This window comes from Sorex araneus, chromosome 6 (genome assembly GCF_027595985.1).
Source record: "Sorex araneus isolate mSorAra2 chromosome 6, mSorAra2.pri, whole genome shotgun sequence".
NCBI classification, from domain to species: Eukaryota; Metazoa; Chordata; class Mammalia; order Eulipotyphla; family Soricidae; genus Sorex; species Sorex araneus.
The window spans coordinates 33,173,056-33,316,343 of NC_073307.1; the positions used below are offsets into that span (position 1 = coordinate 33,173,056).

General features: G+C 46.7%; 3 protein-coding genes across 3 annotated transcripts; 1 reads left to right on the forward strand and 2 right to left on the reverse strand.

The window, feature by feature from the left end:
- Positions 1–38,618: 38,618 nt before the first annotated feature.
- Positions 38,619–42,179, reverse strand: TEX43 (testis expressed 43). Its single transcript, XM_004609955.1, has 3 exons — positions 42,106–42,179; positions 40,614–40,722; positions 38,619–38,828 (listed from the first exon to the last, which is right to left on the reverse strand). Exons 1-3 carry the CDS (start codon positions 42,177–42,179, stop codon positions 38,619–38,621), a joined length of 393 nt encoding a protein of 130 aa, XP_004610012.1.
- A 694-nt stretch (positions 42,180–42,873) lies between these two features.
- PHAX (phosphorylated adaptor for RNA export) lies at positions 42,874–53,253 on the reverse strand. Its single transcript, XM_055141867.1, has 5 exons — positions 53,067–53,253; positions 50,645–51,255; positions 47,899–48,019; positions 46,045–46,128; positions 42,874–44,090 (listed from the first exon to the last, which is right to left on the reverse strand). The coding sequence occupies exons 1-5, from the start codon at positions 53,160–53,162 to the stop codon at positions 43,821–43,823; spliced, it is 1,182 nt and encodes a 393-aa protein (XP_054997842.1). The 5' UTR covers positions 53,163–53,253; the 3' UTR covers positions 42,874–43,820.
- Positions 53,254–66,645: 13,392 nt separating this feature from the next.
- ALDH7A1 (aldehyde dehydrogenase 7 family member A1) lies at positions 66,646–111,209 on the forward strand. Its single transcript, XM_004609820.3, has 18 exons — positions 66,646–66,854; positions 68,166–68,219; positions 69,335–69,400; positions 75,088–75,168; positions 77,114–77,237; positions 80,545–80,677; positions 84,048–84,092; positions 87,637–87,714; positions 90,018–90,115; positions 94,856–94,897; positions 97,517–97,611; positions 100,367–100,451; positions 102,001–102,107; positions 106,410–106,526; positions 107,688–107,785; positions 108,159–108,232; positions 109,095–109,170; positions 111,016–111,209. Exons 1-18 carry the CDS (start codon positions 66,669–66,671, stop codon positions 111,068–111,070), a joined length of 1,614 nt encoding a protein of 537 aa, XP_004609877.3. The 5' UTR covers positions 66,646–66,668; the 3' UTR covers positions 111,071–111,209.
- The last annotated feature ends 32,079 nt before the right edge of the window (positions 111,210–143,288 follow it).

Consider the following 143,288-nt stretch of genomic DNA (forward strand, 5'->3'; position numbering starts at 1 on the left):
GCAATAGTATAGCAGGTAGGGCGTTTGGTTTGCATGCGGCTGACCCGGGTTCAATTCCCAGCACCCCGTATGGTTCCCCGAGCACCGCCAGGAGTTGCAAAGCCAGGAGTAACCCCTGTACATCGCTGGGTGTGACTCCCCCCTCAAAGAAAAAAAAAGCTAGGTGAGGAAGTTTTGAGAAGTATTGTGACTGGAATATGAACCTAGTCAGATTCATACCCAAACCCCCCAATCTCCATGACTGACACCTGGACTTGGGCTGCATCTCAGCAGTAGAGCACCTGCCTTCACGTGTAAAGCCCTGCTCTTAATCCCAAGCAGTGCAATAAACTTATTAGTTAAGAGATATCCTGGGGCAGAAGCAATAGTATAGTGGGGATAGTATAGTGGGTATGGCAGTTGCCTTGTATGCGACTAACCCAAATTTGGTCTTCAACACCCCATATGGTCTCCTGAGAACCATCAGGAGTGACCACTGAGTGCAACTGGGTGTGGCCCCAAGCCCAAGTCCCCTGCAAAAAAAATTATAATTATAATAATTAAGAGTTATTCTTGGGAACTTTACTCACAGAGCTGGAGCACATGCTTCGCATGTGGGGGTCTCTGCTTTGATCCCCTGCAGTGCACGGTTCTCTAAGCACTGCCAGGAGTGACCTCTGAGTTCTGGGCCAGAAGTCGGCCCTGAGCATCAGCAGATGTGGGCAGAAAACAAAAAAATAAGTAAACAAAAGGCTGTCCAGTTGTGATTTCAAGCCCAGTGATTGAACCGAGTGGGTATTGTTATTCCTTCTTTGAAATGATGTCGGTGGGCCCCACGGGTGGCTTCCGTGAAGCAGGGAGGAGAAAGATGGTCACTTTCTCCCCAACCGCCTCCACCACCTGGGACCCAGGGTTACTGGGTTCTTGTCTTGATCTCGGAAAAGAATTTCAGGAGTAGACAAGCAGTGAAGTAAACAGATTTTATGTAGAGGTTTCTGAGGGAAGGAGGAAGGGATAAGCAGAAAAGGGAAAACAGGAGTAATGCACTCAAGAGAGAACTCGGTCTTCTCCAAGGGTGGAAGAAGCTCTACACACATCCTAGCACTGGACACAAAAGTATGAGAGTACACACCTCAAGAGGGGAGATGCAGCCGAGCACATGCGCTCAGGCAGCATATGCGCGCCACGCACTTCCTTTGTTCAAGGTGGCCTTTATAGGGTTTCTTCAACCTGAAGAAACTTCATGGGAAGGGGTCCAACCTCCTCAGGGTCTGCTGAAGGTCTTATCAGGTCTGTTTTCTGTATCCACAAGGTGGGTCAGTCTCAGGATTCTCCTTCCCGGAGACTTTATTAATCTAAGTTTCATTGTCAAGGGCCTTTCCCTATCTACCTGCCTACATCAGAGACACTTTTCAAAACTGCCAAGAGGGGCCGGAGTGATAGCACAGCGGGTAGGGTGTTTGCCTTGCATGCGGCCAACCCGGGTTTGATCCCCGGCATCCTATATGGTCCCCAAGCACCGCCAGGAGTAATTCCTGAGTGCAAAGCCAGGAGTAACCCCTGAGCATGCTGGATGTGACACAAAAAGAAACAAACAAACAAACAAATAAACAAACAAAAAAACTGCCAAGAGTGTGAAAAAGTCTGTGTTAGTGAGACAGCTTCAGCCATGCCAACAATGGTATATAGGTATATAGGTATATAAGTAGAGAACCTGTGTTTTTTAATTTTCTTTTTCTGAGGGGAAGGTAGAGATGGTTGGGGCTACACCCAGAACTCAGTGGTGCTTAGGGATTATCCCTGGCTCGGAACTCAGGGCTCACCCCTGATGGTGCTCTGGGGACCATTTGTGGTGCCAGGGATCAAACCAGTCTGTCATATGCAAGGTTAATGCCTTAAATCCTGTACTATCTCTCCAGCCTCACTTTAAATATTGTTTCAGGGCTGGAGAGATAGTACAGTGGGCAGGACATTTGCCTTGCACCTGACTGACCTGGGTTTGGTCCCTAGTACCACTGACCCCATCAGGGGTGATCTCTGAGCACCACCAGATGTGCCCCCCAAAGAAAAACACACCCCAATATATTGTTTTATTAAGGTATGGGGTACAGTTCCGTGATAGAACATTTACTTTGCACCTATGAGACCCTGGTTTTGATTCTTAACACTGAAAAAAAGAGAGAAAGTAAAAACTTATCTCATCAGGGACTGGAACAATAGCTCTAGTGGTCAAGCACGTGTCCAAAGATGCGAGGCCGAGGCCAGTCTCAGCACTGCAGTGGCCTCCTGGCAGCAGTGGGAATGGCCTTGATCCTTCTAAGTACTGCTGGGTATGGCCTCTATTTTATTAAATTTTTATTTTCTTTTAAGATTAATGACACACCCAGTATTGAAATCTTCTTGTCAAGAGTTTCCCAGTCTTTTTTTTTTCTTTTTGGGCCATACCTGGCGATGCACAGGGGTTACTCCTGGCTCTACACTCAGGAATTAGCCCTGGTGGTGCTCAGGGGACCATATAGAATGCTGAGAATCGAACCCGGGTGGGCTGCATGCAAGGCAGATGCCCTACCCGCTGTGTCCAGCCCCTGCCCAGTCTATTTTAATAGATGTCAAGCCCTTCATTCTATGTTTGAAATACATTCATGATTAGGAGGACTGATCAGCGGAACTAACCACAAGTGTATGGGGACTGAGGGTAGATAAGATAGAGAAGAGACAATAATAGCTGAATGATCCTGTTGGACAAGATCTGAGGGTTAAAAGTAGATATAAAGGGATATTCTTGATAATCTTTCAGTATCAATATTGCAAACCACAATTCCCAAAAGCAAGAAACCTGGGGATACTGGTGCTGGGAAATGTACAGTGGTGGAGAGATGGGTGTTGGAATACTGTCTGCCTAAAATCCAGTCATGAACAGCTTTGTAAGGGTCTGTCTCACAGTGATTCAATAAAAAAAAAAAGTTATTTTTTAAAAAAAGAAAGATAGTCACAAAATGTATTTGAAAACTAAGCCTAAATTGGTCTGCCTGTTATGTTCATTCTTCAGTCTAGGTACTACACCCCAAGGCAAGAGAGGCCGAGTCTAATCTATCTACCACAGAATATCCTTTAACAGTATAAAGGCAGGCAGTATAGTGAAGACATTGCTTCAAAAACGAACATGCTCAGATCAGTCTGTTTAAGTCCGTTTGAGTGACGCCTTTTGAGACCCTTCTGGTTCCTCATTTCTCTGAGTACTCTGCACTTGTCTCTTTCCGTTATAAGACATGACAGCCAGGGACAGGAATGATAGTGCAGTGGGCGGGGCACTTACCTTGCACATGGCCAACCCAGGTTTGATCCCTGGCATCTCATACAGTCTCTGAGAACTGCCTGAAGTGACCCCCGAGCTCAGAGCCAGGAGTAAGCCCTGAGCGCTACAGGGTGTGGCCCAACACCCTCCGCCCAAATGAAAAAGATGTGATGTTCAGATTCTGTCACATTTGTGGATGAGAAGAAGAGTGGATGTGATCGATGCTTTCCTATGAATGTAGTACATGATTTACTTTTATTTTTTCTTGGTGGAAGCACTAAGAAAGGGTGTGTACTGGTAGAGCTGTCCACATTCCCCTAAGTCATTTCATGTGAGATATTGCTAAATCCTACTTTCGATTTACTCCAGGAAGTTGCTATGCTCTTATGAGACTAACATGCCCTTAGGAGTATGTTCTAACAGCAGGAACAGTCCAACCAGTATTATTACATCTGCGTTTCCAGATTCAAGATACCTAATATCTTCAGGCATGTGTGCTATCTATTCATAAAAGAATGACTGAGAATTTTAAAATGCCAGAGAGGGTGCCACACTCCCTAATGTTTAACCTATTATGCTTTGCTATGCAGATATCCAAACAGTAGAAGGGTTATAGTCATTTTTCTGGCTTTCACCTAAAAAGTTCAGTGTAGGTATAATATTTGATATTTCAGTTCTGAAAGCAGTGGTTTCTTAAGAAAGTACAATAAATTATTTGTACTAAAATTATTTGTACTATTTATACTGAAGGGCTGGAGCAATAGCACAGTGGTTGAGAGTTCGCCTTTCACGCAGCTGACCCATGTTCGATTCCTCCGCCCCTCTTGGAGAGCCCAGCAAGCTACCAAGAATATCGAGCCCACTTGGCAGAGCCTGGCAAGCTACCCGTGCGTATTGGATTTGCCAAAAACAGTAACAATAAGTCTCTCAATGAGAGACGTTACAGGTGCCCGCTCGAACAAATTGATGAGCAATGGGATGACAGTGAAAGTGATTTTATACTGAAAGAATAGTATTGGAGGGGCCGGAGCGATAGCACAGCGGGTAGGGCGTTTGCCTTGCACTCGGACGACCCGGGTTCGATCCCCGGCATCCCATATGGTCCCCCAAGCACTGCCAGGAGTAATTCCTGAGTGCAAAGCCAGGAGTAACCCCTGAGCATCGCTGGGTGTGACCCAAAAAGCAAAAAAAAAAAAAAAAAAAAAGAATAGTATTGGAGAGGGGCTGGAGAAATAGCACAGTGGGTAGGGCATTTGCCTTGCATGTAGCTTTCCCAGGTTTGATTCCCAGCATCCCATATGGCCCCCTGAGCACCGCCAGGAGTAATTCCTGAGTGCAGAGCCAGGAGTAACCCCTGTATGTGATCCAAAAAAAAAAGAAGAAGAGTATTGGAGGGGCTGAAGAGATAGTTCAGTCGGAAGGACACTTGCCTTATACATGGCTAACCTGGGTTCTATCCTCGGCATCCCATATGGTACACACCACCAGGAGTAACTCCTGAGTGCAGAGTCAGGAATAATCCCTGAGCATCTCTGGGTATGGCTCAAAAACAAAATTAAAAAAACAAATGAAAGGAATACTTTTGGAAAGTAAGGAAATAGGTTCTTTAATCATCACAAAAGTTAACTTGAGCCACACCTGGCAGTGCTCAGGGCATTCACTTGACATTGTTTGCTCTGTGGACCAGATGTGGGGCCAGAGATTGAACCAGGGTTGGCCACATGCAAAGCAAGCATCTCATCCACTGTCCTATCACTCTCTGACCACAAGGAAGATTAACTCCTAAAATGGAAAATTATTCACTTTTTCATTTCTAAGTGTTTGAAGATAAGATTGAGATGTAAATGTTAACAATCTTTAAGAACCTTATAGAATTTTTCATAGCACTAAACTGTTGCCCTTTTGTCTAAGTTTAGCTTAGATAAGTACTTTAAACCTCAGAAATCAATGTTATATAAACATAGTGTCAGTGCTAAGATTATAGAGCTTGGAAACCACCAGTGCTTGCTCTCTGTCTAGCATAGAAAGTGTAATTTGTCAAGCTCTTACAAGTATGCTGTCTCCAGGGTTATTTATTTTTTTAAAGGTATTTGGGTCATTTAAAAAAAATCTTAAAAATAATTCAGCTGAAACTAGTTTATTAGTTCAAAATAAATGACTTCATAGTTCATCATTCTTTGGAATTATATGTATTCTAAATCACTTTTGGCCTCAAGATAATCTTATCCAAGATGTAATGAATCCTATGAGAGGAAAAATACACAGCATTTTTGGCAACTCTGGTGTCAATACACTTGAAAAACTTCATTTTTCTAGAATTTCAGAAAGGCAATTAAGTTTCACTTATTGAAAAATAAGTTTTACTCGTTGAAAAGTTGGAATAAACTATTGATATTGAATTAGTTCGCTTGCAAAAAAAATAAGTTTTTTTTTATTTATCAGTGTGCAGATGAACAAATTCACACCCAGTGTGGGTTCTTACTGTGCCCCAGGTCATGGGTGGAATTTCTGGAGGTAAAATTGCAAAACTAATTGGTAGATGGGAGCTTCTCCTTTCCCGCCCTTAAGTTCTGCCTCCTGCTGGATGGTGCCCCCAGAAGGTCAATGCAGGGTGTTTCTCTGCCCCTTTCAGAAAGAGATTGCCTGCCAGTTTTGTCTGGTCCCATGTTCTGTCTTTCTCTAATGAGAGTTTTCAAGCCATTGAGCACTTTTGTTTTCAAGCCTGCTGAGCACTTACGGAGTGGGGAGGTGACAGCCCCTACTAAGAAAGGTGCTTGTCATTCCTGATAGACAATGTGTGGTGTCCTGACTGCCCTGGGTGACAGAGAGGAAAGGAGCAGGACCAGATGAGGATAACTAACAGGACATCCAAACACCCAACAGAGTGGGGAACCATCTTTCATTGACTGCTAGCCTTGTTGTTGGTGGTGGTTCTTTGTTTGTTTGTTTTTGGCTTTTTGGGTCACATCCGATGGTGTTCTGGGATTACTCCTGACTCTGCTCAGGAATTGTTCCTGCTGTTGCTCGGGGGACCATATAGGATGCTGGGGATTGAACCTGGATCAGCTTCGTGCAAGGCAAACACCCTACCTGAGGTACTATTGCTGGCCTTTGTGACCTGCCCTGTCTCCAGCTCCAGGCTTCTTCGTTCACATTGAATTTTGAGGGGCTGGAGCAATAGCACAGCAGGTAGGGCATTTGCCTTGCATCCGGCCGACCCGGGTTCGATTCCCAGGATCCCATATGGTCCCCTGAGCACCGCCAGGAGTAATTCCTGAGTGCAGAGCCAGGAATAACCCCTGTGCATCACCAGGTGTGACCCAAAAAGCAGGAAAAAAAAACCAGATTGAATTCTGTTTTTTTTTTCTCCACCTTCCTCTTCCTGTGTATGGTATTATCTTTCCCTTCCTCCAGTGAAATATCCATTCAGTGGGGTAGGTTAGAAGGGGCAGGTAAGGGGAGTGGAACTGTGACTGGCTCTTAGAATTTATCAGCCATCACTGGACTGGGGATTTTGCAGCTTCAAGGTGCTTACACAAACCTATCCCCAAAGGCAAAAACTGACTCACAGCCTGCAACCTGGGAGAGTTCTCCAATTTCAAGTGAAGAATTTCAGTGTGTGGGTGCACAGTGGGCAGGGAGGAATGCAGACTACACATTACTTATCCTTTGAAGTGTTCTACAAGCAAATGATGTTAGAGAAAATGTCAGTGGATGACCTGTAAGTCGTCATGTAACAAAATATTTATCTGGGCTCTATACCCAAGTTTCATATAGGTTCTATACATGCGATGAAAGGTAATGATAAAAACAAAGATAATTAAAATATGTGTAATTTGGGCCAGAGAGATAGTACAGCAGGTAAGGCACTTGCCTTGCATGCAGTCAACCTGGGTTCGATCTCAGACACCTCCTATGATTCCCTGAGCTCTGACAGGAGTGATCCCCAGAGCGCAGAGCCAGGAGTAAGCCAAGAGCACTGCCAGGTATAGTCCAAAAATCAAATAAACCAATCTAAATTAGATGTAAATTTTGGGGAAATCAGTGCTGTCTGATTGTTATTAATGTTGTCATGGCTCATTTTTTGTTTGTAAAAGTAGGGATCACTTGGGAGGACTATATGGGACAGCAGGGACCAGGGATTGAACCTGGGTCAACCACATACAAGGGTAATACTTTGCCCAATATACTGTTGCTTGTGCCCCTCATTGCTACTGGGTGTATATGTGTATGTGTATGTGTGTGTGTGTGTGTGTGTGTGTGTGTGTGTGTGTGTGTGGTGGGCATGAACCCAGGACCTTACTCAAGTGAGGCAAGAGGCAAGTGCTCAATCACTGAGTCACAATCCTGACCCCTCATTGTTTATTGTGGGGGGTGTGTGAGGTGCAGGGTTTGAACCACACCTGGCTGAGTTCAGGGCTTATTCCTTCTTGGCTCTATGCTCAGGGATCACTCTGGTGGTGCTTAGGGGACCATCTGTAGTGCAGGAATCCGATCAGGGTTGGCCATATACAAAGCAAGTACCTTACCCACAGTACCCTGTCTTCGGCTCTGCCCTCACTGGTGTTAGGTCCTGCTAGTGGAAAGAAATTGTTGTTTTCAAGGATCATCATCAGCCTGCCCGAGTTGCCAAATACACTCATTGCTTCCATTTTTCCTAACAATATTCTACACAATTGAACATATTCTTACAATGTTTTTCACTAGACGTTATATACACAGTATCAAGTAACTCTGTAAAGTTTGTCATTAAAAAAAGAGAAATTTCAGCTTCCTAGCTGCCCAAACTGTGCCCCATCTCTCCTTTCTGTTTTCTATTCTAAAAGAATTCTAGAGGGGCTGGAGCGATAGTACCGCAAGTACGGGCATTTGCCTTGCATGTGGCCAACCCGGGTTCAATTCCCAGCATCCCATATGGTACCTTGAGCACTGCCAGGAGTAATTCCTTAGTGCAAAGCAAGGAGTAACCCCTGTGCATCACCAGCTGTGACCCAAAAAGAAAGAAAAAAGAATTCTAGAGAATTTTTAAAATTATTTTTACTTATTCTTCTGATACCTATCTCCATCTCTCCAAATAGCATGTATATATTAGTATTTCTTAAATTTCCCATTTTAGGAACCATCTATAAATTTTATACCATAGATGAGGAATTAACATAGGTTCTCTCTGTGTATATGTGTATATAATGTGCACTAGGAATTCATTCCATCTCTTTCTTTTTCACATACATAGATAAACACACACACATACACACACACCACAAACACAAACAACTCAGCATGCTGACATACTTCTCATCCCTTTCTCTCCAAGTATAGTTACAGTACAATAGTGTTTAGATAAATATTCAGTAGCTCATTATTATGACTATATAAGCAGGATGACACCCATGGTTGAGCCAAGTATATATATATATTATTTGTTTATTTATTTATTAATAAGTGAGTCACCATGAGGGTATACAGTTACAAATTTACCCATCTTTGTGCTTGTGTTTCCCTTATACAATGTTTGAGAACCCTTCCTCCACCGGTGTCCATTCTCCACCACCAATGAACCCAGTATCCCTCCCACCCTCCAATCCCGTCCCCCACCACCCCACCCCACCTCTGTGGCAGGGTATTCCATTTTGTTCTCTCTCCTTTTGGGTGCTGTGGTTTGCGATAGGGGTATTGAGTGGCCATTGTCTTTAGTCTACTTTCAGTACGCTTCTCTCTTCTCGCGCGGGGTCCCCAACCACATTTTACTTGGTGTTCCCTTCTCTATTGGGCTGCCTTTCCCCCAGCATGTGAGGCCAGTTTCCAAGCCATGGAGCCAACCTCCTGGTGTTATATACTACTGTTCTTGGGTGTTAATCTCCTACTCTGTTCTTTTATATTCCACAGATGAGTGTAATCTTTCTATGTCTGTCCCTCTCTTTCTGACTCATTTCACTTAGCATGATACTTTCCATGTTGATCCACTTATATGCAAGTCACTTTCTTGTGTAGCATTCCTCCATGATACTTATCTTAAATTTAATCTTTTGCACCCATTTGCTTCTTTCTCTTTTTTTCTTATTTTTTTGCTTTTTGGGTCACACAAAACAAGAAGAGAGGAAGAAAAAGGAAAAAGAAATTTAGGGAGAGAGGGACAGAGGGGGTGTGGCAGGAGGGAGGGAAACTAGGGACATAGATGGTGAGAAACGTACGCTGGTGAAGGGACTAAGTGTTGGAACATTATATGACTGAAACCCAGTTATGAACAACTTTTTAATTTATTTTTTATTAGTTTATTTTTAATTAGAGAGTCATCGTGAGGGTACAGTTACAGATTTATACATTTTTGTGCTCATGTTTCCCCCATACAAAGTTCGATAACCATCCCTTCACCAGTGCCCATTCTCCACCACCAGTAAACCCAACATCCCTCCCACCCTCCCCAGTCCCGTCTCCCCCCACCCCACACTGCCACTATGGCAGGGTATTCCCTTTTGTTCTCTCTCTCTGATTAGGTGTTGTGGTTTGCAATAAAGGTGTTGAGTGGCCATTGTGTTCAGTCTCTAGTCTGTATTTGGCCCGCATCACCCTTCCCCCACATGACCTCCGACCACATTTTACTTGGTGGTCCCTTCCCTGAGTTACCCAGAATGAGAGACCAGCCTCCAAGCTATGGACATTGGTACTTATTTCTACTATTCTTGGGCGTTAGTCTTATAGTCTATTATTCTATATTCCACAGATGAGTGCAATCTTTCTATGTCTGTCTCTCTCTTTCTGACTCATTTCACTTAGCATGATACTTTCCATGCTGATCCACTTATATGCAAACGTCATGACCTCATTTTTTCTAACAGCTGCATAGTATTCCATTGTATAGATGTACCAGAGTTTCTTCAACCAGTCATCTGTTCTAGGGCATTCGGGTTTTTTCCAGATTCTGGCTATTGTAAACAGTGCTGCGGTGAACATATAAGTGCATATGTCACTTCGACTATACTTTTTGGCTTTTCTGGGATATATTCCCAGCAGTGGTATTGCTGGGTCAAATGGGAGCTCAACCTCTAGTTTTTTGAGAATCGTCCATATTGTTTTCCAAAAGGGTTGAACTAGCTGGCATTCCCACCAGCAGTGTAGAAGGGTCCCTTTCTCCCCACATCCTCTCCAACAGTGGTTGCTTTTGTTCTTTTGGATGTGTGCTAGTCTCTGTGGTGTGAGGTGGTATCTCGTGGTTGTTTTGATCTGCATCTCTCTGACGATTAGTAATGTAGAGCACTTTTTCATGTGCCTTTTGGCCATTCGTATCTCTTCCTTGGTAAAGTTTCTGATGAACAACTTTTTAACAGTATATTTCACTGTGATTCAATTTTTTTGTTTGTTTGTTTGTTTTGCTTTTTGGGTCACACCCAGTGATGCTCAGGGGTTACTCCTGGCTCTGCACTCAGGAATTACTCCTGGCGGTGCTCAGGGGACCATATGGGATGCTAGGAATCGAACCCAGGCCGGCCGCGTAAAAGGTAAATGCTCTACCACTGTGCTATTGCTCCAGCCCCCGAACTGCAATTCAATTTTTTAAAAGTTAAAAATAAAGAAAAAAGAAATTTACTTTCATAGTTCAGAGTTCTGGCACAATTGGGTGGAGGCCTTCTGTTTTGAGGTCATAGACTTATCATTGTAGCCTCATAGAGAGGCTAAGGAAACTTACTGGGTTCTCTTCTTTTCTTATTTTTTGGGAGTGCATGTTTGGGCCACACTCAGTAGTGCTCAGGAACTACTCCTTGTTCAGTGCTTGGGGACCATGCAATACTGGGGATCAAACTCAGGCCTTATTTAAAGCGTTAGGTTGCCCTTTTGATCTATCTTTCTGACTCTGAGGTCTCTCTTTTATTTCTTAATTTGAGGGGTCTCATTTACAGAGGTACTCACCAATTTTTTTTTTTTTTTGCTTTTTGGGTCACACCTGGCGATGCACAGGGGTCATTCCTGGTTCTGCACTCAGGAATTACCCCTGGCGGTGCTCAGGGGACCATATGGGATGCTGGGAATCGAACCCGGGTCGGCCGCAGTGCAAGGCAAATGCCCTACCCGCTGTGCTATTGCTCCAGCCCCGGTACTCACCAATTCTTGAGAGCTCTACCCACAATGACTGTCACTGTCACTGTCATCCTGTTACTTATCAGTTTGCTCAAGCGGGCACCGCTAACAACATTGTGAGACTTGTTGTTACTGTTTTTGGCATATCGAATACACCACGGGTAGCTTGCTAGGCTCTGCCGTGCGGATGAGATACTCTTGGTAGCTTGCCGGGCTCTCTGAGAGGGGCAGAGGAATCGAACCTGGTCGGCCACATGCAAGGCGAATGCCCTACCTGCTGTGCTATCACTCCAGCCCCTACCCACAATATGTAATATATTTCAAAGGTTCCACAAACCCAAGACATCATCTTTGGGAATCAGGATTTCAACACTCATTCTGGAAGGATACAAACATACAAACACTAAATTTCCTCCCAGTTTTAAATTTTCTTCTCAAGAAGTTTAGGTGCATTAAAGTGTTCAATCACAGCCCAGCCTCCACGTGGTCCCGGCCGCCAGAAGTCACGCCCTTGACCCACCCTCGGCGCCATCTTGCCACATTCAGCAGAGAAGCGGCCAGGCATTCTGGTGAGCAACATGGCCCAGAGAATACTCCGGACCCGAATTGGGGCCAGCAACACCGGGGAGCCGGACGGAGGAGGTGCAGCCAGCACACCTTCTCCAGATGGAGCCCTGGTGACACTGAGCAGCAACTAACACGGCTCCGGGACTCGGGACTGGGACACATCCGAGCCGCGCGGGCGCTAATGCGCCCGCGCGACCTTTTCTAAATGCGGCCACGCGACCTTTTCTAAAACCTGAAAACATACCATCTTTTAATGGAAAACTAATTATCAAATGCTTCCTTAGTAGGGCTATCTTGTTTGGGGGTATAACTCCCACAACAATAGTGAATTTTGTGATGAAATATGGAACGTAATCAAGGTAAAGAGAAAATGGAGTGAAATTCATCAGTTATACAGTTGGGGTGGGGGGCGGGGGGTATACTGGGGATTTTGGTGGTGGAATATGGGCACTGGTGAAGGGATGGTGTTTGAATATTGTATAACTGACATAAACCTGAGAACTTTGTAACTTTCCACATGGTGATAAAATAAAATAAATAAATAAATAAATAAATAAAGTGTTCAGTCAGAGGCCTTCCATCGAGCTCCAGTGAAACTAGCTTTATTTTTAGGCCTTTCTCTGTAACAAGTAACATTAATGCCAATGCCATTAAATGACAATCTGGGTTTTTTTTTGTGTGTGTGTATTTTTTTGGGGGGGGTCACACCCGGCGATGCACAGGGGTTACTCCTGGCTCATGCACTCAGGAATTACTCCTGGCGGTACTTAGGGGACCATATGCGATGCTGGGATTCAAACTTGGGTTGGCCGCATGCAAGGCAAACGCCCTACCCGCTGTTTTTTTCCCTCATCCTGACACCCTCATATTGGGAATTTCATCCAGGGCTTCACACACACAAGGTGTGTGTTCTACCTCTCAGCTACATGCCCCTGGCCCCAATATGGTAATATTTTCACCACATTTAAAGTTGGCAGTTAAACCAAGATGTCTGAAGCCAACAATGTAAATATGATTCAGTTGAAGTGTAAATGATATAAACAGCTGTCACAAGTTTGTGTCAAGTGTAAATGCCAGCAATAACAACTGCAACATGATTGCCATCTGGCCAAAAGCAATCATAAGATGTCAAAATGGAAAAATATTTCTCCATCAGGGATTTTGTTTAGGTTTTTGGTTTTATTTGGGGAGGGCCACATCTGACTGTGCTCAGGGCTTACTCCTGACTCTGTGCTCAGGGATCACTCCTGGTGGGAATCAGGGTATCATATAGGGTGCCAGGGAATGAACCCTGGTTGACTGCATGCAAGTCAAGAACCTAATTTGCAGTGTTATCTCTGGTTCCTCGTTTTTTGTTTGGGGGCAATACCCAGGGGTGCTCAGTGGCTACCCCTGGCAGTGGTCAAGGAACTGGTGCTGAGGGTGAAACTTACAAAGCAGGCACTCAGCCCTCTGGGGATCCGTGCTCAGTGGCTACCCCTGGCAGTGGTCAAGGAACTGGTGCTGAGGGTGAAACTTACAAAGCAGGCACTCAGCCCTCTGGGGATCCGTGCCAGGATATTTTCACTCAGGACACCCCAGAGGGGGGTGGGTGAGAACCCTCTCCACTCAGGGGACCCAGCCCTAGCAGCCGCTCTCCAGTACCCAACTACTGCCACGTTCCAGTTTGCTTTCCAGACACATTATAAGATACTCCTACCGATTTTCTATAATTACCACACCATATTTGATGGAGTTCAGACAGTAGGCAACCAATCATAGAGAGTAATATATACATATACATATATATACATATCTCTCGGAGAGCCTGACAAGGTACAGAGAGTATCCCGCCCGCACGAGCAGAGCCTGGCAAGCTACCCCTGGCATATTCACATGCCAAAAACAGTAAGGATAGGTCTCATTCCCCTGACCTTGAAAGAGCCTCTAATCATTGGGAAAGATGAGTAAGGAGAAGCTACTAAAATATCAGGGCTGGGAGCAATAGGGACATTACTGGTGCCCACTCCAGTAAATCAACGAACAATGGGATGACAATGCTGACAATACTGTGGTTTAGAAGATTTTTGTTTGGTTTGGTTTTGGTTTTTTGGTTTTTTGGTTGTTTGTTTGTTTTTGTTTTTGCTTTTGCTTTTTGGATCATACCTGGCGATGCTCAGGGGTTACTCCTAACTTGGGTCAACCACATGCAAGGCAAACGCCCTACCCGCTTTTGTTTTATTGGTGGCAGGGATTGAGCCCAGGGTCTCACACATGCAGAGCACTCTGCCACTGAGCCACACATCCAGCCCCTTCAATAAAGGGTCTAATTATTTTATTAAAGGAGATTGAACCACACCCCAGGGTGCTCCCGGTACACCTGTCTCTGTGCTTGAGAGCGACCTCTGGTGGTGATCTGTTCTGAGCACCATATGTGGTGCAGGGGATCTAATCAGATCACAGCTGTGTACAAGGCAAGTAAGTGCCTTACCTCCAGAACGATCGCTCTGACCCAACCAAAGATTTATTAAGAGTCCCATTAAAATAGAAAATAAAGGGGGGTTATATAGGCTATGATAAAAACCTAAAGAAATTTCAAGAAACTGGGGAAGTCACTCAGTGAGAGAGCACTTGCCTAACATGACTCAGGCGCTGGATTTGATTCTTGGAACAACATTTTTTAAAAAAAGAAAAGTGAAAGATAAACTTATTCAGTGGTTTCACTCATAAGATATAGGGATTGCTAAAGCAAACAAACTGACAAGAAGCAATAAAATTAACCAGACCCAGTGACAACTATGGCTATTACCAGAGGGCAAGGGGAGGGCGCTGGGAGGAGTATGAAGGGATGTCTTTCAGTGGGGCCTGGCAGTGGGAGTGGTGACAATTACATACAGAGGTGTGAGCACTGTGCCCTGAAATTCTATAAAACTATAAAGCAATAGTAAGTGTGGGGCTGGAGAGACTGTACAGCTGGTGGGCTTGCCTTGCATACACGGAGGCAATATGCAGGCTCAGGACTGAACCTGGTTTTAGGCCCATGCATTTCATATGGCCCCCTCAGCCCACCAGGAGTGATCCTGAGTGCAGAGCCAGGAGTAAACCCTGAACACAGTCAGATAATAGCTCCCAATCCCAATCTCCTGCCCCCAAACTCTAGCACTGTAGCACTGTTGTCCTGTTGTTCATCGATTTGCACAGGCGGGCAATGGTAACATCTCCATTGTGAGACTTGTTGTTACTGTTTTTGGCATATCATCTATGCCACGGGTAGCTTGCCAGGCTTTGCTGTGCAGGCGGGATACTCTCGGTAGCTTACCAGGCTCCCTGAGAGGGATGGAGGAATCAAACCCGGGTCAGCTGCGTGCAAGGCAAACACCCTACTCGCTGTGGTATCACTCCAGTCCATCTGTGACTATATCATCAAGTCATGAAATTTGCTTATAAATGGATAGACATGGAGGTATCATGCTAGGTAAAATGAATCAGAAAGAGAGGGACAGACATAGAAGGACTGCACTCACTTGTGGAGTATAGAATAACATCACATGAGGCTGACACCCAAGGACAGTAGATACAAGGGCCAGGAGGATTTCCCCATAGCTGGAAGCCTGCTTCATGAGCAGACGGGAGAAGGCAGATTGAATAGAGAAGGGATCACTAAAAATGATGTCTGGAGGAACCAGTCGGGATGGGAGATGCATGCCGAAAGTAGATAATGGACCAAACATGATGACCTCTCAGTGTCTGTGTTGCAAGCCAATGATGCCCAAAAGTAGAGAGAGTATGGGGAATATTGTCTGCCATGGAGGCAGGGGGAGGGTGGGAAAGAGGGGGGTATACCCGAGATATTGGTGGTGGGGAATGTGCACTGGTGGAGGGATGGGTGTTTGATCATTGTGTGATTGTAACCTAAACATGAAAGCATGTAACTATCTCACAGTGATTCAATAAAATTTTAAAAAATTAATTATTGGGGTTGCAATGATTTATAGTGGTTAGGGCACTTGCCTTGCACATGGCTCACCCAAATTTGATTCCTGCCACCCTATTTGTTCCCCTAAACTACCAAGAGTGATTCCTGAGCACAGAGCCAAGAGTAAGCCCTCAGCACCACCAAGCATGGCCTAAAAACAAAACAGAACAAAATGATTATTTTCTGTGATGGAGCAGTAGCTGCTTCTGAACTTTAGTGGTGAACATCATGTAGTAAACACAAGTTTGTTATTTTTTACCCCGGAGGGCACACCCAGTGATGCTCAGGGATTATTTCTGGCTCTGTGCTCATGATTGATTCCTGGTGATGCTCGAGGGACCAAATGGAATACTGGAGACTGAACTCAGGGTGGCTTCGTGCAAGGCAAACGCCCTACCCATGGTACTCCTATGCCAGCCCCTACATGTTTATTTTAAGGGTCCCCCAAACAGTGCTCAGGAGGTTTGCAGAGTGGGGAAACCCTGAAAACATCAGCCAACCAGGCCAGTGGTTCACTGCAAGGGCTTGAGAATGTGGTTGTGGGATTATCTAGTCAGTCTGCTGTGCTGGGGCCTCTGAAACAGCCATGGTACTTGGAGGCCTCCAGGATTGCACCTGGCAATGCTTGAATTATCACATGGTGCCTCGGGTAAAACTGGGGTTAGCTGCATGCAGGTATGCTCCATAAGCCCTGACTATCTCCCCAACCCTTCACGTGGTGGTTTTTAATGATGTCTACCTGAAATTCACGCAATGTTATCATGCAATGATATTTCACTTTTTTTGGGGGGGTGGGGGGTTCTGGGTCACACCTAGCGATGCACGGGGATTACTCCTGGCTCATACACTCAGGAATTACTCCTGGTGGTGCTCGGGGGACCATATGGGATGCTGGGAATCGAACCCGGGTCAGCCACGTGCAAGGCAAACGCCCTACCCGCTGTGCTATCACTCCAGCCCCAATATTTCACCTTTAAAAGAGCAGAATCAAGAAAGCCACTAGTGAATTTTAAAAAGAATTCCAAGTTTCAAAAATGTAGCTTAAAATTTGGAGATTATCCCTTTTGACTATCCCTGCAAGCATCATCAATTAGACTAGGTTAAACTAACTTTGAAATCTGAACGCAATTTCCAAATGGCTGACTTTAAAACAGACATTCAATACCCAAAAGAACCCCACAGACTTAGACTCCAAAAGCACTAAGCAAAGGAGCCAGAGAGATAGAACAGTGAGGAGAGTGCTTGCCTTGCACGCGGCCAACCCGGGTTCAATCCCGTTTGGTCCCCCAAGCACCGCCAAGAATAATTCCTGAGTGTAGAGCCAGGAATAACCCCCGAGTATCGTTGGGTGTGGCTCCCCAACAAAATGAAAACAAAATAAAAGTATCAAGCAGAAAGATCAGTTCCTTGAAAAAACTAACATACTTAGAATTTATTACCTAAAATCTCAGGAGGCTGGATGGCCAGTGAGCCCTAAAAGTTCTTCCTTTACTAACTGGAAATACAGGACCAGCAACTTCTGTTCCTCCTGTAACTTGTTTTACCCAACCATGGGCCTCTTTCACTCTGTGTTCTAAGTACAGTATACCTAAAGAAACTTTCCCCAACCTCAAAGGCGGTCTCCCATTACCACTTTCCCACACTGGGGAAATTTCCGGGGTCAGCACATCCGGAAAGCAATGGATAAGTCTCTGCCCTGGGAAAACCACCTTTGTGGTCATGGTATCTCCCCTGCCAGGTAAGTATCCTGAAAGGCTCTTAAAAAAAAAAAAAAAGTGGGGCTGGAGCAATAGCACAGCAGGTAGGACATTTGCTTTGCACACGGCCTACTCGGGTTCAATTCCCAGCATCCCATACGGTCCCCTGAACACCGCCAGGAGTAATTCCTGAGTGCAGAGCCAGGAGTAACCCCTGTGCATCGCTGGTGTGACCCAAAAAGAAAAAAGTCTAACCCATCAGGATCTTGTAGCATTTCCTATGGGAAAAGGGACCATATTTTGTATCATAATTTTCATGCTTAATTACCCTTTCCTAAGTGAGGTAACTTAGGGGACCATCTGTTCAGAGAATAACTGGATGAGCATTTCCGAGAGGATAGATGAGACGGGTAATTAAAGTGGTAAGCTAAACAGTGAGACACATGAGAACATGTTTGGATAAATTAGAAGGTCTCTTCAGGCCTTCCTTTTACCAAAGAGTCTGTATCAAATTATGTCATGTGTGTATCAATCTCTGAAGCTTGCTGTTTTTTTTTAAAAAAAAAATCATTATTGGGGCCGGAGCGATAGCACAGCGGGTAGGGCGTTTGCCTTGCACGCGGCCGACCCAGGTTCAATCCCCGGCATCCCATATGGTCCCCCCAGCACCGCCAGGAGTAATTCCTGAGTGAAAAGCCAGGAGTAACCCCTAAGCATCGCTGGGTGTGACCCAAAAAGCAAAAAAAAAAAAAAAAATCATTATTAGGGAGCTGAGTGAAGGATGTGTCCCCTAAGTTCTCTCTGGCCTAATTTATACATGTGTGTATGTATTTATATGTATGTTACATATGACATATGTACATATACATATTACATATCATAGTGCTACAATGCTGAATATGCATATATGTGTGTATGCATAAGAACACACACATATATACATGTATATGAGTATGTCGAGGGCTGGAGCGATAGCACAGAAGGTACAGTGTTTGCCTTGTACTCGGTCGACCCGGGTTCGATTCCTTCGCCCCTCTCGGGGAGCCCGGCAAGCTATCAAGAATATCTTGCCCACATGGCAGAGCCTGGAAGGCTACCCATGGTGTATTCAATATGCCAAAAACAGTAACAATAAGTCTCACAATGGAGATGTTAGTGGGGCCTGCTCAAGTAAATCGATGAGCAACGGGATGACAGTGACAGTGACAAATTAGGGGGCTGGAGTGATAGTACAGCAGGTAGGGCGTTTGCCTTGCACACAGCTGACCCGGGTTCAATTCCCAGCATCCCATATGGTCCCCTGAGCACTGCCAGGAGTAATTTCTGAGTGCAGAGCCAGGAGTAACCCCTGTGCATCACCAGGTATGACCCAAAAGAAAAAAAATCATTATTAGAGGCCTGAGCAATAATACAGCGGCTAAGGCACTTGCCTGGCATGCAGCTGGCCCAAGTTTGGTCCCCAGCACCACATATGGTCCCCCTGGCCATGCCAGGCATGATCCCTTGAGCACTGCAGGGTGTGGCCCCCAAACAAAATAAAAAAAATCTTTATTGAGGTATCGTAATTTACAGTACTGTTAATGATAGTTTTATGCGTGCATCATTTTAGCACCACACCCACCACCAGGACCAAAGAGGCCCCTCTCTTGCCCTCCCCTCTTCCATCCCTCCCTCTCCCGCCCCAGCCTGAGTCCTGTGAACTATTCTCCAGTCCTGCTACCATTTGTGCTTCCTTACTGTGTCATTAAGTCCCACGACTGAGAGAGATCATTCTGCATTGATCCCTTTCCTTCTGTTCTTACTAGTCCCTGTAATTTGCAAGATAATCTTGCCATCAAATTGGTTAACCCTGGCTCATTTGTTAATACCTGTGTATTTGAACTTAATATAAAATTTTAGATGGAGGGACCAGAATAATAGTACAAGGGTACTATCCTTGCTTTGCACAAGGCTGACTGGGATTTGAGCCCAGCACCCCAGATGGTGCCCCGAGCCCATCAGGGGTGACCCCTGAGCACTGCCGGGTGTGCCACCTCTGAAAATTTAGATGGGCTACTATAAATGAGTTATAAATGAGTTCTTCATAGTCTTAATAAATTATGAACAAAAACAGAATCCTGGCAGTCACTTCTTAAATCATAATGTTTTTGTTTGTTTGGGGTCCCATTTAGTGATGCCCAAGGGCTACTTTTAGTTCAGAGGTCACTCCTGGAGGTGCTTATGGGACAGTGTGTGGATTTCAAACCCAGCCCCCTACCTGCAGTGATGCACTCTAGCCTGTTGGGTTGCCTTCACAGCTCCTAATGTTCTTCCACCATCCCCCCTTCTCTCCATACACCTCCTTTGACCTGTCATGATGCTCTTTTAAAGCTTCGTGGTTTGGCAATGCCAGTCACCATCCAGCTTCAGTTTACTGCAGACATCAAAGCAAGTAGGTCACATGTAATTGTCGGCTACGTCCTCCTTTAAGACATCGGTCTGGTCCTTGTGGTGTGGAGAAAACTGGAATACTTGGACCTAAATTATCGGCACCAGTTGGTTGCCTCTGAAGGTTGCAATTCTTTGTAACCTTTTTTTTTTTTCTGTTTTTCATTTCTCTGTTTCTTTCTTTCCCTAGTTTTTCAGGGTTTGATCCCTGACATCATATGCCCCTGGAAACACTGCCAGGAGTCACCCCTAAGCACAAAGCCAGGAATAAACTCTGAGCATCTCCAGATGTTAAGATAGGTGGGCCTCCACGGGTGGCTTACGTGAGGCAGAGAGGAGAAAGATGGTCACTTTCTCTTGATCCACCTCTGCCACCCTGAGACCATCTGGAAAGTCTAGGACTGATAAAGTCTGCAAAGTACATCCCCCCATCTTCCCTCCCCCCTCTCTACCCCCCCTCCAGCCCCACCAGGTGGCTGCCAATTTGCCACACCTGACATTCACTTGGTCTTCTCAGCACAGGAGTTGATCCCCGCCACCCGATTAATCAGGGAGCCAGAGACTCAGGTTAGAGTGAGGAACTGCTCATGGCAGGAAAGGAAAGTCAGTCCTAGGCCTTACCCTGGGTTACCAGTTCTTGTCTTGCCTCGCAGAAGACAATTTCAGGAGTAGACAAGCCATGAAGTAAAACAGATTTTATTTGGTAGGTTTTAGGGAGGGGAAGGAGGGAGAGAAAATGAGAGAGAGTAACGCACTCGAGAGAGAACACGGGCTTCTCCAGAGTCGGAGAGAACCCCTATACACATCCCAGCATCAGATATGAAAGCAAGAAAGTACACAGCTCAAGGGGGGGAGAGGGAGATGACACATGTGCTCGGCCACGTGGGCATATAGCACATGGGCTCAGGCAGCATATGCACGCCCTTCCTCTGCTCACGCTGGCCTTCATAGGGTTTTTTACCCATCTGCCCCCACCTGGGGCTTTCTAGCAAGGTGAGACTGTTGCTAGACTTATTGCCAGGGGGATAGAGTTGGGAGTGGTCTTCTTTGAAACTCCTTTTTTTTTTTTTTTTTTGCTTTGTGGGTCACACCCGACGCACTCAAATTACTCCTGACGTGCTCAGGGAACCATATGGGATGCTGGGAATCGAATCCGGGTCGGCCATGTGCAAGGCAAATGCCCTACCCACTGTGCTATTGCTCCCACCCCAGAACTTGACCTTTGTTCCTGCTGGGGGGAAGGTCTTCTCTCAGGAGAGTGTCCAGCCTTCCCTGGTCTGGTCTAGCCTCTGAAAGATAGTCATCATCATCATCATCATCATCATCATCATCCCATTGAGCATTGATTTTCTCGAGCAGTCTCAGTAATGTCTCCATTCGTCCTAGCCCTGAGATTTTAGAAGCCTCTCTTTACTCGTCCTTCCCAATGGTGCCACATTGGAGGCTCTTTCAGGGTCAGGGGAATGAGACTCTGAGGGATAGTCAGAGTAAAGGAAGGAATTGAGGATTCTCGAGGATTTTCCTTCAGGCCCTTTCTGCAGGGTGGGGACCAGTCTCCTCAGGACCCCTGGAGAAGGTCTTATTGGGTCTTGCTTTCTGTATCCACAAGTTGGGTCAGCCTTCAGACTAGTGGCTTTACTTCCCAGAAACTTTATGTCATGATATATGATGTGGTGGTGGGGTGGGGGTGGGGCCTTCCCTAACCTACCTGCCGACATCAGGGACCATACGGGGTCCTGGGAATCGAACCTGTATGAGCTCTGTGCCTGCTAAGTACCAGCACTGTGCTATGTGCCAAGGTGGTGCGGGAGATGGAACCAAAGCTTCCCATGCACAGAGCATGCTTCAGCCTTAGGAGCCAATTTCTTGACCCTGCTAATGCCAGTTTTTTGTCACCGCTTACTATGCTATATACATAACTACTGCATATGTATTTTCTGAAATATGTGATTGCTATCTAGGATAAATAGCCAGAAGTCAAATTGTTTCATCCAAGCCTGTGCACTTAAAATAGAGTGATGTTGCCAGATTGCCTTCCAAAGGTTAGAAGTGAAAACTGCTTACTTCCCTATACCCTAGTGAACACCCTGAGGTACTAACTTCTCTGATCTTTATCAGTCTGATAGAAAGGAAATTGCCTAATTAGAGCTTTAACTTGCTATTATAAGTGACATTGAGTATCTTATGCTAAAAAAAAGCATTAATAGTGTTTATTTTGTCTTTTCTTCTATGGGGAGGGGGATTGGAGACAGGTCACAAGGCTGATGCTGGGAGTTACTCAGGCGTCTTCACTAGTGCTTAGGGGACCATATGGTGCCAAGGGTCAAATGGGTGCTTCCTGAACACAAAGTACGCTTTTAGGCCCTTTGAGTCATCTCCCTAAACCCTCGGGGGAAAAAAAAGTTTGTTTTGTTCTGCTTTTTGTTTTTTTTGTTTGTTTGTTTTTGTTTGTTTTTTTTTTTTTTGCTTTTGGGTCACACCCAGCAATGCTCAGGGGTTACTCCTGGCTCTATGCTCAGGAATTACTCCTGGCAGTGCTCGGGGGACCATATGGGATGCTGGGAATCAAACCCGGGTCAGCCGCGTGCAAGGCAAACACCCTACCCACTGTGCTATCGCTCCAGCCCCTTTTCTGCTTTTTCTTAGTGGGGGGGCGGCAAAGAGGGGGGCGGACACTCCAGCAGTGCCTAGAGACTACTCCTGCTCGATTTTGCTATGTTGTTCCCCGTGGTACTCAGGGAACTGTGTGGTGCCTGGGCTCGAACCCAGGCCTCCTGCTTGTAAAACCTGGATGCAGTCCGTTGAGCTATCTCTCTAATTCTAAGGAAAAAACATCTCAGTTTAATTATTTTTGGGGGGTGGAGGCCACACACTAGTGGTGCTCAGGAGCCACATTCTTTCAGTGCTTAAGGGTCGTTCCTGGTGATGCGCAGGAGACTGGTGAGAAGAATCAGCCCTTTCGTCCCAGTACTGCTCTTCCCCCAGAAGTCCCACATCACTCCCTTCACTCCCTTACCCCTCTCAGGGCCTTACTCAGATGTCACTTTCTCAGTCGGACCCCCTGGGATCACTTAGGACTGAGTGTTCTGTGCCACTATGATATCATTGTGCCTCTGTTTCCCCGTGCAGAGGGGGTGCTAATAAACTGCTCTATGTGATGCCGAGAAAATTAAATGAAATAATGTGCTGCAGATTGGTGAGCTATGATTATTTTTCCTTTCGCACCCAGACCAAATTGTATGGCTGTTTTAGGCGGGGAGGTCACACCAAGACTTCTCAACTCTCACTCCTGGCTCTGCGCTCAGGGGACCATCTGAGGTGCCGTGGATCGAACCAGGGTCATCTAATACAAGGCCAGCGTCCCACCCTCTGTACTATCACTCCTCCTACCCTTCTATTACTTTTTTTGGGGGAGGGATTGGACCATACCCAGTGGTGCTCAGGGGTTACTCCTTGCTCTGCACTCAGGAATCACTCCTAGTGCTGCTCAAGCTGCTCAGGGGAGCATAAGGGATGCCGGGTTCAGCCACATGCAAGGCAAGCGCCCTCCCCACTGTACTCTCTCTCCAGACCCTGTATTCCTTTTGTTTGTTTGTTTGCTTTTTTTTTTTTTGGTCACACCCAGAGTTGCACAGGGGTTATTCCTGGCTCTGCACTCAGGAATTACTTATGGGGTGCTTGGGGGACCACGTGGGGTGCTGGGAATTGAATCCGGGTCGGCTGTGTGCAAGGCAAACGCCCTACTCGCTGTACTATTGCTCCAGCCCCTGTATTCCTTTATATAGTAACTTTTAATAATTGCTCTGTTTTGGGGCTGGAGAGATAGCACAGCGGGTAGGGCGTTTGCCTTGCACGCGGCCGACCCAGGTTCAAATCCCAGCATCCCATATGGTCCCCTGAGCACAGCCAGGGGTAATTCCTGAGTGAAAAGCCAGGAGTAACCCCTGTGCATCGCCAGGTGTGACCCAAAAAGCAAAAAAAAAAAAAAAATAAAAAAATAAAAAAAAATAATTGCTCTGTTTTATTTGGTTTGAGTTCACATTCAGCACTTTGATCAGCGGTTGCTCCCAGCAGTGCTTAGGTGGCAGGGATTGAACCAGATTCTCTGGAATGCAAAACATGTACACTAACCCTTTCAGCTCTTTCCCTGGTCACTCCATAACAATGCAATAAATGAATTCTTCATTGGGGGAAAAGTTCCCAGATACTTCTTGTATTTGCAGCCCAGTCATCTCAACCTTGTGTTCCCTGCTCCTGTCACCTTTACAGCTCACACTCATAGAATGTTCTACATATGTTGTGTATGTATTTAGTAACACACATATACACACAGACACTGCTTATTGAATTGTACCTGAGAGACTGCCTGCCTGCCCACTTCCTCCCTCCCTCCCTCCCTCCCTTCCTCTCTTCCTCCCTCCCTTCCTTCCTCCCTCCCTCCCTCCCTTCCTCCTTCCCTTCCTCCCTTCCTTCCTTCCTTCCTTCCTTCCTTCCTTCCTTCCTTCCTTCCTTCCTTCCTTCCTCCCTTCCTCCCTCCCTCCTTCCCTCCATCCCTTCCTCTCTTCTCTCTCCCTTCTTCCCTTCCTCCCTTCCTCCCTTCCTCCCTCCCTCCCTCCCTCCCTCCCTCCCTCCCTCCCTCCCTCCCTTCCTTCCTTCCTTCCTTCCTTCCTTCCTTCCTTCCTTCCTTCCTTCCTTCCTTCCTTCCTTCCTTCCTTCCTCCCTCCTTCCCTCCCTCCCTTCCTTCTCTCCTCTTTCTCCTTTCTTTCCCTTCCCTCCTCCCTCTCCTTGCTTCCCCTTTCTTTTCTTTTTCCCTCCCCTTCTCTCTCCCTCCCTGTTCTCATTTTTTCATTGCTAGAGTCGCAGGTGACCCCTTCAACTCAACAGACACATGCATGGTTGTCTGGAGAGGTAGCTCAGCAGGCTGAGCATATGCTTTGTATCAGGTTCAGCCCCTGAATTCAGTCCCTTAAGCATCACCAGCAGTGATGCCCCAACCCCCCCAACCCCCTTGCCCCCTCACCCCACTCTCTCTCACCTCAGCCCCGCCACTGCAATAGCACAGAGCCCCCAGCAGCTCACACACTGCTAAGTATGTATGATTCTGGGGCTGGAGCGATAGCACAGCGGGTAGGGCATTTGCCTTGCATGCGACCAACCCGGGTTTGATTCCCAGCATCCCAAATGGTCCCGTGAGCACTGCCAGGCATGATTCCTGAGTGCAGAGTCAGGAGTAACCCCAGAGCATTGACGGGTGTGACCCAAAAAGCAAAAAAAAAAAAAGAAAGAAAGATAGAAAAAGTATGTATGATTCTTCCTGCACCCGCCTCTCAAGAAAAAAAAAGAAAAAGACATATCTATTCAGGAACAGTCTAAATCGAAGCCAGCAGTTCCTCTAACCTCAGAGGATCACTCTTCCTCTTAATCTTGGGGGAAAATCAGAGTATTATATAATGAGTAAGTCAAAAGCAGCCCAGAAAAGGTCAGCAAAGTCCCCAGTTGCTTTCCAGATACTTCCTTATCTGGACTTGGCCTGGGTTTGTACATGAGCTTTAAGAGATTAACTAAATGCCCCACCCAGTACAAAAAAAATCTCTGGTTTAGAGACAAAGACGTCAGAAGATGGGGATTTATGGGGGGATTTCTCTCTTGAGTCATTTTGTGCCTTGCAACTGACTTTTTAAATCCTTGTTCTTTTTTTTTTTTTTTTTTTTTTTTTTTTTTTTTTCTTTTTTTAGGTCACACCCGGCAATGCACAGGGGTTACTCCTGGCTCTGCACTCAGGAATTACCCCTGGCGCTGCTCAGGGGACCATATGGGATGCTGGGAATTGAACCCGGGTTGGCTGCGTGCAAGGCAAATGCCCTACCCGCTGTGCTATCACTCCAGCCCCTAAATCCTTGTTCTTTTAAAATAAATAAATCATAGGACTGGAAAGATAAATAAAAATAAATAAAAAATAGTACAACAGTCAAGGCTCTTGCCATACATGCAGCCGATCCTGCTTTGATGCTTAGCACTACATGTGGTCCCCTGAGCCCTGCCAGGAATGACTCCTGAGCTGAGAGACAGAAATAGCTCCTGGGCACCAGTGGAGGTGGCCCCCAAACCAATAAGTAAATAATAGCAATAAATTGCTAAAAGCAATAAATAAAATGATGTTGGATCCTAGCTATGGCTTTTTTTTTTTAATTGCTTTTTGGGTCACACCCAGCAATGCTCAGGGATTACTCCTGGCTCTGAGCTCAAGAATTACTCCTGGCAGTGCTTGGGGAATCATATGGAATGCCAGGGATTGAATCTGGGTCATCTGCATGTAAGGCAAACGACCTCCCCACTGTGCTATCACTCCAGCCCCCAGAGCTGTTCATTTTGCAGCTTAATGCTTTGTTCCTCCTCAGCGTGGGTTATGTGTGCTGACGCAGTCAGGGCTGGTTCACCGGACTGTTTCTTGGCCTTGCCACAACAGAGCCATTTCCCAATAGGTTTGCCTGGCTCCGTTTGCCACTCCTATGAAGTAAATCATCTCCAGTGATTGCCTTAATTTAATGGAGCGCTTGAGTTGGGGTGGGGGTGATGTACTATTCAGGCCAAAAAAAAGCAAAGAACCTAGCATTTTTGACTCATCTCCAAAATTCGAAAATCTACTAATAAAATGAAACATTGTGATTAAAGGGTTTATATTAGATTAAGTTCAATGTTACATTTTAATGCACTATGTTCTGTGTCCCTACTCCTCTCCCAGTTTATAAAGAACTGGTGTGTGTGTGTGTGTGTGTGTGTGTGTGTGTCTGTGTGTGTGTGTCTGTGTGTGTACTACTTGCATTATTTGAAGGGATTTTATTTTTTTATTTTTATTTTTCTATTTTTTGCTTTTTGGGTCATACCCGACGATGCACAAGGGTTACTCCTGGCTCTGCACTCAGGAATTACTCCTGGCAGTGTTCAGGGGATCATATGGGATGCTGGGAATCAAACCCGGGTCAGCCGCATGCAAAACAAACTCCGTACCCGCTGTGCTATCACGCTAGCCCCAAAGGGATTTTGTTTTAATAAAATACAGAAAAATCACTAAATACATGAGCTAGAAAGGTCCTTAGAGGTCATCCTTTCCTCACTCACATTTCATCTTACATGTGGCAAAAATGAGGCTGAGAAGCAAAGTTAATTTTTACCAGACCCTGTAACAGGCCAGCAGAAGAGTGAGAACTGGAACCCAGTTCTTCTGATCCACTGGCCTTTGACTGGCCTTTGACCATGTTGACTATAGCATAACTGAGTGACACCACTTCACAACATAGCCTTCAAGGACTGTGTTTGCACTCCCCTCAAAAGATTTTAAAAAAAAGCACAAACAACACAATCATATGAATATTGTATCAGGAGGGAATGTCAGAAGCATCCAGTTCGGCTTCTGAGTCGGTTGGGAATCCCACCAGAATGCAGAGTATTATATTGGCCAGACCAATGCCCTACTATGACCTATCCCCAAATATGAAATACAAAATACAAAAGGATTTGTCTCACCCACCTAAGTGTTCCTGGGACTGGGAATGAGGCTCAAGTGCTAGAATATGGGCTTGGCATGCCTTTGCTCCCTGGAATCCCATGGCTCTTATAGAAAACAAGCAAGAATGGAGAGTTTGGGCAGGAGTTTCATGTGCAAGAGGCCTAGACTCAGTTCCTGCCATCACCTGGTCTCTCCTGAACAAATAGTTGGGAGTAGCCCATGAGCACCAAAACTTAAAATGCTCTTCAAGGCTGCTGACCGAGGCAACCCTCTGCGGGTGACTTAGGAACTCAGGCTCTTCAGCGATTTCCCTTCCCAGGACATCTGTGAGCACTGCGTGCAGTAGAGAGAAGGCGTCCCTATCTTGGTCTTGAGAGGATGCACCTGACCTCTCTGGCTTCCCACTGGCGAGAAGTATTCACTGGGCCCCTGGAGTTCTAAGAGAAGCTGGGAAATGCTGCCTGTGGCCGGGCAGCTGCTTCGGTAGCTGTGGAGCACACAGGGTTAGCAAGCCTAGCCAGAAGCAAGGGGACTAGATCTCCACTGTGCTGTGTCAGTCCCTGACCTCCGGCTCTTCCTGGCCTGGCAAGTGCATCAATCCAGATATTGTCTCTTTTAGGCAGTGCCCCTCAGCTAAATGCAGGCCTCTGGGGAGGGCAGTTATGAGCCACTGGCAATCAAAGTCGCACAGCAGCGTCTAGAGGGGATTTATGGGTACACGATTAGCATCTGTTACATTCTGACCTTTGGATCACTCAGATCCCTGTTGCGTCTCGTGTTAATCTTACTCCATCTGGTTGCAGGTCCTCTAGAATCTGGCTGGTGCAGTTTCTCGGCACTTCTAAGAGGGGGGTGACTAGAACAAGTACATCTCTAACTGTGGCTACTGGTCCTCCAATTACAATAAAATGCATTCACACCTAGGATGAATTGTTGCCCTTTCAGGATGAAGAGGAGCTGATACCACCGTTTTAATTTTTGGGGGTTTTGTTTTGTTTTGTTTTGTTTTGCTTTTTGGGTCACACCTGGCGATGCACAAGGGTTATTCCTGGCTCATGCACTCAGGAATCACTCCTGGCGGTGCTCACGGGACCATGTGGGATGCTGGGAATCGAACCCGGGTAGACCGAGTGCAAGGCAAACGCCCTACCCGCTGTGCTATTGCTCCAGCCCCCACCGTCGTTTTTGTTTCTTTGTTGTTGTTGTTGTTGTTGTTATTTTGGGACTACATCCAGCAATGCTCAGGGGTTACTCCTAGTTCTGCACTCAGGAATTTTACTCCTGGCAATGCTTGGGGGACCATTTGGAATGCCGGGACTCGAACCCGAGTCAGTTGCATGCAAGGCAAATGCCCTATCCAAGCCGATGTACTCTCACTCGAAATGCCTCACGTTTTGTCCCTAAGGAGCTGGCTGCTTTGCTCAGAGTCTGAAGGACTCAGCTTTGCTCTTTGTGTATTAGTGCTGGTCAGCTTCACTGCAACAGTACTAGTCGCTAAATCTGTGAGCAGAAGCGGAGGCCAGGTTGATGAACTTACGCGTAAAACCCATTGCTTCCACGAAGGCTTCTTTGCTCCCTCATCAGTCTACAGTGGAAGAGCAGGTGAGGCTTAGAAGCAAAGGGGCACAGCTGTGTGGTTCTTCTCATCCCTTGGTTGGTTGAAAGTCCCTCCTCACCTCACCGGCAGCAGGGACTCATCAGCAGTGGGCATTCACTAGTGCATCTAGCTGACCTCGTCTGTGCACGTGCTTCCCCTCCAGACTTTCCTCGTCATGATTTTCCCGTCTTGCTCTTTCCTGGCCGTGCCCACGATGCACAGATGTGTATCACCCATCTAGATGGCAGGCGGGGAGATTTTCTCTCCGAACTGAGTAGATCAACAGGAGCACCGTGTGGAATTCTATTCACTGGTGAATTTTCAGTCAAGCCGATGGTAGCGCAAGAACAGTTTACTTCCAATCAAGTAGGAACATGCGATGGAGGGGGGCGGGGGGCTGGAGCGATAGCACAGCGGGTAGGGCGTTTGCCTGGCATGCGGCCGACCCAGGTTCGATTCCCAGCATCCCATATGGTCCCCTGAGCATCGCCAGGAGTAATTCCTGAGTGCAGAGCCAGGAGTAACCCCTGTGCATCACCGGGTGTGACCCCCAAAAAAGAAAAATAAAAATACAGAGGAACATGCGATGGGGAGCTTCCCCTGTTTCTCTCATACATGTTAAGTACCATCGTTTGTTCTAGCCCTTCTCAGTTTGCTCCAGGTGGAAAAATCTTCTTCGCCGCTGAGCAGGATAGCAAGTCAGAGCTGCCACCATCACCAGGACACAGTCCCTGTTGCCATCTAGTGGGTGAGTGAGTGATTCAATGCCAAACCCACATCTAATCGGCTTCCAGCACCACAGCTGATCCCACCTTCCATCCTGTTCCTTGTGAGCAATCTGAGGCGGGAGTTCTTGCTTGTGATTTTCAGGAAAAAAGCTATTCAGAAGTGGGGGGGGGCAGGGAGGATATAGAAGCGAGTAGGGGAAGAAGTCAGGCCAAGGTATGACTTCTTTTTCTTTTGGCTTCTGGGGCCACACCTGGCGGTGCTTACTGCTACTCCCAGCTCCTGGTCTCTGCCAGCAGTTCTTGAGGACCATGTGGGGTCAGGAATGAAACCCAGACCTCCAGCATACAAAGGCTGCTCTCAGCCCTTTGAGCTGCCTTTCTGCCCAAAAGGTCAGACTCTGAGAGAAGGATGACCTTAGCCTAGTGCCAGGGGAATCGCCCTGAGTGGCCCGTTGCCACTGAAGTTGTCCCCCTGAGAGACTAGGAGGCTGCTGGGCATCTTTCACATGCAGCCTTTGGGGCTGGAGCGATAGCACAGCGGGTAGGGCGTTTGCCTTGCACTCGGCTGACCCAGGTTCGATTCCCAGCATCCCATAAGGTCCCCTGAGCACCGCCAGGAGTAATTCTTGAGTGCAGAGCCAGGAGTAACTCCTGTGCATCGCCAGGTGTGACCCAAAAATAAAAAAAAAGCAGCATTTACCTGTGCCTCTCTGGTTGGAGACATAATGTTCAGACACTGTCTCAGGGCTAGGTGGGGAGGCCCCCGTGAGCCCAGTGCAACCCCACACCAGAGCAGCCTCTGTTCTACCTCCCTAAGGAAATGTGATTCAATTAAACAATTAAAGGGCGGGAAGTGGCACTTCTCTTTTTTTTTTTTTAATTTTTGGATCACACCCAGTGATGCTCAGGAGTTATCCTGGCTCTACGCTCAGGAATTACTCCTGGTGGTGCTTGGGGAACCATATGGGATGCCAAGAATTGAACCTAGGTTGGCCGTGTGCAAGGCAAATGCCCTACGCACTGTACTATCTCTCCATCCCAGAAGTGGCACTTCTAAGAGCATCCGAGGAGTTCTCCTTTTAGGGGGAGCATGGAGTGGCACACCCAGAAATGCTGAAAACTTGCTCCTGGCAAAGCTTTAGAGACCATATGGGATGCCGGGGATTGAACCTGGGTCAGCCGTGTCCAAGGCAAGTGCCCTGCCTGCTGTCCTATTGCTCGGCCCCCCTGAGGAGCTCTGAGATGGGGACTCCCTTGGTGGGTTTTAAATGCAGCAGGAAGACTGGTGTGAGCAGCGTGGGGGGCATGAGAGGGTATGGGGAAGACCCTGTGCTTGTGCTACTGACACCGCAGTGGACGCTTGATGTCACCCAAGCATGGAGGGGAAGTTACTTGTTTCTTTTTTTTTTTTTTTTTTTTGCTTTTTGGGTCACACCTGGCAATGCACAGGGGTTACTCCTGGCTCTGCACTCAGGAATTACTCCTGGAAGTGCTCAGGGGACCATATGGGATGCTGGGAATCGAACCCGGATCGGCCGCGTGCAAGGCAAACGCCCTACTTGCTGTGCTATCACTTCAGCCCCTACTTGTTTCTTAAATAAGCAAAAACCTTACACTGGGAAGAACGGTTTTGGGAAAGAGGGCCATGCCTGGCTGTGCTCAGGACTTATTCCTGGCTCTGTGCTCAGGAGTACTCCTAGCTAGGCTTGGGGACCATATGAGGTTCATGGGATCAAACCCAAGTCAGTTGCATGCAAGGCAAGCACTTTACTCGCTGTATTATCTCTTGGGTCCCATGGAAAGAACTTCTTTCCAATCTCTGGAGAAATAAGAACTATGAAGTTAATTTGATTGGCTCTAAGAACTTTGATTAGTGCTGTAGAGAGATAGTACAAGGATTAAGGGCCCTTGTCTTGCTCCCCACCGTCCCTTGATTGAATCCCCTTGATCGAATCCCCAACACCATATATGGTCCCCCAAGCACCGTCCGGGACCACTCCTCTGCATAGAGACAGGAACAATCCCTGAACGCTGCAGGCATGCCCCCCCAACCCCACCCCACCAAAAAAGAAAACGAAATTAATGGTATGGCTAGAAATATTATTCCTACTTTCATTAAAAGATTGCATACAGGTGTGGTATGGTTTTGTAGTAAGAACATTGACTGCATGAAACTCTTAATAAAAGTTCTGTAAATAAACTATCTTTAAACTACACACCCACACACATCATCTTATAGCTCCTTCTGTGTGTCATATCTTAGATATGAATGAATTTATCAGATTGTACACGTTGCCGCTTTCATGAATTTGTATAAGGTAACAGGTTTAGTCTTGACCTTAGGTGTCTTATCTGGTCCTAACTAGTCAATACTTAAGTGAACCATCTTAGAGAGTAAAAACAGATTAGTCATACTAAATAGCCTTCTTACAGTAATTCACCACAAAAGAAAGTATTCTTCTTGCTCTTTCTGAAACCACACATTGATCTACTTGCCTCTGAATCATTGTCCATCATCTAGTAGTAAGCTAGACTAAAACATCTCTTGGAGAGGTCAGAGTGATGGTATAGCGGGCAGGGCACTTGCCTTGCTTGCACACAGTGACCTGGATTCAATCCCTGGCACCCCATCTGGTCCACTGAGCACGTCAGGAGTGATTTCTCATTACAGAGGCAGGAGTAATCCCTGAGCATCACGAGGTGTGGCACAAAAAGCCCCTCCCCTCCCCCTAAAAAAAGATGTGCTGCATCTAGGTATATGGCACTCAACGAATTTAGCAAATTGCAGAATGGTTCCCAATAGCCAAGGGAAATTGTGATGTATATATTTATACCTCTAACCGCCCCAAACACACAGTGCAGAAAAGCATTTTTTTTTTTTTTTTGCAGGCCTGAACGTGGAGAGGCTTGCCTGCAAAGTTGGCCCGAGGCTGGCGCCTTAGTTTTAAATTTCTGGAGGTTCCCACATGGTTGTTAAGTGTGACTCAGTGTGCCTGGATTCTATGTGTGGGCATCGTGGTTTGTGCTGAACACCTGCTTTCCTTCTGCGATGTTGGAGTTCGAGAATGTGCCAGGCAGAGGGGCCTCTGTGCCCAACAGAATCCCAGGTGCCCAGGCTCCCGGCAAGTTTCCCTGGCGGGTCACATTTCACACTTGTTATTGGGGGAACAATTCAGCATGTGCTGTGTGACTCCACCGAGACTCCTGAAAACGCAGTGCTACCTACCGTCCCTGACTTTTCACGTCCATTCCCTCTGCTCAGCAGCCCCTTATGGCAGTCAACTTCACCCCGAGGATGGCCAGGTGCTGAGTTTGATTTCAGCGCGTGGGGGCATCGTGGACAGTGAGCCCTCAGCTCTGCTCCTGAAGAGCGAGTGAGCTTGCACCATGATGGCCCTTGAGCAGCAGGTGTGTGATCATTCATGGTTTTTGTGTGTTTTGAGGGATTTTGTGCATCTCTCTTTTAATGTACCATTTTCATGTTTATTACTATTTAAAAAGCGTATAGTTTGGTTCCATTGAACACATTCACATCATCCCCATCCAACTCAGACATTTCCATAGTGTATGTGTGTCCCGCTGGGACTCTGAACCAGGGATGCCCCAGCAGGGGGGCGGGTGAGAGTCCTCCCCACCCCAAGGGACCCAGCCCAGCAGCCGACCTCCACTACCCCACTGCCACCATGCTGCAAGCCGCTTTCCACACACTCGAGCTGAGTCTCAAGCATGAGTGAAGTCCCACGGAACCCAGGAAATGCAGAACTTTGTGAGCTTGGACTCTGGGCTCAACAGTACCCAGGAGCAGAGATCCTCTGCCTGCTTCCCCCAATCTCGGCAACCCAGGGGTCACACCCATAAGCCGCCTCCTCATCTCCTCATCAGCCACTGTCCAGAACTCACGGCTGCTTTTCCCAGAAGGGAAAATACAATGAGGCCCCCATAACCATGCCACCGGACTCCGCACCAGGGGTGCCCCAGAAGGGGGCAGGTGAGAGCCCTCCCTGCCCCAACGGACCCAGCCCGGCAGCCGACCCCCACTATTCTACCGCCAACACACTCCAGGCCACTTTCCACATGCTTGGGCCAAGCCTCATGCATGAGTGAACATATTCCTGGACCGCGAGGACATCATAAAGAGAAATATATATATATATATATATATATATATATATATATATGCCTCTCGGAGAGATCGGCAAGCTACCGAGAGTATCCTGTCCACATGGAAGAGACTGGCAAGCTCCCCGTGGCATATTCGATATGCCAAATACAGTAACAATAACAGGTCTCATTCCCCTGACACTGAAAAGAGCCTCCAATCATTGGGAAAAACGAGTAAGGAGAGGCTGTTAAAATCTCAGGGCTGGGACGAATGGAGACGTTACTGGCACCTGCTATAGTAAATCGATGAACACTGGGATGACAGTGATACAGTGATTACAGTACTGTGTGTGTGTGTTTGTGTGTGTGTGTATGTGTGTGTGTGTTGTGGGATCCACACCCAGTGGTGCATGTGGTGCCAGGAATGAACCCCAGGGCCTGGCACATGCGGGACATGTATTCTGTCATGTTACCTACCTCCCCCCCAACCCTCCATGAGTGATCTTTGAGCAGGAGGACGAGGGGCGCACAGAGGACTTAGCAATCCTTCTCCGTAACCAACTTTCGCACTGTGGTTAGCTGCACCCACATATTTATAGGAAAAGCAAGGAGAGGTACAGGGAACAAATTAGGAGGTTATTGAAAGTTGGTGTGAGGAGGAACGTTGCTCCTCAGGAGGGGAGGAGAGAGAGGGTGCTAACAATACCACCAGCACCCTACAAGGAACAGAAGTGACTCCATGACTGGTAGCGGGGTGGGGTAGGGGCATCTAAATGTTATCTCCGAAACCCAGAGAACTGAGAACACAGAGAGGGTGGTCTGGTATGTGTTAACATCAGAGAACTCCTGTGAATAGATAAGTCAGCAGGAAAGAGTGAGGGGCATGAGTTCACCTGAGGAATTTGAGACAGTTATTTGAAACATGCAGCCTGGAGAAGCAATTTTAGCCTACCTTGTAAGAGATTAGAGAGCTAAGTGTTTTGTTTGTTTTGGGACCACAACTAGAGGTGATCAGGGCTTACTCTTGGCTCTGTGCTCAGAGATCACTCCTGGGGGTGCTCTGGGGAACATATGGGGTGCTGCGGATTGAGCTTGTGCCAGCCGTGTCCTGGGCAAGCACCTTACCTGCGTAATATCTCACTGGCCCCCTTAAGTTGTTTTTATTATTGTCTTCTTATTTTTGGTACTGGTAGTTGAACCCAGGACCTCATACATGTGAGCCAAATGCTCATCCACTGAGTCATATCCCCTGCCTGAGATGGGAATTTGGTGCGTGCAAAGGGGGGCACACCTGGCAGTGTTCTGGGAACCCTGAGGTGCCAGGGATTAGACCTGGGGTTCTGGCAAGAAAAGCAAGTTCAGGGCTGGAGAGAGTACAGTGGGTGGGTAGGGACTTTGTCTTGTGTGTGGCAGACCCAATTTTGATCCCGGGCATCCCATACAGTCCCCTGAGCACCTCCAGGAGTAATTTCTGAGTACAGACCCAGGAGTAACCCCGGAGCTCTGCTGGGATGTGGCCCCCAAAGAAACCCCACCAACAACAAAATCAACAAGTGCCCTAACCCCTTTTAGCTGTCTCTCTGGGAAACGAGAATTGGGAGAGGTACAATTTGATTCACACCAAGTGGTACTCAGTGTCTATTCCTGAATCAGTGCTCAGGGGTCACTCCCCAGGGTGCTGATGGTCCATGCTGTAATGGGGCTCAGGCCTGGGTGGGATGCTTACAAGGTAAGCATCTTGGGGCTGGAGCAATAGCACAGCGGGTAGAGCGTTTGCCTTGCACGTGGCCAACCCGGGTTCGATTCCCAGCATCCCATATGGTCCCCTGAGCACTGCCAGGGGTAATTCCTGAGTGCAGAGCCAGGAGCAACCCCTGTGCATTGCCGGGTGTGACCCAAAAAGCAAAAAAAAAAAAAAAAAAAAACAAGGTAAGCATCTTTTTTTTTTTTTTTTTGCTTTTGCTTTTTGGGTCACACCCAGTGATGCACAGGGCTTACTCCTGGCTTTGCACTCAAGAATTACTCCTGGCAGTTCTTGGGGGACTGTATAGGGTGCTGGGAATCGAACTTGGGTCGGCCACATGAAAGGCAAATGCTCTATCCGCTGTGCTATAAGGTAAGCATCTTAACTTCTGTACTACGCTCCAGCCCACTTAGATGTGAATTTTTTTGTTTTAAGTTATATTCTTTTTTGTTTTAGTTTTTGGGTCACACCTGGCAATGCACGGGGGTTACTCCTGACTCATGCACTCAAGAATTACTCCTGACGGTGCTCGGGGGACCATATGGGATGCTGGGAATCGAACCTGGGTCAGCCTCGTGCAAAGCAAACACTCTAACCGCTGTGCTATCGCTCCAGCCCCACTAAGTGATATTCTAAGTCAAGAACAATTCCTCCCATTTAGGGAGTGTTCCTTGCACTCACTGTAATCTTCCTCTGAGGAAAAAAAAAAAGGTATTTCACAAAGGTGTGCCAAGATGGCCATATGTTAATCCACACTGCCATCCTAGGTCTAACAGAATGAGGTACATCATATCAAATAAAGTAGTGTGAAGCAGTTTGGTTTTTTTGGTTTGGTTTTGGTTTGGGGGCCATACTCAGCAGTACTTAGTTTAATATATGTGTTCCTCTTGGCTCTGCACTCAGAAATCACTCCTGGGAATCTCGGGGAATCATCTGGGGTGCCTCAGATCTGACTTCCGTCCACTGTGGCATGGCAAATGCCCTACCCACTCTATGCTCCAGCCCCTCTTATACACTACTTGCAGCAATTCTATGAACAGGGTTTCAAAACTCCCATTCTCCAGATGACATCCTGAGGAATTTGTAACATACGGAGTTCGCTGGATGCCATGTATTTAGTTAGGAGAGTCACATTTGAACCCTGGTCTGCTGTCCTCAGAGCCCATCCTCTCTGAAGTATTTTACTAATGGCTTTAAAATGTGCCCCAGGAAAATATGCTTTCCTCTTTAAATGTTCTTCCTTATTTTCTCCTTTTGGGTTTTTGTTTATGAACCACACCAGTGACCTTCCACCACTGTCCTTAGATCACCTCTGACTCGACCTTAATTGGTTTTAGGTCATGCCCAGCAGTGCTCAGGGCTTACTCCTGACTGTACTTAGGGATCACTCCTGGAGAAGCTTGCGGGACCATGAGGCACTGGAAAGAACCCCAGTTGGCCTAGAGCTAAGCAAATGCTGTATCTGCCTTCCTATTGCGCCACCCCATGCCATCTTAAGTGATACAATAGAGCCCTCTTCTGGTCAAGAAGCAGAAGCACTCAGCAGAGTAGAAAGAAAAAGTAGAGAGCCGGTGAAGAAAATATGAAATTAATTTGGGGGGAAGGGGAATACACCTGGTGGTGCTCAGAGGACCATATGGGATGCTGGAGATTGAATTCCGGGTCGGCCATGTGCAAGGCAAATGCCCTCCCCACTGTCTTATCACTCCAGCCCCTGAAATAAATTTCACAGGATTGACGTTTCCCAGCGATGCGGCTCAGCTGTAGTGCATGTGCTTTGCATTTGAGGCCCTGGGTTTTTAACTCCTGGTTTTAGCACGAAAATAGGTTTTTTTTCTGTACGTTAGATTTTGAGAAGTATATGAATAATTTGCATACAAAACTCAGATGCTTAAGAAGTTCAAGGTTGGGATGTGTGTATACGTTTAGTATATGTGTTCCTGATTCTGGAATCTGACTTTCCCTAAAGCCCTGTTTAAGGCAGAGATCCCTCTTCTTTTGTCTTAAAAGATGGATTCGGGGGGCTGGAGTGATAGCACATTGGGTAGGGCGTTTGCCTTGCACGCAGCCAACCCGGGTTCAAATTCCAGCATCCCATATGGTCCCCTGAGCACCGCCAGGGGTAATTCCTGAGTGCAGAGCCAGGAGTGAGCCCTGTGCATCGCCAGATGTGACCCAAAAAGAAAAAAAAAAGATGGGTTAGGGCTGGAGTAAGGCATTTGCCTTGCACGCAGCCAACCCGGGTTCTAATCCCAGCATCCCATATGGTCCCCTGAGCACCAACAAGGGTAATTCCTGAGTGCAGAGCCAGAAATAACCCTTGTGCATCGCCGGGTGTGACCCAAAAAGAAAAACAAACAAACAAAAAAGGTGGGTTAAAGCATCAAGATTTAAAGTGTCTAGTCTTTTTGGTTGTTTGTTCATTTTTTGGCTTTTGGTGTCACACCCAACGATACTCAGGAGTTACTCCTGGCTCTGCACAATTACTCCTGGTATTGCTCGGGGGACCATACAGGATGCCAGAGATTGAACCTGGGGTAGCCTCGTGCAAGGAAAGCACCCTACCTGCTGTACTATCACTTTGGCCCCGTGCCTATCCTTGGGATGAACTGAAGAAAACGGTTGTGTTGCTCTTTCTGCACTTGGTGTGGAATTCATTCCACTGAGCAGATGTTCTTGCTCCCCAACTTCAGCTCAGATGTTTTCAAAGCCTCATTCCTTGCTAAGGTGTTCATAATCCAAGTGATGCAATTGTCTTTTAAAGCCTCTAACATGTTGATGCCGGTGCCACGGTTTGTATTAATTAAACACATTCAAGCCTGAGTGGTGTGTGCTGGCCTCCACATATTAAACAGGTAGAACCGATAGTGAAATACAAATGCACAAAGCACTTAAGCCCTTAGAAGACAAGAAAAGAGATTCAAGCACTTCATCACTTTATTTTTCTATCAGATCAGTCGTCTCCGATAGCCGTGGGAAATCACAGTGCTTTGGTATTTGGAGAGGGGGGAGTACAAAGGCATGTCTGTGATTTTCACTTCTGGTGGGCCTTTCTTGAAGACAGCTTTTCGGTCTTCGCCATGGCAAAGCCTTTCGCTGTGATTCACAAACAGAGGCTCTTCTGAAGTGCCAGCATAGATGCCGCATGCTTGAGCACGCTGAGAGGGGGGAAATCTGGTGTCAAAGCGCATCAAGCAGTACTTTTTTTTTCTTTTCTGCTTTTTTTGGGGGGAGGGTCACACCCAGTGTTGCACAGGGGTTACTCCTGGCTCATGCACTCAGGAATTACTCCTGGTGGTGCTCAGGGGACCATATGGGATGCTAGGAATCGAACCCGGGTCAGCTGCGTGCAAGGTAAACCCCTACCTGCTGTGTTATCACTCCAGCCCCAAGCATCACTTTCTCATTAGTTTAGTTAACATGTAAGTTGTCTCCTCTGTCCCTCTGTCTCTCTCTTTCTGTCTCTGTCTCTGTCTCTCTCTCTCTTTCTCAGGGAATGGTGCTTTGGGGTTGCTCCCTGTGGTCAGTTGTTCTTCCTAGTGGTACTCAGGGGACTTCATGGGGCTCCAGGGATTGAACTGGGTCTGGTCAAATCAAGGTGAGTGCCTTAACCCCTGTATTATCTTCTATCCTCCATAGTACTTTTTTTCCTTTTTAAAAATTTTTTTCATTTGTTCTTGGGTCACACCTGGCCAATGCTCAGGGGTTACTTCTGGTCTGCACTCAGAAATTACTCCTGGAGAAGCTCGGGGGACCATATAGGATGCCAGATATCGAACCCTGGTTGTGTGCAAGACAAGCACCCTTCCTGCTGTATTATCTCTCCAGATACTCTACCCTTCTCCCCCCTTTTTTTTTTTTGAGCACCTGGTGGTACTCGGGTTACACCTGGTTCTGTGCTCAAGGGTCACTCTGTGGTGCTCTGTGGACCAGGGATCGAGCTAGAATCACCTACATGCAAAATAAGCATCTTAAATCCTGTGCTATCTCTCCAACCTCTGTCCATCAGTTGGTCCTTCCTTCCTTTCTTTTTTCACAGTATTTGGGCCACATCTAGCAATGCTTAAGGATTACTCCTAGCTCTGCACTCAGGAATTATTCTTGGCAGTGCTCGGGGGACCATATGGGATGCCAGGGATTGATCCCAGGTCGGCCGAATTTAAGACAAGCTCACTATACTATCTCTCTGGCCCTGACCTCTGATTTTTTCTTCTTTTTTGGCTTTTTGGGCCACACCAGCGATGATCAGGGGTTACTACTGGCACTGCACTCAGGAATCACTCCTGGTGATGCTCGGGACCATATGGGATGCCAGGGATAGAACCCAGGTTGGCTGCGTGCAGGGCAAATGCCCTACCTGTTGTACCATTGCTCCAGCTGCTGATTTTTCTTTCGGTAAAGACCTACCACAGAGTAGCATCCTTTTTTTCCTTTCTATGTGTGTTTATTAACCTATATTATTAAATGTGCTATACATCTAGTATCTAGTGTGTAGCATATTTAGTAATAGGATTTTGTGCTTAAAGGTTGCTGGGAGTCTTAAGCATCGTTATCAAATATACAGAATTAGCTCTATGAGGTGATGGGTATTTTTTTTTTTGGGGTCACACCCGGCGATGCTCAGGGATTACTCCTGGCTCTGCACTCAGGAATTATGCCTGGTGGTGCTCAGGGGACCATATGGGATGCTGGGAATCGAAGCCGGGTCGGCCGCGTGCAAGGCAAATGCCCTACCCGCTGTGCTATCACTCCAGTCCCAGAATCATACATGCTTAGTGGTGTGTGACCTGCTGGGAGCTCTACCCGCTGTGCTATGGCTCCAGCCCCTAGTTATCTTAGTATCACTAATCATTTCACTGTTTATGTATGACAAATCACCATAAATTAGTTATGTTTATAGCTATGAGATTAGGTTCTTAATTATGAATACTTATAGAAAATACCTTCATATTCAAACTCCTGAATTCCATGTTTTGTTTCCAAGGCATAACATAGTAACTTGGAATCATCCCTTGCTTCAGTGAAAACCGTGGCAAATGGATGTCAGTAACACTAAAAATTGAAAAAAAGTGAAAAGAGAGTACCTGAGTTACCTTTTTTTGAACTTCATCCTAAAGAATCAGGAGTTGAGCCACAATTTGTCAACAGATACAATGATTCACCACAGCCACTTAATACCTACATTACTTAGGTTGACATGTGTAGGGTAACATAGCCTCAGGTAGTTTAGGTTTATTGGGTTACTCCCGTCACAGTGCTCCCATCCCTTTGTTTAGCTGTAATCACTTCTCTATGCTCTCTTCCCCAAAAACAGTTAATCAGCTTCTCCCCCTAATCTGACTCTGCTTATTTGTAAGGTCAGACCTTCCTAGGTTACTGAACTTATAATATTACCTTTCTCCTCTCCTTATGCCTTTTGAATAATTTACTTTAAAGCAATATCCATTTTGTATGGACACAATAAGAAATGCATTAAAGCTTATAGAATTGCTCTCCTGGGGCCATCTCGATCTCAGACTACAGTGCTCAGGCCAGATTAGTCTTTCCTATCCCTAGTAGGGTCCTAGTCTCGTCATTACTTTTGGATCATGACAGCATTTGTCTATGATCAAGCTCTTAAGTTATAGTTAAGAATTAGGCACTTTGGGGGCTGGAGTGATAGCACAGCGGGTAGGGCGTTTGCCTTACACGCGGCCGACCCGGGTTCAAATCCCAGCATCCCATATGGTCCCCTGAGCACCGCCAGGGGTAATTCCTGAGTGCATGAGCCAGGAATGACCCCTGTGCATTGCCGGGTGTGACCCAAAAAGCAAAAAAAAAAAAAAAAAGAATTAGGCACTTTGGCCAGGCCCATCTCGATGCCAGGGTAGCACATAACTCACCGCTTGCCCTGGATCCGTCCCATCCCTTGTTGGGACCCTGCTTTTGGGGTGCTAGGAACTGAGGGCAACTGAGGCTTAAGTGGAGAAAGCAGACGCCCACGAATGAATAATATTCGAAGCCAATTAAGTCCCAAGTTACAAAAGCATAATATTGTCTTCTTGTGTCTATACAAAAAGGACATTACTTTAAAGTAAATTATTCAAAAGGCATAAGGAGAGGAGAAAGGTAATATTAACTTATAATTAAGTTCAGTATCCTAGGAAGGTCTGACCTTGCAAATTAGCAGAGTCAGATTAGGGGGAGAAGCTGATTAACTGTTTTTGGGGAAGAGAACATAGAGAAGTGATTACAGCTAAACAAAGGGATGGGAGCACTGTGACTGGAGTAACCCAATAAACCTAAACTACCTGAGGCTATGTTATCCTACATGTGCTTTAGTTTTTTAGACATGCTTCTTCTAAATACCTAAGTTTTCTTCAACATTTTTCTATATCTATTCCAAGTGAAGTGCAAACCTGTATTCATCAGACCCCAGCACCTTGATGTACTCACTTAGGCTCGTCCAAATTCTCATCAGGACACATGGGTTTTGGTGAAACAGGTTTTGCATCTTTCCCTGAAGCCATCACTGCCAGCAAGTCACAGAATTCTCATTTAGAATTTGACTGACTTCCTAGTCCATTTATGACATTTCTGCCTCAGATGTAACAATGTCTTACATTGTTATCTCAAGCACATTGAAGTAACAGTGGAGTTAGTTGAGGACAGAGCTCAGATTTCAAGTTATTTTTTTCTATTTCTGTGCTCAGGGATCACTCCTAGCGAAGCTTGGGGTGGTAGTGATAGAACCCAGGTTAGCTATATGCAAGACAAGCACCCCATACGCTATACTATAGCTCTCACTTTATTTTCAGGATGTTTTAACATGCTTTTAAGTAAACCTGACATACCTAACTGAAAAATGAGAATGTACACTGGAGCTATAGAGATCAAGTACTTGCCTTGCATATATGCAGTCCTGGGTTCCATCCCTGAGGCTCCCCTTCCCACCGCCCCCCCCCACACACACATTCACTCACTTGCAGACTTACTACAAATTTGCCACCTACTAGAATATATTGGACCAAATACTCACAAGTAACAACTTAGCTCAGTTGAGGTGTAGTTTCCTCACTATACACGGTTGACATATGACCCATTTACTTAAGACCCACACAATAATAGATTAGGGCTCATTAGCAGGGCACAGGATTCACACTTGGGAGGCCCTGGGTTCAATACCTGGCATCACACGCACACATTCACTTGGAGCTCATTAAGGACTGCCAAAGTTCTAAGTTTTATTTTTTCATTTTTTGATGATTGTAAAGCAACTAATAACAATTTTTCTCATTTCACAATTATACCCAATTTCAACAACCATGTATTTTAGAGATTACTGCAATCTCAAGTACACTGCAAAGAATAGTTTAATTGCTTACTACGTATCTTTGCTTAATTTGTTTTGTAAATTATATTCCACCCTTGAAACAGCTTAAGTAAACTGCCTTTTTCTTCACTAACAATGAATTTTTTGAAACTTCATGCAGATGTGACATTTTAGACCTAACTTCCTTAACATAAGGTGAGTCTTAGGCAGACCACAACTGGAAATTTGTTTTAAATGTCTATGGTAATCGCACAGGCATAGATCACAATCAGAAATATCTAGTATATGACAATTGAGTTAATAAGAAATAAAAAGCAAAGTTAATTACTATTCTTTGAAAAGCATCTGATACTTGATTACTTCTAGATAAATAGTGGGGAAAAAACAGAAACATAAACCTACTCTAATTTTAGTCTTTATTTAAAATTGCCCAACTTCTTAGAACACAAAAAAAGCTAAATGTGAATGCGTTTGCTATAGCTCAACAATTTGTGTCCCATTTATATCTTGTAGTGGAATGTTCTGAAACTAGTCATAATTCACTATAAAAATTATTCAAACCTTTGAATAATGTTATAATAACCCTGATACAACTGATTATCAATTAGTAGTAACTAGGACATGCAACAGATTGAGAAATTAAATCCTCTTGCCTAGATATTTTAAAGTACTTTGTAACACATAACAAAAATCTAAATGTTTTTGATAATATTCATTTCCCAATTTATTTAAAACAGGACTTTTCTTTCCAGATATTTTATCAGTGCAAAGTAAAGTGATCTCAGTAGAAATGGTCTGTTGCAATGTTGTCTTAGAAAGGTTTGTAATTCAAAATGCATTAAAAGATGTCCAAATCATTAGAATGATCCACTTCGATGGCTTCTTCTGCATCTAACTTCGTTTCTCCATGTCCTTCCTGTGACTCATCAAGAGAGGCCAAAGCCTCATTCGTGTCACTTGCAAAAGTTTCTCGTGAAGTATCATCATCTTCTTGAAAATTTAGACTTTTGATAGCCTGTTTCATCTTTTTCCCCAATATTTGTGTTCTCCTCTTCCTAGCAGCTTTTTTATTTTCATATTCCTTTTGATTTTCAATGTAGAAAATGTCCTACAATAAAGGAACAACTTCAATAAATAAGAACCACCATTCATGAAGAGTTTGTTACAAGACAGATACAAAAGATTCTTATCTCTTTTTCCTCTTTTTCCACTCTAGAAGCTCAAGTTCTCTCAAGCATGTATCTCTCTGGCCCTCTAGTTATTTTTTTAAATTAAAAAAAATTTTTTTTGCCAGCCCCCCTCAACCCCCACCAATGTGAAGGTCAGATTTGGGCCTCCTGCATGCACTTAGCTGGTTGATCCCAGCTATATCTCTACAGCCCGGGGAAAGAACATTTAAAAGCTGCAGCCAGTCAGAGTATTGATACTATGGGGAGGGGCGCTGGCCTTGCAGACAGATAAGGGGTGGAGGATATCTGAGTCTGATCCCCAGCACCACTATGGTTCCCCAGCCTGCCAGGAGTTATCCTTGAGCGAGAGCTTAGAGTAAACCCTGAGCACTGCTAGGTGTGGCCCCAAAACAAAACAAACAAAAAGCTGTTGTCAAGGTAATCCCTTGGTAAAGACTTGTTAAAGTCTTAAGTATACACACACCGCAAAATCCCTTCTTGTTTGTATAAAACATTACGTGGGCTGGAGTACATGCTTGGCTTGCAGATGCATCAGGTCTGGTGCCCCACAAAGACCCCTGAGCAAAGATCCAACTTGGGAGTAGCCCCTGAGAACCATCAGGAGTGTGGGCCCTCTCCCTGCCAGGCGAGCAGCATTGAGGATGGTGATGAGAAAAAACATACCCCCTCCTAAAACTTAAGCACAGTAGTTAGATGGAACACACAGAATTAGCAGGGAAAAAAATAAGGAACCCTGGAACTGGGAAATGGGCAGAATGAGTACTTGATGAAAGAGCAGGACTAACACATTTGATAGAGAAATGAGCACTGACTGGGGCTGGAGAGCACAGGAGAGAAAGAAGTGCAGAAAGGACAGAAAAAATGAATTCTGGGGCCGGAGAGAGCACAGCAGCAGGGCACTTTCCTTGCATCTGGTTCTCCAATCCCCACAGGCGTGATCCCTGAGTGCAGAACTAGGAATAAACCCTGAGCCTGCCCTGTGTGACTCCCAAACAAACAAAAAGTGGGGCTACCTATCATTTACCAAACATGTACTCATGTGCCAAGCATTATGCAAATAACTTTCTGCACACTTATACATTTCACTCTCAAAGAAATCTCAAAAAGCAGTTTCTATATTCCTGTTTTCAGATGTGGAAAGGGAGGAAGAAGATTACAGAGCTGGAGCCAGGGATAAAGTTTTATAGGACTGAAGCCCAATGCTTGAAAGTGCTCAGGGTTCAACCTCTGGTATCACGTGCTTGCCCCTAGCACCTCTGGGTATCCCACATACACAAAGATTACAGAACTAACATGTGAAGGTATAAATTCTAAATTCGTGTATAATTTCTCCAAATTCATATTCTCAAGCCTCACTATGTGCCTTCACAAAAGTATAATTATTCAGCATTTTTCATTTGTTTTTGGACCATGGCTGCTGGGCTCAGAGATTATTCCTGACAGTGCGCTGGAGGTCATATATGGTACCAGAGTCCAACCTGGGTTGGCTGTGTGCAAGGCAGGCGCTTTCCCGTTCTTACCACCCTCAGACAGATTAAAACGAAGCTCCATGGCTAGAGAGGCAGTGGGCAGGGCACTAGCTTACACACAGCAGGCCTGTGTTCAACCTCAGGCACCCCATATGCTCCCCTGAGCACCACCACGAGTGTAGAGCCAGGAGTCACCCCTGAGCACAGCTGCTGAGTGTGCCCTACCTTACAAAAAACATATCAAAACAAAACAGAAGAGGCACATAGTTTACTTGAAAGAAGACAATGACAAAACTGGTTCAGTTAGAGAAAGTAACAGAGGTTAGTAAAAAGAAATGAAGTTAGAGGTTGAGTGGTAATCATTAAGATAGATCTTAAAAGTTTAGGACATTAACATTTTTACCTTAATTTGCTCCTCACTGATACTAGGAGTGTTTTTCAGGAGATTCAGAAACACTCCACCTGGGGTTCTTCTTCGACTACCATTCTACAAAAAAGGAACAGAGCAATTGTGCTGTAGCCAAAGATCTCCCCATAAACTGCAAACAAGATCATCAGATCTATCCTGACTGATCTAGTTTACTGCAATGCCCTTTTCTTCCCGTCCCCTCTATTTCACCCTTTCCTTTGTCGCATTTCCCATACATTTATCAGTTTCTGACATATCTGAAGTGACAGTATTTTTCTATAGACTACCTCCTTTCATCTCCAACATGTCAGGATAGAGTTTGGAATTTACAAGGAAAGAGTTAATTTTTAAAAAGTGAGTTTGGACTTAAACCCCAACATTCAATTGTATTAGTTCATCAGGATGAAAGTTTCATTACTATAATGCTAAAATACAGGGGCCGGAGCCATAGTACAACAGGCAGGGTAGTACAGTGGGGAGGGGGTTTGCTTTGCATGTGGCTCATCCAGGTTTGATCCTTAGCATCCCATCTGGTCCCCCAAGCATCACCAGGAGTGATTCCTGAGTTCAGAGCCAAGAGTAGCCTGAGCATCGCCAGGTGTCACCCAAAAAGCCAAGAATAAATAAATACAATAATCACTGTCACTGTCACCCCGTTGCTCATTGATTTGCTTGAGTGGGCACCAGTAATGGCTCCATTGTGAGACTTGTTGTTACTGTTTTTTTTTTTTTGGCATATCAAATACGCCCCAGGTAGCTTGCCAGGCTCTCCGAGAGGGGCAAAGGAATCAAACCCAGGTCAGTCGCATGCAAGGCAAACACCCTACCCGCTGTGCTATCGCTCCAGCCCTAAATATAATAAATAAAATTTAATTAAAAAATACTGATGGGGGGCTGGAGCGATAGCACAGCGGGCAGGGCGTTTGCCTTGCACGCAGCTGACCCGGGTTCGATTCCCAGCATCCCATATGGTCCCCTGAGCACTGCCAGGCATGGTTCCTGAGTGCAGAGCCAGGAGTAACCCCTGTGCATCGCCAGGTGTGACCCCCCCCCACAAAAAAAAAAAACAAAAAAAAATACTGATGGGTTTATAACTTTGCACTAACAAAAATAAGGGTCAGCAATAGTACAGTGGGTAAGGCACTTACCTTACACTCAGTCAACTAGATTCAATCCCTGGCACCCCAGATAGTCCCAAACCCTGACAGGACTGATCTCTGAGCTCAGAGCCATAGCACCATCTGGTATGGCCCCAAAACAAAACATCTAAGTACCTGAACAGTGAAACAAAGATTCCAGTACAACATCTTACAACTTATTTTGACTTATTATTTAAGTTCACACATTGTTTCTTCAGTTAATGCTACCAATCTCTTTTTTAGTGGGGGCAGGCTGCAAAGGGATCAATCTCAAGCCCTTAAGCATGTGAGTGTTCTACTACCTGAGCTATCTCCCCAACCCAAGGCAGTATTTTAACTGCAAAAACTGACTATGCTGGGGCTGGAGTGATAACACAGCGGGTAGGGCGTTTGCCTTGCACGCGGCCGACCTGGGTTCAATTCCCAGCATCCCACATGGTCTCCCAACACCGCCAGGAGTAATTCCTGAGTGCAGAGCCAGGAGTAACCCCTCAGCATCGCTGGGTGTGACCCGAAAAGGAAAAAAAAAAAAAAAAAGAAAAAACTGACTATGCTGAATTTTAAAATCCAGTCTTCATTGATAAGATTTTTAAAAGTTGGACACATACTGAATTAATTTATGAGGGTTAACCATCAAAAAACAGGAGCATTTTGTGGAAAATATGATGAAAAAATAACACCTAAATAGAAACAACAAAGTTACACTCACCATTATGAAAAGGCCACCATTTTGTTCAACTTCAGCAGTTTCCATTAGAAGTTCAATTGCCTTCTTGTTCCCAATTATCCTAACTACCCGGGCTATCAGATCTTTCTTAGGCTCCTGTAACCTAAAAAGGAACAAATAAGCATTAGCCTCTCGATGACTCCTCCCTCTGTTCCCTCACCGGAACCCTCTCGCTGAGGTGCCTCACACACTTCTGGCAGTGGTGCTGACGGCTAACAGCAGAGTATGAACCTGGGAGTTTCGGGCAGTGCCAGAGACGGAACCGAAAGGCTCACTGGCCTCCGGCTGGCAAGGCAGCTGCAGAAACGCAAAGAAATCTACCTCCGTCTCTAAATTAACCCCCAGCTGGAGTCAAAACCCTGTTTAATGGCATTTGCTTTTTTGAACTCTTTAATCAATACCTCAGAATCACTGACATGAAAATCCTTCTTTTTCTGTGTATGGGGGATGGTCTGGGTCATACCTGGCAGTGGTCAGGGAATCATAGGTGGTGCTGACCTGGGGTCAGCCACGTACAAGACAAGTGCCATAACCTCTGTAATTTCTCTCTGGCCCAATAAAAACATTTCCATTTTGGATCCTTAAAGAGAAAGGAACCATCAAACTCTTACTTTAATAAAGTTCTTTTTCAAAAAAAGGTCATGATTGGGGTCTTAGAGATAGTACAGGAGTTACAACACTTGCCTTGCATCCTGCTGACCCTGCTTCTATCCCCAGCACTGAAAAGGTGCCCTGAGCACAGCCAGGAGTCACTCCTGAACACCAACAGGTATGGCCCCCAAAACAAAACTGTTGAGGAGAAAAAAAGTCATGGTTATTTGAAAACACTAACACAAACATCATGATTTTAAGAGATGTGTTTGGACCCCTGGGGATGCCCTGCTTTACAAGCGTGAGGCCCAGAGTTTGACCCCAAGCGATAGGTACAAGCACAGAGTATGGACCCCATGGCTCTGCTGTCTGGGGCCTCTGGCACACGGCAGAGCATGTGCAGACTGTACCGAGAAAGTGTGCAAAGCCCTGCAAGCATCTGCATGAGCACCAATTAGAGTGAGCACTAGCAGCTACTCAAGCACAGCAACCAATGAGAGTGAGCGACACAGCCAAGTACGTGTGATCCCTGGCATCACAGCAACAAGGGAAAAAAAAACTAAAATAGAAGTTTTTATTGAAGGAGTTCTAAAGTACTGAATGCAAAAAAGAACTAAGAACCAAGATCTTGCATGAACTGTGAAATTATTCTGTAAGGGCTGTTCAAACTTATGAACCCCCAAATAGGGGCCAGAGAGATCGCACCATGGTGAAGGTGCTTGCCTGCCATGTGGTTGACCCCAGTTTGATCCCCGGCGCCGCATATGGTCCCTCAGTCACTGTCTGGAGTGACCCCTGAGCACAGAGCCACATGCATCACTCCTGAGCGGCTAGGTGAGCTTCACATCCCCCCACCCAAAATAATACAGGGCAGAAGTTTGCAGTGTGTACAGTGGATCCCAGTTTTTGATTCGCTATATCATACTGATGTAGGCAGATAGGGAGGGCCCCCTCCCAAGGCAAGGGCAAAAGCCGACCTTGCAGAGAATAGGAAAAACAGTAACTAAGGCTGGAAAAGACCCTCACCAATCTACAGCAACAGACCCAGAGAGCTCCTGCTGAAACAAAAGATGAGGAAGGGATTTCAAAGACCATCACCACTCCCAACCCCCCTGGTAATCTCCTTAGCAATGGACTCTGACCTAGGAAGAAGCCCCACATGGGGCAGGTTGGAGAAACCCTATAAAGGCCACCGTGAACAAAGGAAGCTTCCTGGTTGTGCCCACGTGGCTGAACACATGTGGCACCTGAGCACATGTGGCACCAGAAGTTCCCCTCTTGAGATGTGTACTTTCATGTCTAATGCTCTCTTTTCCCTTGCCTGCGTTCTCTCTTGAGCCAGTTGCTCCCCACTCTCTCCCACTTCCTTCTCCTCCTTCAAGACCTCCAAATGAAGTCTGCTTTATGTCACTGCTTGTCTACAGGGTTACTGGGTCCCAGGTGGCAGAGGCGGATTGGGAGAAAGTGACCATCTTTCTCCTCCCCACTTCACATAAATCACCTGTGGGGCCCATCAACATCAATATGTTCCCCTGAGCAGAGCTGAGGGTGGCCCAATCCCCCCCCCCCAAATATATTCCAATAACCAAGTAAGCTGAAGTTCATTTTGTAAGTATAAAGATTGTCACTGGAACCAGAGCCATATTATAGCAGGCAGGGTGCTTGCCTTGCACACAGCTGACCTGGGTTCAGTCCCTGACATTCCATACGGACCCCTGAACCCCAGCAGGCATGATCCCTGAGCAAAGAGCCAGGAGTGACCACTGAGCATACCAGTGTGGCGCCAAAACAAAAAACAAAAGACCATTAATCATTTTTACATTCCCAGCATCCCACAGGATTCCTGAGCAGAGTCAGAGGTAAGCCCTGAGCACCGGTGGGTGTGGCCCATAAACCAAAAAAAAAAAAAAAAAAGGAAAAAGGTTATCACTAATCTATTTGGAATCTATTTCATTTCTTTTAAGTGGAAAGTAATAATGTTCAAGTGTTCATTTGCAGAACAAATTGTTTTGGGATCACACCTACAGTGCTCCTAGGACGGAACCAGGGCCTCCTGCATAAAACTCATGTGCTCTAACCCAAGAACCATCTCCCAAGAACCATCTCTCCAGCCCTGTGGGAAAATGTAAATGCTCACCTAAAAGAAATTTCATCAGCCACTTTCTCCTGAGAATCATCCTCTGTGATCTCATACCGGCCTTTATAGTTCATTTCTACTCTGTCTCCGAGTCTGTCCTTAACAGATCGTTTTCGTTTGAGATGACCTTGCCCGTTTTCCTCGTCCCTTGCTTCCGGCCTTTTGCCACCGTGCATATAATCATCGAGCTCTTTGTCTAGTTCTTTTGTATGCTCTTGAAATTCCTTCCGAAGTTTCTTAGCAAGCAAGTAGTTGTAAGTCTCCGACTGCCTGCTCTTGTCGATGGTGCCCTCCATCCCCAAGATTCCAAGTTCGGTGGCCACTGCATCCTGGTTCTGTTCCTGCAGCACAGCACCCCAGATGTTGTTCACCTTTTTCCCCCCAGCGGGTACTTTCTGGATGCTCTGGCCGAAGGGGAAAGGCTCTGGCTTGGGAGGAGGGTTACAGCACTTTTGCCGCTTGCGTTTCCACAGAGAGCTCTCGTCATCAGAATCGGAGAAACTCTCTTCGCTTGAATCCACACTCTTAACAGTCCGGTAATGGGAAGCTGGAGCACAGGCGGTGGCTGTGGCCTGGAAGGGCCTCACTGCGCCGTCTCCACACAGAACTTTCTGCAAATGAAAGGAAATACAACCAGTTCCACAGAACACAGCCTCCACCCGTCACGTCCCAGGACACAAACGCAGAAACCACTTAGGGATTCAACTGGGTCTTAAAAAGAAAAATGGGAAATGGGGGGGTGGGCGGAGGCGGTATCAGGCGTAGCTAGCTCTGGGCTAGTTCACTTGCTCTCCTACTTGGGTCACATCCCTGGCCTCACCTGGTCCCTTTTAAAAAAATTTTTTTTTTTAAATTTGCTTTTGGGGTCACACCTACCAATGCTCAGGGACTACTCCTAGCTCTCCACTCAGGAATTACTCCTGGCGGTACTTGGGGACCATATGGGATGCCAGGGATTGAACCTGGGTCGGTGGTGTGCAAGGCAAATGCCCTACCCGCTCTACTATCACTATGGCCCCAACACCTGGTCAGTTTTGACACAGAACTGCAAAGGCATCCATGAAACCAACCCAAGTCCTCCTTCTCTAAACTTTCATGTGGAATGTGCTTAGTTTATCTGCCCCACCCCCCAACAAAACTCCCAAATCATCAGGTAGCACCTTCGATTGAGCAAACTAAGGAACTAAGGACCTCAGCTTGCACCCAGTACTCGGTACTTCCACATAAAGTCCCTGAGTACCACCAGGAGTGATTCCTGAGCTCAGCCAGGAATAGGCCCTGAGTTTATACTGGGTGTGGGGCCCCTAAACCACCTTCCTACCCCCACAGATTTTCTTTTTAACTATGTACTGCTACACTTTTGCTTTTTTGTTAAAACACTTCCAGAAGAACATGCTGAGCTCCTACTATATGCTAGAAATGGGGGAGAGGAAGTGATTGAGTTATTAATAGTCTTCTTAACGTTTTAGTTGGGGGGGGTCACACTCAGTACTCATGGCTCATTCCTGGCTCCGTGCTCAGGGATCACTCCTGGCGATGCTCAGGGGAACCATTTAGGATGCCGGCGATAGAACTGGGATGGGTTGCATGCAAGGCAAGTGCTTTAACCCGTGTAGCATCTCTCTGGCCCGAGTCTTTTTATTTACACGGAGGAGCCACAAGCACCTGATAAACATCAGGCTTCTCCAGGTGAAAGCACGTTTGGCTGAACCTCACCATCATCGTGCCAGGTGCAAGATTTGCTTGCCTCACACTATCCCACACCTCCTTACGGGCGCGAGCACTGCGCCGGGAGCAAGCTCACGATCCCGGACCCCCGCCCGGCGCCGGGGAACCGAGGCCCTCTCAGACAGCTCGAGCCCTGCTGTGATACTAAAGACACAGCAGTCCCGTTAGGGAAAAAGTAGGACACCGGGGCGGGCTGAGAGTACAGCGGGGAGGGGGCTTGCCTTGCACACGGAAAACCCGGGTTCGGTCCCGGGCATCCCCGGTGGTCCCCCGGGCCCCGCGGGGATAGTCCCTGGGTGCACAGCCAAGGAGGAAGCCCTGAGCAGCGCTGGGAGGGACCCCAAAGCCGCAAGCCTGCAGGACGACGCGCGGCTGGCGGGAACGCGGACGGTCACCCCCCGGGAGCGACCCCCGCCTCCCCCGGTGCTCTCCTCTCCCCCCCACCCCACGCCCCGGCCACTGGGGGGAAAGGGGGGTCGCCAACGGGCGGCCGCGGCGGGCGGGCTCGCGGCGGGCCCCGCTGCCCGCCCTGGAAGAGCCGGCCCGGGACGTGCGCCCACCGCGAAGGCGGCGCGGCGTGGCCCAGGCGGAAAAGGCCCCGGCGGGCCCCGCCACGGCCGCCCGCCCGCCCGGAGGCCGCGGCCGCCCCGCCCGCGCGCCCCGCCGCGGCCGCCCGTCCCACCGCGCTGCTCACCGGCGCCGGCAGCGGCCGCTCGCTGGGGGCGACCGTCATGTCGGAGTCCGAGTCGGAGAGCTGCCCGTCCTCCATGTCGCCGGCGTCCTGCGCCATCTTCCCGCGGCGCGGCGCGGCGGCTCGGGAGCGCACTTCCGGCGGCGCGGCGGCGGCGCGGGCGGCCGCGAGCTCCCGGGGCCCCGCCGGGCCCGGCGCGCCCCGCCCCCCGCCCCCCGCCGCGGCTCCGCGCGGTTCCCGCTCGCGCCCGCGGCCCGGCCGCGCTTGCCCCGGGCCGGCGCCCCGCACGCGGCCCAGCCCCCGCCCCGCACGGCGCCTGGGGTCGTCCTCGGGCCGACCCGCGTCGGTGGCCGGGCGGGGTGGGGGAGGGGCACTCCTGGGCTCTGGGCGGAGGGTCCCTGGGCGGTGCCGGCGCGTCCAACCTGGGGGTGGGGGTGGGGGTGGGGGAGGGGGGCCTGCAAGCCTCTGTAGTTGGGGGAGGGGCGGGGGAAGGAAGCAGCGGGAGGGCGGCTGTGTTCTCGGTTTTTGACTTTGGGACCGCACATTCCCTGGCCCTCGGGCACTCCGTTACTCTGTTGAAAAGAGACCTTTGGCACTGCTGTTGTGTTTGCGCGGTAGAGCTCGCAGGTAGAGCTCGCAGGCAGTGCTCATAATAAGGAGTCCTGGGGACCGAACCCTAGTCAGTCTCGCAAGGCAACCTGCTGTACCATCTGCCTGACTACCTAGGGAGAGACTATCGTCGCTTTACACATTCAAATTGCTGTCTCTTTTGTTTAAGGAGATATCTGGGGTGTGTCCTCCCCTCAAAAAAAAAAAAAACCCTTCTGATTATATTTAAGATTTTATTTAATCTATAAATTTGAGGACGAATTAACATTTAACAGTTGGGCCTCCAGTCCGTGGTTGTGGTAGAGTGTCCAATTATTTCTTTATTTTGGGGCTGGAGCGATAGCACAACGGGTAGGGCATTTATTTGCCTTGCATGCGACCAACCCGGGTTTGATTCCCAGCATCCCATATAGTCCCCGGAGTACTTCCAGGAGTAATTGCTGAATGCAGAGCCAGGAGTAACCCCGGAGCATCGCCAGGTGTGACCCAAAAAGAAGAAAAATATATTTATTTTACCATACAGAGGATTGAACCTAGATCTTCCATATGCATGGCATGTGACTCTACCACTGAGTCACACCTCTAGCCCATTTATCTATTTATTTTATTTATTTATTGCTTTTTGGGTCACACCCGGCGATGCACAAGGGTTCCTGGCTCTGCACTCAGGAATTACTCCTGGCGGTGCTCAGAGGACCATATGGGATGCTGGGAATCGAACCCCAGTTGGCTGCGTGCAAGGCAAACGCCCTACCCACTGTGCTATCACTCCAGCCCCATCTAGCCCATTTATTTAGATTTATTGGTTTGGTTTGGTTTAGGAACCACATCTGTGATGCAGGGGTGGGGCATGGGGGCTACCCTAGCTCTTTGGAGGCCACTCCCAGGGGTGCTCAGAGGACCATTCAGTGTTGAGCATTCAACTCAGGCCTCCCCCATGGAGGGAGTGCTCACCCTGTTGAACTTCCTCTCCAGCCTCCCAATTATTTATTTTGTCATTAATTTCAGCAGTGTCTTACAATTTCAGTTAAACTGAAGGTCTTTAATCCCTATGTCATTTAAAAAATCAGTTTACATAAAAAATCAGTATGATTTACAAACTTTAAATAGGTGATTCATTGAGTTTTGATCAATGAATACAATATGTAGCCATCACCAGTTATGGTCTTAAACATTTTCCATCACACGAACAAGTTCCCTCCTATTTCTTTGCAGCTAATTGCTTCTCCCAACCTACAGGTCCTTGGCAACCATGGGTTTACTATTACTGTAGTTTAGTCTTTTCTATTATTGGAGCCCAGAAGAATTATTTAGTATAAAATGTTTGTGTCTGACTTTTTTTCCATCTAATGTAATGTATTTGAAATTTTTCTAGGCTGTTCCATGCATCAGTAGTTTATCTCTTGAGCATGGCTAGGTTTGGCCTCCCCCACGCCACAGGGGGAGAAGGGGGAGACAATGAAACCATCTGTTGTGTTTGATTGGCCATGAATTGTTTTCTGTTTGGGGATCATGACCAGGAGCTAGTCCTGACTCTGCTTAGGAGTTGCTACCAGCAGTGCTTAGGGGACCAAGGAGTGCTAGAGATTGAACCCAGGACCCTTCATTCAGGGCATGTGCTCCAGTCTGTTGAGATATGTCTGCAGTCCCCTTGGATGACCCTAAATGGAGCTGCAGTTGCCCTATGTCCTATCTAGTCACTGTCACTGTCATCCCATTGCTCATCGATTTGCTCGAGTGGGCACCAGTATTATCTCCATTGTGAAACTTGTTGTTACTGTTTTTGGCATGTCGAATATGCCATGGGGAGCTTGCCAGGCTCTGCCGTGTGGGCAAGATACTCTCGGTAGTTTGCCAGGCTCTCTGAGAGGGGCGGAGGAATCGAACCCGGATCTGTCGAGTGCAAAGCAAGTGCCCTACCGCTGTGCCATGGCTCCAGCCCCATCCTATCTGGTACTTGTATCAATTACATCCCTACCTGATGCACTATTGCTCCTGCCTCTCACAGCAGACTTTCATCAGTCCTAAATCTCTCATGTACTTCCCTGGGTGACAGAGGTGGGTAGAGAAAGGTGGTAGATTTCTTGCCCTAGGCTGCCTTCTCTCTTCCACACTTCACATAAGCCATCTGGGACCTTGCACCATATACTAGCAATATGACTAATTTTGGGGTCATACTGAGTGGGGCTCCAGACCTACTCCTGGTTTGGTGCCAGTGCCCTTGGTTTATTCAGACCCTAATAGAGCAGATATGCCTAAAGACATCTACATGAGGAGGGGCCATCTTTACAGATTCATATTGCTGTCTCTTTTGGAAACACCTTCACAGACACACCTAGAAATAATGTTTAAGCAGATATCTGGGCATTCTATGGTCTATTAAATATGAAGTCATATTTCAGTGTGGATTTTCATTTGTATCTGCCTGGTAACCATGTTGCACACCTTTCACATGTTTTTGATTTTTTTTTTTTTTTTTGCTTTTTGGGTCACACCTGGCGATGCATAGGGGTTACTCCTGGCTCTGCACTTAGGAATTATCCCTGGCAGGGGACCATATGGGATGCTGGGAATCAAACCTGTGTCGGCTGCGTGCAAGGCAAATGCCCTACCTGCTATACTATCGCTCCAGCCCCTCACATGTTTTTTTTTTTATTTATTTATTTGTGTATCACCTTTCTTTTGAGTGTATTCAAATTTTTGTCCATTAGGGAAAAAGAGAGTCTCTTGCTCGCACGCCTGGCTGTCTTCTCCGTGGCCCCTCGGAGGAGATGGGCTCCAGCATCCCTCCCCACCTCGAGCAGAGCTCCCGGTGGCCAAAGGCCACCGGAACCTAGCTACAGCCATGCTTGAGGCCCCTCTCCACACATTTGGATAGGCCTCACGCATGAAGGTACCAGCAGAGGAACCCAGGTGTGTGTAATTCCATCAACGGTCAGCACCCAGAGACTTAAAAAACGAGCTCCCAGAAGAGAGCGATGCAGAGAGTCTCTTGCCCGCACGCTTGGCTGTCTTCCCCGGGGCCCCTCGGAGGGGATGAGCTCCAGCTTTCCTCCCCACCCCGAGGAGAGCTCCCAGCAGCTGAAGACCACCAGAACCTAGCTACAGCCATGCTCAAGGCCCCTCTCCACAAATTCGCACAGGCCTCACGCATGAAGGTACCAGCAGAGGAACCCAGTTGTGTGTAATCCCATCAACGGCCAACATCCAGAGACTTAAAAGCGAGCTCCCAGAAGATATCTGTAGCCTACTTTTCCCTCTGGGAGAAACTGGCAATCTTCTGAGAGTTTCCTGCCCACATGGGACAGCCTTGCAAGCTTCCCAAGGTGTATTCATATGCTAAAGCCAGTAACAAGCTGGATCTCTTTCCCCTGACCCTGAAAGAGCCTCCAGTGTGACATTGTTGGGAGGGCCGAGCCAAGAGAGACTTCTAAGATCTCAGGGAAAGGACGAATGGAGAGGTTACTGAGCCCAGTCGAGAAATCGACAATTAACGGGGTTTTCGTGATTTCGTGATAGGGAAAAATAACACATTTGCTTCTTAACTATAAGCATTCTATATTCTGGAAGGAAGCTCTATCACCTGAAAAAGCTCACAAAGATGAATAGAAAAGAAGGAATTTATTGACATGAAAGCAACTGAAAAAAATAGAAAATAGAGGAGAAAAAGCGGGGGGAGAGAAAGCAACTGAAGTTGGGAAGGATGTCCACCAGCATTGATTGGAAAACAGTTTTGAAGAGGGAGCGTAGGGAATCTGCTTTTCTGCCTAACAGAGACAGAGTTTTAGCTGGCACTCTTCAGGATCCTTGGATCTGGATGCCTACCTACATTCTCCAGCTCTGGGAACTTTTCAGCAATGATATCTTTAACTGTGGCTTTTTCATTGAGGTTGCCTCCCTGTCCTGGTACTCCAGTGATTCTTATGTTGTTCCTCTTGGATTCATCCCCTAGGACTCTGATTTGCCCTAGCACTATTTTGAGGTCTTTTTCCTTGGTTTGGTATTGTCTGTAAGCTTCCTGCTGCTCATCTTCAAGCTCACTGATTCTATCTTTAGCTGTAGCCATTCTACTGTTGAGGGCACCCACTGAGTTTTTTATTTCATCTATCGAATCATTTATTCGTGACATTTCTGCTTGTAGCTTTTCTATTTCTGCTCTCATTTCTTCCTGTATTTTGTTGACTGCCTGTTCCACTGTTTCATTCAAGTCCTCTTTTAACCCTCTGGATGTCAGTTCCATAGTTTCTTTGAGTTCATTGAATATCTTTAACATGTCAATTCTGAAATACATATTGGAGAGATTGAATATGTGAGTAGTCCCTGTTGGGGCTTCTGGACCTTTTTCTTCATCTTCCCCTCATGGTGGGGAGTTGCGTTGTTTCTTCATGTTGTGGTGGTAGTATGGAGGTGGGGCCTTCCAGCTTACTATCAGTTTTCCCTCTTGGTGCAATTAGGGATTCTGGGTGAGCTCAGCCTATTGTGGTTGCCTTTTTCCCCTTGAGGAGTTGCAACTTCCTCTCATGTGCTCCTCTGTGGCTTTATGTGAGGCCTGTAGTGAAGCTTCGGGGATGTATTATTTTATTTTTATTTTTTGGGGTCACACCCAGCGATGCTCAGGGGTTTCTCCTGGCTTTGCACTCAGGAATTGCTCCTGGCAGTGCTTGGGGGACTATATGGGATGCCGGGAATCGAACCCAGGTCGGGCGCGTGCAAGGCAAAAGCCCTACCCGCTGTGCTATCGCTCCGGCCCCTCGGGGATGTATTATTTGACATTGGACTTGTACAGGTTCTTGTGTCTATGGGAATTATTGTGCAATTGGACAATAGTGGACTATTGGCCTATGTATTTAAGAGGGCCAGAATATTCTCCCAAGAATTGCATGATGGAGGTCAAAATATGAATCCGAGTTAGTGCTGAGAAAGAAGAAAATAACTGCCACCTGCCCCACATAAACCCACTACCCTGGCAGGGAGGCCACGACCCCTGGGTTGGAGGAAAAGCCCCACACCAACAAGACCACGCCCCCAAGGGGAGGCCACGCCCCACTCCAAGAAGGCCACGCCCCCAAACTGGGAGATCATGCCCTCAAACTGGGATGACATGCTCGCTATTAGAAGGCCACGCCCCAAGCAGGGCAGCCATGCACCCCACCAAAAAGGCCACATCCCCAAGCTAGGATGCCACGCCCTGCACCAGGAAGGCCACACCCTCAAGCTGGGAGTCCATGCCCCATTTCAGGATGGCCATGCCCCAAGCGGAAAGGCCACGCCCCATGCTTAGAGGCCACGCCCCCCAAGCCAGGAGGCCACACCTCTAGATGCTCTCCATGAGGAATGGAGTCAAGTATCAGAGATGTCTTTACCTTCAGTGTCAGGGAACCCTCCAGACAGTCACGAAAGCGTGATGTGCTACTTGTAAGGTTCACTTGAGCAACCTCCTTTCTACCTGGGGGTTCAAATCTTGTCCCTTTATGCCAGAATTTAAACTGTAGGGACTCTGGGTGAGCGAGATGGTAACCGCATTAGGGCAGGAAATATCGAAGTCACCACTCCCTGCCGTGGCTGGTTGCAGTGAATCTACTGATTGAAAATCTGTAATTTTACCTAGAGGGAAGGGCTGCAGCTGAGAATGCCACCCTGGTTTAATGGGGCCTGGGGCTGGCCTCCTTGGTGGTTTCCTGAGATCGAGTTATCTATAACATCAAACCTGGTTTGGCAGTCCCTAGCCCTGTGGTTCCCTCTCTTATACTGCGGAGAGGACCTGGGTAGTCCTTTCAAAAAAGCAGAGCCAGGAGGTTCCCGGCATCGCCTTTGAAAGTGTCCTGATTTCTGGCAATTAAAAAATTTATTCCTACAATTGAAACATTTATCCTGAGCTTGTCTCTGTACAGCATAGGCCTCAACAGCATAGATACGTGCCTGATGTTTGATAGAACCGACATTCCGACATTCTGACACTTCTTCAAATACCCCATTATGTACTCTTTCTCCTTAAAGGGGTGCAGAATAGCCTGGCAATCCTCATTAGCATTATCAAAGGGCATTATCAAAGGATTTGCTGAGTCACTTTACACTCAACCTGCCTCTCAATAGCCTCTGTCCTATAAACCTCTGTCCTATAAAGTTTGCATATGGTTCTGAGGTCCCCTGAACAATCTTTGTGTAGCTTCCTTTAAATTCAGCATCTGCATCAATTTTCTCCCAGGCCCACAGGGCGGACCCGCAGACATGAGCAAAAACAGCACAAGGCAAGGTGACTTGCTTTTTTGGGTTATGCCATTCCCCTTTGCCTATTAACATCTCATAAGTCAACTTAATTCCTAAAAATTTCCACCCAGAATGACCTAGTTCATCAAGTTTAGCCTTGGCCTCATCACTGAACCACATCCTCCATTGCATGTACTGAGAAGGGCTTGTGAGGAATTGGCCCAGAACAGACGGTAAGAATTACTTTAGCTTTCTCAAGATTCTTTTTACAGGAGCCCACATTGCAGAATAACTTGTTTTTCTGCCCCTGAGCAAGGAACTCAGATACAGGCGCCCCAGATTGCAAGTCAGACCAGATAACCAGATGCCTCTTAGATGCCTCCTACAAAACCCATGCCACTAGACCCACGACTGCCCTAAAGCCCAGGACATTCCTGAACATTGATGCAAATGCTGATCTCTAAAACTATAGGCTAAGGAGTGATGTCCTTCTAAATGGATTGGCTAGGAAAATATGCATCATTACAAATCTATTGGCTATGAAATGCACAGGCTCTGCTGTAATGGCCGGTGAAGGCCTATGTAAGATCTCCTTTGAAGAAGCTCTGGGCCTTGCCTTGCACATGGGACCTGCGTGTTGCTGTGTGTGTATGCACGACCCTGGCTAGCCAGCTTAATAAACTACCTGCTTGCTAATTGCATTCCCGTGTGGTCCTTGTCTGTGGTCGGAGATCCAGAACCGTGCCCTAACAGGGCTTAAGCATGTCTCAGCGACCATGTGAAAATCTTGGGGTACCCAACTAGCACCTTTACTCCAGCTATTAAGACATTCCTTGCAATATGGAGATGTGGGTCCGTATGAAGCACAGGCATTTTAAAAATGGCTGAGAGAATCTATTCTTAAGCCTTCATAAGATGGAGGCTGATCTTTCTCCAGCTGGGAAAAAGAGATAGCTCATGTGGTCTGGGTGGAATTGACCCCTTACGGTTGAGAGGTCTCAGCTGGAAGCTTCCATCGGGAGCTGATCCCCAGCAGCCTAGAGGCCCTTTGGCTGCAGAGCGGTGGCCTCTGTAAGAAGCCTTCTCTACCAAGCTGCTCTCAGACTCAGAGTCTGAGGAACTTGCAGCGGGTTCGTCGTCCACGTGTACTGATGTACTGGAAATGGAGTCAGACAGAGGAGATGGGGGTCTTTCTGGTTTGATGCCAGTAGAAGGGAATGTTAAGTCAACAGCATCGAAGAATCCCTGCCCTGAGAGCGTGTTTTCACCGGGAAAGGGCTTACCTTCCTTTGGGCTTTCTGCAAGGGAAGAGCTAAGGGAGTAGCCATCTCAGCAAGGGGGAGTTTCTTTGTCTCCTTGATCCTCTTAAATGTCTGTTTGCTAAATTTCTGTCCCCGAGAAAATTCTCCTATTCAATTCTTAAAATTCTCTTCCTTTTCAACTGTACTTTCCCAAGACTGGAGGATGGAATTAATGATATCCCATGGAATCCAGAACTCTGAGGGGATCCGACTTCCCTCCTTATATGCCATGTAGACATTGTCCCTAATTTTTCTCCAAACTCTGACTTCTAGAGTCCCTTGGTTTGGGAGCCAGGGATTTATTTTGTAAACAATTTTAAAGCAGGCCCGGAGTTGGTTTCGGGAGAGGTGGTCTCCTGCTCTGTGGGAGAGATGCTGAATCAAATCCATAAATGGCTCAGCCCTTTCACTCTGGCTGGAACAGCCTGGGGTGGCTTGTTTCTGTCCCACCTTAGTGACGGGCTATGGCTGCTATTCTAACTCCCCAATACCCCAAAAACCTGAAAATCTGCTATCCCGCTCTCCTCTGGGTGGGGGGATACTGCTAGGATCCTGCATATCCCCAGTACCCCGAAAATAAGTTCTCCTACTCACTTCTCTAAATGTGTAGGATTACTCACTGAACAATGTCCTTACCTTTAGCTGCCCACCAGTTGGTGGCTCAGGCCTGTCCAGGACGCCAGATGTAAATTCACAAAATAATCCTCGGGGGCTGCTGCTGCTGCTGGACACGTATGTGCTTTTGGTGGCGCTGAGTTGCCTCCCCGCCTCACCACCTCCCCAGGGCTCCCCAACAGAGATACAGAGAGATGGGGAGACAGGGAGTCTGGGGACCACAGTCTGATGGTGAAAATGGCCTGTTTAATGCAGAGTTGCTAGCATACTTATAGAACATCTGAAGGGGGGGGTTGAGGTAAGGACAGGTGTGATTGGTCATTTATATAGATAAACATTTGGCAGAGGAAATTCTCTTAGGGAGATCAACTCAAGAAGACACTCTGTCTCCCAGAGATAACTGCATTGCTTTTATGTTTCCCTCTAATTATATAAGTTATCAATACTTGCAGTTGTTTGGATAAACATAGTAAGAGACAATGATCCCAACACGTAGTTCTCTGGGCTGAGAGTGTCTGAGAGCAAGCAAGGCTTTTATCCCAGTCTAAGTCCTCAGACCAGTTCAGTTTGTCCTTCCCCATGGTAGGTCCTATCTCTTAGGTTGTAAGAGTTTGCATCAAGACCACGCCCCGTGCCAAGAAGGCCACACACCAAGCAGAGAGGCCACGCCCCAAGCAGAGAGGCCATGCCCAAAGCCAATAAGGCCACGCCCAAAACAGGGAGGCCACGCCCCATGCGAAGAAGGCCACACCCCCACACAGGGAGGCCACACCCCATGCCAATAAGGCCACGCCCAAAGCCAGGAGGACACGCCCCACACCAAGAAGGGAGGACACGCCCTGCGCCAAGAAGACCACGCCCCAAACTGGGAGGCCACCCCCCCAAGCTGGGGAACCACGCCCCGCACCAAGAAGGCCACACCCCCAAGCTGGGAGGCCACGCCCCACTCCAAGAAGGTGACGCCCCAAGCGGGGAGGACACGCCCCCAAGCCAGGAGGTCATTCCCAGCGCCAAGAAGGCCATGCCTTCAAGCAGGGAGGCCACGCCTCGAAGCCCAGATGCCACACCCTGCACCAGTAAGGCCACGCCCCCAAGTGGGGAGGCCATGCCCCAAGCCAAGAAGCCATGCCCCCAAGCCGAGCGGCCCCGCCTCTCCCCAAGAAGGCCACGCCCCAGGCAGGGAAGCCACACCCCATGCCGTGAAGACCACGCCCCCAAGCAGGTAGGTCACGCCCCCAAGCCAGGAGGCCATGCCTCGTGGCAAACTACAACACCCAAAAGTAGAAAGAACAAAAGGGTCACCAAGGCAGGGTGGGGTGGTGTGGAATGGAGTGGGGGTGGTGGGAGGGATACTGAGAACATTGGTGGAGGAGAATGGGCACTGGTGGAGGGATGCATCAACGATCACTGTATGACTGAAATGCAAACACGAAAGTTCATAAGTTTGTAACTGTACCTCACGGTGATTCTCTAATAAAAAATTAAAAAATAATCAAACCTCCACTACCCAGCCACCACCACACTCCAGGCCACTTTCCGGACACTCGGGTTGAACCTCACGCATGAGTGAAGCCCCACAGAACCAGGTAAAGCAGAACTTTGTGACCTATGACTCCAGGTCAACGAGACTGGGAAACAGAGATCCTCTGTCTGCCTTCCCCAATCTCCGGCACTCCAGGGATCACACCCAGAAGACCCCCCACTACCGTTCGGGGGAACTTTGCACTTGTTCATGAGGGAGAATTGAACATGAGCAATTGAGAAGTATATCATGAACATACATCATATATACTGAAAATGGCAGAGAAATGTCATCAGGGTGTGTCAATTTAGCAGTGATGAAGTCGTCATAAAGGACTCTACAGTCTCCACTGGCCTGTCTTGGTGGGCTTGGGGTCCTTAATAGACAAACATGTTTAAAGTTCACCCTTGAGCCAATTAGAATCAAGAGAATACAACAGGTGGCTCTCCCAGGGAGAGGGTGTCACACTTCCAACCAGCAGCCTCAGGCCTGTTTCTTTTTTTCTTTTCTGCTTTTTGGGTCATACCTGGCGATGCACAGGGGTTACTCCTGGCTTTGCACTCAGGAATTACTCCTGGCAGTGCTCAGGGGACCATATGAGATGCTGGGAATTGAACCTGGGCCAGCCGTGTGCAAGGCAAATGCCCTACCCACTGTGCTATCTCTCCAGCCCCTGTTTCTTTTAGCTTTCCCTAATCCCTAATTTAGAGATTCTAAATCCCACCCCCACTCCCCAGGAGAAAGGACAAAGTTGCTAAATGCTTTGACATCTTTTCATCATAGATATGTATATAAATGATAAAAGGATTAAAAAATAACTCCAATCAATCTATGAGTGATTTTCATATTTTCAAAAACATCTTTACAAGAGCAAAAGCACAGTTTATGCTCTTTATGATTTATGCTTTTTTGTGTCCAGTCTAAGAACTCTTTGCCTAAACCAGTGTTTCTTAACTTGGGACTCTTTATTCTCTAGGAAATATTTGGCAATGTCTGAAGAATATATATATATACATATATATACACACACATATATGTAAACACACACGTGCACATATATGTGCACACACGTGTTTGGGGGCCACACCTAGTGATGCTCAGTGCTTACTCCTGGCTCCCCACTTAGGGATCACTCCTGGCAGGTTTGGGGGATCATATGGGGTGCTGGGGATTTAGCCTTGGCTGCCCATGTGCAAGGCAAGCACCCTACCCACTATGCTACCATCCAGTCCTGAACTATATTTTTAAAATGAGTTTTAAGATTGAACCTAGGTCGGCATGTGCAAGGCAATCACCACACCTATTATACCCACTAGCCCCTAGAGGCACTCCTGTTCTATAGTTGGTAGGATGCCTGGAATGCAACGGAACATCCTATATTGCAGGGGACAGCTCTCATAATAGACTTCCTCTGGAAATTGTAGAGTTTTGGCTCTTTATATCTATACTCAATTGTTCTATGAAGTGAGTAGAGTCAGGTTCATTTTACTGTTGTTTTTGTTTTTTTTTGGATTGTAATGGGGAGTGTTCAGAGCTTACTCCTCTTTGAGCTCAGGGATCACTCTTGATGATTGGGAGGGAACCGTATGTGGTGCTGGAGATTGAACCCGGGTCAGTTGCATGTAAGGCAAGTGTCCTACTGGCTGTACTATTGCTTTAAAATCTTCAAAATTTTAAATATAGAAATATGCAATTAGTGCTGGAGAAACAGTACAGCAAGTAAAACTCTTGTCTTGCACACAGACGACCCAGGTTTGATCCCGGCATCCCATATGGTTCTCCAAGCACTACCAGGACTGGTCCCTGAGCATCCCCAGGTGGGGCTAAAAAAAAAGAAAAGCAAAAAAAAAAAAAAAGCAATTAATACAGCGCCATTTGTTGGAGACTATTTTGCACCATTGAATTTGCTTGATATCTTCATTGAAAATATTCTGCAGCCCTATAATCCTGTTGTTCATCGATTTTGCTTGAGCGGGCACCAGTAATGTCTCCATTGTGAGACTTGTTGTTACTGTTTTTGGCATATCGAATATGCCACGGGGAGCTTGCCAGGCTCTGCTGTGAGGGTGGGATACTCTCGGTAGCTTGTCAGGCTCTCTGAGAGGTTACACTTGGTGTTCAAGGCTTACTCCCGACTCTGGAGTTGAACCCGGGCCAGCCGTGTGCAAGGCAAACGCCCTACCCGCTGTGCTATCGCTCCAGCCCTGAAAATTTACTAATATAAAAAAAGAAAATTCGCGAACATATACTATATATATGACTCTATTTCTGGCGTTTTCTGTTTTGTTCCATTTAGTTTTTTCTGTCTTTACTTTCTTGGGCAGGAGAGGTATTTCCTGAAATTGTCTCATGCTTTAGCTAGGATCTGGTTTGATCTCCAGCACTGCCAGGTGTAACCCAAGCCCTAACCTCCTTCCTCCAAAAAATACTTTCTCTATTAATACAATTTTTAAAGCACAAGCTTACAGTAATTACAACAAGGTAATTTTGGAGGCTGAAGCAGGTAGGGAGTTTGCCTTGCACGGTCTGATCCAGTGTCTATTCCCGGGACCCCACATAATCCCCCAAGACCTGCTAGGGGTGATCTCTGAATTCGGAGTCAGGAGCAAGCCCTGAACACCAGGTGTGACCTCAACCCCAATCCCCCCCTCACTCCAAAAAAACAGCAAAAGCCAACTGAACAAAATTAGGTAATTTTAAATGTGTTCTCACTTAAATTGTTATTGACTTTATTGGGAAGACAGCTGAAAGGGTTGGAGTGCCAGCATTGCACATGGAAAGCCTCTGGGTTCATTACTGGCACTACACAGTCTCCTGAGCACCACGGGGAGTGACTCCGGAGCACTGCACTGGGAGTAGACTCCAGCACCCCAGATGTAGCCCCAAAACAGAGAAGCAAAATCAGCTTTTTTTGTTACTTGGAAGCAAGTCAAGGTAGGATGTTTAGGACTACCATCATCTGGTTGAATGGAAGGGTTAGAAACACACAGACACACACAGACACAGACACACACACACAGACACAAACACAGACACAGAGTCAGTCAGCATTGTGCTGAAAAGGGTTTTCTGGCTTGTGCCGCGATTCTGGGTGTCTTTCACCAGATGGCAGCAACCCTCTCCTCTCGCCTGCTCCCCTTTGTCCCGGGCCCGGGTTCGGTCGGGGCTTCACTGGGAGACCCGGGCCACGCGGTGGGGGTGGGGCGGGACCGAGGGCGGGGCTTGGAGGCGGGGCGGGGCCTGGTGGTGGGGCGGGGCCAGTCCTGCCCAATGGGCTCTCCGGGGAGGGGGGCGGGGCTCTATTTCAGCGGCTCCACTGGCCGCGGGCGCAGCTCGCGTCCTGACCTCGGTATGTGGCGCGTGTCCCGCCCGCTGTACGCGCACTTTGCCGGGAGGTCCAACCTCGCAGGCCCCGGGAACGCCGCCTTCATGTCCTCCCTGCTCATCAATCAGCCCAAGTACGCTTGGCTGAAGGAGCTGGGGCTCCGCGAGGAAAACGAGGGCGTGTATAACGGAAGCTGGGGAGGCCGGGGAGAGGTACGCGGGCGCCCCGGGAAATCTCTGCGGTCCGGGAGGGCTGGGGAGGGCGGGGCCCGAACCCCGCGGCTGCAGGGCATTGTTCTTGCACTGCTCGAGAGCAAGCGCCGAGGCAAAAGTTAACTTCTTAGGGTGCTTTAAGACGTACCCGGGAGATTCTAGGGCCCCTCTGCTGCGGAGAATCGCTGTCCTTCTGGAACTGGTAGGAGTTAAATTTCCGCGATTACTTAAAACTTTGATGGCGGAGTCCTACTGTCTATCTCTCGTGAGAACTGCCGCAGACGTGGCAGTGATTTTTTTTTTTTTCTTCTTCTTTTATTTCGAGCGTGGCTGCCACTTCCGAGGCGCCCTGCAGGTAAACGTTCGATAGTGTCGTTTGTGTTGTCTTCTCTCCGGAAATCCCTAGGAGTCTGCAAACTTGGACTTGCTGCCGTCTTGGCCTGTGTTCCTTGAACGCTGGGCTTCCTTAAGGTCTTCCTTAAGGGACTGGGTTGAATCATGTTTCTTTATTGCCCAGAGCCCAACTCCATAGCTGGAGGCCAGTTTGTGCTCGTTAAAAGTTTTACTTACGGAATGTGAAGGAAGGGAAAGGTAAGATTACCTGCTTGCTGGAGAGCTGCGTACAAAGGAGAGCTTTGATCAGAAAATGTTATACAACACCCAACAACATCAACTTTGTTGAATATTGTATAATAAAGCTGCCCAGTTACAGGATTTTTTTTTTGTTATCTGAAGGCGATAAATAATCAAAAATGGGGGAAATATCTTTAATTATTCTTTAAGGCTCTTCCATTCCATTTGGTAGCAATAGCCTAGCGACTAAAATACCTTCTCCTGAGGCCTTTGAAAGCTGTGCCTATATTACCTGTAACTGGCCTTTACACGGTTTTCTGGCCTTGACCTTCTGACCGCGGGCATTGGGTAAGGGAGAGAAGAAATGGGTAGACATGTTACTTTGGTCTGTTGTAAATGGAAAAGAGCTGGAATAACTGGATACATCAATTTTTCTGTTCATTTATATACCTAATATTTAGCTCTTGAGGGTGGTTCCCAATATTTAGAACGAAAAACACATTGGGATGGGATGTAGCTTAGCATTCATCTTGCATGTGTGAGACCCTCCACCTCATAACCTATCCCCCATAAAGTTATACAAACCCTGTAGAGTATCTTATTTATAGCAATTAGTTTAAATATCCAGTTTGGATACCAGTATTTTGTTTTTTTCCTTCCTGTTTGTTTTATTTCCCTTTGTTTAGGGAGGTTTATCTTTCTCAAGAAATGATGGCCACTTTTTTTTTCTTCCCAAAGGTTATCACAACCTATTGCCCTGCAAACAATGAACCAATAGCCAGAGTCAGACAGGTAAGTTTTTTTTTTTTTTTTAATTCAAACTGCCAGATTAAGAGCATTGCAGAATGACACAAAGAATGTGTGTTTCTTTTTCATTTGCTATTTTAAACTGGGAGAGATGGCCCACATGTGTGTGTGTGGGAGGGGTGTGTGTGTCTCAAATAAGGTGAACATGATGAAATCTGGGGAGGGGAGTGCACCCCTAGGCCAGTGTTTTTGCATCTCCCCATCCCCCCCATACCCCAAATTCTTTGTTTTATATTTGGCTTGGGGTGCCATACCAGTGATTCTCTTTGGATACGTGGAGCAGTGCCAGGAATCAGTCAAATTCTGGCCTCCTGCATGCAGAAAAAGCACATCGCCTGGTGAGCTCTCTGGCTCTGTGCAATCTGAATTCTTAAGTCCAACTGGCAGTCTGCGTTTCTAAGAGAGACATCTCCAAGTGAGATTCTGCATTTCCAGTGCTCCTCTGATGAGGCCGGGAGACCTGGCGGAGAGAAACAAGGATCACACAAAGCAACAGCCAGATTCTACCTTGTCTTCCTGGGTTCTGTACTTTTTTTTTCTTTTTGGGTCACACTGGTGATCCACAGGGGTTATTCCTGACTCATGCACTCAGGAATTACTCCTGGCGGTGCTCAGGGGACCATATGGGATGCTGGGAATCGAACCCGGGTCGGCCGCGTGCAAGGCAAATGCCCTCCCTGCTGTGCTATCGCTCCAACCCCTGGGTTCTGTATCTTTTTTTATTTTTTTAATTTTATTTATTTATTTATTTTTTTGGGGGAGGGAGTTTTTTTGGGTCACACCCGGTGATGCACAGGGGTTACTCCTGGCTCATGCACTCAGGAATTACTCCTGGCGGTGCTCAGGGGACCATATGGGACGCTGGGAAACGAACCTGGGTAGACCGCGTGCAAGGCAAATGCCCTACCCACTGTGCTATTGCTCCAGCCCCTGGGTTCTGTATTTTGGAAGGCCCAGCTCTGTGGATATCATTCCTAACCTGAAATCATAAAGGTCGCCCAGAGATTTTCCCAGTTCTTTTCTAAGAACAGTAGGACTTCCAGAAGGAGCTCATCATGTTTCTCTCCTTTCCCTATGTCTTCCCTGGATTCTTAATTTAGGCCAGCATAGCTGACTATGAGGAAACCATGAAGAAAGCAAGAGAAGCATGGCAAGTCTGGGCGGATGTAAGTGTGATATCCTTACCTTGACTGTGCCACTGAAGAGGGCACAGGGACTTCCTTTGTAGCTGCAGCGTGAGTAAGTGACACCAGATGAGCTGCCCAGTGCTCCCTAGTAGAAATGGCAGCTCCTGGTGTGTGTGTGTGTGGGGGGGGTGTGCTATGGTAATATCTGTTATGGCCTAGGGTAATGCTTTCTCCATATTTACCCTTCAGTAAATTGGGCGTTTTAAGTGGATACTGTTCTGCACTAGGGGCTGGGGATGTGGTTCAAATGATTTAACACATGCCTAGGAGGAATCCATCTCTAACACCACCCGTACCCCCTCCATACCCCCCCATCCCAGTACCCCTCAGAGAGGCCATGAGCCCCAAGTACTACCCAGCATGGCCCTGATAACAACAGCAAAAAACAAAAACAAAATAACTACTGATATAGCCCGGACATGCTATAAACCTTTGATATTCCAACCAAAGTTCCTTGGCCTGATGGATAATGGAGCAAGAAAAAAGCCAGGCCCAAATGCTAAACCTGCCTGTTGGATTCTGCCCTTCCCTCCCCCCTGCCAGTCTGTTTGTGAGGGAGGATCATAGGAGCTCCTCCTCCTGGTCCAAAGAGCAGTGACCCCACAGTCACGGCTGCATGCAGTGGCTTTTCAGTGGGCAGGGGCTGGAGTTGCTGCTGTTGTTTTTTAGGAATAACATTCCCTTTTTTTTTTTTTTTTTTCCCTTTTTGGGTCATACATGGCGAGGCACAGCCGTTACTCCTGGCCCGTGCATTCAGGAATTACTCTTGGCGGTGCTCGAGGGAACCATACAGGATGCTGGGACTTGAACCCGGGCCGGCCTTGTGCAAGGCAAATGCCCTCCCCGCTGTGCTATCGCTGTGCTGGCGTTGCTGCTCTGGTCTGGCCCGGACAGGCCTCTGGGTCTGCAGCTGCGGGTAGCTGAGCAAGTGTAGAGCTTTACTGGAGGCGGGCGGGGTCTCTCTGGACGGCCACTGCTTGGATCTGGATTCTGGGAGAAAGGGCTCCCTTCTCCTTTCTCTTTCGTGCACCGGGCAGCAAAGATTTTAGGCCTGAGGCTTTGGGACTGCCCTGAGTTTCTCTGCTCTGGGTGCTTTATTGTAAAAGGGGAAACCAGGTTTTGCCTACAGGCTCACCCCCTTCTCCTTTTCTATCAGAGGGTTAGGTTGAGTTAATCATTGGCTGGGCCTGCAGGAAGCCTGGCACCGGGCCTGTGCAAGTGTGCCGACCCAGGGCTGCTGAGCCAGCAGTTTTCTCTGAGGGCTGATGGATTGCTCTGGGAACCGTGGGGAGAGCGGACTTGGAAGGAAGCCCTGGGCTGGATACATTTTAACGCTTAGGAACCTACTTTGTGTCAAAAACGCGAAGAATGGCTTTCCCTTTGACTAGTTCTGACTGGAAATTAACCTCACTCGGGGTTCCTTTATATACTGTCAAAAAATACTTTTGAGAGCCAGGGATGTAGCTCATGGGTCAAGTGTATGCTGTGCATGTATGAGAGAGAAAAAAAGTCTTTGAACATAAAAAATATTATTATTATTATTATTATTATTTTTTTTTTTGATCTGTTTGTTTTTTGGGCCATACCCAGCGGTGCTCAGAGGTTATTCCTGGCTCTGCACTCGGGAATAGGAGACTGTATGAAGTACCAGTGATTTAACCAGGTCAGCTTCGTGCCTGCAAATGACCTACCTGCTTTATTGTTGTTCTGACCCCCCTTTTTTTTTTTTTTCTTGAGCGGGGCCACCCCTGGCAGTGCTCAGGGTTTACTCCTGACTCTGCACTCAGGGTTCTTTCCTGGTGGTGCTTGGGGGACCATCTAGGGTGCCGAAGACCGAAGACAGGTTGGCCATGTGCAGGCAAGTGCCTTACCTGCTGTACTAAATAGATTAATTTTTAAGAGTCATTTTAGGTTACAGTTTAAAGGAAGGGAATTTTTCTCTTATTGCCTCCTAGGTTCTGTCACTAGTTTCATCACTGTCACTGTTACTGTCATCCCGTTGTTCATTGATTTGTTCGAGCGGGCACCAGTAACGTCTCTCATTGAGAGACTTATTGTTACTGTTTTTGGCATATCCAATACACCACGGGTAGCTTGCCAGACTCTATCGTGTGGGCACGATACACTCGGTAGCTTGCCGGGCTCTCCAAGAGGGGTGGAGGAATCGAATACGGGTCAGCCGCGTGAAAGGCGAAGGCCCTACCACTGTGCTATCACTCCAGCCCGCTGGTTTCATAATTAAATTAATATAAGATAGATTAACTGAAGAAAGCAAAATTTTAATTTTGCACTTGTGGACCTCAAGCACACCAGAGATATGAGATACAAATGCAGATAGACAAGGCTTATGTATCTTCCCAAACTAAGGAGAAGGAGTTGGGGACCCTGGGTTTGAAAGAGAAATAAGGTCTTTTAGGTGCAGAATCAACAAAGGTGAGGTGAGTGTGCCCCGTCACAGAGAGTTTAGACTTCTCTACAGAGAAGTTTTCACTTGCCAAAGTGTGAGCACAAGGCTGAGTTTGATCCCTGGTGCCATTGACATGTGCTAAGCTCGGTCCCAGCATCTCTTGTTTGGGACAGAAGCGTGCGTGAGCTCAGGTGGTTGCAGCTGGGGTGTGTGAGCACCACAACCAACGTGTGCAGTGCCTGTGAGCACCACAGCTAGAAATGTGAGCACCCTGCCATGCTACAGGGTCAGGTGTGCAAGCTCCACCCCCAAGCATGAGTGTGACCCCTGGTCATTGCAGCAATAAAGGGGGAAGGGGAGGGGGCATAGAAAATAAGGTGATGCTTATTTTCCTGACACAGACTCTCAATCCTAAATGCTTTCATGCAGTTAAGGGGTAGCCAAAATCTTCAGGGCTTACTCCTGGCTCTGTGCTCGGGGATCACCCCTGGGTGAGCCAGGGGACTATATGAGTGCTGGGGATTGAACCCAGGTCAGGGGCGTTCAACACAAGTGCCCTACTCACTGTACTGTCTCTTTTGTCTAAGCTAGGTAAATTTTTTTTCCTGAGTCTTCAGGGCCTTGATTGCTTTCAGCTCAAGTCCAGCTTGATAGTCCTTGTCCCCAAAGTGTGACAGTTACTCTGTGGCGTTTGTTCCAGACCTCTTAGGCAGTCAGAAGAGTAGAATATCTTAAGAGTTCTCATTCCCCACTCATCACTCATTCTAAGTTTTCTCTATTACCAACTGGTGATCTGTACTAGTGTAGCACACAGTAGAAGAGCCTATATCAGTGCATTGTTACTAGGACTATTGTTATTCTGATTCCCAGTGATACATGGCGGCCCAGCAGTTTTAAGTGCAATGCTGCTTGGGCCTAGTGGGGTCTACCAGAACAACCCCCCGTGGTCCTGTGGCAGGGGTGGGGTAGGGAGCTGGGGGGTGGGCATGTGGTAGTGAGGATTCAACTTGGCGTCTTCTACATGCCCAGCATGTACGTCAATGCTTTGAGCTGTGTCTCCGTCCCTACACCGTAGTACTTCTTTGAGCTTGTTGCTGTTTTTGCATTAAGAGCCTCAGTTGGCAGTCTGCTCTTTATTTCTGTTTTTCGGGGAATGGGTTGGAGCCGACCCAGCAGTGCTTGGGGCCACACTCCTCTGTGCTCCTACGTGCAGAACAAGCATTCAACCCATTGAACTGTCCTTCTCACTTCAGCATTTTGCAGGAACATCAATCCAACCAGCTGCCCGAACATTGCGTCTAACATTCTTTCTCACATGACTCATACATTTTAGATCTTCCAGTTGAGTGGGGGTGAGTTAGTGGGAACAGAGTGTTTTTCTGGGGCGTTGGGGTTCCCACTTGTTAGATTCTGAGTTCATGGGCCAGAGAAATAGCTCGGCAGGCTGAGCACATGCTTTCCAATGGGGAGTCTCGGGTCCGATCCTTAGTACTGTTTGGTCCCCCCCATACTGCAGAGGGTGATCCCCTGAACACTGAGTCAGGAGTAGCCCCCAGAATACTGCCAGGTTGAAAAATAAAAAGAACGTGAATGAAGCAATTGAGCTCAAAGGTTTGGGACGCAACTGGCTGGTGGGATCTTGTATTGGTTCTTGCCAATGGGGCGGTGCCTGAGACACCGCGATGTTCTGACGTTCTGACCAGGGGCAGATCAAAGCTGCTGCCCTCCTCCTGGCTGCACATCGCTCTGGGACTGCTGGCCTGGACGCTTTTGGCTGGCCTTGCCCAGATGAGGAGAAACCTCTGTTTAGTTTGTTCCCTTGGCTAAGCATGGAAATTTCCAAAGGCAACATTTTTGTCTCTTGGTTCTCTTTGTTTTGCGGGGAGGGGCAGGGGGAGTCACACACCTGCCAGGGGCTGCTCTCAGCATGGTGCTCAGGGGGTCACTCCTGGTGGTGCTCTGGGGACCTCGTGGTGGCCGGGGTCCAAATGCTGTGGGCTGCTTGCATGCATAGCATGTGCGGGCATGTTGAACTGTCTCTCCTGCTCAGGAATGTTTTTCCCTAAGGAAAAGGGAAACAAAATATAAAAATATGGAAAGGTAATTTATAGAAATTATTGTGTTGGTGGGCTCAAGTCAACTCCATGACTTGAGTGCTTCTTTGTAGTGCCCATTACTACAGGGCTGTACCACCCGGGCTGGGAGTGAACCTTGAGCATGGGACTGAGCTCTCCTCAGCACCCCTCCTATACACGGCAATACCACAACTTGTTGTATCTCAATGTGTATGTGTGTGTGTGTGTGGGGGGGTGTATGTGTGTGTGCGGGGTGGTGGTGGAGGTATAATGAAAACTTGAACCCAGGGCTTCACACAGGCCACTGAACCACATCCCTGGCCAGAAATGGTTTATTTGGGGGTGGGGGTGGGGGTGCTGCTCTACTGATGCTCAGGGGTTACTCCTGCTCTGAACTTGAGTTACTCTTTTTTGTTTTTCTTTTTGGGTCATACCCAGCAATGCACAGGGGTGACTCCTGGCTCTGTGCTCAGGAATTACTCCTGGAGCTCGGGGGACCATATGGGATGCTGGGAATCGAACCCAGGTCGGTCACATGCAAGGGAAATACCCTACCTACTGTGCTATTGCTCCAGCCCCCTTGAGTTACTCTTGGCAGTGCTCTGGGGGCCATATGGGATACTGGGGATCGGACGTGGGTCAGCTGTGCACAAGGCAAGGGCCCTGCCCAATGTTCTATGGCTCTGGCCTCAGGTATTTCCCTTAAATGAACCTAATTGCAGACAGTCCTGGAAAAATACAGACCTTATCTCATGAAACAGTTTGAGTGGAGCGTGCTACTTGCTCCTGCCCTCCAAATTCCGTGGTGCAGTGTCATTTTCCCCTCCATCTCTGGGAGAGCTGGTCTCTTCCCTTGAGGACAGGGAACTGTTAGCAGGCGGTGATCTCTGGGTCACAGCTGCATAGAGGACTACTCGCCTCTTCCCTTTTTTTTCTCTGTGTTATTTATCTAAGGGCCCAACCAGTCCCTCCCTCAGTGCTTACGCTTCCCTCTTCAGGCCTATGTATGTTTTCGGGATCTCTTGCGCAGATCTTAGGCTCTACCATATCAAAACCTTGGTGTAGACAATACACCTTTGAGATACTGGTATATCATCCTCTTATAACATGTTTCTCTAATAACATACTGCCCATGGGAGTTTACGTGGAATCAGACGTCAACATTGCTTTTATTCTTTCCTCAGATTCCAGCTCCAAAGCGAGGAGAAGTAGTGAGACAGATTGGTGATGCCTTGCGAGAGAAGATCCAAGTACTTGGAAGCTTGGTAAAGTGTTTCGGCAGTAGTTTCCTCCCCTCCTTCTGAGGGAGGGATAAGGTGGTTATGCATTTTGGGGTATAAGACTGGCTTTTGTTTGGTTGTCTGTTTTGGCTTTGGGGCTACACCCAGCAGGCTCCAGCAGCTTTCCTGGCTCTGTGCTTGGAGGTTGCTCACTGTGGTTCTGAGGCTCAAGCCCAGTGCTCCTGAGTGCAAAGCATGTACTCCAGCCCACTGAGCATCTTTCTGGCCCAAGGAATGTGATTTAAAATTAAAAACAATTTTTTTTTAATTTAAAATGTTTCATTTAGTCACCGTGAATGACAAAGTTGTTCATGACTGGGCTTCAGACACACAATGTTCCAACAGCAATCCCTTCAGTTCTGACTTCTCTCCACCAATGACCCCAGTTTCTCTCCCAGCCACCAGCCTGCTCTATGACAGGCCCTTTTTGTAATAAATTATTGGTCCTGTGATGTACAGTCCTGTTACTGATAGGGTTGAATGCATAACAGTTTACCACCTTTCAGCAAGATTGTGATTTTTTTTTTTCTTTTTGGGTAACACCCGGCGATGCACAGGGGTTACTCCTGGTTCTACACTCAGGAATTACCCCTGGCGGTGCTCAGGGGACCATATGGGATGCTGCTGGGATTCGAACCCGGGTTGGCCGCGTGCAAGGCAAACGCCCTACCCGCTGTGCTATCAATCCAGTCCCGTGATTTTTTTTTTTTGACCACACCTAACAGTGCTCAAGGCTTACTTCTGGTCTGCTCTCAGGGGTCACTCCTGATGGCTTGGGGGACCATATGGGGTATTGGGGTTCAAACATGTGTTGACTACATGCAAGGGGAGCACCCCCTTCTGCTGTACTATAGCTCCATCCCAAATTGTGAGTTTTAAGAAAACAATATATATGCTTGCTTTAGTTTTGTTTTTTTTTGTTTTGCTTGTTTGTTTTTATTTATTTTTTGGGTCACACCCGGCATGCACAGGGGTTACTCCTGGCTCTACACTCAGGAATTACTCCTGGTGGTGCTCAGGGGACCATATGGGATGCTGGGAATTGAACCCGGGTCGGCCGCGTGCAAGGCAAACACCCTACGCACTGTGCTATCACTCCAGCCCTGCTTGCTTTTGTTTTATGGGCCATACCTGGTGGTTCTCAGAGACTCCTTGCTCAGTGCTCGTGGGTCACTCTTGGAGGTGCTTCGGGGAAGCATATAGTGCTGGGAATCAAACTTGAGTTATCTTCATGCAAAACCTCTGGTCCAGCCCTTTGACGTATCTCTCCAGTCCCTATTTATACATTTAAAATCTTTTTTATTGTTGTTGTTTGTTTTCTGTTCTTGGGCATATCCAGAGATGCTCAGGAATCACTCCTGGGGTGCTTGGGAGAACCCCAGCATTGGATGGATTGGACTGGGTTGGTCGCATGCACCGTAGCTGCTGTACTGTCTCTGGGCCCCTTTCCTGAAGATTATTCCCTTCACAAAGCAGACACAACATGTTTTGCCTTCTAGCACACCACCTCATCAATTTAATGTTTTTTGTTTGTTTTCTCTTTTGGGGCCACATCTGGCGATGCTCCAGGCTTAGTCCTGCTCTGCACTCAGGAATCACTCCTGGTGGGCTCAGGGGATCATAGGGGATGCCGGGGATTGAACCTGGGTCAGCTCTTGCAAAGCAGTCACCTTACCTGATGTACTGTCTCTTCACACCCATCAGTTCAGTGTGTAAAACTTCAACTCAGGGCTTGTTCTCTCAGGCCTATGTTCTCCCTTAAACATGTCTCTCTGCTTGCTTGCTGCTTCAGGCTCATGTTCCCTTTTCAGCATGCATTCCTTTCCTCTCACATCCAAGTTTCGTCCAATAAAAACTAACTTGCTTCACTGAAAGCAAAACACAACTTGAACTATGCTGGAAAATGCTGCTTGGCTTTTTGTATTTTTAGGTATCTTTGGAGATGGGGAAAATCTTAGTGGAAGGTATAGGAGAAGTTCAAGAGTACGTGGACATTTGTGATTATGCTGTTGGCTTGTCGCGCATGATCGGGGGACCCATCCTGCCTTCTGAAAGTAAGCAGTGGAGTCAGTTCAGCCAAGAGTCTCGTACTCTGATACAGAAAGTTCAAAAAAGCAAAAATGGTGAACAGTTTGTAAAAGGGGAATGTGAATAGCTTCTCTATATAAAACATCTTTACTTCTCTACCAAGAAATGCATATTAAGATAGGTGAAAACATCAAATCAAGACACTCTATTTTAGCTTTCTTTTTTTTTTTAAAAAAATTTTTACATTTTATTTATTTATTTATTTGCTTTTTGGGTCACACCCAGCGATGCTCAGGGGTTACTCCTGGCTTTGCACTCAGGAATTTCTCCTGGCGGTGCTTGGGGGACCATATGGGATGCCGGGGATTGAACCCGGGTCGGCTGCATGCAAGGCAAATGCCCTACCCTCTGTGCTATCGATCCGGCCCCTATTTTAGCTTTCTAAAGATAAAACTTGGCGTTGTCACATCTTTGGGTGAGATGATTTTTTTTTTCTTTTTGGGTCACATCTGGCAATGCACAGGGATTACTCTTGGCTCATGCACTCAGGAATTACTCCTGGTTGGTTCTTGGGGGACCATATGGGATGCTGGGAATTGAATCTGGGTTGACTGTGTGCAAGGAAAATGCCCTACCTGCTGTGCTATTGCTCCAGCCCAGAGATGATTTTTTTCTTTTTTTTTTTTTTTTTGCTTTTTGGGTCACACCTGGTGATGCACAGGGGTTACTCCTGGCTCTGCACTCAGGAATCACCCCTGGCGGGCTCAGGGGACCATATGGGATGCTGGAAATTGAACCCAGGTGGGCCGCATGCAAGGCAAATGCCCTACCTAATGTGCTATTGCTCCAGCCCGCCCCTCCCCAAGATGATTTTTTATGGGAATGTTTTGCCAAGTGAGTTAGTTACTTATGCATCTTGGGAGCCATTTGAAGATAATTGAAAAGCACTTATACTTAATAGAAATTCCAAGATTTTTTTCCTCTTGGGGCAGGATGTATATGTGTGGGTACATAGCAGTGCCAAGGGCTAACTCCTGACTCGAGCTCAAGGATCACTCCTGGCAGACTTGGGGATCAGATGGGATGCTGGGGATTAAACCTGGACCAGCCACATACAAAGCAGAATCTTACTCACTGTACTATCACTCTGGCCAGTTTACTGATCTTTTTTTTGGCTATAATCAGGGATTCTTAGGAGTTACTCCTGGCTCTGTGCTTAGGAATTACCCCTGGTGGGGCTTTATTGAAAATATTGAAAAAAATGTGTTTTTTTAAATGTTGAATGAAATGAAATTTAGCATTAGATATTGAAAATCACTATTTTGTGTTATTAAGGACAGTAACTATATCTAAAAATGACTACTCCAACTCTTTGTATACAAGTAGAGAATTTGCCCAATGTTCTAAGAAAAGCAGAAAAATATCCTTTTGTTGTTGTTATTTGTTTTTTGGCCACACCCAGCAGTGCTCAGGGCTCATCCCTGACACCTGCAGCTCAGCTTTCAGTGCTGAGAATGAGACTGAGGTGACGTGTCGTGTCCATAGTGCTGAAGGGGCCAAATGGGCATCCCAGTGTCTGTCCTGGAGATGCAAATGGGAATATATCCCAGGAGCGACAGAGGTCATCTCTGCAGTGCAGAGCCACTGATGGTCGTGATGGTCTTTCTGCTTCTCTGTATTTTCCAAAAATTTCTCGATGGGAATTATGTTACACTGACAATCAGGAGAAGAACTGATTGGGTGCCTTCCCTCCCTTTGCTAGACTTGTTGCTGAATGCCCCACTGTGCCAGGAGGGGGACTCTTACAGTGCGGTGGATGGGGCTGGAATGATGGTACAGTGGGGAGGGTGTTTGACCCGGGTTCAAACCGGGCATCCCACGTCGTCCCTTTGGCACTGCCAGGAGTCGTGATTCCTGAGTGCAGAGCCAGGAGTAACCTCTGAGCATCTGAGCATCAGCAGGTGTGACCCCAAAACAAAAACAAATCATACAGTGTGGTGGCTGAGGGTCCACACACTGGGGAAGGGTCCAGATCCCACAGAGGATCCTTGAGCAGAGCCAGAGGTCATTCTCGGGCGATGATCAAACAGTGAGGGGACACAGTCCCCCGAGCTGCTGGCCGCAGGCAACATCAGCACCTTGACACTTGCACTAAGTCTCCAGCTCCAAGAAATCCTTAAAACAGTTTTCTGTTCTTAGGGAGCTGGAGTGATAGTGCAGTGGGTAAGCTGTTTACTGTGCATGTGGCCAAGCCCGGTTTGTTCCCTGGCATCCCATATGATCCCACATGCCTGCCAGGAGTGGTCCCTAAGCTCAGAGCCAGAAATAGGCCCTGAGTACTGCCAGGTGTAGACCCCAAACCAAGCAAACAAACAATATTCCCTAAAACTCTTGTTCCAGCTACTGGAAGGCAGCACCTGGAGGGAGAGAAGGGGTAGAGAGGGAGAGAAAGGATAGAGAGGGAGAGAAGGGGTAGAGAAGGCTCTTCAGGATGAGAACTTTCCTGTCCTGGAAGATTTGGACTTTATCTCCAGGGTTCCCGCAACAATAATCCAGACACCAGAGGGTTGTACGTGATAGGACGCCCGTCTCATGGGGGAAAGGAAAGAAGAGAGGGCAGGGCCAAGAGATGGCTCAAAGGCCAAGCCTATGCTTTGCATGCAGGCGGCCCAGGTTCTGTGAACCCCCTGGGAGTGACCAAGGAAAAGCCAGGTGTAGCCCAAAAAGCCTGGGGGGGGTGCGGGAAATGGGCTAGAGGCAGCAGATTGTGAGGTTCAGATGGTGATAGTGCTTTCACCTTGACCTGGAAGATTCCACCTTACGCTCAAGCCTGTCGTAGTATAATAGGAGGGTGGAATGTGACTTTATTGGGGGAAGTCACATAATAGCAGTATCAGCATGCAATTCTGTTAGCTTTAAGAGGGTGGGTGTGTTGAGACTGGCCTGTGCCCTCCATTTGCAGGGAGGAAGGTTCTCTTCTGACCACGGTCCTCAGAAAGCCTCCCCTAGGAGGGATGGCCCTGTCCCGAGCACCCTTCTTCACACTCTCCCAGGAGGGACTGAGTTACCCAACCTACACCCAGTCCCTATGCAGCTCAGAGACACAGTGGGTGTTTGCACGGTAGGGCAGGAGTAGCAGGCTGTGTCATATATGGGCGACTGTACCCACTGCCCATAGCCATGTCAAATCATCTCACTGCACCACAAGGCATCTGGCACCCCCACGTTGTATCTTGGCTGTGAAATGGAAAGATTCCGGACTTGTTTCTGCTGAACATGAACCTGCATTGGATTAACCTGCTCAGCTTGTCATGTGCCTCCCTGTGCCCGCAGGACCTGGCCATGCACTCATTGAACAGTGGAACCCCGTGGGCCTGGTTGGGATCATCACGGCGTTCAACTTCCCAGTGGCGGTGTATGGCTGGAACAATGCCATCGCCATGATCTGTGGGAACGTCTGCCTTTGGTAAGTCCTGCTTGGTGCTCTTACCTAGAAGGAGGAAAATGAGAGAAGTAACTGTCTTAAATACTGCTTAAGAGTGTGTGTGTGTGTGTGTGTGTGTGTTTGTGTGTGTGTGTGTGTGTGTGTGTGTATCAAAAGAAATTTTCTTAAAAAGATGTGAGGCATGGGGCTGGAGAAATAGCACAGTGGGTAGGGTGTTTGCCTTGCTCACTACCGACCCGGGTTCAATTCCCAGCATCCCATTTGGTCCCCCGAGCACTGCCAGGAGTAATTCCTGAGTGCATGAGCCAGGAGTAACCCCTGTGCATTGCCAGGTGTGACCCCCCCAAAAAAAGCAAAAAAAAAAACAAAGATGTGAGGGGAAAGGAAGTGAGGAATACATGTTCAAGAGAGAACATGGCTGGGGGCAGGTGAGTTAGTACCATGGGTACGGCTCTTGCCTGGCACGTGGCTATCCCAGGTTTAATCCCTGGCACCACATATGGTCCTTCAACTATTAACAGGATTAATCCCTGAACACAGAGTCAGGAGGAAGCTGAGTGTAATCTCATACTCCCCAAAATAAAGGTAAAAAAAGAACACAGATTTCTTCAGAGTGGTAAATGCGGAGGGAGGGGGTGCTATGTTCAAGCGTTTAAGGGAGAACACGGCCTTGAAAAAACAAGTAAGCCCTGGCTATACATATTTAATGTTATTTTATTTTTGTTGGTTTGGAGAGCACATCCTACAATGCTGGGGTGGGGAGGGGCAGTTCCCAGCCCAGGGCTGTAGGTGCGGAGGGTGCTCCCAATAGTGCTCAGGGGACCATAGCTGCTAGAGGTCAGTCCTGGACGCCCCGAATGCAAAGCCTCTACTCAGTCCTTTCAACTCTCCCATTGGCCTCATGCAAGAATTTTAAGTGTTTTGAAGTATTTTCTCTGAAATACATTATTCTAATGTACTGTGGCATACCGGTAGGTTGGGGAATGCTTTTCAGGGAGGGTGTTTCACATCTGGTGGTATGTGGGGGCTACTCCTGGCTCAGCGCTTAGGGTTCACTTCCACCGTGCTCAAGGCACCATGTGATGCTGGGGATTGAACCGAGACCTCACGCATGTGAAGCATGTGTATTAGCATACTGATCTACCTTCACTGGCCCCCAAAATGCTGATTTTTAATCCTTATCCACTTGGCTCTCTGTAAAAAAATATATATATGTACATATAATATAGAAATTGTATCTGTGTCATATAAATAATATATAAATACATAAATTGTATATTACTGTATCACTATCACTGTCATCCTGTTGCTCATCCATTGCTTGAGCGGCCACCAGTAACGTTTCCATTCGTCCCTGTCACGTGCCAGTGTAGCTGAAAGGTGTCTGCTTGCTCCAGGAACAGGAAGAGCCAGCAGGTCAACCTGTACCTGTGGGGTGAGTGCATCAGCAGCTTGATGGTGCCTTCAGACTTCCAGATACCCCAAAATTGCTGCTGTGCCTTTGGCCAGACCCCAACAACTTGGGGCCAAGTTTACCAAGAAATTAAAGGCCAAAAGTTAGGTATATGGGAGATACACCCACAAACCACCTCCGGCTCAGATATATAAGCCTCTGCCCCTCTCAGAGCCTGCAAGCTACCGAGGATATCTCGCTCATATGGCAGAGCGTGGCAAGCTACCCGTGATGTATTCAATATGTCAAAAATAGTAACAATAAATTTTATATCCATCATAATATATAATATACGTACATATATATGTATATACATACATAAGTGTGTGTGTGTTTTTGGACCACACCTGGCAATACTCAGGAATTACTCCTGGCAGTGCTCAGGGGACTGTATGGGATGCTGGTAATAGAACATGGATTGGTCACGGCAAGGCAAATGCCTTACCCAATTATCTACTGTACTGTCTCTCCAGCCCCCAAATTTATGTTTTGAACCTATTCTCGTCCCCCTGTTTGACTCAGCTGTTTCTCCCTGGAGGTTGGGGGGTCCCATAATTCAGCTCTGAGGCTGCTGGGGTTAGGCTCTGCCTGTGTCGGGGCCTGGTCTCTGTGGACCACGTTTGCAGTGCCCAGGTAACCCAGCCCTGCACCCCATGGTGCACCCCATGGTTCCTTCTAGTGAGCTCCAGCCTGGAGCCAAGCCTTCCTGGAGCCAGCCACGGGCCCCCACAGGTCACCTGTCAGCTCAGTAAAGGACACTTATTGTCACTGAGGAAATTCTAAGGGGTTTTGAAGCTCTGGCTGAAGCAGGACAAAGGTCAGGCAATGTTCTCTTTTTTATGTCCTACACTCCCGGAACAGAAAATGAAAGAATAACTAACTAGGAGGAGGAAGAACTTTATTTTTTGAGTATCAACTCTTGTTTGTTTCCCCCATAAAACTGAATTCCCAAGTGATTCAGAGGCGTTTGGCCAGCATTTGCACCTAAGCATTACAGTTTACATCTCTGTGAAGTATTTACTAGTAAAGTGACTGGGGGAAATGTCCCATTTTCTAGATGACAAGTTAGTTGCTTGTGTTTAGTTCTCATTTCCAGCATCCCAACATGGAAGACTAGGATCGTCTCTCCTGCTAGTGATGTCCTGTCTCAACGCCGCTCTCTGTGGGTCGTGCATTCAGAGACTGAGATCATGGCAGAGTTGTCAGCGTTTGCGATCTGTGCCGATGCTGAAAGCTCGAGGGCCCGAGGCGTTCCAGCACTAACCCAGGAGGGCTACTTGTAGTCGTTCCCAGCTCTCTGGATCGTCAAATGGAAGCTCCTATTGTTAGATTTGTGTTTCACGTAGTATCTGAGTTAGCATCCAGCAAAAGTGACTGTAACTCTTTCGCCCTGATTAGTGCAGCAAGTGGGTTCAAAATAGCTTGATGCCATATTTCATTTGTGTGTTGTTAGGCCACACTAAGTGGTATCGTCATTCCTATGGTGCTCAGGGAACCATGCAGGTAGGGATTGAAGTCGGATCTCCTGCATGCAAAGCGGGCGCTCCAGCCCTTGGAGCTGTATTTCGGCCCTCTGGGTACTTTTCTCTTCCTGAAACTGCTGTTACCCCTTAGATCCCCATGGAGCCAAGCTAAAGCACAATTTCCATCTTGGTTCCTAGGCTCACAGTCTAATGGAACCGGAATTTGTTCACAAAAGCTTTTGCTTCTGTTTTATAATATTAGGTATTTATGATCTCTTTTTTTTTTTTTTGGGGTCACACCTGGTGATGCTCAGGGCTGACTCCTGGCTCTGCACTCCTGGTGGTGCTCGGGGGACCATATGGGATGCTGGGAATCGAACCCGGGTTGGTCATGTACAAGGCAAATGCCCTACCTGCTGTATATCACTCCAGCCCCTTATTTATCATCTCTTCTCTCTCTTTTTCCCCTCTCAAGGAAAGGAGCTCCAACAACTTCCCTCATTAGTGTCGCTGTCACAAAGTAAGTATGTATGGCTTTAGTTTTACTAGGTCTGGAATAACCTCGAAAGGTTATTGACAGACCCTGAATTTCATGTGTAAGGATCACTTTTTTTTTTTTTAAGCTTTTCGTTATGCCCAATTAATGCCCAGGATTTGCTCAGGGACTCACTCTTGGTGGTGCTTGGGGGACCTGTACTATTTCTCAGACTCTGGTCATAATTAATCTTAAGCATGGGATTTGGGTAGTTTATTGCTCTTTTGGCTACAATAATATTTTTGTTATTTTTTCATTTTTGTTTTGGGATTTGAGGCCATACCCTTCAGTACTCAAGGGTTTTTCCTGACTCTGCTCAGGAGTTACTCCTGTTGGTGCTCTGGGGATTTGAACTGGGACTAGTGGGCAAGACAAACACTTTCCTTCCTATACTATCTCTCCAGCTCCGGGAGGTTTTGAATCTATTTTAGTCCCATATGTTATCCCCCGCCCCCCAGATCCCACCCTTTAATTGTTTCTGGTATTGACATCATGTCTGCAAAAATCACCACCAAGACCAATACCGAGAAGCTCTTTCCTTAGGTTTCCTTTTAGGAATTTCATGGTATGGAGTCATGTCTTTTAGTCTGTTTTGAATTAGTTTTTTTTTTTTATTTTTGAATTAGTTTTTATGATTGATGAGAGAGAGATAAAAGCTTTCATTGGATTTGTCAGTTTCCCCCAGCACATTTGTTGAAGATACTATTAATTTCCTCGTTAGGTGTTCTTGGCTCGTTTGTTGAATATTGATTGATTATATGCTGGGATTTAATTGTGAGCTTTATCTTTGTGACCATTTTCTGTCAATATATACTTTTTAAAATTTGTTTTGTAATGTGCATTAAAATCAGGAAGTGTTTTGCCTTCAGCAAGTTCTATTTTTTTTTCTCCCAAAAGGCTGGAACCACACAGATTTTAGGATTATTTCTCCTATTTCTGTAAGGAACACTTTGGTATTTTAATTTGGATTTTGGGCCACACATGGTGGTGCTCAGGACTTCTGGTATTTTATGGAGATTGTGTTGAATCTGTAGATGACTGTGGGTATTATGGGTATTTAGGTATTATGGACATTTTAGCAGTATTCTTCTATGATTGAATAGAGGCATCTTTTCATTTGTTTATGTATTATTTTTTTATAGAGTTTTTTTTTTTATTGTTTGTTTGTTTTTGGGCCACACCACACCTGGCAATGCTCAGGGGTTACTCCTGGCTCTACATTCAGGAATTACTCCTGGTGGTGCTTGGGGGTCTTTATGTGGTCCTGGGGATCAAACTGGGGTTGGTCACATTTGAGACAAACACCTGCTGTATCTCTTCCTCCTGGGGTGCAACTGACTTATATATGTAGATTTTATATCCTGAATCTTTACTGAATTATCTCTTAGTTCCAGCAGGTTTATTTTTTACTTTTTGTGTCACTCAAATGCCCTAACCCCCTTGTACTGTTGCTTTGGCCCCACAGTTTCTGTTTTGTTTTTTTTTTTCTTTTTGGGTCACACCTGGCAATGCACAGGGGTTACTCCTGGCTCTGCATTCAGGAATTACTCCTGGCAGTGCTCTGGGGGCCATATGGGATGCTAGGAATCGAACCTGGGTCGGCTGCAAGGCAAACACCCTACCCACTGTGCTATTGCTCCAGCCTTCGTGTTTTTTTTTTTTTTTAAATTACCTGGGATTTTCTATATTTCAGGTAGCTTCATCAAATTATTACAAATTCACTTCTTTCTGATATGGAGACTTGAGATTCTCTCTTCTAAAATTTATTTTTCTGCCTTGCTTAATTATTCTAGTACTCTAGCAAAAGTGGGAAGAGTTGGCATCTTTGTCATATTTCTGATCTCAGAGGAAAAGGCAGGTTTCTCCATTCAGTGTTGCATTTGCTGTGGGTTTATTGTATGGCTTTTATTTGTTGAGATATATTCCTTCTATACCCAAACCATTAAGAGTGCTCATTATGAATGTAAGATGTATTTTGCCAAATGCCTTTTCTGTGTAATAGGTGGAGGAGCGTGGGGCTATACCAGGCAATACTCAGGGACTAGTCCTGGGATGGTGCTTAGGACATTGCTCCTAGCAGTGCATGGGGGGCCCTTTGGTCCTGGGTATTGAACCCAGGCCTCCTGCATGCAGGTCACATGCTCCAGATCTCCATCTACCCCATCCCAATGGTGTAATTTTTATTCTTTATTTTAGTGTTAGGATGTTATTACATTTGTTGATTTGTGAATGTTGAGCCATCCATGCATCCCAGGAATAAATAAATCGTATTTCCTACTCTTAATGTGTACTTGAATTCCTTTTGTTACTATTTTACTATTCTATTTGTTTGTCTGTTTTGCCCCCTTCCCTCCCAAATTCCTTTTGTTGTTATTTTGCTACTTTGTTTGTCTGTTTTGCCCCTTCCCTTCCACCCCACCGTTTAGTTTCTGTTCAACTGGTAGAAGCTATTCTTTTGTTTTTCCAGAAGGTGGAGCTCTAGCGCATGTTTTTGGCTTAGTACAGTTACCCCTGCAGTTGTGTAGCAGGTATTAAAAAAAAAAAAAAGTGGGGGTGACTGAGGTAGGGGGAAGTGTTTGCTTAGTGCATTTCCTATGTGGCTGTGACCCATACCTGGGCTTTGCTGTGGAAACTCTTGGTCACCGGGATTCCATCTGGAGTAGGTGGGGAGTGTGCACCTGCTCCATCTGGGGTGCTCTGGTGAAATTGGCCCGGTATGGGGCCCAGAGAGACCTCCGGCTCTGTGGTCTCTTCTGGGACTTGCTGCTATGTCTCTGCCACTTTTTTGGGGTCACACCTGGCGATGCACAGGGATTACTCCTGGCTCTTCACTCACTCAGGAATTACCCCTGGCAGTGCTCAGGGGACCATATGGGATGCTGGGAATCGAACCTGGGTTGGCTGCGTGTAAGGCAAACGTCCTACCCTCTGTGCTATTGCTCCAGCCCCATTGCTGCTATGTCTTTGTACCAGGGCTGATGGCTCCCGGAGGCACACTGTGAGGGTGTGCCTCACTAATTCTTCATATCATTTAATTTGGATGTGTTTTCCCTTGTCAAGATTCTTTTAGGGAAGAAAAAGTGTGTATGAGCTATCTTTATTTGTGACATTGGTTTTGGAACCATATCTGGCACTATTCAGAGACTATTCTGGCTCGATGCTCAGGAGTGCTCAGGGGACCGTCTGTGGTGCCATATGTAAAGTAAGCACCTCACCTGTTCTAGCTCTCCAGTTCTCATCTTTGTGTTTTGGGTCCATACTCAGCCATGCTCAGGGGCTACTCTAGGCTCTGTGTTTGGGGGACCACATGGTGGCGGGGATCATGCCAGGCTTCCAGCCTGTGGAGCTGTGTCTCTCTCCCACTCTCAGCTTTTAAGTGCTTGAACAACTCCAAACATGTGAAGGGCAGAACTAGTCCTGATCCTTTGGGGGGTGGGAAAGTTGAAAAGCAATGGGTAGAATTAATCCCTAGCTTTTCAAACCGCTCAGGAATGAAATGGTTCCTTAGTAATTGTTGTTTCCTTTCTAGGATAATTGCCAAGGTTCTGGAGGACAACAAGCTGCCTGGTGCAATTTGTTCCTTGACTTGTGGCGGTGCAGACATTGGGTAGGTTCATAGGTGGAGAGGACCATTCTGTTGAGGGCTGATGAGAAACACGTTTGCTGGAATAATGAAACTGGGTTCCTCTGTGGAAACGGGGTGGGACTTTGATATTATTATTGTGGATCTTGTAGGGTTCTTTTGTCCTTCCTCTCTTCCTTACTTCCTTAGCTCTTTCTCTGTCTCTCTCTCTTTCTTTCTTTTGTGTTACACTCAGTGGTGCTCAGGGCTTCCTGACTCTGTGCTCAGAGATCATTCCTGCTGGGGCTTAGGGATCATATGTGATGCCAGGGATCGAGCCCAGGTCAGCTGCATATAAGCCAAACACCTCACCTGCTATATTATCACTCTGTCTAGAATTTCCGTTTAAAAAAATTTTTTTTTTTTTAATTTCAAGAGTTAGAAACAGGAAAGTTTGTTGAAAAGCATAAGAGAAAGAAACTCCCCTGCTGGGAAGGAACTTAACATAATTAAGTTCTAACTTCCCTGTTGTGTCTGACGTGGCATCATGTCTCAGGCTCATTTTTGTTTTTAATTTTGCTTTTTGGGTCACACCCAGCAATGCACAGGGGTTACTGCTGGCTCATGCACTCAGGAATCACTCCTGGCAGTGCTCAGGGGACCATATGGGATGCTGGGAATTGAACCCGGGTTGGCCGCGTGCAAGGCAGATGCCCTACCCACTGTACTATCCAGCCCCTCAGACTCATTTTTTAAAACTAGGATTGACCATAATTGTACCAAACCATAATGAGAGAAGAGGTGCGTGTTATTGATTGAGACCTGGATTAGATATGATTTCAAAGTTGTCAGGTCTTGTAACTTGTGCTGCTGTGGTAAAACAGCATTAAGCTACTCACATTATATGTGGACACTTGCTGGTCCATCTCAAAGAGGAGCAAACAAGCTACTCCTTTTGTCCTATACATGGGACAATGATAGAAAATACGACTCTCACACTTAGAGTGCATAGTAAAGCATAATTTAAATGTCATGGGAAGCTTGAATTTTTCCTTTGGTCTAATCTGTTGTTGCACTTTGGACATCTCGTTTCTGCCTTTTCCTTGGAAGAGCTCACAGTAGTGCAGGGGTTGTGTTAAGGAGCAGTTGCCTTTTATAGGAGTGTTCATGTTTGCTGGGCCGGGCCTGGGGAAACCTGCCTGCTGCGTTTCAGCAAAGGATTTCAGTCTTACGGGAGACATGGCCTGGCTGTCCTGCCTGGCTTGTGCCATGCAAGTTTTGAAACACTGAACTATGAGCAAAGAGGTTTGTTTCAACAATATCTGGTCTACATTTCTCCAAGGCAACTGGAAATCTATTTAAAAAAATTTTTTTGGGGGGGGTGTTATACCAGGTGATGCTCAGCTGTTACTCCTGGCTCTGCACTCAGGAATTACTCCTGGTGAGCTTGAGGGGCCACATAAGATACTGGGGATCAAACCCAGGTGGGCTCCCTGCAAGCATCCTACTCGCTGTACTATCCCTCCAGCTTCAACAACCGGACATTTTTTTTTTTTGTCTTTTGGGTCACACCCAGCGATGCACAGGGGTTATTCCTGGCTCTGCACTCAGGAATTACTCCTGGCGGTGCTCAGGGGACCATATGGGATGCTGGGATTCGAACCCGGGTCGGCCGAGTGCAAGGCAAATGCCCTACCCGCTGTGCTATTGCTCCAGCCCCCCATAACCGGACATCTTAAGTCAGTTTTTATGAGAGATAATTGGGTTGTTTTCCATGGGTTGTTTTTAGATTTTCAGGAATTTGTGTTCTGCATTTGGTCCTTATCCCACAGTGCTCAGGGTCTACTCCTGTGGTCTACTCTCTGGCAGTTGGTGGGGGCAGGGCATCACTTCTGCTGTACTCAGGGACCCCATGGGGCCAGGGATGGAGCCCAGGCCTCCTGCTTGGCTCATGGGGCCATCTCTGGTCCTAGATTTCGGGGAATTAGTTTTCAGCATGTGCAACAGAACTGGAACGATCTCTTGGCGATCCTAAGATCCTATTCTCTAGTACACCCCAACCTTCAGTCGAGGGAAGGCTTTTATCACCCCCCCCCATATGTTTTGGAGATGTAATTTGTTTATAGAGAGTTTACAAAATAGATCGCCCTTTCGGCTAGATGGTTCTGCCGAGAAATCTTCTTCCTTCTCATGAAGACCTTTTCTTATTCCTGGGTTGACATTCGGGTGGCTTTCACCTTCTGACTTTCTCGGACAGAGGCCTGCGCGGGGTGTCTGACCAGGTGCTGGCTGGTGCTGCTGCTGCTGCGGCTTCCTCTGCTCAGGTGACCGTGTCTGTTCCCCTGCAGCACAGCAATGGCCAAAGATGAGCGGGTAAACCTGCTGTCCTTCACCGGAAGCACTCAGGTGGGAAAACAGGTGGCCCTTATGGTGCAAGAAAGGTTTGGTAAGTGCTGGCTTTCTAATGGGGACTTCCGTGCCCTCCAACAGATAAATATGAAATTGCAGATTCCTTTTCTCATGATGCTTTTTTTTTTTTTTTTTTTTTGTGGAGACACCAGCCAGGATTCTTTAAACACTCAAGTAAAAGAAAAGGGTATTGTTAGATACTATCACGACGGGCTAGCATTAGGGAGATTGCACATTTAAATCGCAGAATTGGTGGGAGAATGCTATTCCCTTCCCCCCACCCCCACCCCACTCCTCCAAAAACCAGAGAAGACTCAAAGGAAACTTTTTTTTTTTTGGGGTCACACCCAGTGATGCACCCTGGCTCATGCACTCAGAAATTACTCCTGGTGGTGCTCGGGGGACTATATGGGATGCTGTGAATTTGAACCCGGGTCAGCCACTTGCAATACAAATGCCCTACCTGCTGTGCTATCACGCCAGCCCCTCACAGCAAATATTTTTATCAATTTCTGTCAGACATGTCGTGGCATATTAAAAAAAAAAAGAAACCTCCTAACTTCAGCAGGATGTGCCGTGAATATGGAAGAGAAGGCTTGGCAGTTCCCATTTGCATGTCATGTCTCTGTGGCTGACAAGGGCTATCTAGGCAAGGCTCCGTACATTCTATATTATGGCTCATTTGTAAAGGTTTTCCAGGATAATGCTGACAGTGAATTTTTGACAATTAGATTGAGTTTATATTCCAACCTCAGCCTAAGATGAGACTTGACAAGTTAATCTAATCATTCCTCTGTCTGGGCATTGCTTTAAAGAACAAGCTTACAAAAAGCTACTAGACTTAACAAATATGGCCAGCAAAGTTTTAAGGTAGACATCTGATATACAAAGGTCAGATGTGGATTTTATTTTTTCTGCCTTTTTTTGGTTGGGGGTGGGCGGGAGTGGGGCTGGATATACACACAACAGTGCTCAGGGCTTACTCGGAGCTCTGTGCTTAGGGATCACTCCTGGTGGGCTCAGGGGACCACATGGGATGCCGAGGATTAAACCAAGGTTGGCCTCATCCAAGGCAAGTGCCCTACCTGTTGTACTATTACTCTGGCCCCTCGATTGTATTTTCATAGCTTAATTATGAATAATATAAAATTTTGGAAACAATTCCATTTGGAACATCAAGAAGAATTGCACAGGGGGTAGATTTAACAGAGATGTCTTTCACACAGGGAACTAGAAGGTATGGCTGAAAGAAATCACTAATGACCTAAATAAATGTAAAACCTGTTTTCACCTTTTTGCTTTTTTTTTTTGATCACACCCGGAGTTGCACAGGGGTTACCCCTGGCTCATGCACTCAGGAATTACTCCTGGTGGTGCTCTGGGGACCATGTGGAATGCTAGGAATTGAACCCAGGTTGGCTGCATGCAAGGTAAATGCCCTACCTGCTGTGCTATTGCTCCAGCCCCCACCTTTTTCACCTTTTTGGAAAAGTTAATATTATTATTATTTTTTTTTAAATTTTTTTTTTTTTTTTTTGCTTTTTGGGTCACACCTGGCGATGCACAGGGGTTGCTCCTGGCTCTGCACCCAGAAATTACCCCTGCCCATGCTCAGGGGATCATATGGGATGCTGGGATTTGAATCCAGGTCGGCTGCGTGCAAGGCAAACGCCCTACCCGCTGTGCTATCTCTCCAGCCCCAGAAAAGTTAATATTATTAAGATATCAATGCTACAAAACAAATGGAAGAAAAATAAAGATTATCAATACTGCCCAAATGCTTTCAGATAAAATACAATTTTAAAAAAAATGTCAGCTGAATATTTTTGGGGAGCAATTGACAAGCTGATTCTTCAATTCCAAGGAAATGCATGGACCATGACTAGCTAAAATCAATTTTTAAAAAATGAATAAAACCAAAGTCAGACAACTCATTATATATTCTCATGTCAGAAATTACTTAAACCCAAAGTCATCAAGACTTTGAGATACTGGCACAGAGAGACATAAAGATCAAAGGAATAAAATTGAGAATACCAAAGTAAACCTTTACATTTATTTGTTGCTTTTTACTTATTGTGTTTTTTTCAGCCACACCAGACAATGCTCTGTGAACCATGTGCCGCTGGGGATCTAACTTGGGCCTCCCACATGGAAAGCACGTGCTTCATTCTATGAGCATTTCCCCAGGCCTTGTATTCACTGATTTCTGACAAGAATGCCAATAGGAAAAGAATACTCTCTTTCATGGAGCAATAGCATGGTGGGTAGGGTGTTTTCCTTGCATGTGACCAACCTGCGTTTGATTCCTCCATCCCTCTCGGAGAGCCTGGCAAGCTACCGACAGTATCCCCCCCACAGGGCAGAGGCTGGCAAGCTACCCGTGGCGTATTCGATATGCCAAAAGCAGTAACAAGTCTCACAACGGAGACATTACTGGTGCCTGCTTGAGCAAATCGATGAACAATGGGATGACAGTGCTACAGTGCTACTCTGTTTCATCAAATGCTTCTGGGGCAGTTAGATATTCGCATACATATACATGAGGTCAAACTTCTACCTCATCCTATACATAAAAATGAACTCAAAATGTATAAAAGTCATAAATGTGGGCTGGAGCGATAACACAGTGAATAGAGCACTTGCCTTGCATGTGACTGACCCAGGTTAGAATCCCAGCACCACATATGGTTCCTGCAGCACTGCCTGTAGTGATCTCTGAGTACAGGGCCAGGAGTAAGTCCTCAGCACAGCCAGATGTTAGCCCTCCCCAAAACAAAACAACAACAAACCAAACACTTAAATATAGGAGTTAAAACTTTAAATCTAGGGGCTGGAGCAATAGCACAGCAGGGAGGGCGTTTGCCTTGCATGCGGCCGAACCAGGTTCGATTCTCAGCATCCAATATGGTCCCCTGAGCACCACCAGGAGTAAATTCCTGAATGCAGAGCCAGTAGTAACCCCTGTACATCGCCGGGTATGACCCAAGAAACAAAAAAAAAACCAACCAAGCAAACAAAAAAATCCTTTAAATCTAGAAGAAAACATAGGTTCAAGCCTTTGTCACTTTGGATTGGCAGTGGATTCATAGATCTAAAATAAAATATAAGTAATTAGATTTTATCAAAATGAAAACTTCTGTGCTTCACAGAAACCTGCTAACATGTGAAAAATGGACCAGGGATGTGATTCAGTGGTAGAGCACAGGTGTACGTGCAAGGCCCTGGGTTCAATTGCTAGCACAGCAAAAACATAGTTGTGTGGATACATGTGTGTGTCTGTATCCATGTATGTATGTGTACATACAGTTGACTCATAAGCATGTGAAAAAGTACCCAAGATCATTGATTCTGTTCTTTTCACTAACAACTTTTAATCTTCTCATCCTTCTCTCTTCCCCTTTTTATTCAAAACAGTAGTTTGTTCTCACCAAGTATCATTAGTAGGATTTATAGTTTATTAAAATGTATTTATCCAATATGAGGTGTTCTTTTCTTGGAGACACCTAGTGATTAGTAGTCAGAGAACTGGAAGGATATAGGAAATTTAGGTCTTTTCTCTCAAGCGAAAAGCAATTGAAGCCAGTGTTAGGTGTAGAACCTGATTTTCTTATCACTAAGCATAATGCTATGGCAGCAAACTGTCATTTAACCAACTGAGACTAGAGCTGTAGAACCTGGTAACTTTTGGTAATAACAGCCATATTCCCTTATAATTAATATCTACTAGACACCTAATTGCTACAGGGCAGTAGAGGTGAGCATAAATTATTTTGTCATTAGGGCTTTTGAGATCACAAATAACAGTTATTTACATAAAAGCTGACTTTAAAGTCTTTGAGGAATGCTCAAAGATCAGTAGTAAATATACCTCTGAACCTGAGAAACGGAGTTATATCCAATTATAGACATTATATACACATTATTATAGCCAATCTGGGTTCAATCCTCGGCACCCCATATGGTCCAAAAGGATGATCAAAAAATGTTTCCTTAGAAGAAATTGATGAAGACTGTTGTATCTCACCAAGGAGCCATTGAGCCCTTGTATCAGAGATTACTAAGATGTTGAAGGTTAAGCCTTCTGTGTTTATATTTTGTTAATTGAGATTGGTTGCCTTCTGTATTACATTCCATCAATCTGGTGTGCTACTCCTGATTTATAAGTGTTATAGAGTTTGTTCTAGGATGGCAAAAATTTTTAACGGTGTGATACAGCTATAGTTAAATTCTTAACTGAGTGGCAGCTTTGGGGTGTGTGTGTTACTGCTGGGCTTCTACAAGTACAGGAAGATCCGGGGAGGTAGCACGTCTCAACTATGTGAAAGCCGTGAGATTTCAGTCACAAAATCCGCACACCTGAATTTTTCAACCAATTAATTTCTGGATGAGGGTCGTCTGAGCAGTGGAGTCCAATTGGGAGTGTGATGGCGACTGTGGAGTGTCACCACTAATTATTTTAGTATATTTATTTTTTTATTTTTTATTTTTTATTTTTTTTGCTTTTTGGTTCACACCCGGCGATGCTCAGGGGTTACTCCTGGCTCTGTACTCAAGAATTACTCCTGGCGGTGCTCGGGGGACCATATGGGATGCTGGGAATCGAATCTGGGTCTGCTGTGTGCAAGGCAAACGCCCTCCCCGCTGTGCTATTGCTCCAGCCCCATTTTAGTATATTTCTTGAGAAGGACTATCTGTCATCTAATCACGGAACAATGGTTAAAATTGTGAAATTTGGAAAGTCTGTGACATGAACTGTGTCTGTATATTTTTAAAGGGAGAAGTTTGTTGGAACTTGGAGGAAACAATGCCATCATAGGTAAGTCTGTCCTGTGCTTTGTTCTATTTTATTTTCCAAATTTCTTCAGTAATATTCCTGACTAGGTAGACCTTGTATAGTGGCTCATTTCTTCTGTGCTATGTATGTCTTACACATGTCTCTTGGTAAGGAATTTTACTTGTAAGGCAGGACAGTAGTTTGAAGGTAGATATAACTGACTGATTCCTCTCTAAAACATTAGTTTATCTTTAGTGGGTATTGAGTATGTTCATGTTTGAAAGGAGTGTTTCCTTGAGACATTTTATCCCTTACCTATGGACTTGGAAATTCTTTTTTTTTTTTTTTTTGTAAAGCAAGATAGTGCTGTTTTTTTTTTTTTTTTGCTTTTTGGGTCACACCCGGCGATGCACAAGGGTTACTCCTGGCTCTGCACTCAGGAATTAACCCTGGCGGTGCTCAGGGGACCATATGGGTTGCTGGGAATCGAACCCGGGTCGGCTGTGTGCAAGGCAAACACTCTACCCGCTATACTATCGCTCCAGCCCCAAGATAGTGTTTATTGAAACTTATTTAGATAGACATGAGGTGAGAGTAAGAAAGGAGTATATGTTCAAGAGAGAATATGGCTTCTTCAGAATGGAAAAAGCAAGCAAAGAGACATAAAGACAAGATAAGCTCGTGTTCTTGAAGAGCAACCAAAGAAGATCATTTTGTTTGTTTGGGGGCTATGCCTCGAGGTGTTCAGGGATCACTCGTCAGGTGTTGGGGAACCATATGTGGTGCTAGGTGTTGAACCGGGGTCTTCCAGCACTCTATCCCTTGCCCTATCTCTCTGGCCCAGATTTTCTCTTTTGATTATTTCCCACAAAAGGAGATAGAGCAGCACTATAACTGTAGATAGGTTTATGAATCTACTGAAAACTGTAATGAATTTAAATCATGGGTTCTGTGATTAAAAAGCAATACTTGCTAGTTTGTATGTTACCCTCATCATGTTTAGATGCCTATTTGTGGTGTACACTAGAAGTGTAGAAAGGGGCCAGGAGATATTATAGTGGTTGGGGCACATATCTGGCGTGGGTTTTTTTGGATTTTTTTTTGCTTTTTGGGTCACACCCGGCGATGCACAGGGGTTATTCCTGGCTCATGCACGCAGGAATAAGTCCTGGCGGTGCACCATATGAGATGCTGGGAATCGAACCCGGGTCGGCCGCATGCAAGGCAAACGCCCTACCTGCTGTGCTATTGTTCCAGCCCCACAGGCCCCTAGGTTTTAAGGTTAGTTGTATAGTTAACATGAGGAAGGGCCAGGATGCTAGTACAATGGTGGAGTTCTTACTTTACAGGTGACCAACCTGGCATTTCATCTGGTCCTTTGAGCCTGTCAAGGGTGATCTCTCAGATCAGAACCAGGAGTAAACTCTGAGTACTGCTAAGTGTGGTCTTCAAACCAAATCCAAATAAGCAAAAACCCAAACAAGACGAAACCCCCCAAAGCAAAACCATTATTGAGGAGTGGGTATTTGCCAGGCACTGTTCTCAGCTGTTTCATATAGATTATTTCCATTAATCCCCACAATACTCATCATTATTAATGAACACCATTATTAACCGCATTTGAAGCTTGAACTAATTATTAGCCAGAATGTACCCAGATATTATTAAATCCTTTTTACTGATGGAGCAAGCTGAGACTTGAAGAGGTTAAACAACACAAAAGTGGTAGGGGTAGGAACTGGAACGTTAGCACAGCGAGTAGGTGTTTGCCTTGCATGTGGTCAACCCAGGTTCAATTCCCAGCATCCCATCTGGTCCCCAGAGCACCGCCAGGAGTAATTCCTGAGTGCATGAGCCAGGAGTAGTAACCCCTGAGCATTGCTGGGTGTGACCCAAAAATAAAATAAAATAAAAATAAAAGTGGTAGGGACAGGCTAGAAATCCCAGGCGGGGAAGCTTCACAGACTATCTTCTTAACCTCCACGCCAGCTTGGGGATGTAGTTCTAGCGCAGATAGGGCGGAATTGAAGAGTGAATTATGACTCTGTTTCTGAAAAATCTAAGGAAGGACTTTCAATTAATATTAATGGAAGGCTTACCACTGCCAAGACTGCTGTTTTCCCTTCTGAGACCAGGGCAGAGGAAGGATACGACTGGAGAGCAGAGAGCACCTGGAAAGTGGTTTTGCACTAATGTGTTCGGCAGAGCCAGACTTGGAGAAGCACCTGAGGTGCGGTCCCCGAGGTTTCCCTCCAAATCGGAGCAAGATCTTCCCGTGCAGGAGGAAAGAGCTTGACGGGTTTCAGAGATCGGTTGAGTGAGTGACACCAGGAGCATCAGACTGTGGGCCGAGGGGTTGAGACTACAGCAGGAAGAGCTGACAGAGAGCGTGTGGCCTTTTAGAAGACTTCACAGCGGGGCCCCAGAGGAGGCTGAGTCAGTGTCAGAAACTTCAGTGGCAAGAGTAAAGAGGTCAGAGGAAGGAGAGCCTGGCTTCACTGTGCGCAGAGCTCACGGCTCGCCTCCCACGTCGTGGTCTTCCTGGCGGTGAACGTGCCCCATGCGGGTCTGACTGCTCAGTGAAGGCACCATTCATGCCAGTTGGGGATGAGCCGTCTGCTCGCCCCGCCACACTCACGGCCGTGTCTCTGCTTTCCCAAGCCTTCGAGGATGCGGACCTCAGCTTGGTCGTTCCGTCTGCTCTCTTTGCGGCCGTGGGGACTGCTGGCCAGAGGTGTACCACTGCACGGCGACTGGTGAGTCCCATCCCAGCACCTCTCCTGCTGGATCACTTGGTTGGTTGATTGGCAGATCAAACCCTGGGCTGCACACACTCTAGGACTGAGCTCTAACAGCACCGCTCGTTTGGGTTTGGGTCTTTGGGCCAGACCTCGCAGTGCTCAGGGCTTACTCTTGGTTCTGTGCTCAGGGGTCACTCCTGGCCACATTTGGTGATGGGGGATCAAAATGGGGTTGGCTCTAGGCAAGGCACGTGCCTTACTATACCATTTCTCTGGCCCCACATCATTTTTGTTTGTTTGTTTGGGATTTTTTTTGGGTCACGCCCCGCAGTGCTCAGGGGTGACTCCTGTCTCTGCACTCAGGAATTACTCCTGGTGGTGCTCAGAGGACGATATGGGATGCCAAGGATGGAATCTGGGTTGGCCATGTGCAAGGCAAACATCCTACCCACTGTACTATTGCTCTCACCCCTCCACACCACTTTTTAACACAGGACAGTTAGGGAGGGTCAGAGGAGGGCTGCTGCAGAGATGCTCCTTCACCTGGTTTTTGCACTCCGTCCTTCGTGCATGCTTCTGCTCCACTAGGGGCTCCCTCTTGGATTGACTGCAGAGGGACCGACAGGTGACATTCCTCTCAATCCTGTACCTGGAAGATTAGGGATAATGTTGTTTGAAGATGAAACTCAACTAAAATTTTGAAAAGAGTTATCCCTGGCTCATTTTTCCTCCTCTTTCTCTCTGGTGAGATGAGGATTTTGTTTCATTTTAAAAATTTTGTTTGTTTTTGGCTCCTCTTCTCAGTGCTCAGGGTCTATCCCTGGCTCTGTGCACAAGAGTGACCCCTGGTGGTGGTCTTGGGACCATCTGCAGTGCAGAGATGCTAACCGGTAGGCTGCATACAAGGTAAGCTAGCCTTAGTCCTGGTACTAGCTCCGCAGACCATTGCCTGATTTATTTGTAAAAACATTTTAACTAGCAAAGTCTTTTAATTTGGGGGATATTTGACCTGTATGTAGAGCCTGCAACTTGATTTGATGTCGCATAACTTATTCAAAAAGTCAGTGATGGGGGCCAAATGCCACTCAGTGGTAGAGCATTTACCTTGTATGTCTAAGACGCTACATTTAATCTGACACGACCCTTCCCCCCAAAAAAAGAGGGAAGGAAGATAACATTGAAAATAAAAAGTCAGTGCCTTAGACTATGGAGATAGCTCACTGGGTTGGCCGGATGACTTACATGTTGAGGCCCCTGGTTGGATTCCCACGTGTACCCCAGACCAGCCCTCCCCCAGCACTGCTGGGTATAGCCTTGGTGACCCCAAGTGCCACCCGCCCAAGCAGCACTGCAGTTCTGCTCCTGGTCAGGGAACTATGAGGAGCTTAGCTAGGTCAGACAGGATCTGGGGCCTCTGAGCACTGCTGGGGCGACCCCTGGCCCCAAAGCCAGTGACTTCATGCATGGTCTCTTTAGTCTCCTTGAGTATATTTAGAACATATTTTAATGTTGAGTGACTAATCTCTGCACTTACATTTGAGCAGGATTTCATTCTGTGGGGATGTAGCTACCATTGTCCGTGGTATAGAAAAACTGTAGTGTCGCGGAAAGACTTGGTTACATATAGAATTTGGCTATATTTGTCTACTGTGTGTCGTGTGGATTTTGGTCCAAACTCAGCAGTGCTTGGGGTTTACTCCTGGTTCTGTGCTTGGGGCGCACTACCGGTGATTCTTGGGGGACCATGCAGTGCCAGGATCAGAATAAGGTTGACCAGAGGCAGGACAGATGCCTTATTCCCTGTGCTTTCTGGCCTCTATTTGTTGTTGTGTTTTTTAAAAAAATATTATTAATTTTTTTCCTATTGTAATATAAAGTTAGAGTTGATTTGTACAGACATTGGTTTATTTTTTCTCTCTCAACTTTAAGTATGAAAAATTTCTGGGGCTGGAGCGATAGCACATCGGGTGGGGCGTTTGCCTTGCACGCGGCCGACCCGGGTTCTAATCCCAGCATCCCATATGGTCCCCTGAGCACCGCCAGGGGTAATTCCTGAGTGAAGAGCCAGGAGTAACCCCTGTGCATCGCCGGGTGTGACCCAAAAACTAAAAAAAAAAAAAAAAGAAAAATTTCTTTGTAAGATATAGCCTGACTTAATTAAACTAAAACATATGAAATTAAGGGTTTACTTTTCCCTTATTTTTCATACCCATTTCTTCTATATTTGGTAACAAATGAATATTAAAATTTCCTTTATTTTTACCTTGTTCAGTTGAATTTCTCAAAATAATCTGAGATCTGATATTTATAAGGTATTTATGTTTCGGGGCTGGAGCAATAGCACAGCGGTAGGGCGTTCGCCTTTCATGCGGCCGACCCGTGTTCAATTCCTCTGCCCCTCTTGGAGAGCCTGGCAAGCTACCGATAGTATTGCGCCTGCACGGCAGAGCCTGGCAAGCTACTCGTGGCATATTTGATATGCCAAAAACAGTAACAATAAGTCTCACAATGAGAGACGTTACTGGTGCCCGCTTGAACAAATTGATGAGCAATGGGATGACAGATAATGTTTCAAGTTTGTTCATCTAAAATGTATTATATTTAATGCAAAAAAGGAGAAGATCCAAAGTTTAGGAATCACAGCCATTCAGAAACCAGGCAGAATTACCTGGTTCTTTTATTAATCACTATAATTAAGAAAATCTGTATATGACTTACAAATTTGTACATTAATTTTTCTGTGCCCTGGACTGTTTCTTTTTCCACTTAGTTTTTACATGAAAGCATCCATGATGAAGTTGTCAACAGACTTAAGAAAGCCTATGCACAGATCCGTGTTGGTGACCCTTGGGACTGTGAGTATAAATCTTTCCTGATTGTGTGTGTGTGTGTGTGTGTGCGCGCGTGCGTGCATGCGTGCAGTTGTGCACACGCACGAGTATATTTAAAAGGTCTGAGGGCACATGAAGCAGGTGTTAGGGCATTTGGGGCAATGCATCTGCTGAATTGTGTGTGGGGTGTGTGTGTGTGTGTGTGTTTGTGTGTGTTTGTGTTGATGTTTTTTTTTTTTCCACACCAGGAGGTACTCATGGCTTTCTCCTGACTCTGTTCTCAGGAACCACTCATAGCAGTGCTCAGGGGATCATATGGTGTGCTGGGGATTGAACCTGGGTCAGCCATGTGCGAGGCAAGCCCCCTACCTGGTGTTCTATCACTCCAGTCCCATTGTGTTCATGTTCTCGAGAGGTCTGAGAGCACATGAAGCAGGCACTAGGGCATTTGTTTGTGTTTTGTTTCTGGGCCATACCCAGCAGTGCTCAGGGCTTACTTCTGGCTCTGTGCTCAGCAGTGCTCAGGGCTTACTTCTGGCTCTGTGCTCAGGGAATCACTCCTGGCAGTGGGGAACGAAGCTGGGTTAAAACCAGGTGCAAAGCAGACGCCCTTCCTGCTGTACTATATCTCCAGCCCCAGCACTAGGGCGTTTGTGGCAATGCATCTGCTGGTAGATTTGGGTCCTGAGTCTTGCATGTGGCTGGTGGGCGAGCCTGGGGGATGCTGTAGAGATGGGCTGAGCTTGAGGGGCCTTTCCTCCCCTCACGGCTGTCACCCTCATCCAAGCCTCCCCGTCTTCTTTGTTGAAGAGCCTGGCTGGCTTTCCTGCTTCCTCTCCTGCCTTCCAATTACCAGAGCAATTTTTTTTTTTTCTTTTTGGGTCACACCTGGCGATGCACAGGTGTTACTCCTGGCTCTGCACTCAGGAATCACCCCTGGCAGTGCTCAGGGGACCATATGGGATGCTGGGAATCGAACCCGGGTCAGCCACGTGCAAGGCAAATGCCCTACCTGCTGTGCTATTGCTCCAGCCCCCTACCAGAGCAATTTTTTAAAAAAAAATTTTATTAGTGAATCACCGTGAGGTACAGTTACAGAATTACAAACTTTCGTGCTGTGTTTCAGTCATACAAGATCAAGTACCCATCCCTCCACCAAGTGACCATTTTCTACCACCAATAATCCCAGCATCCCTCCCACCACCCTAACACCCCTGCTCTCCAATTATATACGTACATACATACATATATATATATATATATATGTAAATAAAATGGGAGTTGACCGGCAGATTTGGCTTGCTACCCACTTCTGAAAAGAAAGCTTGCAGGGGACATAGCTATAGCCCCTTGCTGACCTGTTGTTGTGACTCCTTTCCTGGGACAGTTGCAGAGACCATAGAAGTGATGCCAAGCACAGGATATTTGCTGTCTGGGCTTTCCAGAAAAAGGTTACTGTTTCCTGCTCCACGCTGAGGCTCACTGAAGGGATGGGTCAGTTTTTGAGAAAGCTGGCTGAGTCAGGAAACGATGCCGTGGAGGTAAAACAAAGAGCCTTTCCTTCCCTCTGCAGCGAACGTTCTCTATGGGCCACTCCACACCAAGCAGGCAGTGAACATGTTCCTTGGAGCCGTGGACGCAGCGAAGAAGGAAGGTGGCACAGTGGTCTATGGTGGCAAGGTAAGGGAGGCCCCGAGATCAATTGTGATGGGAGTTTGCTTTCTGCAGGCCTGAGCAGGGGGGATTGGGCAGATGGCAAAAGGATCCTTGAGTGCCTTCTTTCTTCTCTTCGGCCTGTGCTAAGGGTAAATACACATTTTTCAATAGTGATGACATAAAATGCAGGGAACATTTCTGAAGGACGCAAGTTCAGAACTGTGGTTGCCTTTGAATAAAGTCTAGTGGGAATGTAAATTGGTGCAACCACATTGGAAAATGCGGGAGATCTTCCCTGAAGAAGCTAAAGATAAGAGTTAAAATACATGATTCAACAACTCCATTTTCAGAATCTGTCTGAAGAATAAGAAAACCTTAACATACAATGTTAACCCTCACCCAGGGCTTAATTGTAAGATATTTGTAAAAGTTAAAATAAGGGAACTGACCATGGATGTACCATTGGTACATGATTGGGTAAAGAAGATGTGGTGCATTTAGTCAATGGGAATACTATGCTCAACTATTTAAAAGTGAAATTTTGATATTTGCAAACGGAGGAAGCTCAAGGGAATTGCACTGTAGCACTGTTGTCCCGTTGTTCATCGATTTGCTCCAGTGGGCACCAGTAACCTCTCCCTTGTGAGACTTGTTACTGTTTTTGGCATATCAAATATGCCACGGGGAGCTTGCCAGGCTCTGCCATGTGGGCGGGATACTTTTGGTAGCTTGATGGGCTCTCTGAGAGGGATGGAGGAATTGAACCTGGGTCGGCTGTGTGCAAGGCAAACACCCTACCTTCTGAAAACTGAGAAGGAAAAAGACAACTGATTTCAAGTGGAATCTAAGGATTTAAAATTAATGAGTAGGGGCCGGAGTGATAGTACAGTTGTAGGGCTCCTGCCTTGCATGCAGCTGACTCCAGTTTGATCCCTAGCACCAAATATGGTCCCATAAGCACTGCCAAGGAGTGATCCCTGAGCACAGAGCCAAGAGTAAGCACTGAGCACTGCTGGGTGTGGCCCCAAACCAAATGAAACAAAACCCCAAATTGAATATGATTACTGCCTCGAGTGGAGTGGGCATCTTTAAATATATGAATGCCTCTGTGTGTGTGTGTGTGTGTGTGTGTGTAGTATACTTTCTTATAATTTCAGTATGATTATTAAACATAGAAGAATTAGAATCCTTAAAAAAATCCTTGAGGAGCCATACCCAGTTGTGCTCGGTACCCATATGTGGTGCTTGGGTATCAAACTAAAGGTAAGCAATTTACCCACTGTGCTCTCACCGGCCCTGGAATCCACTTTTAATGGCTATATTATTATTATTATTATTATTATTATTATTATTATTTTGGGTTTTGGGGCCACACCTGGTTGTGCTCAGAATTTAGTTCCAGACTCTGTGCTCAGGAGTGACCCACTGGAGGTGCTTGAGGGACCATATGTGGTACCAGGGATCAAGCCTGGGTCATTCGTGTGCATGGCACGTACCCTACTTGCTAAACTATGGCTCAGACCCGCTAATGGCTATATTTAGTGGTAAGTGAACACAGAGTACTGGGTTAGAGTGGAAGTACAGTAGGCTGAGCTCATGCTTTGCAGGTGGAGACCCCAAGTTTCTGGCACTGCACAGTCCCTGGCATCATCAGGAGTGACGCCTAAGAACTGGGACTGACCTCCAAGACCCCTAGGAGTGGCTAAAAAAAAAACCCCACTTTTTTTTTTTAAAACGAGAGAATCAAAATAATACATACCAAGAACATTTGAAACCAACATATCTGACTTAGTAAGTACATAGTCAGATTCCTTTGGTGTAGGGCGCAGGCATTTTCTTCCTGTATGGGAGGAATTTTACTTTTATCTTTGCATCAGCTGTGCCTGTAATTTTTAACCAAAAGTTAGTTACTCTTCCTTCCTTCCTTCCTTCCTCCTTCCTTCCTTCCTTCCTTCCTTCCTTCCTTCCTTCCTTCCTTCCTTCCTTCCTTCCTTCCTTCCTTCCTTCCTTCCTTCCTCCCTTTCTTTCTCTCCCTCCCTCCCTCCCTCCCTCCCTTCCTCCCTCCCTTCCTTCCTTCCTTCCTCCTCTTCTTTTTGGGTCACACCTGGCATTGCACAGGGGTTATTCCTGGCTCATGCACTCAAGAATTACTCCTGGCGGTGCTCGGGGAACCATATGGGGTGCTGGTAATCAAACCCGGGTCAGCTGCGTGCAGGGCAAATGCCCTACCCGCTGTGCTATCGCTCCAGCCCCAGTTACATTTTCTTTAAAAATTCTCCAAGTATCGGGGCCGGAGCGATAGCACAGCGGGTAGGGCATTTGCCTTGCATGCGGCCGACCCGGGTTCGATCCCCGGCATCCCATATGGTCCCCCAAGCACCGCCAGGAGTAATTCCTGAGCGCAAAGCCAGGAGTAACCCCTGAGCATCGTTGGGTGTGACCCAAAAAGCAAAAAAAAAAAAAAAAAAAAAAAATTCTCCAAGTATCAAGTCTTAAGCAAAGCAATCCGAGACTTCTGAGAGATTCTGAGAGCAGAATACTCCCAGTCTTTCTATCACTGATAATGCTCACCCCTAGTTGGACAGAGGTGTGTGAGGATATTTACATATTTTTCTGTTACTTACGTTGAATTCTTTTCTAATGCATTTTCCCTTAGGTTTATAGGGATAGCTCTTTTTTCCTTTGTGCAATATTTATTCAGGTTGCACAATGCAGTCAGGCATTACAGGAACAAATACAAGCTGCCTTGGGCAGGATTGGGAGTAAATACAGTTGATACTTAGTAAACAGCTCAGGGACTGCCATCACATTGATCTAAGGGGGTTGGGGTGGTGGTGGTAGGGGAGACCCTGGCTATGGCAGCTTGCTGTGGACATCTCAGGAAATGTTGGCCATTGGTTAAATGGAGATGAACTAGTAATTTGGCTATGTGAGGTTGGTTAGGAAGTGTCTGTATATACTCTCGGAGCTTGACAGTGTCATATTTAGTTTGCCAGAAAGGTCATAACAAAATATCACTGCCTCACTCACTTAAAACCTGAGGCCAAGATGCTGGTAGGACTGGTTCCTGGCTTACAAATAGATCCCATCTTTAGTTTGGGGGTGGAGGCTTCTTCTTGTGACCATTACATGCCCTTTTCTCCCTGTGTGCATAGAGAGAGTTCTCCACTTGTCTCTCTGTTTACCCTCTTCATCTGTTAAGGACTTTATTTTTATTTTCTTTTATTCATTTTTTTTTATTATAAGGATGTCAGTTGCCTCAGATGAGGCCACTCTTTTGTGATCTCATTTAACTCTAAATACCTCCTCAAAAGGTCCTGGGTGTAATTCTCTCACACTGGTGGATGTGGGCTGGCTAAAGTTTCAACACACAAGTGCATTATAGATACAGTATAGTAGCACTGTAGCATTTTTGGCATATCGAATATGCCACAGATAGCTTGCCAGGCTCTGCCCGGCGGGCGGGATACTCTCAGTAGCTTGCTGGGCTCTCCGAGAGGGACGGATGAATTGAACCCGGGTCAGCCACATGTAAGACAAATGCCCTACCTTCTGTACTATGTTATTTGGCATACAATATAGTATGTCAAACAATGATATCAATTCCCTATGTTAAAATTTCACAAATTTGCAATGAGCAGCCCTGGTTCAAATCTCCATATTGTCGCCCAAGCACTGCCAGAGGCCAGGGCTAATCACAGAGCCAGAGCACTGAGGGATGTGGCCCCAAAGCCAGACAGCCAGCCCACAACAAACCAAAAATGCTATAAAGTTAAACATAACTCTTCTGACTTCGTGTGTTTATGGTTCTCTGTCTTTGAGGTGCTCGCCCTTTTTTCTAAGTTGAATCAATAGGAGGAGACAGTGTGTTTTCATTATTATAATTTTTAGATTAATTTTACTTATTGGGTAGAGGCACTTGGTGTGGCTCTGTGCAGGCATTACTCCTTTTTGTTTGTTTGTTTGTTTTCTTGGGCCACACTCACCTGTGCTCAAGCCTTATTCCTGGCTCTGCACTCAGGGATCACTCATGGTGGGCCTGAGGACCATTTGGAGTGCCGGGGATCAAACCTGGATCAGCTGTATGCAAGACAAGTACCCTCCTACTGTACCATCTCTCTGTCCCCATAATTGTTACTCTTGATGTTGTACCGGGGACCACATGTGGTGCTGGGGATTGATCAGGGATGGCTGTGTGCAAGGCAGATGGCTTAAGGCAGATAGTTCCTTTTTCTCCACATAAGCATAGGCAAAGATTGTGTCCTCTGACTCCAGGTACTGAAAACCAAAACTCTTAACTTTGATTTTATTTTTTCTCTACGGAAGGCTATGGATCGCCCTGGAAATTACGTAGAACCAACAATTGTGACAGGCCTTGCTCACAATGCAACCATTGCTCACACAGAGACTTTTGCGCCAATTCTCTATGTCTTTAAATTCAAGGTAAAAATGTCTCTCTTTTCTCTATGCTGGTGTTGAAACAAAGTGAGAAAATTGGGAGAAAATGGATGGTTATTAAATACCCCTTGATGAGCCTTTAAGAAGCTTTTAGAAAGTCACTCTGATCAGTAGAAATTTGAAGGTTTAAGATAAAATGGAATGTGAAGGACCTGTTAAACTACAGGGTTAAGCCGACTGCCTGGGAAACCAAGATGAGCAGAGAGCCAATTTTGGAATTAATGGAGAATATAACCTCCATTCTTGTTTCACCTTTTTCAGGGCTCTGTGGGGCACACAGCTTCTATACACAATGGACCGGTTAAGCTTGACAATCTGAATATTTAGTCTCAGTGGGCAAAACGTGAAGATTAGGGATACCATAGAGACCTAGAGTTTCCCAGCCTATATCAGAGGCTGTGAAATGGTTTCTGTTTTGTTTCATTTATTGTTTGCCGTGCCAGAGCTTGCACCCAGGATCTAAGCAAGACACAGATCTACCACTGAGCCCCACTCCCAGCCCTGGATGTGGGGGTGTGAACAACAGGGATAGCTGGATGGTCTCCCTCCTTACGTGGGATGGCCCTAGTCTTGCCAGCCAATATGTAGAGAGTAAACGCAGGCTTCAGTGTACTTACTGATTAACAGTTAACAGGATAGTGAGAATTGCATCCTGTTGCAATAATTGGATCACACATTTTCAGTTGTGCTAATTGTCTTCTTGTTTGTGGCAACTAGGTCATATATGTATTTGGCAGTGTCTTTGTGTATGTCTCTGTGTGCAGCTGAACTCCGTGAAATATTTAGCCTCTTCACTTCTCCATTGCATCCATTGTAAACTGGAGCTCATACAATGCCTGTGCTATAGGTGCTATATTTAATTTATAGGATTAAATAAATAAATGTATGCTAAGGGCTTTGGTCAGTGTCTTTGCACATGGCTTGGTATGTATTAGCTGCCACAGGGAGTAACTTAGAAGCCTGTACTGATTGTTTCTCATAGTTGGGGAAACCCCAAAAAGCTGTAAAAAAGAATAGTAGGATGTTGACTCTTTGGTTTCCCTTTGTGATCCCTATAGTGATCCTGAGGTCTTATCACACCCATTTAATCAGCCTGAGGGGGCTTTGATAGGAAAACTGTCTCATGTCACTGCTTCTAATGTTTAGAATGAAGAAGAGGTCTTTGCATGGAATAATGAAGTCAAACAAGGACTTTCAAGTAGCATCTTCACCAAGGATTTGGGCAGAATCTTCCGCTGGCTTGGGTATAACTTTGTCTTTATTTGTTTGGTTGATTTTAGCGTTAGGGCCACACCCAGTTGTGCCCAGGGCTTACTCTTGGCTCTGCATTCAGGGATCACTCCTGCTAGGCTCAGGGGACCATATGGGGTGCTGGGGATTGAACTGGGGTTGGATGCATGCAAGGCATGCCCCTTACCTGCTGAACTCTCTCTGACCCTTTTGTCTATTCTGAAAACTTACATGAATCTAATTTGCTTGGTGAATGGATTTTATAGAATGAAAAAGAGATCAGGAGAGGAAATTCCATTCCAAGGCTTGGAAGTCTTACAAGTTTTGTTTGTTTTGTTAAATTTTCCTGTGCATTGCTCTCACCAAGTCTCCCTCTTTTGCATGCAGACCTAAAGGATCAGACTGTGGCATTGTAAACGTCAACATTCCAACGAGTGGGGCTGAGATCGGAGGTGCCTTTGGTACGTAGAGGATCGTTTCTGTCTCCACCTGAATGGGATCAGGCATTCATCAGCCAGGGCTGCCATAATAATATTCCATGAGATGTGTGATTTAAACAGCGTTTCTGTTCACTTGGAATATTTGTGGAGCCCAAGATCACGGGGTGGGCAAGTTTGGTTTCTCCTAAGGCCCCTCTCCTTTGTTGGCAGTTGCCCACCTTTCTCCTGTGCGTCTGTGGTGCCCTGCCTGTCTCCTCACTGCCCACCACCCTTGCCATCTCTTCTCAGCCCTCCTGGCTCAGGGCCCTGTCCTCGGGGTCTTGGTTAGCCTTCATCACCCCACTGAAAGTCCTGTCTCCAAATGCACCCACATCCTTGGCCTTTGGAGCTGGGGTCCGGCCCAGGAGTCTGCAGGGCTCACAATGTGGACCATAACAGGCACCCAAAGAGCACAGAGGTAGCTCTCGGAGAAGTTTACCAAAGATGTGAAATAATAAGCTCACTTACCTGTACCCATAGTCCCAGGAGGCCATGGGCTCCCTCCCGTATTTCTGTGTCCTCTTAGTTCCTTTTATTTTTCTTGCTGAGTTCCTTTTCTCCCCCCTCTAACTATTGCCGGGACCACATTTGGTGGTGCTGGGGGTGTGGGGTGGGCAGGTGCTGAGGGTCAGACTCAGGGCCTCACACATGCTAGGTTTGTGCTCTGGCCCTGGAGCCACACCTCTGGGCCCCCAGGTCCGTGTCTGCAGGGGAGATTCTTGGGGTCCACCATAAAGTCACTCGCTCTGGCCCCTATTGGGTATTTCCATTCCTCCGTGTGGTTGGGAGCAGCAGCCGGTCCGGGAGAAGCTGATTTGGAGGTGACCATGCTTATTTGTCACAGGAGGGGAGAAGCACACGGGCGGCGGCCGAGAGTCTGGCAGCGATTCCTGGAAGCAGTACATGAGACGGTCCACATGGTGAGGGCCAGTGGCGCAGATCCTCGCCCTGATGTTCTGCACGCTCTTCCTGTTGTTGCACTGCGTCTCTCTCTCTCTCTCTCTCTCTCTCTCTCTCTCTCTCTCTCTCTCTCTCTCTCGCTCTCTCGCTCTCTTCACAGTTCTCCCTGCGCCAAGCAGGCTTGTTTGTTTTTTTGGCCACACCTGGTGATGCTTAGGGCTCACTCCTGGCTCTGCACTCAGGAATCACTCCTGGTGGTGTTCGGGGCATCCCCCAAGGATGCTGGGAATCAAGCTTGGTTCAGCCATGCCCTACCTGCTGTAGTGTCCCTCCGGCCCCCAAGCAGGTGTTTTGACCTGTTCTTACTCTCATTGCCCTGCCCCCCCCTCCCCGGTCAGTTATTGGCAGGTACCATGGCATCTCCATCTGGGGTCGCAGCTAGGAGGCGGCGCAGTGAATGTGGCCTTAGGGGCAGCTGTGCGCTGAGCTTTCCTCCTGGGTGCAGGAACCCAGTTGTCCTGAAAGTGAGAGGAGAGATGAGAGAGGAAGGTGGGCCAGTGCCTGGGCAGGTACCAGGACTGGAAAGCAGATTCGGGCCTGTTTAGGAGAGTTTTCAAGTTGGAGGTGTGTCCTGGACTTGGAATCTGCTTTTTTTTCTTCTGAGGAGGGAACAGCTTTTCTCCCAGTCCATAAAGATCAGAGGCTTCAGTGGTACGTTCTAGAAGGATCACAGGGTGAGAACCCTGGCGCACCTGTCCTGGTCTGAGTTATTGTTTCTCGCTAGGTGGCAGACTCGGTAGGTTTCTCAACCTCAGGCCCTAAGAGCCTCAGCAGTGTTTGCTGTTGGGTGTTTCTGGGGTTGTTTCGGTTGGCTAAGCCACAAACACGTGCACACTCTAAAACTTGACTGTGGCCTTTCTGGAACCCAGTCAGTGGGGACTTTTCTGAGGTAGGTGGGGGTTGCTTTTCTTCTTAAGGGAAAAAGGAACTGGAGTAGTAGTATAGCGGATAGGGCACTTGCCTTGCATGTGACTGACCCCGGTTAGATCCCCAGCAACCCCTATGGTCCCCAGAGCTTAGCCAGGAATGACCCCTAGCACCTCTGGGCATGACCCCAGAACAAAAACAAAACAAAACAGAAAAATCAGGTAATTAATTACTAACTAGTTAGTACAAGGTTAAGGAGACATTTTTATTTTTTTCCCTGTCAAAATATGAATCTCTGTGTTTTCCCTGCTAAATCAGTACATAGCAGTTACTGGGTGATATAAAGAAGAGAGTTTCCAAGTTTTTTCTTTTCCTAGCCATACTCTGCAGTGCTCAGGAGCTAACACTCCCAGCTTAGTGCTCAGGGGATCATGTGGTACTGGACCTCTAATGTACAAAGCCTTCCAGCTCTTTGATCTGTCTCTCTGAATGGTTTCCATGTTCTTATGTGCTGAAGACTGAGTAACACTTCTGATATCTTTTTTCAGACTTTCATATGTCTCTCCGTTCCCCCCTTTCAGTTAGAAAACTGAATTTATACTAACTTATTTTGTCAAATAGCATCTTGTTTATTTGTTTTGTTTTGGGTCATATGGTGATCCTCAGGAGACTGCAGTGCTGGGGACTGAACCCAGGCCTCCTGCATGCAAAGCAAGTGCTCCAGCCCACTTAGTTCTCTCTCTGGCCCCACTATCTTTTCTTTTTCTTTTTCTTTATCCTGATTTTTTTTTTTTACCAACTTGGTCATTTTACCACACACATACATATATATGTATGTATGTGTGTGTGTTTTCAATTCTTTTTAAAAATGTAAATTATTATACATTATGCTATGTGATATCTTTAATTTTATTCCTTTTTTTTCCCCCTCTCCTTAGTACCATCAACTACAGCAAGGACCTTCCTCTGGCTCAAGGAATCAAGTTTCAGTGAAGGTGCCTTAACTTGAAAGAACTTCATTTTGCTAGATATTCTCATCTCTTTCTTGAGAAGAAGACAAAATTAAGAAATGAGATTTTTTTTTCGCTAAATAAATACATCATTTTGAATATAACAGTGATGATTCATTATGCCAGGGACTTTGACTAAACTAAGACATTTGTTTTGGCTTTGAGGCCATACCTGGTAGTACTTAGGGGTTGCTCTTGGCTCTCTGCACACAAGGATCACTCCTGACGGGCTTGAAGGATCATGTGGTGCTGGGGATTGAACCTGGGTCAGCTGCATGCAAGGCAAAAACCCTACTTAATTTCTAAAAATGCAAAGTCTGGGGGATGTAGAAATTGTAGAACGGACAGGGCACTTACTTGCATGTGACTTACCTGGATTCTTTCTCTAACACTCTATAGGTCCCCTGATCCCTGCCAGGAGTGACCTGAGAGCAGAGACAGGAACTTTGCTGAGTGTGGCCCCAAAACCAAAGCATAAAATAGTAGATGATCATAGTTATGACTATCTAAATTGAATGACTGGATAGATTGAATGTATTTTTGTTACTAGTGGTATTTCTTGATTTTCTAAATAGTTTGGTTATTTTATAATTAAAAAAAAAAGGCTGTAGAGATAGTGCAGGGGTTAAAGCGCTTGTGGTCATATTGCTGACAACTCTGGTTCAACCCCTGGCACCATGTATGACCCCCTGAGCATCACCACCAGGGAATGAATTCTGAATACAGAGTTAGGGGTAGCCCTGAGTATCAACAAATGTTTCCCCCCCCAAAAAAAAAAAAGTTTTAAAAATGTAGCTTATGCCACAGTAGGAATTTGGGAAAAAAAAAGAGCAAAATATAGGCACATCTTCTCATCTCCTGGGCTGGAATAGCTCCTGAGCAGGAAGGGAATCTGGCGAGGAGGATTGAATCCCCCTTTCTAGCAGGCGCTGGGCAGGATGGGTGGGAGGCGGGCCCTGTTCCTGTGCAGGCCCCTCGCTCAGTCTCTGTGTGCAGTGACTTCCTGTTATCTGATGCCTCATCACCATTGTGACTTCTGATCACTGTGTCACCCAAGAAGATACCGTCCCTGCTGAGCACTCTGCCGTGCAGATAGAAACAGAGCATCTGCAGCTTGAGATCATTTTCTGTAGCTGTCGGGCTTCTGCTGCTGCCCTTGACTTTGTTCTCAGTGAGTAGCTGCAAAGTTGTGGCTGTGAACAGTGCAAACTTCGCTTTGGCTCCTTCAGAGCAGTTGCTCAGAATTCGGAAGAACCTGGAGACTCTCGTTGAGTTCAGACTGGCTCTTGGATTTCTCTTGCCTTCCTCGCCATCTACACCACATCTCAACCTCGGCCCCAACCCTGGGCCCCAGCCCTGGCCCTCAACCTCCTCCTGCCAGGCAGGACTGGAGCAGAGGCCTTCGAAGACAACAAAGCTCTAAGATGACCCAGTGAATAAGAATGTATAGGAGATAGGGACTACTAGCAAAACATTTGGAATTGATTTATAATACAGAAGCAAGAAAATAAAAAAAATGAAGCAATTATAGAGATCAGGAAGAGGACTCAGGTCAGAGGCAAGCATCTTGTAAGCACAAATCCACGTTTTATCTCTGGCACCACATGGACCCCCAGTGCTATCAGGTATAACCTGGGGGTCCCCTAGAACCATCAGGGGTATTGTCGTGGCCCCAGCACCACTGAGCCGAGCACTGAACTGAGTGTCCCCTGAGTGGTCTGAGCAGTTAGGGGGTGCTCCCCCTGGGTCTCCTCACAATAACACACACATACATACACAAACACATACACACCAAAACCTTGACAATTAAAACTCTCAGAGAAGGAACAATATTTATAACATGTTCATAGCCCAGCTGTGACAAGTGCCCGCCAAGGCATGCAGTTGGCAACCTTGAATATTAATCAAGCCGAATGTTGACAAGACATCTGTTGACTGTGTTGGCAGAAAGGAGTCAGGGTTGAGGGTAGGTGAAAAGTGGGTAGTTCTTCATGTTCCGGAGAGGAAAATCAATAATGCCCCATGTTACAACAGCAAGAAATAGCAACATAGACGTATGAAAAGAGTGAAGTAAATTTCCAAAGAGGGCAGACAAGGGGTGGGAGCTGGGCGCCTGGAGGGAGAATGTTTTTCAGAATTGCAGCTGTCATGTGGGAGACCAGGTCTAGCATGGACAAGACCCCAAGTTCAGTAACCCTCACCACCAAAACGTGGTGGGGGGAGAGTGAGTGTGAGTGGTGTGTGTGTGTGTGTGAGAGAGAGAGAGAGAGAGAGAGAGAGAGAGAGAGAGAGAGAGAGAGAGAGAGAGAGAGAGATAAAAGAATATATAACTGATAGAAATTAAATTAAAGCCAGGGCCAGGGAGAGCTCAAGGGTCAGGGGCACTTGCTGTGCAGGTGCAAAGTCCCAAGGTCATTCCTGGTGCCACATGACTGCTCCCAGCCACCTCCCTCCCCCAACACTTTGGAGATGGCCCTGAAGGCCCCTGGACACTATTTAGGAATTCCAATAAGTCAATTAAGTGTGGAGTGAATTGAATTAAATGATGTGCTGATTGCTGCTCTGGGTCAGGGGTGCTGGGGGCAGTGGGGTCACAGAGACAGTGCTGAGGACAAGGACGTGAAGGGTCGGGCTTGGACCCAGAGCACATACAAGGCAGGAGCTCTGCCACTGAGGCACGTCCCCAGCTTCATGATTCTGGATTTTAATGAGACTCTTCCCTATGGAAGGGCTCATACATGTTTCTTTTTAAAAAACATTTTACTATTTAATGCTCTTAAAATTGGTGGGAGGTGGATTTTGATTTGATCTAAATTGATTTCCCCTTCAAATATTTAAGTAGTTGCCTCCAATAAAAATACCCCCAAAATGGCAAGTGAATTTCTCTTTTTTGCATTGATATTTCTTTCTTTTTTTTTAAATTTTAAAAATTTTATTGAATCACCGTGAGATAATTGCAAGCTTTCATGTTTGGGTTACAATCTCACAATGATCAAACACTTATCCCTCCACCAGTGCACACCCCCCACCACCAATATCCCGGATATACCCCCCCTTTCCCACCCTCCCCCTGCCTCCAAGGCAGACAATATTCCCCATACTCTCTCTCTACTTTTGGGCATTATAGCGTGCAACACAGACACTGGGAGGTCATCATGTTTGGTCCATTATCTACTTTCGACACGCATCTCCTACCCCAACTGGTTTCTCCAGCCATCATTTTCTTAGTGATCCCTTCTCTATCCCATCTGCCTTCTCCCCTCTGCTCATGAAGCAGTCTTCCAGCTATGGGGCAATCCCCCTGGCCATTGTATCTACTGTCCTTGGGTGTCAGCCTCATGTGATGCTACCCCACACTCCACAAATGAAGTGCAGTCCCTCTATGTCTGTCCCTCTCTTTCTGACTCATTTCACTTAGCATGATACTCTCTAAGTTTATCCATTTATAAGCAAATTTCATGACTTCATCTCGCCTACCAGCTGCTTAGTATTCCATTGTGTAGATGTACCAAAGTTTCTTTAACCAGTCATCTGTTTTAGGGCACTCGGGTTGCTTACATATTTTCGCTATTGTGAGCAGTGCATTGCATTGATATTTCTTTTGTATACATTACTTTTTTTTTTTTTTTGCTTTTTGGGCCACACGCAGCGATGCACAGGGGTTACTCCTGGCTCTACACTCAGGAATCACCCCTGGCAGTGATCATCCCATATGGGATGCTGGGAATCAAACCCGGGTTTGTCGAGTGCAAGACAAACACGCTACTCGCTGTGCTATTGCTCCAGCCCCAACATTCTTTTGGAATTAAGTATCTGTTTTAAGTTTGTGTTTTCTGATTCAGTCATTAGAGTATATATACATATATGTGTGTGTGTGTGTGTGTGTGTGTGTGTGTGTATACACACATGCATATATGCATATAATATACACACTAAAGCGATTTAATTCTTGTGGCCTTTAGAATTTACTTGTTTTCGACTGTTATGCCTATTACCTAGGTGACCTTCAGAGAGCAGCCTTGTTTCTTTGATCTTTATTTTCATGACTAATATGGGGTAGATTTATTTGGCCTCTTGGTTCAAGCTCTAGAAATCATTTCAGCCTTCAGCATCACTTGGAAAGCAGGCTGGTTGTCCCAACTCTCCCCATGGGTCCCTTCTGTAGGATAACATAGCTTCAGGTAGTTTAGGTTTATTGGGTTACTCCCGTTACAGTGCTCCCACTCCTCTGTGTTTATTTGTAACTTCTCTCTTAGTGTTCTGTTGACTTGCAAATACTGTTTTTCTCTTCTTCTTGAGTCCTTTGCATAGTTTATTCAGAGCAATGTCCTTTTTGTATGGACACAGGAAGACTTAGCAAATGCTATGCTTTTATAACCTGGGAGTCATTTGACTCTACATGATATTTTCCTCTTGGGCATCTGTTCTCTCGACCTAAGCCTCAGCTGCCCTTACTTCCTAGCACCCCCAAAAGCAGGGTCCCGACGAGGGATGAGACGGACCCAGGGCAAGCGGTGAGTTGTGTGCTTCCCTGGCATCGGAATGGGCCTAGCCAAAGTGCCTAATGCTTAACTGTAAGTTAAGAGCTTGATCATGGACAAATGTTGTCATGATCCAAACAGTGATAACTAGATTTGGACCCTGCTAGGGTTAGGAATGATTAATCTGGCCTGAGTGCTGTAGTCTGAGTCTGTGGCAAGATGTTGCCAGGAGAGCTGCCTTGCAAACCTCAATGTATCTCTTGCTATGTCCATACAAAAATAACTAGTATTAAGATGTTAATAAGTGTTTGGACTAAGGAAAGGAAAAAAACCTTAAGAGTCAGGAAGGGCTTTGGAATGCCCTGCCCTCAGGAAGGGCTTTCTTATGTTGATTTTGCTACCTGGCTGGGTGTAGCCTAGAGGGCAAGGTGGGAGAGACAAGTAGGAGGAGAGACTAGAGAAGCCAGAGGCTGCAGTAGATGGAGAGAGAAGCTGGATCCGGGAGTGTGGGAGATGAGAAAGATGGAAGATTGAATAAACGGTAACTAATCAGCAACCAGCTTGGTCCTCATTCTTCCTCTGCCTGTCCTTGGTCAACGGCCGTCCCGATCCAGCCCATACACAGCGGTTCCAGAGCACTGAACTCGGGCGGTGAGACAGCCCGCGAGTGCACGCGCCCCTCGGTGTGCCTTAGTTTTTTACACCTTCAACAGCATTCTCTCCTGCAGAGCATCTTTGGGCCTGGTCTCGAGAGATTGTTTCTCCTAGAGCCTCTGTGTTTGGTCTGTGGTTGAGCTGAGGGGCCTTTCTTCACGCCTTCCCTGCCAGCCCTTGGTGGTCAATGTTGTCAGGGTATTTTTCCTTTTACTGTGACCTGGGACCTAACCTGTCACTTCTGTTCTAGTGACAGGGCATTCTGCCAACACTGTTCCCTCTTGCCTGTGCATGTGGAAGTGGTATTGTGACGGGTTTTGTTTGTTTGTTTAAATCGTGGCGGTATTGCTAAAAATAAAACAAGGCACGCACACACACAAACTGACAGTTACGTGTTGTGGTGAAATCCATAAACCCTAAATTAAGTTTCATTTGGTTTCACAGACCTCTTTGGTGGTGCTGGGGTCACCAGGGTGGTACTAGGAGAGCTCGGGAGGCCTCCTGGGGTCCTGTGTGTATGTCGGGCATATGCTCTAGCCGATTCTGGCCACCTCTCCTACAACCTTCCTCCTCTTTTTCCTCCTCATCCTCCTTCCCCTTCCCGTTCTCCCCCTCCCCTTCCCTTTTCCTTCCTCCTCCTCCTTCCTCCTCTTCCTCCTGCCTCTTCCTCTTCCTCTTCCCCTCCCGCCCCCCAGTGAGATACAGAGTTATAAAGCTTTCATGATTGGTTTTAGTCATACAGTGTTCCAACACTCATCCCTCCACCAGTGACCAGTGTGTGTGTCCCACCACCAATATCCCCCATAACCCTCCTGCCCACCCCTCCCCTCGCTCTCCTGTCTCTGTGGCAGGCACTTTTCTTTGATTCTTTCTCTCTACTTTTGATCATTATGGTTTGCAATACAGATACCAAGAGGCCATCATATTTGGTCTTTTATTTGGGTTGTTTCTTTATTCAAGCTTAAAATTTTGCAGTACCAGGCACAGACCATTTACTTGTGAGGTAACTCACCAGTCCTTGGCAGGGGAGAGCAGGACTCCTGTCCTAAAGTGGGTCTTACAGAAAAGAAAACAAGGTGCTGGTAAATTAAAAATATTTTTCCATTTAATGGGATGCTTATTATTTTGGGGGCACATCAGGCAGTTCTTCTGCAGAGGTAACTCCTGGCTCTGCACTTAGGAATCACTCCTGGCAATGCTTCGAGGACTATATGGGATGCTGGGGATTGGAGCCAGTTCTGCTATGTGCAAGGCAAGTGCCTTACCAACCATACTATCACTCTTGCCCCTTCATTGGGATGGTTGTAATACCCTCTCCACACAATTGTAAAAATTATAGGAGATTAGAAAAATAACAATGTCAGGTATGATCAGGGATCCATATAAATGTTGACTACTGTTATCAGACTTTTCCAGACTTTTCCATATTACTCTTGCAATTACAGTAATTATTATTGTGGCATCGATCAAATGAACACAGGGCCTCATGCATGCAAGGTAAATGTTCAATCACTGAGTTACATCCTGGGACCAAGCTTTTATTTTTATCTATCTATCTATCTATCTATCTATCTATCTATCTATCTATCTATCTATCTATCTATCTATCTATCTATTTTTTTGCTTTTTGGGTCACACCCAGTGATGCTCAGGGGTTACTCCTGGCTCTACACTCAGGAATCACTCCTGGCGGTGCTTGGGGGACCATATAGGATGCCTATGATCTTCTCTGTCTTGTTCCAATTTTAGTATATGTGCTGCCAAAGCGAACACTTAAAGCTCTTCTTAATCCCACAATGCCAGAGTTCTGGCCTGGCTCCAGAGATTACCATGTGCCTTCCCTGAATTAACCTGCAGGTGGCACTATTTGTCAAATAGTTTGGCAGGGATGTGCATTCGTGTGTATTGATGTGCATCAACACTTTCCAGGATGCTCTGGTTTTTCCTGGCAGAATTCTTCCTTTAGCAGACAGATGTGCTAAGGTCACTGCCCCATGTTTATGAGCTGCTTCATATTCTAGCACCAGTGATAAATCCCGCTCTGCCTCCCATTTTATGGCTCAGTAGAGCACCTGAACTGACACTGGTCACTCTCGGGCAAAGCATCAGCTCACAGTGTTGTATGTTTAAAATTAAGAAATGTTAATTCAGTTCTTCCATCCACACTGCCCTTAGAGTGAACACGTAGATAAGGTTATTCCATTTTGGGCAAATCCAGGGAACACTTAGCGTATACTGACATGATCCTCTATTCTCGGTACCTTTGTTTTTCTCCCTCCTCCTATAATTTCCATTATTTTTTATCAAATGATACTGATTTATTATTACTATAAAGTTTTGGCGTACATTGTTATATATCTGTAAGTGTAGAAGACTTATCACTCTGACCACCAGGCAGGCACTTTTGGCACTTTTTTTTTTTTTTTTTGGTGAGGGGCTCACTTGGCTGTTCTCAGGCTTTACTCCTTACTCTGTGCTCAGGAATCAATCCTGGTGGGCTTGGGGGACCATATGGGGTTCCCAGGATTCAACTCAGCAACTCAGCGTGCTGCATGCAAGGTAAACACCTTACCTGCTGTACTATTGTTCCAACCACAATGCATGCACTTTCTTTTTTTTTTCAGTTTTGTTTTTTTGTGGGGGGGGGGGGGAGTCACACCTGGCAATGCACAGGGGTTACTCCTGGCTCTGCACTCAGGAATTACTCCTGGCAGTGCTCTGGGGGATGCTGGGAATCGAACCTGGGTATCGAACCCGGGTCGGCCGTGTGCAAGGCAAATGCCCTACCCGCTGTGCTATCACTCCAGCCCCTGCATGTACTTTCAAGGTGCTTCTCAAATCTAAGCCCATTTAATTCTCATAAGGAGTCTACAAGGCAGAGATGCTGTTTCCCCCCTTTTGTTGATGAAGAAACAGAAGTAAACAAGTCTCTACAAGTTGTACATCTGGCAAGTGATGAGGCTGAAATTTGAGTCCGAACAGTCTGGCTTCAGAGTGGGGTTATCAGTGTGGATGATCAGCCCCTGAGATGGTTCTTAGGACACTCAGTCTCTCTGCCTGCCCCATCATTGCTGACCTTCCCCCTTTCGTTTGCAATGTTCTCTATTTTCATTTCATAATTACCAACTTAAACATTACAAATTTGGCCGGGGATGGGGGCTGGCTCAGTGACAAAAAAGTGCCTGCTCTGTGCTGAGTACAATAGCCAAGGTAAGGGAATGACCCAAACATCCACAGAGAGAAGACCGGATAAAGAAATGTTAGAAATTATATATACACAAAGGAACATTAGGCAGCTATAAGAAAAGATGAGATCTTGCAGCTTCCTGCAACTTGGATGGGAACATTGTGGGGACATCATGTTAAGGGATATAAGTCAGAAGAACAGATAATTGGGTCATCTCACTCATTTGTGGCATATAGAGACTAAACAAAGGAACAAAAGTCCTTGGACTTGGCCTTGGATTACAAAGTAAATTACCAAGCAGTTGGGGGGAAATGGGAGGAGTAAGCGGAAGACTAGAAGTGACATAGAAACAGGTGGTGGAAGGTTGTGGGCATGTTGGCAATGGAGGTGCTATAATTACATCAAAACCATAAATGTTGGGGTTGGAACTATAGTATGGCAGATGGAGTGTTTGCCTTGCATAGGACCGATCCAGGTTCTACCCCCAGCATCCCATATGGTCCCTGAGCACTGCCAGGAGTAATTCCTGAGTGCAGAGGCAGAAGTAAGCCCTGATCTATGCCAGGTGTGACAACACCCCCCCACCCTGCAAAAAAAAAAAAGACTAATAAATGTTAACTCTATTTAAACCATGTTACCTAAACTGCAATAAAAAGTTAAAAAGCCTTGGGGCTGGAGTGTTAGCACAGTGGGTAGGGCGTTTGCCTTGCACGTGGCCAACCCGGGTTTGATTCCCAGCGTCCCAGATGGTCCCCTGAGCACTGCCAGGAGTAATTCTGAATGCATGAGCCAGGAGTAACCCCTGTGCATCGCCAGGTGTGACCCAAAGACCAAAAAAAAAAAAAGTTAAAAAGCCAAAATGCCTGCCCTGCAGGCATGAGGCCAAGAGTTGGATCCCCAATCAATCCCCTACACACACACACAGACACACACACACAGACACACACACACAGACACACAGACACAGACACACACACACACACACACACACACACACACACACACACACACACACACACACACCTCTTCTTGTGGGGCATGATCCCAGCACCTGAGCACCTGTACTGTTTGGAGCTTCCAGCACCACACTAAAGTGTGCAGTTCCTGGTCCTTGGAAGCCAGTTGTATGCAAACAGCCCATTGACCCCCAAGCACTACAGATAAAATGTGTACCTACCCCACAGCGGCAGGGGCCCCTGGTGCGGGTTTGAGCCTTGATTTCCTGGCCTGGCTTCGTTTAGTTGCTGTTTGTTGACTCACAGAGACCAAACCCATAACCGTTCCCCAGTCCTCCAACTCTCCTTCACTGCAGCCTTGGGTGCACGGTGGCAGGGGCAGGAGCAGCCACAGTGGTGCCGGCCACGGGGGCAGAGGCCACACATACAGAGAGATCAGCCAAGAAGACCTCAGGGTTTCAGTGGCACCCCTGCAAATTTGAGTAGTGAAGACTTCTCGGTGCCTCTGTCAGTGTCCTGGGCTGCCATGGTGACCTCATGTGGGCCATTGGCACCTGCACAGGCAGATAGGCAGTGATCAGTAAGTGGCCTGGTGAGAGCATCACCACCAGCTGTGGCAACCCCCTTTCCCTCTTCATCCCCCCCCCCCCAGTGCCACAGACAATTATGTGAGCACAACCGTGCCCTTGGACATTTCCCATCATAGAATCACAGTAACAGCAAGGAAGGGGCAGGGGTAGAAAATTTTTGAGTACAAGGAAATCCCCCCACCCTAAATCATTTAGCAATATTTGGCTCACCTGTTGCTGGTCTGTACACTTGAGCATGTATTTCCCACAGGTACGCCATTTCTCTGCATCACTCCCCCACAGCCATCAGGGGTCCCTCCCAGTATTGCTCAGGGCACCATGCAGTGCTAAGAGCCAAACCTGATTTTTCTGACCCACGGAGAACCTGGGTCTCTCCTTGCAAAGTGCGTGCATGCCAGCCCATGGGTTATCTTTCTGGCCACTGTTTTAACTAAGAAGTTACTTTTACTTATTTGTTAGAGAAATGACTCAGTGCGCTGGGCGAGGAGAGACCCAGGTTTGGTTCCCAGCACCGAATGGTACCCTGAGCATGGCTGGGAGTGACCCCCAACCACTACCAGGTGTGGCTCCTAAAGCCTAGTAAAGAGGGAGAGAGAAGGACTGGCCTTTCTGCAGAAACTGAAATCAGAGTCAATCACACTTCAGTCCTCAGGGGCCAGGATTTAATTCTCAGATTGGCCATCACTGCTGAGACCATCCCATCTCTTTAAGAGTTAGTATCCCCCCTCGAGACTTCTGCCCTCGGCGGGGTGACTGCACAATGCAGTGTTGCATCGAATGTGAAAGACATTGTGTGAGAAATTTGTTGACAAAGGGCTCCCATTGTAACAGACCACTGTTGGGGCTGGAGTGATAGCACAGCGAGTAGGGTGTTTGTCTTGCACGCGGCCAACGCAGGTTCGAATCTCAGCATCCCATATGGTCCCCTGAGCACCGCCAGGAGTAATTCCTGAGTGCAGAACCAGGAGTAACCCTGTGCATCGCTGGATACAAAAAAAAAAAAAAAAAGAGAGACCACTGTCATTGATAAAGGGCTGGCTAGACCTTGCCTTCAGCATGCAGGTCTAGGGGAGACCGTAGACTTGGGGAACCATGTCTGGACATTAAGCACTGTCTGCAGAGTTGAAGATGAAGGTGTGTGGGGGGGCAGGGATGTGGCTGTGCACACTTTAGGGGGCCTGCCAGAGGTAGCCTCACATTCCCCCCCATCACCTTGTTTTGGAGTCACACCCAGGGGCCCAGTGTTTGGGGGTTGCTTCCTTCTCTGTGCTGTCTGCTGTCTGTGTGCGGGGGGGGGGGGGTGGGGGAGGCGTTGGGGGACCATGCTGGAAACGGAAGCTGGTTCTCCGGATGTGCTCCAGCTTGCCATGCTCCAGGCTGCTGGGTTCTCTCTGGCCCTGGCTGACCTCTGATGACCATTTAGGCGTGGAGGCATTCACTGTAGGAAATTTCCTGCAGGGCTTGTCCTATAAAGTCTGCTCTGTTCTTGTCATTATTGTCATTGTTGCTGCTGCTGTTAGTCTCTCAGCCGGGGGTGCAACAGCAGGTGGGGATGGAAGTGGGGGTGCTTGGAAGGTCTTGTGGTGCTGCAACCAAGTCAGGGGCCCTGTACCTATGCTCTGGCCCTTTGAACTATAGCTCCTCAGCTCTTGTCACTCTCTCTTTCTCTCTGTCTCGCTCTCTTGCTCTGTCTCTCATTCTCATTCTCTTCTTCTTCTTCTTCTTCTTCTTCTTCTTCTTCTTCTTCTTCTTCTTCTTCTTCTTCTTCTTCTTCTTCTTCTTCTTCTTCTTCTTCTTCTTCTTCTTCTTCTTCTTCTTCTTCTTCTTCTTCTTCTTCTTCTTCTTCTTCTTCTTCTTCTTCTTCTTCTTCTTCTTCTTCTTCTTCTTCTTCTTCTTCTTCTTCTTCTTCTTCTTCTTCTTTTTTCTTTTTTTTGGCAGGGGCCACACCCAACAATGTGGACTACCCCTGGAGAACTTCTGTTTGGGGGAACTTTATGGAACTCCGGGATCGAACCCAGGTCTGCTGAGTAAAGCAAGTGCTCTACTTGCTGTATTATCTCTCTGGTCCTTTGCTCCTTTTTTTTCTTTTTTTAAAATAATGTAGGAGTACTGCTATTTATTCAGCCATTGATTAAGCTGATTGAATTGGGCATGAACTCACATTACTTTTTCTTTTTTTATTCAGGATATTAATTTAATTTTATTATTTTGCTATTATTTCCCCCACTCCTCTTTTTTTTTTTTTTTGCTTTTGGGTCACACCTGGCAATGCAAAGGGTCATTCCTAGCTCTGCACTCAGGAATTACCCCTGGTGGTGCTCAGGGGACCATATGGGATGCTGGGAATCTAACCCGGGTTGGCCGTGTACAAGGCAAACTCCCTACCCACTGTGCTATCGCTCCAGCCCAAGCTTTGATCATACAATCATCAAACACCCACCCCTTTCCCAGTGCACATTTTCTACCATCAAAATCCTCAGTATTCCCCCACCCCTACTTCTGTTCCAATCCTTCCCCTGATTGTGTGGCAGACAATTTCCCCCATACTCTCTCTCTACTTTGGTTGCATTCCATATTTCAACACCAATCTCATCACTATTCAAAACTGCCAAAAAGGCAATGATAAGATGATTTGTTTTGTATTGCTTATTATGGATAGAATATAATGTTCAGGAAATTTTGTGTTGTTCTCTTCTGGGAACTTTAGTTTATAGTCTCTGGATCTTGGTCGTTGATGAGATTACATGGTGCTGGGGGCAGTTCATGGACATGACTGCCAAGCTTCTGGAAAACTGGGGACGTGGGGGAAGGAGGCTCAGTGCTAATCTGAACGGACTTGGAGATTTCAGTCATGAGTTCCCGCATACCTGGGTCTTCCTGCCGGTCCACTCTCCAGTGAAGTTCATCCCATCTTGGGCTAGACTCGTTGCCTCTTGGGAGAGGTCATCCGAGCATGTGGACAGTGGCCTTGCACATGGTGGTGGTTGGGTTCTGGATGTTTTTTGGCTGCCAGGGTTCTGTTCGGGGCGAGGAGGGAGACTCAACCCGCCCCCTCCAAGATGCCCCAGTGAGGACAGCCTGGCGCGGGGTCAAGACATTCTGTGGTGCTCTCTTCCAGGAGCTTTAGTTTATAGTCTCTGGGTCTTGGCCATTGATGAGATTGCATGGCACCAGGGGCAGTCTGTGGGTGTGACTGCCAAGCTACTGGAAAACTGGGGACCTGGGGGGAGGAGGCCCAGTCCTGATCCAACTGGGCCTGGATATCTCAGTCATGGGTTCCCACCTACCTCTGTGCTACAGGCCCTAACTGCATCTTTTGATCTCTTTCGAGATTTATGGGTCTCTGAAATAAGGTCAATAAGTGAGCTTGTATAGCTGAGCCAGAGGTGGTTTGTAGGTGTGGCTCCCACACACCTAACTTTTGGCTGTTTATTTTCTTGATAAACTTGGCCTCAAGTTATAGTGGTTTGGCCAAAGGCACAGCAGCAATTTTGGGGTTTCTGAAAGTCTGAAGGCACCATCAGGTTGCTAATGCACTCGCCCCGCAGGTACAGGTTGACCTGCTGGTGGCACCATATACCTTTGCTCCTTTTTATGCATATGTTCCCTTTAACTGCAGTAAGGAAGGCTACAGAAAACTTTTTTTTTCTTTTTCTAGTTTTCCCTTTGGTTTTTGGGCCACACCAACTTTGCTCAGGGCTTACTCCTGGGAAACTTTTTCAGTCCATGCCCACCCCAAAATCAGATGGACATCTTCCCTTTTGTTGTCCCTGAAATATTGATGAATAAATCCTTCCATTTTGGTTTTTAGTGAATCTGGAGATTGAACCCAAGGCTGTACATACATAGAATTCCTTTTTGTGAGTGTTGTATGCCCAACACAGCCAAAAGGGTTTCTCTCAAAGACTCTGATGTACACAAAGTGTGGGCCTGGAGCCAGAGCAATAGAACAGTGGGTAGGGTACTTGCCTTCCACACAGCCAACCCAGTACCCTGTATGGACTTAGAGAACAGCATAATGGTCTCCCACCAGCCAGCCCGATTTTATTTCATTTATTTTTAATTAATTAATTAATTGTTTTGGGGGGTCACACCCAGTGATGCTTAGGGGTTAGTTCTAAGACTCTCTGGGACTCAGTTTCTTAGTCTATACAAGGGGGAGGGGTATTATGGTGACCCCCGCTAGCTTTGTAAGCCTTTAGTTGTTGGAAACATCACTGACCAGCCACTCAAACATCTATCCCCAGGGGCTTATCAAGGCCAGGTCCTCTCCACAATAAAACAAGGATATTTTATTTTGTTTGGGGACTAGTAGTGCTCCAGAGTTGCTCCCAGCTAATTGCTTGGTGGTAATTGCTCTTGATGGTCTCAGAGGACCATGTGGTGCTGGGGATTGAACCCGAGCTTCCTGCATGAGAAGCCTATGCGCCAGCCTGTTGAACCATCTCCCTAGCCCCGGGGCAGGATATTTTGGCAGAATACATCCTGGACCACACAGGGCGCCTGTTGTTGTCTTAGCCCAAGGACCCCTAGATGGCTTTACCTAACCCACCCTTTGTACTGTTTCTCCCTCAGCCTCTTGTCTTCTCACTGAACTCAAACATGCATCTTGGTCTGTCTCTCAGCTGAGCCCCAGCCCCCACCCATCCCTCCTCACACAAGTGGTTTCCTTGATTCTGTTATCAAATTGAGACCAAATAAACAACAGGTGTCCAATTCAATTTAAATTTTAGAAAAACACATTTTTATTTTTCAATCACAAATTACTGTCAACTTGAAATCATCACTGAAGAGAATCTGAAGTTTAAATTATGGTTTTTTTTTTTTTTTTAGTTTCTTTTTTGGGGGTAGGGATGTGGCACATTTAGCTGCGCTCAGGGCTTACTCCTGGTTCTGTGCTCAGGGGACCATATGGGATGTCAGGGATCAAACCTGGATCAGCTGTGTGCAAGGCAAACACTCTACCTGCTATACTATGGCTCTCACCCCCAAATTGTAGGGTTTTGTTTTGTTTTCTTTTGTTTTGGGGTCACACCCAGCCATGCTCAGCAGTTATTCCTGGCTCTGTGCTCAGAGGTCACTCCTGTCGCTCAAGGGACCATATGGGATGCCGGAGATTAAACCCAGGTCATCCATGTGCAAGGCAAACACCCTACCGCTGGCCTATAGCTCCAGCCCCCTAAATTGTAGTTTAATACAGAGGTCTGAGGTGCGAGGGACAGTCAGCAGATTTCTCTGAGTGCCTGGCTGGCCTTTGCAGGTTTGGACTCAGTTGGTGTTGGGAAGCGGCTTGCACTTGCTGCAGTACCTTGTGTGAAGGGGGCAGAGGAGATGGGAGTCCACTGCTTTCCTGGGCATCCTGTTCTCTCCTCTGGGAAGTCCCTGAGACGATTAGGCTGGACAGAGCTGGTTTTGCACACCTGTACAGCATGGGCCTGACACCTTGCCAGTTCCATGCCCCAGTTGTCACCTGAGTTTCCACTCTGTGGGAATTAATCTCTGCCGCCTCATGACTCAGGAAGCTGTGGACCTCGGGCCAAAGCAGGAAGTTGCTCTTTGCAGGAAAAGGTTCCAGGGGGTGTAGCAGCCCCCATGCCTCAACATCTCCACCTGCCACACACAGAACACATTGTTCCTTAGAAGAAAAGACATGTAGTTTCCTTTCTAACAGCTTCAGTTAAATAAGACATTGATTTTGAGCCTTCTGAGTTAATGATAAATGGGAAGCATCACTTATAGCTTCAGTGTGATCCCTTCGTCTGACAGGAAGCCGGCGCTGTGTCAGGAAAGATGTAAAGGCCAAAGGTTATTTGAATATTTTATTCTAGAAACCGCCCACTCAGAGGTGGAGGGTGGACAGGCCCTTATCGTGTTCTCTTCCCTGTGCTCGCACGCACACCAGGAGCAAGGCGGACTCTGGACTCGCACTTTCTCTTTGCTTCTTGACGTGCAGCTCCTCACTCAGACAAAACCCTTATCTTGCCGCTGAGGCTGCTCTGGCCGGGCTGACAACTCATTTCCAGCAGAGAAAAATGAAGGATTCTTGTGGTTATTTGGTTTACTCGAACTTTTTTTTTTTTTTCCCCACAGAGGTTACTCCTGGTTCTGCACTCAGGAATTACTCCTGGGGGTGCTCAGGGGACCATATGGGATGCTGGGATTCGAACCCGGGTCGGCCGCGTGCAAGGCAAACACCCTACCCGCTGTGCTATTGCTCCAGCCCCGGTTTACTCGAACTGTTATCAGCTCTTTTTTTTTTTTTTAATCTGGAATAAAAAAAGTAATAGAAGGGTACCTTCTATTGAATCTTGGTGGAGGAGTTGGTCTAACACAGGGCACTAATCACTGTTCCTACACGGGGGAAAAGAGAATGAGGGAAAGTTGTCAACAGAGCTGGACATGGCACACACAGGACCCCATAGGTAATCGTTATCGAAGCCAGGCGCGTCATCAGTCTGAAGGGCCCTTCTGAGTCCCAAGCCTTTTCCCCCCAGGGCACAGTGGGGACAGGGTCTCTGTGTGTTCCAGGGGCCTTTGGGGGGTGGAAGTGTGTGGTGACCCTCTTCCCTATGCTGCTACCTGGGAGAAAGCAGCAGTTTCCAGACCCTCAGCCCTTCCTGGGGGTCCTTACTCTTTCTCTCAGATCATCGTTTGATTCCCCATGACTGCATCGCCAGGCCTGGGCATCAGGGAACAAGAAAATCTGCACACAGGTGTATTTCCAGTTGGCCCCAAAGGGATTTCTTGCGAATTGTTCAGTTTCACTTCAAAGCAAAGCAGAACATGATTTTTTTTTTTCTTTTCCTTCAGACAATCAGGTTCTGAGGTCTGGTTGCCTGAGAAATTTGGAGGGTTGAAATCCAAGTCATGGAGGTGATTAATGAATTAGGAAGGAGTAGAGATGAATGGAATAAGTGAGACATTTCACTGTTATTTGGGAAAAAGAAGAACTGTTTTTGTTTGTTTGGGGGCTATATACCTGGCGGACCGCAGGGATCACTCCTGGTGGGACTCAAGGGAACATACGTGGTGCCAGGGATTAAATCCAGATTGGCTACATGCAAGGCAAGCAAGTACTCTACCCGTTATACTCTCTCTGACTGGAGACATTTGTGTGTGTGTGTGTGTGTGTGTGTGTGTGTGTGTGTATGTTTGGGCTCCACTACCTGGTGCTCAAATAGCTACTTTTAGCTCAGTGCTCAGGGGTTGCTCCTGATTATACTTAGGGGACCATGCTGTGCTGATGAGCCATCTCAGACCTGTACACAAAACACATGGTCCAGTCCATTGGGCTCTCCGGCCTGGAAGAACAGACTATCCTTGGGCTTATTTCATGCTCTTTCACAGCCCTTTCTTTTCTTTTTTTTAAAATTTATTTATTTTTAATTAGTGAACCACCGTGAGGGTACAGTTACAGATTTATACACTTTTGTGCTTAAGCTTCCCTCATACAAAGTTCGGGAACCCATCCCTTCACCAGTGCCCATTCTCCACCACCCGTAAACCCAGCGTCCCTCCCACCCTCCCCAATCCCATCTCCCCCCACCCCACCCTGCCACTGTGGCAGGGCATTCCCTTCTGTTCTCTCTCTCTAATTAGCTGTTGAGGTTTGCAATAAAGGTGTTGAGTGGCCACTGTGCTCAGTCTCTAGCCCTCATTCAGCCCGCAACTCCCTTCCCCCACATGGCCTTCGACTACATTATAGTTGGTGATCCCTTCTCTGAGTTGCCCTTTCCCCAGAATGTGAGGTCAGCCTCCAATCCATAGAGTCAACCTCCTGGTACTTATTTCTACAATTCTTGGGTGTTAGTCTCCCACTCTGTTATTCTATATGCCATAGATGAGTGCAATCTTTCTATGTCTGTCTCTCTCTTTCTGACTCATTTCACTTAGCATGAAACTTTTCATGCCAATCCACTTAAGTACAAAATTCATGACCTCCTTTTTTCTAACAGCTGCATAGTATTCCATTGTATAGATGTACCAAAGTTTCCTCAACCAGTCATCCGTTCTAGGGCATTCAGGTTTTTTCCAGATTCTGGCTATTGTAAACAGTGCTGTGGTGAACATACATGTGCAGATGTCATTTTGATTATACTTTTTTGCCTCTCTGGGATATATTCCCAGCAGTGGTATTGCTGGGTCAAATGGGAGCTCAATATCTAATTTTTTGAGAATTGTCCATATTGTTTTCCAGAAGGGCTGAACCAGTCGGCATTCCCACCAGCAGTGTAGAAGGGTCTCTTTCTCCCCACATCCTCTCCAACAGCAGTTGCTTTTGTTCTTTTGGATGTGTGCTAGTCTCTGTGGTGTGAGGTGGTATCTTGTGGTTGTTTTGATCTGCATTGCTCTCACAGTCCTTTCTTAATTTTATTATAATTTTTTGTTATGTACGGTGGGGGAGGGCACCACTGGCAGTGCTCAGGGTTTACCCCTGACTCTGCACTCAGGGATCACTCCTGGTGAGAGTTGGGGGACTGTATGGGGTGTTGGGGATTGAATTCAGGTTGGTCACATGCAAGGCAAATACCCTCCCTACTGTCCTACCACTCTGTTCCCATAGCCCCCCCTTTTTTTCATAATTTTTTTAATAAAGTAGTTCACAATATTTCATTACATTTAATATTCAAACACCAATTCCAACACCATGACACCTTCCCACTACTTATTTTGATGTTTCCACCCCGAACCCCAATGCCTGCCCCAAAGCAGAACCGAAATAATATATTTTGTATTGTTTGTTATGAAAAATGGCTGAAAATGCTACAAAAAAGTATCCTTTGGGGAAAGAGTGTGGAGATGTTTTATTTCACCCAGGAGCCATTAAGCCCTTCTATAAGAGATTGCTTACATGTTGTTAAAGGCTGAGTCTGTGTCACTGTCACTGTCGTCCCATTGTTCATAGATTTGCTCAAGCGGGCACCAGTAACGTCTCCATTGTGAGACTTGTTATTACTGTTTTTGGCATATCAAATATACCACAGGTAGCTTGCCAGGCTCTGCTGTGTGGTGTGGGCGGGATACTCTCGGTAGCTTGCTGGACTTTCCGAGATGACGGAGGAATTGAACCCAGGTTGGCTGCGTGCAAGGCAAACACCCTACCCGCTGTGCTATCACTCCAGTCCTTTTATACATGTATGTATATACATACACATATATATATCTGTAAAAAAATCGTATATTTCCCTCTCATCGCCCTTTATTTCTTTGTTCCTTCTGAGAGGGGAGAAGACTTCAGCTTGGGCTGGGGTCAGGATTTGGTCTCACCTTCCTTTCGGCATTTCAGTGCATCTCCAGTATACTGGATGCTGGCCTGCTTTGGGCTTGGAGACACCACTGGCTTCCTGAATGCACATCTTGGTTTTGCTACTTCCAAAAACCCATCACCAGCCCCTGCCCCATCCCCAAACTTGCCTGTAACACGTTGCTGCTGTTGGGATGGCTGGGGAACACCTCTCTAATCGGAGTGCTCAAACAGCCCATTCCAGTACTCACAGGGAATGATAGTTTTTCATGGTGGGGCACACACATTTGGGGTGTGACCCACAGAGGTTCACTGTGCAGCTCACATGAATTTGCAGGGGGTGTGGGGGGGCACACTCCTGGCCTTGTTGCTCACTTTGTAGTTGCGGTGCTCATTCACAGCTGGCTGTGCCCTGAAGATCACAAAGGCTACTGGGGTGCCAGGGGCCCCAGGCAGTGGGGTGGGTGCAGCACTATGGTTAGCCCTAGGCTTTAATCTCACAGTCTCACACATGAAGGGCTGGCAATTTTTGCCACTGAGCCAACCCCCTTGGCCTCCTACTCAGATTTTTAAAAGCTCTTGAGCCCCGCATTTTTGCCCTCCAGCAAAGGCAAATTTTCTTAAGGAGATCAAAATCAATCTTATTTTGAAGTTTCTGAGAAGGCTTGTATAACTTGGAGCAAAATGTGAATCTGTGAGCTCTAATTCTGTTGAACAAAAATGGAATTAGTTTGTTTGCAGTAGAGTTGTTTTACTCTGGTCCATGTCAGGGCTTGTATAGTGGTTTATTTCTCATAAGAAAAGGACATAATGCGTAATCTATCTTCACTTTCATTTGAGGAGTCCTTGGGAATGCGTTTCCCCCCTCTCCAGTTTTACTCTCTGTATTTAGATCAGAATTTGGAGGCATCTTAGAGTGGTAGAAAAAGCTTGAAATTTTGTGTCAGAAAACTGTGGTGGTAAGATTGGTGTTGGAATATTGAATGCCTATAACAAATCATCACGAACAACTTTGTAAACTGTGGTATTTAAATAAAGTGGGAGGAAAAAAGAAAAAAGAGAGAGAAAAGAAAATCCAGATCAATTGTTTTCACTTTTGTTTTAGTGCCTTGGGCAAGTCACATAGCTTCTTGGAAATTAGCTGCCTTACCTGCAAAATATTAGTATGATACATTCTTGCACTTTTTGTTTCCATCAGATATTGCTGTGGCCAGAAAGCAGATTGTGTCAGAGAGGACTTTGTATGAGTTCTTTTTATTATTTATAATAAGGATGACTTTTATTTCTGTTTTTGGGCCTCACCTGGCTTTGCTCAGGGTTTACTCCTGGTTCTGTGTTTAGGGATTTCTTCAGGCAGGGCCTGAGGGACGGTAGGAGGTAGTGGGGATCAAATGTGGGTCAGCCACATACAAGGCAAGCGCCCTGTCCATTGACTATCTCTCCAGCCCCAGAGGAAGACATTTTTCCCATGTAATTTGGACAAATTTGTAATTTCATTAGAAGAAACTGCAGGGCGGTGGCTAATTCTGTGCAATCATGTGAGAATGATCTCTATCACAGACAATCCTTATCTGAGAAAAAACAGCCCCACCCCCACCCCCGGTCCAGGGGAAGCCTGTGCCCAGCATTCCGGGTAGGTGATGTCCAGGCTCTCTTCCCATGCCATCATCAGTCCCAGCCCTGGGGGCACTGGGTGACACTGTCACTGCATCCCTGTGCTCGTGAGCTCACGGAGGGCTGCCCATAAGCCTGCTCCCGTGACTGATCCTCCCTGCTGCAGCTCAGGAATGCTTCCCGGTCTCACCAAGAGTGAGTCACGGAAGAAAAACGTGAAGGTAGAGATTGAAGTTACGCAGTTGATTATCTTGCTATCACCTGTCAATGTCGCCTTGAAGTCATCAAGTCGCTGAGTTTAGAGATATCCTTGGTGCCTTTCTGCACGCACAGCTCCAAGAAATGTCTAGAATATTACAGTCCTTTGGCGGGGCCAGGTCCAGTGCAAAATTTGGGATCGGGGAGATAACTCAGTGGTCCAGGCAGGGTATAGATCTTGCAAGCCCCGGGACGGAGTTTGGCCTCCAGTATTACAGCACCCCTTGAGTGTTGCTGGGTGTGGTCTTGGTGACCCCTGAGCACCAGGATGAGCAATGATGCATCTCTGACAGGGCAGAGGATGGAACCACCCATCTTAGTTGACTGAGCATTGTCAGGAGTCGCCCCTGGGCCTCTGTACGCACTATTTGGGAGGACCTCTCCCCTTAAACCCCAGAGCAAAACTCTTCTTGTTCAATAAACAAATGGCAACAGACTTCGCTTCGTATTATACAGAAGGACTTGGCTTCTACCTTCTTAAAAAGAAAAAAGAAAGAAGGGGACACATTTTAGCTTGTCTTACAAGCGGCTGTTCATTCCTTGACACCCTAAATAGTCCCCTGAGCCTTTCAAGAGTGATCCCTGAATGCAAGGGCAGGAATAAGTTTTGAGCACTGCTGGGTGTGACCCAAAACAAAAAAAAAAAAAAAAGGAGGAGGAGGAGGAAGAAGAAGAAGAGGAACAGGAAGGAGAAGAAGATAAAAACAGCAGGTCCCAGATGGAGTCATTTTATCCTAGATATGGATTTTAATTCTCTAGATGCACTTACCCATTGTACTATCTCTCTGGTCCTCACTCAAATTGTTTAATTAGGTCAATTTGATCTCTGAATTTATTCTGATGAAAAATAGTGGTTTTTTTTTTTAATAGCAGTTTGGCATCTAAAATGATGAGTTAAATGAACAAAAGACAGATTATGGGGGAAAGATATGCAAATTTTTACTGATATGTGAAGAATTTCACATATTTTACTGATGTGTGAAGAATCTCACATGTCTAAGGGACTTCTTAGAAGAAAAGTAATGAAACCGCCAAGTAGGAGGCAGACTCAAGGATGTCTGCATGACACAGCAGGAGGAAGAGCACCAAGGAGTGAGCACATGCCCTTTGGAAAGACAGAGGGACCTTTTGGGGAACAGACGCGAGATGACTGTTGTGACAGGGTCTGCTGAATGAAGTGTGGTGCTGAGGTCTCACCAGCGAAGGGCTTTAGGAAACCTGGGCTTTTTTTTTTTTTTTTTTTTTAAACCTGAGCTTTTTTAGGAGATTCTGCTTCAGGGTAGAAGAAGGGTTTCCTGATCTCAATGCTCTCAGTCCCCAATCATTCTTTTTCTTTATTTTTAATTTTAATTTTAATTTTTTTGTTTATTTTTTTTATCCCCAATCATTCTTATCCTTCCTGATCCCCTTCTGTGTCCTGGGACTGGGATTGGGGCACTGGAGACCACTGGGGGCCCTGGGCAGGGAGTTTTTGCTTTGTGGAGACAAGCCCTAGGGAAGTTGGAGCCATGTCTTTTGTGCTCCCTAATGTCATGACTTATTGGAACTTACCCAAATGTCAGGAAGTCTTTCATATGTTAGGGAGAAAAAAAAAGCTATGATTACCCAAATAAAAAGTTATGAAAATATTGATTTAGAAGTAGATATACCTCCTCCTTTTCCAGGAAGAGCGCCTCTGTTCCTGATTCCAAAGGGCTTTGTTTGTTTTGTTTCTTTTGGACCACACCCTGCAGTGCGGAGTGCTTATTTCTGATTCTGTGCTCAGTCAGGGGTCACTCCTGGAGGGCTCGGGGGACCATGCAGGGTGACCAGCGATCGAACCAAGATTGGCCGTGTGCAAGTTCCTTACCCACTGTACTGTTGCTCTAGCCCCTGTTCCTGTTCTCTGTATCTACCTCCATTGCAGGTGTGGTTGTATGGGACTATTTACTGGGAGGAGAATCAAATAGAAAGCTGGCGAACTTTCACTCACACCCCACCAATGATGGTAAGGTCGCTCGTTTTGGAGAGAGCATGAATCTTTGTCAACATAATACTGTTTTATGGCATTTCATAGTTTTAAGGGTTTTACAGTTTCTATTATTTTATATACATCACAACATCTTGAAGACTAAGGGGGGAGGAGGATTAGGGCCATAGATGGCAGTGCTCAGGTGTTAATCCTGGTTCTGTGCTCAGGAGTGACCCCTGGTCGTACTTGGCACCAGATGGGTACCCAATCAGAGCTTCGTGCAAGCCAAGTGCCTTACCTTCTATATTCTCTTTGGTCCAACATGGGAAACTTTTATCCCTCTTTTTTTTTTTTTTTTTTGGGTCTCGTGTAAAATCAGAGAACTCTAATGCTGAATAGCCTCAGTTGTGCTCTTGCTTTTGCTGGCTAAATCCAAAGACAATGTATTTCCAGGGTTTTGCTGGAGACTACAGCTTGACACGCGGTATGGATTCTGACTCAATTAAATACTATGCTGCTTAAAAGAGAAAAGTCTGTTGCTCAGGAAGAGTGGGCCAGGGTGGGGGGGGGATAGTGGGGGTGGGGAGGCAGAGGATTCTTTCAAGCAGTGCTGCGGGGGGGGCGGGGGGCTAAGGACAACTCCCAGAAGCATTCAGTATGCTGGGGGCCACCCAAGCCCCACTTGGTGATGCTTGAGGGATCATGTAGTGCTGCAAGTGAGACGCAGTGATAGAGACAAGGGGAAAAGCAGGGCGAGATTTGGGATATGGCCCTGACCAAAAAGGAATCACCTGGTATGGATGGTGACAGGTAGGCCTAGGTGGTCCCTGATAACTGGAAGACCCGGGTCCTGCTGGATCCAGACACCAGAAGGTAATAATTTCAGCATCTTCTACCCCATTTTGTTTGTTTTGGTTTGGGGACCACACCCTGTGGTGCTCAGGGCTTCTTCCTAACTCTGCTCTCAGGAATCACGTTTGGTGGGCTCAGAGGGCTATGTGGGGTGCGGTGGATTAAATCTGGGTCGGCTGCATGCAAGGCAAGCGCCCTGCCCACTGTACTATCTCTCTTGCCTATTTAATGCCCCACATTCTTTTTTTTTTTTTCTTTTTGGGTCACATTCAGCGATGCACAGGGGTTACTTCTGGCTCATGCACTTAGAATTACTCCTGGTGGTGCTCGGGGGACCATATAGGATGCTGGGAATTGAAATCCGGTTGGTCGCGTGCAAGGCAAACGCCTTACCCACTGTGCTATCACTGCAGCCTCAATGGCCCACATTCTTGGAGCATAATAAGGAAGTGCTCACCTTTTATACCTTTGTTAAAAAAGTATAAAAGGGGAAGGGCTTCAGCCCTTTTTCAGAATCCTGCTGTAATTTGGAGCTTCTCTACCTTACTCTCACTTTCCTTCTGTTTCCCTAAATAAAATCTTTCACTGAACTTGGCCATTCACTATCCAGACCCTTGCTTTCAACTTTGACTGCTTGAGGACCAGAACCTGAAAGTCTGCGGCCACGCCAGCACCCAGACCTGTGTGCTGGGCTGCACTCCAGCTCTTGGAGCTCTCTGGCACTCAGGCACTCAGGAAGGCTGTACTGGTGATTCAAATGACAGCCACATTCATCTCCATTCAGTAGACCTGATTTCATATAATTTGTTCCTTGAAACGGGCACTTACTTATTCCTGATGTTGAAAGTACAAAGGAAAATGTTTGTGGTCTTGAGCTGAAGGCTCTCCAAAGAATACATATGGAATATTATTTTCTTTTAAAAAGTTCATCCATTAGAATCAATAGGCACACACCTATAAGACAAATTGGCCATAGAAGACTTCTCTCTTTCTCTCTTTCTCTCTTTCTTTCTCTTTCTTTCTTTCTTTCTTTCTTTCTTTCTTTCTTTCTTTCTTTCTTTCTTTCTTTCTTTCTTTCTTTCTTTCTTTCTTTCTTTCTTTCTTTCTTTCTTTCCTTCCTTCCCTTCCCTTCCTTCCTTCCTTCCTTCCTTCCTTCCTTCCTTCCTTCCTTCCTTCCTTCCTTCCTTCCTTCCTTCCTTCCTTCCTTTCTTTCTTTCTTTCTTTCTTTCTTTCTTTCTTTCTTTCTTTCTTTCTTTCTTTCTTTCTTTCTTTCTTTCTTTCTTTCTCTTCCTCCCTCCCTCCCTCCCTCCCTCCCCCTCTCACTTCCTTCCTTCCTTCCTTCCTTCCTTCCTTCCTTCCTTCCTTCCTTCCTTCCTTCCTTCCTTCCTTCCTTCCTTCCTTCCTTCCTTCCTTCCTCTTTCTTTCTCCCTCTTTCTCATTCTCTCTCTTCACACTCAGCTATGCTCAGGACTGTTTGCTCAGGGATCACTCCTGTTGGAGTTTGGGGAACCATATGGGGTCCCTTGGGAGTGGTTCTTTATCTTTACAATCCCCAGAAGCTGAATTTCATGTTGCAGCATTAGAGAAAATAATAGCCTTAAGGAAAACATCAATATTATGTACTACCTACTGGATCATACAAAAGCATGCATACTAAAATTGAAATATATCTTCAACTTTCCCAAGAGTCAAAAACAACAATGACAGCTAAAGGATGTGTGTGCCTGATCCAATGCTTAGTCACATCTTTGACCAGCGTTGTCAAAAGGATTTGCTTTTGAGGTGTCATCTGAGGCCAGAGGCAATCACGCTTCCCAGGCTTAGTCAACTACACCACCTTTGGACGGGGAACGCGGGTGGAAATCACCGTGTATTTCATTTCCCTCTCCCTCCTTATGATCACATGTCCTTTGTTGTAGGTTGATGTCTAGATTCGCCCAGCATTTTATTTATTCAAAATCGCAGCCACTCAGCTCTGATTGTGCCTTCTATTTTCTGCTGCCACCGAACTGACTCTGAGGAACCACAGCCTGGCAAACACATTAGCTTGTTTGTTGGCAAAGCTGAAAATGTCATGTCACACAGATCGTTCGTGTCAGGGCCCCTTGCCTTATCATGCGCCTGCTGTTATTGTTCATTAGTTGAGCCAGAAATGCCTTCACTTCCCCTGGGAGGGTTTAATCTTTGAGTGGTGATTTGCTTCAGCCTTGAAAACTCCGTGTTGTTGGGGCCGGAGTGATAGTAAAGCAGGTAGGGCGTTTTCTTTGTACGTGGCCAACCTGGGTTCAGAATGAAACCCTGGCATTTCATATGGTCTCCAGAACACTGCAAGGAATGATTCCTGAGTAACCCCGGAACAACTCAAGGTGTAACCCCCCCAAAAAGAGAAGAAAACACGGTACTGTGAGAAGAATGGGGTGGGGGGATGGCTGCTTGCCCACTCAGCACTGTTCTCTTCTGAAGAAACTTTCTTTTTTTTCTAACCCCAAAACCTGGAGTGATAGAACAGTGGGTAGGGCATTTGCCTTGCATGTGGGCTCGGGTTCGATTCCTCCGTCCCTCTCGGAGAGCCCGGCAAGCTACCGAGAGTATCCCGCCCACACGGCAGAGCCTGGCAAGTTCCCCATGGTGTATTTGATATACCACATAAAATAGTAACAACAAGTCTCACAGTGGAGGCATTACTGGTGCCCGCTCAAGCAAATTGATGAACAATGGGACGACAATGCAACAGTACTACCCCCCAAAATCCTGGATATTTTTTTACATTTATATATTTTTTATTTAATCACTGTGAAATCACAAAGTTATTCATGACTGGGTTTCAGGCATGTAACATCTCAATACCAATCCTTTCACCAGTGTTCATTTCTCTTTACCATTGCCTGCCACCCCCCACCTCCCCATTTGCCAAACTCCAATCAGTCTGCTTCTGTGAGAGGAGCTTTCCGCCCAAAAGTGTTTTCTTTTGCCCTGTGGCTTACAGTACAATTACTGACAGAGTTTCATTCATAGCATTTTACCACTCTTCGCACCTCCTCCTCCTCGTTGATCCCTCCACCGTAGTTGTTGGCCCCTCCCTGTCCTGTCCTCCAGCCCCCTCAAGTGGCATATTTCCTACTGGACACCAGTTCTCAGGTTCTTTGTTCCAGTGTCTTAGGGTATTCGTTATTTCACCATTATGTTTCTTTATACACCACAGATGAAAGAGATCATTCCTATGTAGGGTATAAAGAAATAGGTCTCTCTCCTTCTGACTGACTTCACCTAGCATAATACTCTCCAGAGTCATCCATGGAGCAGCAAATTGTATTATTATGTCTCTTCTTATGGATGAGTAATATTCCATTGTATATATGTACCATAGTTTCCTTATCTAATCATCTATCTAGTGTCTGTTCTGGGTCACTTGGGTTGTTTCCAGATTCTGGCTATTATGGATAGAGCTGGAAGGAACTTAGGGGTGCAATGTCTTTTTTCCATTTTGTTGAAAAACTGGGTCAAATGGGAGCTCAGTTTCTCTTTTTTTATTTTGCTTTTTGGGTCACACCCGACGATGCAAAGGGGTCACTCCTGGCTCTGCACTCAGGAATACCCCTGGTGCTGCTCAGGGGACCATATGGGATGCTGGGAATCGAACCCAGGTCGGCCGCGTGCAAGGCAAACTCCCTACCCACTGTCCTATCACTCTAGCCCCTCAGTTTCTCATTTTTAAAAGGAATATTCTTATTTCGAAGAGCCTTTTATGTGATGCAATCTAGGAAATTTCTTCACACTCCCCTAAAAGATGCCTGGGGCTGACTTTTTTTTTTTTCAAATCTTGGGCCATACCTGGCTATGTTCAAGGGTTACTCCTGGCTCTGTACTAAGGATTACTCTGGCACTGCTCAGGGACTATATGGGATGCCAGGGCTCAAACCTGGGTTGGCTGCGTGTAGGCAAGTACCTACCTGCTGTACTATCTCTCTGGCCCCCGATGATGACTTTCTAACAAAGTAGTCATTAAATAATAGCATTTTAACAAATCTATTGTTGATGACCCCTCCCCACCTCTCTCTTTCCAGAAGAGTTCTGTACGGGGTGGGCCCTTTCTCTGAATTCAGACTAAAAGTGACCCAGTAACATTTCAGTTTTTTTTTTTTTCTTTTTGGGTCACACCCGGCGATGCACAGGGGTTACTCCTGGTTCTACACTCAGGAATTACTCCTGGTGGTGCTCAGGGGACCATATGGGATGCTGGGATTCGAACCCGGGTTGGCCGCGTGCAAGGCAAACGCCCTACCCGCTGTGCTATTGCTCCAGCCCCAACATTTCAGTTTTTAATCAAGAATAAATGCCACTGATCATGACATTTGATTCTGAGTTCAACCACAAGCACCTCCCCTCAGCCCTTAACTCACCTGCAGAAGAGCTGGTCTCTGAGCCTCTTTGGTGGCCTTGGCTGTCTTCAGGGATGGGACCACCATCTCCCTCTCACCTTCAGCACAGATATTCAGCTGCCTCCTTTCCATCCCCTGTTATGAAGGACTCTGGGAACTCCCTGAATACATCCTGCATGCATGTGGCAGGCAGCCCTGTAGATTTGCAGACAGACGCCTGACTCTGTGCCTTGCCTCACATGGGTGGGGATATATCCTCCTTCCTCTTCTCCCTGACCTGCTATCCTGAATCAGTCTTTGCTATCCTGACTCAGCCTTTGGAACCCCATGACTACTGGTTGGTTCCCACCTAAGCAGGAAGGATTGGGGCCTGCACCTTCTTCCTGGGGGGATGCTTGGTCTGTGGGGAGAGAGAGGACTTGGGGCAGGGATGTCACTTCAGGGAGCCTGCACAATGGAATAGGAGACTCAGCTATGAAGAAACATGAAGTCTTGCCATTTGCTGCCACTTGGATGGGATCAGAGGGGGTCAAGGAAAGTGAGTTAGACTAGGACAGACATCCTCTGATCTCATCTGCAGAAACAAAGCAAGGGATGAACAATCCCCAGTGGAAACAATCCTGAGAGAAGGTCAATAGAACTGTGATCTGAGGGTGTTGGGGGCCAGGAGAGTGGGGGAAGGGACCTTGGAATAATGGTGGGATCCCATCCTGGCACTCTGGCGACTGGCATGGTGTAGCAGCATGTAATTATAGAACAAAAGTGCATCAAAACCAGCAAGATACTACTGTCCCCATCGACCTAAACTACAATAAATTACTGCAGACATTGGTGATAGGAAATGTACACTCATGAAAGGAGGGGTGTTGGAACACTGTATGACTGAAGCCCAATCATGAATCATTTTGTAACTGTGTATCTCACGGAGGCTGGAGCGATAGCACAGTGGTTGGGCTTTCACTCGGCCGACCCGAGTTCGATTCTTCCGCCCCTCTCGAGAGCCTGGCAAGCTATCGAGAGTATCGAGCTCACGTGGCAGAGCCTGGCAAGCTACCCGTGTGTATTGGATATACCAAAAACAGTAACAATAAGTCTCTCAATGAGAGATGTTACTGGTGCCCGCTCGAACAAATCGATGAGCAATGGGATAACAGTGACAGTGACAGTGCAGTATCTCACAATGATTCAATTAAAAAAAAAAACTAAAAAATATACATGATCCAAGTGGGTTTGAAGCCCCCCTCCAGCTGCTGTGCCCTCTTGGATCTTTAGGAGGTGGTCCAGTTTTGGGGGCTGGAGGGAATGTGCAGAGATTCACAGGTGCAGGGCAGGTGTGGGATTGCAGAAGGGAGGACTCATGTCCTAATGACTGTAGAACTGTCTTGAGTTGGGGAAGCCCCTGAGGGACTTGGGGATCTGCCCCTGTCTTTTGCTTTGACACACTGAAGCTTCAACACCTGGGCTGGCGGCAAAGGCGGGGATTCCGAGCAGAAAAGCAGTTCGGGGAAGGCCACGTGGGACTTGGTAAGCCTCCTTCTTGGAAACGGTGAGGCGACCTTCCTTGGTTTGCAGCAAGCTTGCCCCAGTGTGGCTCTTACTGGGAGGCCTGCATGTTCAGAAGGGGTGCATGACAACTTCCAGTCACTACACTGCTGAGCGCTTCTCCCCACCTGGTGGTTCTGGGACAAGCAGTTTCTGTTTTCTTTGATTCTCTAGGTGCCCAGGATGGAACCCACATTTGACGCTGTACCCTTGAGCCACAACCCTGACCGTGTTTATTTTGCTGTTTATTTTGCAAACTGTTCGCAGTTAGATTCTTGTCCCTCACGTTTTGTTTTTGTTTTGGGGCCACACCTGGTGGTACTCAGGTCTTACCCTTGGTTCTGTGTTCAGGGATCTCTCCTGTAGGTGCTGGGGGACAGAGAAAGAGTTGGGGACACATGGGGTGACCGGGCTGAAACAGGGGACGGCTGTTACTGTGCAAAGTAGGCACCCTACTCCCAGCACTCTTTGCCCCCAAATTCTGTTCCTAAAGGACTCTGGCAAGAGCCTCTGAGGTTGGAAGGGAAGGAGTTGCTCCTTATCCTTTGCTCCCTGAGAACTTTTTCTGGGGGGTGTGGGAAGTGGGGGTATGGAAAGAGACCTCCCAAGCTGTGCTTAGGGACCTGGGTCCTATCTCTCCCTGGAAGTTCTCACCAGGGTCCGTGTTGGGGGTCCACGTGAGTGCGGTGTTGAGGAGCCAGCCTGAGTTGTGGCAAACAAAGCATGCACAAACCTTCTCCCCGCCCCACCCCCCTACAGCTCTCCCCTGGCCTGGAGAATTTCTTTTTTCTTTTTGGGATATTCCCAGTGATGCTCAGGGGTTACTCTCGGCTCTGCACTCAGGAATTACTCCTGGCGGTGCTTGGGGGACCATATGGAATGCAGGGGATTGAACCCGGGTCAGCTGCATGCAAGGCAAATGCCCTCCCCTCTGGACTATGGCTCTGGTCCTGGAGAACTTTTTTCTTTCTGGTTCCATGGGTGTCACCCTCTCACTTTACACCCCTCTTAAGTGGCACTTTATTTTTGTAGCAGCAGCTGAGTTCACTTTGCATTTTCGTTCCTGGCTGAAGATGCCTCTCTGAGCCAAGCAGCATCTGGTGGGCGGGTGTGCTGAGATCCCAGTGCAACGCTTGAAAGCACCCTCCACCCCCCCTCCCCACCTTTCTGCACTGGAGAGTTTCAGCCAGTTTCCCTTCCCCTCTCTGAGGGGTGCTGCTTCTGCATGCTAACTCGTTCCTTTGCGCTGTTTCCTTTATTGTCACCAAGTTAACCATTCTCTGCCTGCTTCATTCCCCTTCACGTCACATTTTTTTCTGGTGTGGAATTTCTGTCTGAGTCACGGGAAACAGGGACTAGATTTGACTTCTGGTCAGTGTCAAAGTTCTGAAATGGCCAAAGTGAAGCCAAGGAGTCTGTGAAGTAGCACTGTAGCACTGTTGTCCAGTTGTTCATTAAGTTGCTCGAGTGGGCACCAGTAACGTCTCCATTGTGAGACTTGTTACTGTTTTTGGCATATCGAATACTCCACAGATAGCTTGCCAGGCTCTGCTGTGTGGGCGGGATACTCTGGATAGATTGCCAGGCTATCTGAGAGGGACGGAGGAATAGAACCTGGGTTGGCCGAGTGCAAGGCACCCTACCCACTGTGCTTAAAGGATCTCCAAGAATCAGAAGCCCTCGAACTAATAGACCTCAGGATTGGATTGTTATGAAAATAGCTTATGTAGGGAGGAGACATCATTTGTTCATCACAGCATCTCATTTTATTAATATTTTCTCCAACGATGGGGAATTGGTCAGAGGTTGCCTCCGATTAACTTTGGTGAACAACTGATGTTCTGCTTGGGATTTTCAAAGCTATAAACAAATGGCCAAGGTCAAATTAAGACAAAGCTGGTTTTATCTGCTCTGGGATTGTTTGTTTTTGTTTAGTGTTTGGACCACTCCCAGCTGTACTCAAAGTTTATTCCTGGCTCTGCATGTAGGGATCACTCCTGGTAGGCTCAGGGAACAATCTGGGGTGCCAGGGATAGAACCAGGGTCCGTTGTGCATCTTACCCACTCTACTATCATTCTGATCCCACTCAGGGATTTTTTCAAGGCTGATCTTCATTTCTTTTTAATTTTGACGACTCATCATCATCATCATCATCATCATCATCATCATCATCATCCTGTTGATCGTCGAATTTCTCGAGCAGTCTCAGTAACATCTCCATTCGTCCAAGCCCTGAGATTTTAGAGGCCTCTCTCTACTTGTCCTTCCAAGGATGCCGTACTGGAGGCTCTTTCAGGGTCAGGGGAATGAGACTCAGCTTGTTACTGGTTTTGGCATATTAATACACCATGGGGACCTTGTGAGACTCTCCCATATGTGCAGGAAACTCCCAGTACTTTGTCCGGTTCTCCCAGAGGAGAAGTAGGTTATGAGATATTGCTTGGCCGCTTCGGGAGCTGGCTTTTAAATCTCTGGATGCTGGCTGTTGACAG

Coding starts and splice junctions, on each gene's coding strand:
- TEX43 (XM_004609955.1), bottom strand. CDS start 42,179: ATGGCTTCAGGGAAAGATGCAAAACCTGTTTCACCAAAACCCATGTGT. Junction 40,723..42,105: donor GAGAATTTGGACGAGCCTAA/GTGAGTACATCA, acceptor TTCAATTTTTAG/TGTTACTGACATCCATTTGC. Junction 38,829..40,613: donor TCAGGAGTTTGAATATGAAG/GTATTTTCTATA, acceptor CCCCCCTCTCAG/CGTGCTCAAGCATGCGGCAT.
- PHAX (XM_055141867.1), bottom strand. CDS start 53,162: ATGGCGCAGGACGCCGGCGACATGGAGGACGGGCAGCTCTCCGACTCG. Junction 48,020..50,644: donor GCTGATGAAATTTCTTTTAG/GTGAGCATTTAC, acceptor GTTCCTTTTTAG/GTTACAGGAGCCTAAGAAAG. Junction 46,129..47,898: donor ATGGTGGCCTTTTCATAATG/GTGAGTGTAACT, acceptor CCTTTTTTGTAG/AATGGTAGTCGAAGAAGAAC.
- ALDH7A1 (XM_004609820.3), top strand. CDS start 66,669: ATGTGGCGCGTGTCCCGCCCGCTGTACGCGCACTTTGCCGGGAGGTCC. Junction 80,678..84,047: donor TGTGGGAACGTCTGCCTTTG/GTAAGTCCTGCT, acceptor TCCCCTCTCAAG/GAAAGGAGCTCCAACAACTT. Junction 94,898..97,516: donor AGGAAACAATGCCATCATAG/GTAAGTCTGTCC, acceptor TGCTTTCCCAAG/CCTTCGAGGATGCGGACCTC.